General features: G+C 40.6%; 4 protein-coding genes and 1 non-coding gene across 6 annotated transcripts; 4 read left to right on the forward strand and 1 right to left on the reverse strand.

Moving 5' to 3' along the window:
- Window positions 1–6,860: 6,860 nt before the first annotated feature.
- Window positions 6,861–11,645, forward strand: RPL37 (ribosomal protein L37). Its single transcript, XM_063295715.1, has 4 exons — window positions 6,861–6,980; window positions 9,614–9,749; window positions 10,659–10,743; window positions 11,518–11,645. The coding sequence occupies exons 1-4, from the start codon at window positions 6,978–6,980 to the stop codon at window positions 11,585–11,587; spliced, it is 294 nt and encodes a 97-aa protein (XP_063151785.1). The 5' UTR covers window positions 6,861–6,977; the 3' UTR covers window positions 11,588–11,645.
- Window positions 11,354–11,433, forward strand: LOC134492615 (small nucleolar RNA SNORD72). Its single transcript, XR_010067491.1, has one exon. It is a non-coding gene; the product is annotated as a small nucleolar RNA SNORD72 (small nucleolar RNA).
- A 1,959-nt stretch (window positions 11,646–13,604) lies between the features above and the next one.
- On the forward strand, window positions 13,605–53,193 carry PRKAA1 (protein kinase AMP-activated catalytic subunit alpha 1). The gene is made up of 10 exons (XM_063293164.1): window positions 13,605–13,633; window positions 18,242–18,486; window positions 35,622–35,763; window positions 37,329–37,422; window positions 40,409–40,553; window positions 42,851–42,938; window positions 44,715–44,939; window positions 46,441–46,924; window positions 47,290–47,416; window positions 48,413–53,193. The coding sequence occupies exons 1-10, from the start codon at window positions 13,605–13,607 to the stop codon at window positions 48,655–48,657; spliced, it is 1,824 nt and encodes a 607-aa protein (XP_063149234.1). The 3' UTR covers window positions 48,658–53,193.
- Window positions 53,194–55,839: 2,646 nt separating this feature from the next.
- Window positions 55,840–119,932, forward strand: TTC33 (tetratricopeptide repeat domain 33). 2 transcript variants are annotated; one of them, XR_010067356.1, is made up of 6 exons: window positions 55,840–55,919; window positions 57,973–58,202; window positions 76,408–76,489; window positions 82,810–82,941; window positions 92,453–94,003; window positions 119,920–119,932. XR_010067356.1 is itself a non-coding variant. In XM_063295717.1 (5 exons), the coding sequence occupies exons 2-5, from the start codon at window positions 57,982–57,984 to the stop codon at window positions 92,798–92,800; spliced, it is 783 nt and encodes a 260-aa protein (XP_063151787.1). In that variant the 5' UTR covers window positions 55,840–55,919; window positions 57,973–57,981; the 3' UTR covers window positions 92,801–94,355. The 2 variants fall into 2 exon arrangements, 1 of the variants encoding a protein (XP_063151787.1); XM_063295717.1 differs by lacking the exon at window positions 119,920–119,932 and having other exon boundaries at window positions 92,453–94,355.
- Window positions 97,574–115,295, reverse strand: PTGER4 (prostaglandin E receptor 4). The gene is made up of 2 exons (XM_063295716.1): window positions 114,444–115,295; window positions 97,574–99,135 (listed from the first exon to the last, which is right to left on the reverse strand). Exons 1-2 carry the CDS (start codon window positions 115,254–115,256, stop codon window positions 98,542–98,544), a joined length of 1,407 nt encoding a protein of 468 aa, XP_063151786.1. The 5' UTR covers window positions 115,257–115,295; the 3' UTR covers window positions 97,574–98,541.
- Window positions 119,933–144,179: the final 24,247 nt, after the last annotated feature.

Raw genomic sequence — 144,179 nt, forward strand, 5'->3', positions numbered from 1 at the left:
AAGTTTTAAGGTCCCTTAGAAGAGTTGGCCACCAGAATTGACGTCTGATGAGGTGAAGGGTTTTAAGGTATCCAAAATGTCCAGCCAACTTATCGTCATGGCAGCGCTGGAGGATCGTCTTTCGTAAAGCCTCAGGGACATACAGACGATCGTTTCGCCAGGCAAAGTCCTCAGTAAAAGTTACAATGTTTAAGTTTGCTTGTAACCAAGTGTCAGATTTCAGGTGGAAAAGCAACTGTTGTTTCAAGTCTGATGGAATTGGCAGACGTGCCGGACGGGAGGGAGGCGGAGCGGTCTGACGTTGAGCCTGTTGCGCTCGCATCTGACTGCGTGTCACCGCTGCCAAACTCAATTGCTTTTCAGTCCATACAGTACCCTGTACCGTTGGCCCAGGGCCAGCATCTTGGGGTCTGCGTGATAAGGCATCTGCTAAAAAGTTTTTCCTGCCTGGTATAAACTTGAGTGTGAAATCAAAGCGAGTGAAAAATTCAGCCCATCGAAGTTGTTTGGGGCTGAGTTTTCGACTGGTGCTTAATGCTTCTAGGTTCTTATGATCAGTCCACACTTCGAACGGGTGGGAAGCCCCTTCTAATAAGTGACGCCAGGTTTCCAAGGCTGTTTTGACAGCAAACGCCTCTTTTTCCCAAACATGCCACCTCCTCTCTGTTTCTCTGAACTTGCGAGAGAGGTAAGCACAGGGTTTTAAAGTTCCAGATTGGTCTGCTTGAAGCAGAATTGCTCCGATGGAGAAGTCGGAGGCATCAACCTGCACTACGAAAGGCTTAGTTGGGTTAGGATGCTGCAAAATAGGTTCAGTGGTGAAAATCTGTTTGAGCGCATCGAACGCTTGTTGGCAGGCTGGGGTCCATTTAAGGAGCGCGCCTGGGTTCTTCGAGTACCGCGTATCCCCCTGAGCTTTAGTTTTTAGTAGTTCAGTAAGGGGAAGGGCAGTTTCAGCAAAATTTTGGGCAAATGCCCTATAGAAATTGGCGAATCCAAGGAAACTTTGTAATTGCCACCTGGTACGGGGAGGCTTCAATGCCAAAATGGCTTCAACCTTGGCAGGGTCCATCTCAATGCCCTTTGCTGAAATTCTATATCCTAGGTAATCAATTTGTGATTGATGGAAGGCACACTTGGACAGTTTCGCATACAACTCTGCTTTTCTCAGTTTAGCAAGCACTTGACGCACCAAGTGAATATGTTCTGCCATGGTTTCAGTATAAATCAATACATCATCCAAATACACCAATACCCCTTTAAATAGGTGGTCATGCAAGACCTCATTGATGAGTTGCATAAAAACCCCAGGCACCCCAGACAAACCAAAAGGCAACACGTTGTATTGGAAAGCCCCGAGAGAACAGTTAAACGCTGTTTTCCACTCATCCCCTTCCCTTATGCGAATGCGAAAATAGGCTTCCCTTAAGTCTAACTTTGAGAAGATTTTACCTTTGGCCAGATGTGATAACATATCTTTGATGAGGGGTAAAGGATATTTATTTAATATTGATACTGCATTGAGCCCGCGGAAATCGGTACATAGTCTCAAAGAACCATCCTTTTTTGGTCTAAAGAGAACAGGTGCCCCCACCGGGGAGTTTGCTGGCTCAATGAAACCCCTAGCTAAGTTTTTGTCAATGAATTCCCTCAGTGTAGTCAGCTCTTTAGGGGACATGGCATAGATTTTTGGGTGAGGTAATTTCGCATTGGGCAGAAATTCAATGGCACAGTCTGTCTTTCGGTGAGGCAGTAACCGATCTGCTTCCTTCTCTCCAAACACATCTGCAAAATCTTGGTATTGCCTGGGCAGTCCTTCTAGGGGTTCAAGGGTTTGTACAGTGGTGGTAGCCACCCGTCCACCCTCAATGTCCTCCAATAAGTCTTTTTCTGGTGCTTTATAAAATCCATCAGCAAACGTTACAGTTCTATGCAGCCAGTTGATAAAAGGGTTTTGTTGAACGAACCAAGGCATTCCCAAAATGACTAAAGGACTCCCCACTGGAGCTATGACAAAAGGTAATTTCTCCCAATGGGTACCCATTTGTAAAGCCACTAGTCCTGTGGAGTGGGTGACTGCTTTTCCCCCAGCCATAGTTCTGTCCAATTGTGTGAAGATCATTGGCCGTTGCAAAGGGAACGTGGGCAGTTCTAAGGCAGCTACAACATCGGGATGCATTAGCGAACGTGAACAACCCGAATCTAGCATAGCCCAGACTTCCACAGTTTTGGTTCTAGATCCCAATTTCAATTTGACAGTCAGTGTAGGAAAATTCCCACTCACCGAATCGTGGTCGCGCCCGGTTTCTTCCACCTGCCCAACGGCGCCCTTCAGAGCAGGTGGTAACCTTTTCCCGCCGGCTGGTCAAACTGTAATTCCTCCTCCTCTTCCCCAAATGGGAGGTCTGAAGGGTCGACTTCTGTGCAGGCAGCCCTCATCTTACGCGGTAATGATGGCGATTTTCCCGACAGTTTTCCTGGCCGCTCCTCCGGTCTGCGTCTCGGGCACGAAGTGGCACGATGCCCTTCCTTCCCGCATCTCAGGCATTGACCTTTCGCAAATCGTCGTTCTCTTTCTTCCTCCCAACTTTTCGTTTTAGGGCGGGTTGAAAATCCCATGGTGCGAGCCCCTCTACTTGCTCTGCCCTGCTTCAGTTCCTTGTTATGGGCGAACGTTTCTAGAGCGTTTTCCGCGCTGCCCGCCAACTGTATCCACCCATACGTTTTGGGATCATCCCGACACAAAGCCCACCGGAGGACTTCCGTCTCCAGTCCTTGTTTAAACATTTCCACTAAAGTTGACCGGGACCAATCCTCCACCTTCCCCACCAGGGCTTTAAATTCCAAAGCGTAGTCTGCGACGGAGAGGGTTCCCTGATAAAGTTTTTCAGTGCCCTTTTCGCTCTCTCTTGGGCCAAGGGGTCTTCAAAATGCTGTTTTAGTGCCCACAGAAACTCATCAAAGTCCTCTAACTCCGTAGCTTCTGTTTGGCATAACTGCACATACCAATCCGCTGCCCGCCCCTTTAGCTTGTTAGCAATAATATTAATTTTACCCTGTTCTGAACGAAAACTTCGCCCCCAATCGTCCATATAATGTCTAGCATTGGTAATGAAAAAGGATAGCTTGGTAGGGTCACCATCAAACTTTACCCCAAATGGTGGAAGGGTTCTTATCGGCTCCGCCGGCTGTGGTGGCTCCGCAAACGTCAACGCACGTCGAGCCCCCAGTGGTGGCCAATCCCTGGTTGCTCTCGACTCCCTTCCCCTCGATTGTCGGGAAGCTCGAGTCCTGCTTCTTCCCCTGAGTGACAGGGACCTCTCTCTCGGGTAAGCCAGTTGTGTGGGATCTTCCTCCCAATCTTCCTGCAGGGACACCGACCCTCTGGGGATATCCTTCAAGAGGGCCACTATCATGTCCATTTTATCCTCTATTGCTTTCATGCGGGCAGGGGTGACAGGCTCCTCTAAGGGTCTAGTGGTCACTACCACCCTCGGTGATAATGGGAGTTCAGGTTCCCAGGATGGCTGTGGTGAATCCCTCCCCATTCTTGCTTCCACCTCGGGCTGGAGTTCACCCCTTGTAGCACCCTGCACCGCCAACAATAGATCATCCAATTGGGCATCCCGCTTCTCTTGGCGCGCTGCCCTTTGGGCTCGCGAACTCGGAGCTACCAGGGTCTTTGTCGAGTCCGGCTCCTCTTCGCTCCCATCACTTTCGTGTAGTTGAGGTTCTATCATCGCTAGCACTCCCCTTTACCCAAACTTGGATGGGGCTAGCGGAAGATGATATAAATGATTCTCAGCTTTATGTAATGGTTGCCTAATCCCAAATACTCAGTCTCACAAGCTCGGGCTTAAAGATAACTGATTTATTAAAGGAATAGTATGCAAATACAGAGAAAGCTGAGAATGAGCAAAAGCGCGCCAAATACAAACTTAAAAGCCTTGCTCCCAACCCAGTCCCGCCCCGAGCGCTCGTTAGCAACCACCCCCACCCAGGTGCTAGCAACCGTTACATGTGCCTGGGAAAGTAACCTTGAACAGAGTTGCAAACCCAAACATACATTCCAAAGTAGCAAAATAAAGAGCACAGCAATAATGGAAAATACCAGGAAGCGTTCAAGCATGTAATACACGGATCGACGGTTTGACATGTGAAACGTTACGATGTTAACAGAACATCGAAACGGTGAACATGACATCATGCGACAAGCTGGCCTTGAGGAATCCAAGGCTGGAGTTAAAATCGCTGGAAGAAACATTAACAATCTCAGATATGCAGATGATACCACTTTGATGGCTGAAAGTGAAGAGGAACTGAGGAGCCTTATGATGAAGGTGAAAGAAAAAAGTGCAAAAGCTGGTCTGCAGCTAAACCTCAAAAAAACCAAGATTATGGCAACCAGCTTGATTGATAACTGGCAAATAGAGGGAGAAAATGTAGAAGCAGTGAAAGACTTTGTATTCCTAGGTGCAAAGATTACTGCAGATGCTGACTGCAGTCAGGAAATCAGAAGACGCTTAATCCTTGGGAGAAGAGCAATGACAAATCTCGATAAAATAGTTAAGAGCAGAGACATCACACTGACAACAAAGGTCCGCATAGTTAAAGCAATGGTGTTCCCCGTAGTAACATATGGCTGCGAGAGCTGGACCATAAGGAAGGCTGAGCGAAGGAAGATTGATGCTTTGGAACTGTGGTGTTGGAGGAAAATTCTGAGAGTGCCTTGGACTGCAAGAAGATCAAACCAGTCCATCCTCCAGGAAATAAAGCCAGACTGCTCACTTGAGGGAATGATATTAAAGGCAAAACTGAAATACTTTGGCCACATAATGAGAAGACAGGACACCCTGGAGGAGATGCTGATGCTAGGGAGAGTGGAAGGCAAAAGGAAGAGGGGCTGACCAAGGGCAAGATGGATGGATGATATTCTATAGGTGATGGACTCATCCCCGGGGGAGCTGGGGGTGTTGACGACCGACAGGAAGCTCTGGCGTGGGCTGGTCCATGAAGTCACGAAGAGTCAGAAGCGACTAAATGAATAAACAACAACAAATATATCTCCCTGCAACCTACAACTGCTAAACAAACCTGTCCCCCACCCCACCCCACCCCACCCCGTCTCATCCCAACTGGAATCCTGCGTCAGTCAAGCTACTTTGTGTGACTGATGAAGTGAGCTGCAGTTCACAAAAATGTATGCCTTTTAATACATGTATTAATTGGAAAAGGTACCAGATTCCTTCTGATTATTTGACCTCTGTGTTTGTGTTCACTGCATTAAGTAATTCATAAAGCAATAACTATATACAACTCCTCAGATGTTCCAGTCTGTTTTCATCGTCCCAAACTCACATCAGAACAGAATACCTAATGCTGTCTTAACCACGAGTAGATTGTGTTTTACTTGACAATGAACAAATCACTATGGTAAATAATTAAACCTAATGACTAAGATATGAAACACGACCAACATACCACATTGTTGAAAGTGATTACTGTACTATACTTCCTTGGGTTATTTCATTTTCCCACAGCCATTTAAAGATCTTTCAAAATTATTATTTTTATATTACTCTTGATATAACCTTTATTTGAAAATAATTAATTAAAAAAACTTTTTTCAATATCAGGGACATATAATGAGCTGGAACACAAAAGATAAAGAAGTACAGCTAAAGCACAACCTTTTCTTTTCTTAGGAGTGCTGTTGCAGTAATGATTCCAGATGTAGTTGAATTCCAGATGAAATGCAACACTAGGTCAGACCATGTACTTTCATCATGTCGTTCTGAACATTTTGTTCATTTGCACAGATGAATACCCAAGCATTGGCCTTCAAGGACACTAACATCCCTTCTCAATTATACTTTCAAGCTAGAAGTCGCTTGATGTCACTGGTAAAGTGACTTGGTTGCTCTCTAAGAAAAACTCATTCTCTTCTTTCTTTTGTTTCTATTTTGCCTGAAATAAGACCTTATTGAAGTCATGGCTATGCTTTATTCCATTAACTATTTTTTTTGTCAATTGTAGTTTCCCATTGACTTAATCGCAGTTATTTTATGGGACTGACTACAGAAACTGTGGGTCCTACTTCCCTCAGAAGAGACCTATATTGCAGTAAAAGCTTCTAAGGAAGGCACAGCCCAAAGACCCATCAGAAGGCATCTTGAATTTATCTCTTGAAAAAGAGCGTCCTGACAGCAGACCAACAGTCTCTCCATTATGGTAAAATGCACTGTTTATTTGTAAAACTAAAGCTCTTATTTTAAAATTTCCATCTACAAATGTTCAGCCCCCCTTTCTTCTTTTTCTTCCTTCCTCTCCCAGTTTATCTCCGTTGTTGTTTCTTGTTTTGTGTGGTTTTGATTCTCAAATGTTTTTAAGTTTGTAAACCACCCAGAATCAATGGGAGCCAGGTGACACATACATTTAATAAATAAATATTAAATTAAATTAAATTAAATTAAATTAAATTAAATTAAATTAAATTAAATTAAATTAAATTAAATTAAATTAAATTAAATTAGCACGTGGCTTAGGGGGAGGGCATTATCTCTGGTTACATTGGTTTCTGGAGTTTCACCTATTCGCAATAGGTTTTGTGGCTATGTTCGCACGATACTCCAAGCTACAAAGCGGTCAACTACATTTCAGCCTACCCAGCTGCATGAACCACCCCACGTTCATAATTCACTGCCCTGCACAAAACTACGTAAGTGGTTGTAACCATCCAAACTCAAACGAACCACGTGGTATTACGTCATTCCTCTAAGCCCCGCCCTGCGCAGAAGGCTCTGTGGACGTCATTTCCCAGCCGGCCAAGCCCGGACTCTTGTGTTCGCCTCTTTTCCTTCCGCCTTGGCCTCGACGGAGCTATTCGATTGTTACGCTCCCTTTACCGGAAGCGTGTGGAGGAGATTGCGGAAGCCGGGGCGGGGTTAATTCTTTCTCGTTCTGGCGGCTGAAAGAAAATGGTGAGTTGGTGGGGGCTGGTGGAAGATCGGTTTCCATCCAGCGCTTTTGGAGGCTGTTGTACCCGGGACGCGGGAGGGGAAACTTGCCTAGAGTTTATCAGACGTAGAGAACGGGGTATTTTCCCAACACGCTCCCGATTTCTTACAGTGATCGACAGCGGAAGAGTTCAGTCCCAAAGCTAGGCCGAAGTGCATTTTTCAGCCAGGAGAACGGTGCCTTTTCAGGGGCTTGTTGGGCGTCGCTGGGACGGGGTGAAGGGCCGGGCAATCCAGACCTTGAGGGGAGGGAACAATCTACGTGGTCGGTTCAAGTTCTCCCTCTCAGCTTCGATATATTGGAACCTCTTTTAGTTGCCTCAGAATGAACCTTGAAACGTGGTTCTGCGATTTACCGAACAGAGCATGGTTTAAAAGACGAGGTGCGGTGTGTGGGGCAACTGAGGCTTTAATCACGTGTCTAATTCAGAGGCGTTTGCTTGGGCTCTGGGGACTGGATAGGTTGCAGTCAGGTAATTCAGGGATCGTTTTAGTAACAAAGGAAAGGAATAATAAAGAGAGGCCGTGTAGAGACTGGGAACTTTTCCTCAGCCTATGTGTGTACCTTATTTCTACTGGTTTATCGTTCAGACGTGTGCAGCTAAACAGTTTATTCTACGGTGCATGGTTTGTGCCAGATCTGTTTGGATGCTAGTTCTCCCAATATGTGATCTGGATGTTTTGGGATACATCGTCCATCAACTCTGGTCAGCATGGGGTACTGCTAAACATTCTAAACGTGGAACAGCCTCCCATCCTATCTAATCTCTCACAATTTAGCAGGACCTATGCTGTGCGCTCAGTATTAGTTAAGTGCATAGATGTAGTGTCTTAGTGAATGTTTGAGTTTGAAAGCTTTATAGTTGATCCCGTGCTCGCTCACAATAGTTTTGATTTCAATGCCTTGCTTCACCCATGTGGTTAAGTCAAATTTAATTTGTTCTTAACTTTATATGATGGCTGAAATAATGCCTTGCAGTTAGTAAACCATGTTTTCATATGTCAGGTGGGGTTGCAATAAAGTCGTGCTGTGACTTCTAAACCAGCATGCATAGGATTATCTCTCTGCTGTTAAATTTAGTTTATTGAATTATGAGTTACCTTTATATCAACACAGCCATACTAGCTAAAAGGTGAACTAACAAAGTACAAAACCTGTTAGGGTTAGGTGAGTATCTTCATTTTACTTTCACAGTTGCTGTATTTGAGGACGATAATGGTTACCATCTTATCTTAGCCAGAGAGAGATCTTCCAAAACATTCTGCTTCTGATATAGAAGGCAATAAATAGCCATAATGGTTGGTAGCAATTGACAACTAATTTTCCATTAATTTGTTCACAGTCCCTTGAAGGCCATATATTTATTTATTTAGAAAATGTATGACTTGCCATCTTAAAATACATAGCTGTGTGGCTAACAGCCAGTTTACAAAAACAAAACAAAAAAGTGACCAAAGTTAAAAATAATCTAGTACAAAAGAAAACCAAGGTACCATATAATATACTCACAAAACAGGCACATGTATATCTCGTTAACATCCTGGCCCTAATGCCCGGGGGGGAGAAGCCAGGTCTTAACAGCTCTCTGCAAGGCCAAGAGAATCCTGCAAGATGATACTGTTTAATAAAGGGGATATATTAATCTTGGGCCAGTAAATTTCATGGGTTTCTTGTAGTCTGTTCTTTTTTTAAAATCATGTTCTGTCCTAACTCTGCCATGATTTAAGTATGTGGATGATTCTGGTTTCCAGTAGTGTGGGGTGAGAAAATTCTCTACTACCTTAAACTTCTGATTCATGTCTCTCAATATACCTTTTTTTAACTAAAAAGCCAAAGTATTTCTTCAGAGCTCTTGATAATTTTGTACCACTGTTCTTTTGTTTGGAGGATTAGATTGTTAAATTTGTATCCCACCTCTTCTCACTACCAGAAGGTAATGTATATAACACTCTTTCCAATTTTCCCACCACAACTCCATGAGGTAGATTGTGTTAAGAAAGAATGACTGACCTAAAGTTGCCCAGTGAACTTCCATGTGATCCAAGGTGAACTTGAATTTGGGTCCTGTCACAACACACCTTAACCATTACCACACTATGGGTGTGCATGTATATACACTTAACATGCAACTTAAACAGTAAGTGCCATTTTTTACAAGCAAATGATGGCACCTGAGAAGAATATATGAATAAAAAGAAAGTTCCTGCAAAGGTTAATCCATTGTGTGAAGTTGAGAGACATGAAGAATTTCTAAGCAGTTGTGTTGTACCTTTAAAATAAACATACAAAAGGTTTCTATATAGAGAGAGAACATGTCAGTAATTCTTGATATGATATTGCTTTTGTTTTGCCACCTAGGGGTTGCTTAAAGCTTCCACAGAACTTGGGAAAAGAGTGAATATTTTGCAGTCAACATTCTTTTATCTATTGAGTTGGACTAACTTGATAACATTTTCTCCTCTGTAAAACACATTAGCTACTGATGCTCCATCAAGTGTTTTAAGAATCATACAGATCTTATAATCCAACTAATCTAACAGGTATGAGTTACAGTAATGCCATAATTTGTATAAATTAATTTCCATGTCTGTTTCAGACAAAAGGAACATCATCTTTTGGCAAACGCCGCAATAAAACACACACATTGTGCCGGCGATGTGGATCCAAGGCTTACCATCTCCAGAAGTCCACCTGTGGAAAATGTGGATATCCTGCTAAACGCAAGAGAAAGTGTAAGAATGACATTTTCCAAAGTACATCCATGCATTTTTATTGGCAACAATGGGGAAGTGAGCTGCTATTGATTACTTCCAGAAAGCTAGCCTACGTTTCTGGGATTTCCTGATGCCTATCCATCACAGTACTAATCAGGTCCCATACATCTTTGTGAATCAGCCAAGGTGGGTTAGGTACTTCCCTCGTCTCTAGACCCCTTCCCCAATAAACAATATTGAAATGGCAACTAGCTTCTTAGCAAGATGTTATGTATTTATGTAGGATGTTTTCGTGTCAGGCTTTTATTTATTTAGTTTAATCCAAGTGCAGTGCGTCAACAAAATGCTTTATGTCCTATCAAGTTTCTCCTTTGTCTTCAAGTCACACTTACTAAATGGACAAGTCCATGCAATTTTCTAGCCAGCATTTTTGGAAATGGTTTGCATTTCCTTCTTTCTGGGACTGAGAGGGAATGGCTGGTCCAAGGTCACCCAGCTGGCCTGTACAACTAAGGAAGGCGTAGAACTCAGGGCTCCCTGCTCCTAGTCTAACAGTTAACCATTAGATCAAACTGGCCCTCATCATATTTTTACTGTGTTTTAATTGTTCTCTATTTTGGGATTGTTTTCAACAACAGATGCTACAGGTGTAAAATATATAAATAAGTAAAATTCAATATTTTCATTATTTTTCTCCTTAGACATCTCAAAAAGTGTTAACATGGAGGTGGAGAATAGAGTCTTGTACAGGGATGGAAACATCCAGGCTCAGATTTTTGTTCCATATCTCACTGGGTGATCTTAGGCCATTCATTGTCTTTCAGCTTCAGCATTTTTGTGGGAATAAAATGGGGCAGTGGAAGTGTGTAACTGGAACTCCATAGAGTAAAATGGAATAGTAATTGTGTATCATCACTTTTTTTCTAGATAACTGGAGTGCTAAGGCCAAAAGGCGCAATACTACTGGGACTGGCCGTATGAGGCATCTAAAAAAGGTCTACCGAAGATTCAGGTAAGACCCCTCTGGATTTATCTTGGCTGAAACCCAGAAGTATCAAGATGTTTGGCTAGAACAGTGCAGCCAAACTTCTGAATCACAATCTATATTTTTCATGCATATCCCTACAAATGATACTGAAGCTCCTGTAATAACAAATGTAATTACCACAAGTAATGGGCAAACTTCTGCATATTTGCCCCAGAAACCATCTGGGTTTTGTCGTCATTCCTTGCAAAGGCTTAGTTGAATAAATAAAATCAAGTCTCTGTTGAGCTTGATTCCTGATGACTTCACAGACACATCTGCTTAATTTTCAGAAGTAGTTTTCTGTACAGAAGTAGTTTTCTGTTGCCTTCTGTTAGGCTGCTGTGGTGTCTTTCTTGATGGTCTTCCATCCAAATACTAATAAGGCTCCACTTCGATTGGCTTGCCAGTCCATATAAGGTTAAGGCAGGTACCTTTGGAGTAAATTTGAATTGCTCGCCCAAGTCAGTTACCCACGCATACCTTTAAAAGACACTAACCTTGTACTTCAATATGATTGGAATAATTCATCCAAATGATTTGGGAGTCACAACTTCAGCTTACTTTGATATGTGGATGAGGTTATATGGATTTTAGCAGCTTATCTGTGATGTTCCTATAAAAAAAAGTCTGAACATCTGATTTCTTAAGTGATTAACTTTGTAACTGAGATAAGCTGATTTTAAAAAAAAGAAAATATCAAATCAAATAAATGGAAATGCTTAAACACAAAAAGTCCTGTTTCTTCTTTGCTTTATACAGGAATGGATTCCGTGAAGGAACAGCGCCAAAACCCAAGAGAGCTGCTGTTGTGGCTTCTAGCTCATCTTAAGGACTCAAGTGTTGATTTAAAATAAATGGCTAATCTACAAAGACAAGTTGTCATCTTTCTGCAGTGTTCAGTTTGTCCAAATTTGTTGATTCATCTTGTTCCTTATTAATCTGAAATCTGCGTGTAAAATACAGTGTTTTTTTTTTTCAAATATACAAAGCACATTTCTTAAATCTAACAGAAAATACAGATTTCTTTTAATGTTTCAATGAAGTGTTCATAACTAGGTCTGTATATCCATATACATAATACGGCCATTTGAGCTATAATCAGAATCTTGAACTGGTCAAACCTGCTCCCATAGCAATGACAGTGGGAGACTCATGTCTGTTGGCCATGATTTCTATTTTTCAGTATCTGCAAGCAGACTACAATTTCCATAGTACAATTTTAAGATAGAGCAGTGTTTCTCAATCTTGGCAACTTAAGATGTGTAGACTTCAACTCCCAGCGTTCCACAGCCAGCATGTCCACACACCTTCAAGTTGCCAAGGTTGAGAAACACTGAGCTAGAGTATTCCTCAATCCCTGTTCCGGTGTGGTGGTGCGCAAAGTGGAAAGCTGGCCTACTGAAATGCAAAGCACAAATTTCCAGCTTGCTTCTATATGTGGGACTAAAGGGCAATAACAGCCTGAGAGAGGAAGGGGAGATGGATAGGAGGTAGCCTTCTTGTAAATCCCTGCTTTTTAGCCAGTTACATTGTCTACAACAACCTTTCTGTGAGTTGGGAAGGTCTCCCCAGCTAATATTTCAAGAGGGCACCTGCACCATGTTCTCAAAATTGTTCAACAGCCCCAAAAGTTGAGATAGTTGATATAGTGGCCTGGTTTAAGGATTGGAAAAGTTGTTTTAGAGACCTGCCCAAAGGATTCTAATGAGCTGATATCTGATGCATTGACCTATGGTTGGATCCAGGCTTTGTCATGGTTACAATAGAGTGATCAGAAGCAATTGCACTTTAAATCTTTAAGCATAACTAATAGTCACTTTTATTTAGGGTGTGCTTATAGCTAACCACAGTACTCGTAAAACAATAAAATACAATACAATGTAATATAATGTAATGTAGAATCCTATCAGCTATAAAACAGTACAGTATAATAATATAGATAGTCTTAATTCCAGCCCAAGCATAATAGAAATTTATAAAGAATATCGGCTAAATTCTTCCAGCTTTTTAAGGTCTTGTGAAAGGAAATGTTTTAAAGCCCTTTCTAGACTTCAAGAGATCGGTCTCCAGACTTAATTTAAGAGCAAGTTGATTCTGGGGGCTAGCAGCTAGATGGGGGAAAATGGCAAACTTAAAAAGGTTACTTTGCAGGTCCCCTGCTGTAAATTGATAGCAATTGGGAAGGTCAATTCATACTATGCGTCAATAATACTGGAGTAGAAAATAACAATTGAATCGCGTGTCAGAAATCTGAAGAGATTTTTTTCTTTATGGCAAAATTAATCTGTAGGATAAACAAAATAATTAGTCGTGCCTACTCCTTTTCTCAGTTGTGCTCATGGTAATCATGCAATGCAGATTAGAATCCTAGGCAGAAAGGGAGGGGCCAGATGTTCAAACTTGCTACAGAAAAGGCTGAGGAACAAGGTACATTATTGCTGATGCATGCTGGATGACTGACAAAGCCAAAGAATACCAAGAAGAAGTCAGTAGGTGCTTCATTGATTATAGAAAGGCTTTTGATTTTGTTGATCATGTCAAGCTGTGGAATATACCTAGAAAAATCTCATTGTCCTCATGCAAAACCTGTAGACACATCAGGAAGCCACAATCCAGATGAAACATTGGGAAAGAGGCTGGCTCCAGGTTGGCAAAGGAGTAAGACAAGGCTGTATACTTGATGGTACGTCAACAATCAATGGCAATTAAAACGTCCTTTTGACTTCGGGTAATTACAGTGAAAAACAAGGAAAGAAAAATCCGGGTCTATTAAAATCACAAATAGTATCTTATAAAAACTTCCCCAGAGAAATTCAGTAAAAGATACAAAATGTTGGGTGCACAAGATGGATCTGTATAAAGGCTGCCAGGAGCTGTGAGTCCAGGAGGATCCCCAGATTGTTCACCAACTCTGCCTGAGGGATTGCTAACCCATCCAGAGTTATGGTGGAACAGCTCCAAAACCATATATTACAGAACCTCTGTAGAATCCACTTTTATCTGAGTAATGTTCAGTGAAAGTAACTTCCTTCTAGATAAAACTGCATTTTGGATGCTATGAGGATGTTCACAGAGATGTGATCTTAATCAGTGGGATGGCAGAGAATATATATGATCTGCTCCTATGGTTTAATAGTTTTGTGCAGTGCACGGTCCGCTCTGCTTTTGCCAGCCAAGTGTACAATAATGTTCCACTTTGCAGTAAAGCAGAAAAGTCCCAGACTGAATTCCTGTCAATACTATTAAAATGGCAATTGGGTGACAGGAAAGATTTTGCCACCTTGTTGGAGAGCTTCAAGAAATAGGGTGGAAAATAGGTCTGTGCAAATTAGCTCTGATTCAGTTCATATTGGAGGTTTGAGATTTAAAGCGGGCTTGATTTGATATATGATATACGAAAAAAGATTTGCCAACAGGCTATAATTGGGAAACTTCCAGACACCAGAAGCTGCTTTATTTTTTGGAGAATAGGATGAAAAGAGCAGACATGATATTACAGATCTTTTAGAGGACGTTAACCCCACTAAGGTTCAACTAGATGGACTCAAGGGTTTTATTGCAATATAAAAATGTATTTCCTCATAATACCTTTTTTAGGACAGACAGCAGGACTGAAAAAGTCCAGCTTGGCTTCTAATATGTAGTATGTTCTATAAATACTCAGAACTGTTTTAATAATAAGCCCCTACCTCTTCTCTTGCTTTTCTAGAGTGCTGTGAGCTAGTGTGTTCCCATCTCTGATCTTCAGGGTTTTGGGAGGAGCCAGGAAGCCTAGCACAGGTGCTTGGCAAGCTCAGCCCTTCCCAGGAAGGACCTCTTCAACAATGCCAAGATTTGATTGTACCAGAGCTGCAGTCTGCAGCAATAAATGCAGAGACAGTGGAAGCAGGCTGGCGGAGTGAGATACAGTGCCACAGAGATAGGCTGGCACAGAATAAATGAATTCATTGCCTTGCTTTCACCCTGTTCTTAAAAGCCATAAATGTTCACAGCAGCACCTGCACAAAGGAACTCATTGTAATATGGAGAGACTCAAACTAGCCCTAATCATGCTGTATCTAAAAATAATAATGTTGGACCCAAGAGCGCGTATGGTCAGCCCTGAGTCCGTATTCAGAGCTCTGAGAGATGAACTGAACTCCCACTTATGCTGGCAAGACCATCAGAAAAGAAGTGCGATGTTCTATTAGCATGAGCAACTTTTAAAATGGCTGGCTGGCTGGTCAGCCACAGTAAAGTTGAGAGCTGAGAAAGTTGAATGATGGCCAAAACAACATTAGCCTTACTAGCCGCAATACATGTTTGGAAAGACAACAAAAACCCTGGGCACTTAAATGGTCAATTAGCAAACAAAGCATTATCAGCAATCAAGCAATTATCCGTCCCTTCACTGTGAGATCCCAGCCTACCCACTCACATCTTTAACCCCAATATATTTTCCAGAAAAGCCATCTTGTTAGGTTTGTATGCCTTTTCGTCTGGCTTGAGATTTCAAACTTCCCCAGACCAGTTCTGGGTGGACTGGGCCCTCTAAAGTCAGTGGTATTTGGGTGTTTTGGCCATAATAAACATTACAGTGAGTAAGATTAGTGAACTGTGTAGATGCACAAACATTCAGGCAGCTTTTGCATAGCTCCTTAGGAAGATACAACTTCTAGAATGTCTAACCTTTTTCTCTCTCTCCCCCATCCCTATCTTTCTTTTCTTTTTTCTGTCTCTGCTATCTGCCTGTCTCTCTCATACACACAAAAACATTTGTGCACACATCCTACTCACATGACACTAGGTTGCTTACAATGTATAAAGCTCAAACACGTCTATACAATAAAACAATTCACAAGCCCACTCTTCTACCTCCTGACCAATTACTTTCTTGCCTGCTACACTAGCCACACTTTCTTTCAGCTTGGCGAATATGGCTTCTTATCAGAAGGACTCTGAAGAATGTCCTAATTACAAATCTTAGTGTAATGTAAACTCCAAGGTGATGATATTCTATATTCTTAATATTCTTAATCATTTCAAGGATTGCCCTTCTGGAAGGATTTATAGTAAATCCTTAGTAATAGCATTGCAGAAATAGTCCCACTAATTCTTTGGAGGAGTAGATCAAACCTTAGTTCATCCTATTCTCTCATTACAGGGCAGTAGCTTTACACTTTTTGAAAGCATAACTCACTTGCCCTGACATTAGCAGATCTGGAGACAAGAGCCAGCATGCTCTGCCACTGCTTAAAAGGAAGCAAGCCATTTGGGGGTCAATTCGCAGCAGGCATTTCAGTGTTGAAAACGCTCTACTTAGCCCAGACAAGCCAAAGAAGGATCTTTCTTTTCTTATTTTTAACTTTTAAAAAGCCTACGGAGGCTCTGTTCGCAAATCTCCACCAAAGAAAATGTTAATCGGCTAGGTTCTCAGTTAATCTCCTAGTGGTTCCATTCCCAGAATACATCAATTACTTTTCCCAAATAATATAATTAAGTTGCGAGATTGTCTGATGAAGATAAAGTTAAATCATGTCGCCTAGAATTAATAATGGTGATCATATTTTATTTGTTAGAATCTCAAAGCAGTGAAAAAGCCATAGAATCTCTCTGGAATCTTAGAAATATAAAGCTAGATTCAGCCCTCTGATTTGCTCTGTTGATTCAGTTCAGGTCCTCTTTTTCATTTGAGGATCAGTGATTCGAACAAATCTTAATTTAATCTTTGCACAACCCTAGATGGGCAAGTTGCCTACCCATGTACAAAATAGCATACAGAATGCTCCAAATCCCATCCCTGGCATATCCTGGGAGAAAATGTCTGCTCAAGGTAGGACCTAACTTCTTTTTGGAGACAGTGGATGCATTTGCAAAGAATCAACAGCCAAGGAAGGCAGTGGACAGGGTCAGGATTTTTGTGCAGATTTGTGCATTTGAGAGTTTAAGCCAGCCTTTCTCAACCTTTTGACCCTGGAGGAACCCTTGAAATATTTTTCAGGCCTGGGGGAACCCCTGCACATTCAGGCTAAAATATAGGCCACAAGTTACAAAATTATTATATTTGTTGCATGTGTAGCCTGTACATATGCATGAACAGTGTTCTTAAACTAAAAATAAAGAATGAAACTTACCTCTTGAATGTGCAGTTGCACAAATTTGAAATAATTTTTTAAAGAAATTGTGATCTCCCATGGAACCCCTAGTGACCTCTCGTGGAACCTTAGGGTTCCAAGGAACCCTGGTTGAGAAACCCTGGTTTAAGCCTTCCCACTTACATCTTTTACATCTTCTCAATTTTCTTTGCATTACCTTACAAAAATGGCAGGAAATTGTGCCCCTGCAGTTTGACGTTTACTTCTGAACTCCAACAGAACAATTTTCAGGGCTTCTGAAAGCTGAAACATGGGTTTGGGGCTGCATAGGGTCCACAGATAGGCCATCCCGGGCCTTTGAGAGTTGATTGCTAGGTTGAGAAATTGCACTTAGCTATATAAGGCAATGGTTTGATGTGAGATCTAGCAGCTTCCTGTTTCGGCATTCTTACACTTTCCAGTCTGATACTTTTTCAGCTTCCCACTTTAATAAGGAAGAATGCTATTGAAGCAAATATTTCAGTTATGATGGAAATATAAAACATACAGGGATCATGGACATCTCAACTCCCTGGCATGGCTGGAACCAAACGGCTGTTTTGCGATTAAGCCAGACATAACTGCATTTATCCAGTGTTATTTAACCCTTCTTTCCAGGGAAGTGTTTCTATTACATTCTGAACTGTATTTTGGTGCTGGCCTAACAATATTTGGCTGAAGGATGCATTTTGTTTTTTTGCCAAGACCTACTCCTGAATGACATGCACAGGGAACAGGCATGGTCTGAAATAACGGATGAGGGTTTGGTTTGGTTTTTAAATGGAAGAACGGTAAGAAAGCCTTTTATTTGCCTCCTAACCTGTTGCACTTTTTCCCCTGGGTCTTTGGCCACAAGTCAATTTTTGAGTTGTGAGCAATGGGGTTATTAACATCCTATTATTCTGGAAGAAATTTATTATTTTTAACATGCCTGTTCTTGTGTTTTTCAGTATGTCTGTCCTACAAAAGTACAGTATGAAGTTTTTCTCACCACTTTCGATGCCAGGAAAAACCTACTTGCTAATAAAGGGTCAGATATTAGATTGTTAAAACAATAGCATGTGTGTTTATCCGTTCAATCGTGTCATAAGTATATGTATATGTAATTTGTCAATGCCTTCTTCTGGAACATTTTTTGTATTTTCCTATAGTCTTGGGATTTCCTGATAGTCTCCCCCCTAAGAGTTAACCAAATACAACCCTGCTTTAGCTTCTGAACCTAGGCAACGCCAGCCAAATGGGGCTGCCACCGCAATCACGCCCTGTAGCACAACCCTTTGAAGGACAAAAAAAAAAATCGCGCAGTTGTGTTACAAACCAGAACACCCCGCAGCCTAGCAAGACTAGGCGTGGGCTTTCGCGATTCCGAGTCGGGCGGGCGCTTACGGGATCGCGTCTCGTCTCGCCTCGCCGGGCTATCCCGTCCGCCTCCCACTTCGCGTTACACGAGCGGGAGCGGGGACCGTCCAGCCCTTCCTCCTGGTGCGCAGGCTCGGCTTTCGGCGCAAGATGGCGGCGGCGGCGGATAAACAGAAACATGAGCACGGGCGGGTGAAGATCGGGCACTACATCCTGGGGGACACGCTGGGCGTGGGCACCTTCGGCAAAGTCAAGGGTGAGCGCTGGGAAGGGAGGGCCGATGAGCGGGAGGGCGGCGGCGGGGGGGGGCGCGGCGACCAGGCTGCCGGCCGGCTCTCCCCCCCCCCCCCCGGTTCAAGGGGCGACGGTGGGAAGGCGAAGAACAGGGCTGCGTCCTTCTCGCCTCGCGGGGGCCCTGAATAGCGAAGCGGCGCCTTTTTTCCTCCCAGAGGGGGGCAAGAAGGGGGAAGGGTCGTTTAGCGCCTTGAGGAAGGGTATCCTTGGGATTGCCCCCCCCCCAAGTTTGCAAAAAGCCCTTCCCCCTTCTTCGGGGCGGAAAGGAAGGGGCTGACCCTGTGGCTCCAGCGCGCCGGAGCATCCTTCAATCCGGAGCGTTTCTTTCTTTATCTTTGGGGGGGGGGCTTAACATACACCAGCGCACCCCACCCCCTTTGATAGGGATGCTTTTAAATCTGCTCCGAAAGAAGCTCCCCAGGACTGCCGAGGAAGCGGCCCTGGGCTGCTCCCGAGGCGCCTCACCGGCTTTATCCCCCCCCCTTTTCTTTTCCTTTTTTTTTTTTTTTGTTGCTTTCCCCCAGCCCCGAGTCCGGCTCGGGCTCTTGCAGTCTGGCCCGAAGCCGCGACCGTCCAAAGGGCTTCGCTGCCTGGGACTGCAAGCGTGTTTCCGGGCGGCCCCTTTGCGCGGTGACCCCGTGCGTGTTTTTCTTGCAAGGGAGCCTCACAGAGTGGGGCTCTCTTTAAGCGACGGGTCGTTACGCATGCAGTTGCAGCCCCGGGGACAGCCCGCTTGGTCTCCTGGGACTGATCCAAGTCCACTTTCAGACTCTTCCTGTGCTGCTATACCTCCCCCCTCCCAATTTTGTGCTTCCTGCTGGGCTAAGTTCCGTGTTATTGCCCCATCTAGTTTCAGCCAGTTCAGTGCTGCATCCTCTTGCTGTTCTCTCTTCTACCCCAAGGATGGCTTTGCTGAGATCTCTGTTGTAAGCAGGGAGTTAAAATGGGGAGATAGAAACAACAGTAAAGGTATTTTAGGTAGAAATCAGAGTTGTGTTCTCTTTGGAACACTTTCAATCAACAGTTCAAATTCTCTTTAAAAAAATAATGAATGGCTTGGCTGGAAATGTTGCATCAAGATGATTGGTGTGTGTGTGTGTGTGTGTTTGCTTGCATGTATGGCATTTCTAATTCATTCTGTTCTTCAAAGCTTTTAATTTCAAATGGGGTTAAAAGCTGAAGGAGGAGACTGTGTTTCTTCCAAAAACAAAATAAATCTGAAATCACTGTTGAAAGCATGCTAAAACAGCAGACTGCTTGATCCAGAACCTTAAGGCTGTTTGCTTAAGTGTTAGTCCTAGGTCTTCATGGAAAGAAGCAAAGATTTTGAATCGTGTAACAAAATCCAAAGGCATTTCTGTGGATCAGCAAGGAATGTTGGCTTTGTATGCTTGTTGAGGCATGTTTTACTTACAAAAATGTCTTGCCTTTCTACAGAGAATGATAATACAATAAATAATCCAACTTCACAATATAGTTAGGACTCATTGAAAGAATGGCAAGGTGTTTAATTTTATACTTAAAATGTGATGAACTGAATAAAAATTTGCTTGTCTTCTAAATTCTGAAATTTGTAGTCATATCTTCTTTGGGAACATATTCTTCACTTGTTGCACCGAGACAGAGTGAGCCCAAGAACTCACCAATCTGACCTCAATCTGACTGAGTTAGATTCTTTGTGTATGCTAACATATGTGGGCTTGCAGTGTCTCCTGTGAATCAAGGACAGAGGCTGCGATTAGGAACATTTTGAAGGAGTATACTGTAATAATGTCATTCCCTTTTTGTTCCATAAGGATTTATGCCATTCATCTTACTTTCATCGTTCGGTAACTTTTGACTTACGATTTTCAGGATGGCTTTATTCTTCTTTGGGTTGAATTAGTCCACTATGTCTTGTAAGTGTGATATATAGAATAGTGCTTCTGGAGTTCATATGGAGAAAAGGGTTCCCTCAGATAAGCCAATTCTGACCATTTGTTGCTTTAAAAGTAATAGCTATATCTGGAATTGCTCAGCTGCAATATAGGTGAACCATAACAAAAACAATGCATGCTTTGTGCCTGACCCCAGGGAGTCAGGTTATAAAGCTGTGTACCATTTGGAGCCTCAATACTGTTTTCATTATATGGAGCAATCTTGGGGATTACTGGAGCATCCGTAATTCTGGTAAGTCCCTGTCCTCTGGGATGGTATGAGAAATCTTCGTTAGATGCAACTGGTTAAATTACGTACTCCCCAATAGAAGAGAATATCTGTAGCTCAGGGTTGAACTGTGGAGTCCTTGATGCTCTCTGAGCTTGGTTGTCTGCTTGCAGATGTTTCATTACCTGACTAGGTAACATCATCAGTGCAAGTGAGTGTGGGGTTTGCTCCCGGTTTATATACAGTAGCTTGCCCTGCCATGTTGGTTGGGGTGTGGTTTTCTCCTTGGTAGTTCCTTGATTAGGGTATTGTTTTCTGTTTGATTGTTTGTCTGGTGTTAATATTGGCAATAATATAGGGTAGCTGACAGAACAAGCTACTGTATATAAACCAGGAGCAAACTCCACACTCACTAGCACTGATGATGTTATCTAGTTGGGTAATAAAATATCTGCAAGCAAACAACCCAGCTCAGAGAGCACCAAAGACTCTGCATTGTGTACTTGTTAAGGCTTTGTCTGTATTAGTAAATTGCCATAATTATTTGGCAGCTAATATTTAACAATATTTGCTCTTTCACAGCAGATTATCGTAGGCACTATCAGAGGCTAGACTAGTGGGGAAAAGTCCTTTTGAAAAGAGTCTGATTTTGCAGGAACAATGTAACAGCCTTTCCTGCTATTGAAATGTTGCCTTTCTTTCACAAAAAAAAAAAGATAAAGTAAGTGATAGGTAGATATCAATACCTTTTGAAATGCCTCTCGGCATTATAATTCAATATTAATTTTCATGCTGAGACAAAGGACTGCTGCAGTAACTCCCTGCTACTGCTAAATTGCATGGAAATACTCAACAAGTAATTATGTATTTACTCTTTAATTAGCTCAATTTATGCATATGGCCATATTCTTCAGTTGGTTTTTGGCCGAGGATTGGCTAGTTTTCCATCTGTCAGACTCACCTGCTCTTTAGAACACGCCGACCAAAAGAATTGGCCAGCTCCTGCCTTTGCCTGAATTGGGCCCCAATGCTGGGTTCTCTGATCAACTGCAATGCTGATAGACTAGTGCATGAATGGCAGCCAATAGTAAACAGTAAGGAATGTATTCTGGAGTACCTTCTAAAGCAATTTTTAAACTTACTGAAGATGATCAGACCAAAGATGGGTACAGCATCTGAGTTCACCCCCATTTTCTCCTTTTCTTTCTTATTCACCGTTTGAAAGCGATTTGTATGCATGTCAGGTTGCTAGTTGCTTAGTGTGCTTTAGGTAGCTTAGCCAACAAGGTCAAGCCGTACAGCTTGATTCTTCTGTGCTCCTTTATTAGAAAGTCTCTGAGAGCTAAACAGAGGTATCCATTTGTGTTCCTGATATGTGCACATGAGATTTTCTTGATGGGATTGCTTTGTGGTACTATTAATAAGGCAGTTAATTGGCAGACCTGCTTAAAAACAATATAAGAACGGCATCTGCAACACAACTGTCTAGTTTTTGTTTGTTTGTTTCTTTAAGTAGAATACACTACAAAGTATCCAAAATCTCAGTTAAGAAATTGACTCTGTTCCAGCAGTTGCTGTCTGGGCAGTGCTCAGAAATATTGTGGGCATATGTTGTTCTTCTTACTGCTGTTGTAGACAGGGTTTTGAATTGGATGAATCATTAGATGTAAGATCAAAGTGCCAGTTTCTAATGCTTTTCCAGTATCTCTGACTAATGCAGCTGAATTGGCATAAAGGGGAAAACGATAACTAAGTCTGGACAAGTTCTTAGTAGCTTCGTATGTTGGAGATACTGTGTGTAATGTCTGTAATATATCTGTATAAAACAAACCTTGCCTCTAACAGAACATTGAAACACTTTGATTTTTGGATTCAGCAGCTGTGAAGTTGGAATTACAGTATAGGGTTTTGAACAAAATGCATTAGATGATCCCCACTTTTTAAAAAAATATATATCATTTTCAGGGAATTGCAACTGAATTGCCACTGAGTGAAGCACGTCTTGAGATATGAGCTTCTTCCCCCAGTGCGTGTCATGAAAATAGTTTTCTTCTACATGGTAGAAACCTGTCAGTTTGAGTTACTTTTGAATTTCATTTTGAGCCCTGATTTTGTTAAAGATAGCTCTGTAAATACTTAAATGCTTTGGGAATGGCCCTAGATCTTGAGAAAAAGGGCAAGCATGTACCTGACAGATTTCCACTATAAAGGCCATGCCTGACAATTGTGTTGTACTGTCTTTATTTAATTTCTGTTTATAAGCAAGTGGAATCTTGCTCTAATCACAGCTTGTGGTTCAGCATCTCTGAAAACAGAAATGTGGTCTTTGTGCTTCAAAATGAAAATAAGCTTTCCTTATTTCCAGGTGAACTATCTCAATCAGAGATGGTTAACTTGAAGCTTCTGGACAGTCCAGTACCTGAAGGGAATTCACTTGCCCCATCTTAATCCTAATTTAACTCTTTCAAGTATAATCCAGGTATGAATTCCATCTCTCCCTCCCACCCCCCGGTTTCACTTCTAAGAAAAAGAATCAATATATAATCAAGTGGATCCACAGCTAGTCTGCCTATTGAAATAGATAACTTTTCTTCCATTGACAAGTTTGTATCAGAGTCCATGTGCTATGTACTTGTAAAATTATTATTCAAGATTCTTCATACCTGTGAGTTTGATTGCTTGACTCCTAGATGGAAGGCCAACTACTTCTGCCTTATATATGGTGTGGCAGTAATTTGCTGAGGAGTGGATGATGTGACTGATGTATTCTGAGATGTTTACATGTAGCATGATTTAGTGCAGTGTTTTTTAAACTTGGCAACTTTAAGATGTGTGGACTTCACTTCCCAGGATTCCCCAGCCATTCTGGGAAATTTGAAGTCCACACATCTTAGAAGTTGAAGTCTACACATCTTAAAGTTGCCAAGTTTGAAAAACACTGATTTAGTGCATATTTCCACGCGAGTAAGTCCCACTGTAGGTGTGCTTAGAAACACGAGCATACAGTCCTTTGTGGGGGGGTTTTGTTTTGTTTTGTTTTTTCTGTCACCAAATATTTCAAGTTATTAAATAAGCTTAGAAATCACTGGAGTAGAAAATTTATCTAATTATTTTTATTGCCTTCCTTTACTTGTGGCTAGAAGTTTTATTGTGGCTAATAATTTTATTAATTATTAAATAAGCTTAGAAATCACTGGAGTGGAAAATTTAATTATTTTTATTGCCTCCCTTTTCTTGTGGCTAAAAGTTTTATTTTATTTTATACCTGGCCAAAAAAATTGGCAAGGAAATTTATATAAGGAGAATGAAAGGCAATGCATCTTTGTTGTCATGCGGTTGATTCTGAAAATGATGTGTTGCACTGTCCATACTAAGATTGAGAGAAATGATAGCAACTTTGTGTACTGTCCAGTCTGGAGCAATGGTGCTATGTTTTTGCTGCTGCTAGTTTTACAGGGAGCTTTTATACGTAAATATGGTAGTATTCCATGGATATCTGCTTGAGGAATTGTATTAAATGGATTAAACATCTTTAGAATGACAATAGTAATTAATCTTAATTGAAGAGCTTAGTGCTCTCTAAATTTTGCTGGACTGCAGCTTCCTGGAACTCTAACCAACATGGCCAGAGATGAAGGATGTGGAAAGTTCAGCAACATCTGAAAGGTCACAGGTTCTTCATAACAAATCTAGTTAGCTAATCTGATTGATTGATTGAGCTCTTTTGGTATAATTCTTTATAGCATGCTGGGATGTATGTTTTCTGTTTCAGAAGAGTGCAAGATCTAGTCTTAGCAAGACCCTTGAGTGGAGCTGATTTTGTGTATCTTAACTTGGATTCCACCTGGGCTTTGTTGTGAACAACAATATTTGTACTCTAACATTGCTTTTTACTCTTTGGGCTCTTCTGAAAAGCTTTTAAACTTTTGTTGAAACAGTGCTTTGTAATGTAGGACTTGTGCCAGGCTAAGCATATTTTCAGCTTTGTTGTTGTGCTTTATGGGGCATGACAAGTTGAGGGTAATGGGAATCCAGTGCAATAATATAACATTCCTTCCCTGTTTAAAATTAATTACTCTGTGCTGAGGACTGGCAGTGGTAATTCTGTCTGTAAAATCTCAAATCTGTCTGGGCTCAGCACATCTTAATTGAGATTTAGCTTGTTCAGAACCACTTAATCTGTGCTTGCAATGTTTGCCTGTTTGTAAACATGGGGCTAATTCATGCTTATAAATAGATGGTCAGCTGTGATAAGAAATATACCCTGCAGACAGGAAACTTTTTGTGAATGGAAAGATAGTTCCTTTTTCAAATTTATCAGTGTGTTCCAAGTGGTCATTGGAGGAACTTGAGATCAGGCAAGCTACCTAAGCTAAAAATGTCTCTGGATTATTTACTGTGTAAAGTGTTTGTATGCTACTTTTCAGGTGGATCTAGAGAGAGAATTATTAATACAGTAAATACTGATGAACATTATTCAGTGAAATAGAATGACATATTAACTATGGAGAAATAGCATTTTCTAATCTCATTCTTGAGCACCTCAATGATGCCATGAGCTAAACTGTGAAGGGCCACCCAAGAAGGGAAGGTCATGACAGAGAGGTCAGACTAAACGCGATCCCTGGGGAAGGTAATGGCAACCCACCCCAGTATTCTTGCCATGAAAACTAAATGGATCAGTACAACCAGAGATATGTCGGTATACCATCGGAAGATGAGACCCCCAGGTCGGAAGATGGTCAAAATGCTACCGGGGAGGAACAGAGGATGAGTTCAACTAGCCCCAGACGTGATGACGCAGCTAGCTCAAAACCGAAAGGACGGCTAGCGGCCGACGGTGCTGGTGGTGAACGGCGAATCCGATGTTCTAAGGATCAACACACCATTGGAACCTGGAATGTAAGATCTATGGGCCAGGGCAAATTGGATGTGGTTATTGGTGAGATGTCAAGATTAAAGATAGACATTTTGGACGTCAGTGAACTGAAATGGACTGGAATGGGCCACTTCACATCAAATGACCACCAGATCTACTACTGTGGACAAGAGGACCACAGAAGAAATGGAGTAGCCTTCATAATTAATAGTCAAGTGGCTAAAGCAGTGCTTGGATACAATCCAAAAAATGATAGAATGATCTCAATTCGAATTCAGGGCAAGCCATCTAACATCACAGTGATCCAAATATATGCCCCAACCACAGATGCTGAAGAAGCTGAAGTAGAGCAGTTCTATGAGGATCTGCAGCACCTATTGGACAGCACGCCTAAAAGAGATGTTATTTTCATCGCAGGAGACTGGAATGCTAAGGTGGGCAGTCAAATGACACCTGGAATTACAGGTAAGCATGGCCTGGGAGAACAAAACGAAGCAGGACATAAGTTGATAGAATTTTGCCAAGACAACTCACTCTGCATAACAAACACTCTCTTCCAGCAACCTAAGAGACGGCTTTATACATGGACTTCACCAGATGGACAACACCGAAATCAGATTGACTACGTCCTTTGCAGCCAAAGGTGGCGGACATCTATACAGTCGGTAAAAACAAGACCTGGAGCTGGCTGTAGTTCGGATCATGAACTTCTTATTGCACAATTTAGGATCAGACTAAAGAGATTAGGGAAGACCCACAGATCAGCTAGATATGAGCTCACTAATATTCCTAAGGAATATGCAGTGGAGGTGAAGAATAGATTTAAGGGACTGGACTTAGTAGATAGGGTCCCAGAAGAACTCTGGACAGAAGTTTGCGACATTGTTCAGGAGGCGGCAACAAAATACATCCCAAAGAAAGAGAAAACCAAGAAGGCAAAATGGCTGTCTGCTGAGACACTAGAAGTAGCCCAAGAAAGAAGGAAAGCAAAAGGCAACAGTGATAGGGGGAGATATGCCCAATTAAATGCAAAATTCCAGAGGTTAGCCAGAAGAGATAAGGAATTATTTTTAAACAAGCAATGCGTGGAAGTGGAAGAAGACAATAGAATAGGAAGGGCAAGAGACTTCTTCCAGAAAATTAGAAACATATAGGAAGGATAACAATATCGGGGATAGCTTTGATGGTGCGGTCAGTGAGCTAGAGCCAGACATCCTGAAGAGTGAGGTTGAATGGGCCTTAAGAAGCATTGCTAATAACAAGGCAGCAGGAGACCACAGCATCCCAGCTGAACTGTTCAAAGTCTTGCAAGATGATGCTGTCAAGGTAATGCATGCTATATGCCAGCAAATTTGGAAAACACAAGAATGGCCATCAGACTGGAAACAGTCAACTTATATCCCCATACCAAAAAGGGGAAACACTAAAGAATGTTCAAACTATCGAACAGTGGCACTCATTTCACATGCCAGTAAGGTAATGCTCAAGATCCTGCAAGGTAGACTTCAGCAATTCATGGAGCGAGAATTGCCAGATGCACAAGCTGGGTTTAGAAAAGGCAGAGGAACTAGGGACCAAATTGCCAATATCCGATGGATCATGGAAAAAGCCAGGGAGTTTCAGAAAAACATTTATTTCTGTTTTATTGACTATTCTAAAGCCTTTGACTGTGTGGACCATAACAAATTGTGGCAAGTTCTTAGTGGTATGGGGATACCAAGTCATCTTGTCTGCCTCCTGAAGAATCTGTATAACAACCAAGTAGCAACAGTAAGAACAGACCACGGAACAACGGACTGGTTTAAGATTGGGAAAGGAGTACGGCAGGGCTATATACTCTCACCCTACGTATTCAACTTGTACGCAGAACAGATCATGGGACATGCTGGGCTTGAGGAATCCAAGGCTGGAGTTAAAATCGCTGGAAGAAACATTAACAATCTCAGATATGCAGATGATACCACTTTGATGGCTGAAAGCGAAGAGGAACTGAGGAGCCTTATGATGAAGGTGAAAGAAGAAAGTGCAAAAGCTGGCTTGCAACTAAACCTCAAAAAAACCAAGATTATGGCAACCAGCTTGATGGATAACTGGCACATTATAGAGAAAACATAGAGGCAGTGAAAGGCTTTGTATTTCTAGGTGCGAAGATTACTGCAGATGCTGACTGCAGTCAGGAAATCAGAAGACGCTTAATCCTTGGGAGAAGACCAATGACCAATCTCAATAAAATAGTTAAGAGCAGAGACATCACACTGACAACAAAGGTCCGCATAGTTAAAGCAATGGTGTTCCCCGTAGTAACGTATGGCTGAGAGAGCTGGACCATAAGGAAGGCTGAGAGAAGGAAGATAGATGCTTTTGAACTGTGGTGTTGGAGGAAAATTCTGAGAGTGCCTTGGACTGCAAGAAGATCAAACCAGTCCATCCTCCAGGAAATAAAGCCAGACTGCTCACTTGAGGGAATGATATTAAAGGCAAAACTGAAATACTTTGGCCACATAATGAGAAGACAGGACAGCCTGGAGAAGATGCTGATGCTTGGGAGAGTGGAAGGCAAAAGGAAGAGGGGCCGACCAAGGGCAAGGTGGATGGATGACATTCTAGAGGTGACGGACTCATCCCTGGGGGAGCTGGGGGTTTTGACGACCAACAGGAAGCTCTGGCATGGGCTGGTCCGTGAAGTCACGAAGAGTCAGAAGCGACTAAACGAATAAACAACAAATCTCATTCTTTGGGGCAGGGTGATTCTTCAGAAGCTGCTGATTAAGTAGGAGTGGTACAGGCAACCTTTATGCTGATCCTGGAAGTCCCTCTTGCAGCTGCTGGAAAGATCTCAGAATTTTGTGACATAGTGGCTGAAAACCAAGGACATGGTTTTCCACCATTTTGAGGCAGGTAACGCCTGGTTACTATAACAGTAAGTGCTAAAGAGCTTTTAAAAATGCAAAGGCCTTTTCTCCCCCAAACTGGCAAAGATAGACAGTTCAGGCTGTACCTACATCCATGGCATTGCCACACACACTTTCTATCATCACGTTGCCCACTGTGGGCTTGCACTTTCCAAAACATTAAGTGTGCAAAGATTAGCGTGAATAAGAGTTTGTTTCTTGCCTTGCATTGTGCCGAAAGTCTTGATGAGAGAAGGAAGGGCTTTTCCCCTTTTCCAACTTTACCACACAACTGTTGTAGCTTTGGACTTCCTGATTCAGTTGCTGAGATGAAGGAAATGTCACTGCATTTTGAGTCACCCCTTTTAGAGGTGCCTGATTACCAGCCAAAGTTCTTTTTTATTATTATGGTTATTAAAGTCTGCAGATGGGCTTGGTTGGTCTCTTGCAATCTTTTTGAAATGGAGCAATAAAACTTAATGACTTTGTCTTTGAAAAACTGTGAGGCAAATGCCTGTGGCAAAAATAGAGGAGGATTTCGTTGCAAATGACCAAAAGCAACCTAAGTATATAGGGGTAGTTTTGTTTTTTCTTTTATTTATTAGGAAATAAAAATACTTACTTGAAATTCATTACAATACACCCTCTGTGAAGTTCCTTGTATTTAAGTTACAGCTTTAATCACTAATAGCACCAAGACCTATCTATTCATAATTGGTATGTATTGTGTCCCATTGTGTTACTTGCTGTATAGAGTCCTTTGATATTTTTGGAGGCCCTAGAATCCTACTGAAATTTTGGTAGGAAAATATGGAAATTGGGCAATCTCGGTTTTTTTCTCAAAACAAAAAGCATACAACTCCCACAAGGGAAATAGGTGTATTAAGCTTGATGTACCTGTTGCTCTAAAAGGGGAAGAAAAACATGGAAATTTCAGCCCTATCTCCTCTGGTGATATGACCGTGTCCTGACTGTATGCCCTACAGGCTTCAGAGGCTGAAAATAGTACTATATTGACTGTACTGCCTTTAGTATGGAATTTTCTGGAACTATAGGGTGACTCTTTCCTTTTAACGGGGAAAACAAGCATTTTGCTCATATGACCTGGTCTGGTCAATAATAGTAAGACTGGAAAAATTAAGTGTTTGGGGTTTTTTGCAGAAATGTAGCAAGGCGGCTTCATTTCATTTTGTGATAATCCTTGTTTTAACAGGTATATCTGTCTTCAAATTGAAATACATAGTCTTAGACTAAACTTCCAGGCATTTATGCTGTTTGCAATTTTCTTTGTTTTGGCAAGTCTTTCATTGTTTTGGCAGAGCTCCAATTTTCATAGAAAACCCCTTTTTACTCTTTATGAGGGATATGCTGTTTAAGGGCACCAACATTGTGCATTATTCATAGGAGACTGGATTCTTTTTTGTTTTTAAAAGTCAATGAGCTGCAGTTCAGAGTTCTGGACTACTGAGTAACTCAAGGGCTTAGATGTATCCAATGGAGTTTTGATTCCTCTTTCCGTGTCATATCACACCTGCTTATAGAAATTCTAATTCCAAATATCAGTGTGCAATCTGAGGATATTGTAAGCCATTTGGGCATGTGAGATTGCTAACTCCTATATTGTGGGGTTTACCTTCCCATGTAAAGATGGTTTCATTGATAGTAAGTTATTAACAGTGTACGTGAATCAGATATGCAGTATTTTATTCCATACATAGATAAACATACATAAACATAGTAAAACCATTTTGTGGATGCAGACGTAATTTTAAAAAAATCCCAGTAAAACGCACGTATTGATTTCAGAAGATATATAGGCTCAGCTTTTGCAGAGCTCCAAAAAAAGAGACTTTAAATCTACCTACTGCACTGATCTAGTTTTATTATATTTGCACAATTTTATTTGCCTGGTCCTTTTGAAATTGAAGCTGTTACTTACCACTTTTTTTTCATGTGTTTGAATGTGACTCTGAATCCATGAATCCATAATCCTAATGATGATGATGATGATGATGATGTATGTACAATACAATATTTACAGCATTTTTCTCTTTTGTTTTCCATGGCAGTTTCTGTTTCATATCTTTCTTATAAGACAGACATTTTCTGTTGGAACCTAAACTTCAGTGCACTTGATTGCTTGGTGACTAAACGGAATGCTGGAAGATTTTTGAGTAGAAGTTTTCATTGTGTTACATAAACAAATAGTGAGAAGCACCAATTTATAATTTATGCAGCTCTACATTTTTCTGTTCCAGAAGACACTCAAGCAAAACAAAGCTTGAGAATGAGGTTTTCTTAATAGGAATGCAAAATAAAGAACAAGGAAACAACTTGTGAGGCTTATAGGAAATTATGGGAGGCAAGATTTGTGTATTGTAGTATGACTGCAGGTAATTTACATGTTCCAAACTGTAAAACAGGTAAGATTCAAGCTACAAACAATATGGGTGCTTATTGTCTGGCTTTTAATAATTAGAAGTTCACTGCAGCTGTTTTTAAAATCAGAAAAACTCCATAGGACAGTGTTTTGTCATATTTTGTAGAATTTGGTATAGTATCATATGAGCTACTAGTGCTCTTTACTGGTATGGAATAAAATTCACAGAATAGCTAGATTGCTACTTAGAGGTAAATCTTGTCAAACTCAATAGAAATTGGTGTGGGGCTTTTCAGTTTATGCTCCTTACATTCTAATTTTTATAAGTACATATTTTTAATTTGTTTTATTTTTGTAATGACATTTGCAGCAAAGTTCATCTTATAATGATAAATATTTATGACAAATTACAGAGAGATGGGGGGGTTGCACAAAAAGAAAGGGTATGAGAAAGAATAATGATGCCCTTTCATGATTTGATTGGAGCAAATCAAGAGTGGAGGGAGGGAGAAATAGAAAAAATTAACTAATCTTTTCCACAAAAGAAAATACAGTCCTTAAGCTAGTCAGATAGATGAGATACTCCCTGCCCAAACATCTTAGAACTTCTAAGGTGATTGGTTGGAAACAATGAGGTAAGCAGGTGATTAAAGCAGGGTTTCTCAGCCAGGGTTCCGTGGCACCCTAGGGTTCCGTGGGAGGTCACTAGGGGTTCTTTGGGAGATCACTATTTAAAAAATTATTTCAGATTCAGGCAACTTCACATTAAAGAGGTAAGTTTCATTCTTTAGTTTAAGAATACTGTTAGTGCATATATACAGGCCTACACATGAAACAAATATAATAATTGTGTAACTTCTGGGCTATCTTTGAGCCTGAATGTGCAGGGTTTCCCTGAGGCCTGAAAAATATTTCAAGGGATCCTCCAGGATCAAGAGGTTGAGAAAGCCTGGATTAAAGGAAAGTTTATCTTTTAAGTTTTTTCTATCCTGCCTCCTAACACAATTGATGGAGCAAGTTATGATAATCTGATTACATCTGATTTTGAGGGCCAGATTGTCAATTAATGAATCCAATGCTTCTCTTCTCTCCCTCTCCATTCCTATTAAAGCATTTCAGTAGTTTAACATTGCCAGAAGGTACTATTTCTTAAAATAATTTTGTTCCTTGGAAAAAAGTCTCAAAACACAAAACAGGCCAACAGGGTTGGAATCATCTGAATCTCAGAGGGGAAGCTGTTCCATGGGTAGGTGCAGCAACAGAGAAGGTAATTTCCTGGCTCCCAGTAGATGATATTGTTTCAGTGAAGGAAGTTGGAGCATGCCCACCCTGCCAAATCTGGTGGCATGGGCAGAAACTATTGGACACACGTAATCCCACAAGGTTTTGCGCCATGGAGGGCTTTAAAGGTAACAAACAGCATTTTGAATTAAACCTTGAAACCCACTGGGAGCCAGTGAAGCTCACATAGCAGTGGTGTTACATGGATGTACCAAGGTGTACATTTCACTGCATTCTGGAGCAGCTGCAGCTTCCAGTGCTTTTCAAGGGCTGTCCCATGTAGAGCACATTGCAGGAATCTAATGGAGAAGTGACTAAGGCATGACTGACCATGAGCAGAGCCTGCCAGTCCATGACCAGGCACAACTAGCACACAAGATGGATTTGTGCAAAGTCCTCCTTGGCTGTGGCTGCCATCTACTCCTCAAGCAGGAGCTATGAGACCAGAAAGATCTCCAATTTATGCACCAACTCTGTCTGAATGTTCAATGAAAGATTTCTAGATCTGGGGGACCCTAAACCAACAGCCACTCAGTCTTACTAGGGTTGAGTCAAAGCCTGTTATTCCAATCCAGACACTCACAACCTCAGTACACTGGGAAAGAATCTTGATACCATCACTTGGATGGTTTGAGGCAAAGATGCAGAATTGAGTGCCATCAGCATACTGATGGTACTTAACCCCGTGCCAACAAATGATCTTAACCAGCAGCTTCATATAGATGTTAAATAGCTGTGTGGAGACTTGTGGGAGCCCTGAGGCTCCTGCAAAACAAAGGCCTAGGGCAAGACCCCCACCACCACCAACTGGAACCAGCCTTATAGAGGAAGGAGGAGAACCACTGTAAAAAATGTGCCCCTTACTCCCAACCCTCCAGATGGATACCATGATCCATGAAAATGTACCTTTCACTCCAGTCCAGATGGATACCATGATCAAGGAGGGCTAGTACAACAACCCCATCCCAAATCTGCCACAGATCATCTACAGGCTGTCTCACTGCTATTACCCAGCCTGAAGCCTGAAAAGCTTCTAGATAATCTATTTCCCCCAAGAGCTGCAAACCTCCCATCTTCTCAACAACCTTCCCTAAAGAGAGAGGGCAAACTGTTGGTGTGGGTTTTGTTGCATGTGCAGAGTATCCGAAAATATATTGGCATTAGAGCACTAACAATGCCAGGTATTGCAGCAAATCAGTTGTAGTTGTATTAGTTTGATACATATAATACTTACAGTTCTCTTCCAGATCCCTGAAAGAGCTATAAAAAAAAATAGGTACAAGCAAATAGTTTCTTACAGTTCCAAAAAAATCTCAGGTCCTTTATGGTCTATCTTAAAGAACCCCACACAGACCTTTTTTTCTTAGTCAGCATGTACAGGAACTTGAACCACTTCAAAAACATCTTCCACCACACATCAGCATAGACAGCTTCTTTTATGTATATTTTTTAAACCGGGATCACTGTGACTCAGCTTTCTGTAAGTGAGAGCACCTGATACCTGACCTTAGAGCATGCAGGTGCTTAATTAACAAGGCTTACTGCTTTGTGACTTACCCTTTTCAGAATAATACGCCAACACAAACCACCACAGGTGAACTATCCTCTTCCACAAAGAAACATTCCCCAACTACTGCTGCTTGGATCCAACTAAATGCTGTTTCCTGGGAGATCTTAATCAACCAGAAGGGATATGTGTCTAATACATAGATAACAGCACTCAAAACCCCAAGGACCTGTCTACTTCCTCAGGACTACATTGGCTCAAACTTGTCCAGATAACTGAGCAAGACTGTGCTTCAGTCAGTTGCATAAATCTGACAACCATAATCCAATTCTGAGCAAATCTGGATGCCTGAAATAGGCCTCACGCAATCCTGCAGAGATCCCCCTGGCCATTTTTGTCTAGGAAGGATCAAGTCACTAACTGGCTATCTGCAGATATGAAAAGCACGTTTCCCTTCTCAATCTAATAAAGATTTTATCTCTGGTTGGTTGGATTCACTCTTTATCTCCGCCAGTGATGCTCTCGGCATCTCTTGTGCCATTTCACCTTCTGGATTTCCTCTGAAACCCAAGGGCCTTTACATGTACAGAGAATCTATGCAGTTTTGATATGATCCAAAACTGTTGTTGCCCACTCTTTCCAAGCAGTAGCTAAGTCCTTGGTTAAGCTGTGCAGCGGAGTTTCAGGGATTACTCCAGGTTGCCCCTGGAATCCCACCAGGTCCAGCAGACACCTATGGAGGTGGCCACAGAGAACTCTAAGGCTAGCAGGAGTGATCTGTTCATGACAAGAGACAGATGACAAATCCCCTAACTCATCAGTGTCCTGAGACAAAAAAACAAATGGGGGGCAAGGAGTAAAGCACAGTCGATGTCATGAGCATTGATGGTGAGCAGGAGAGGGCCCCTATCCAGGGGGGAAAATGCATGCGTAGTAGAGACAATTTGAGCAGTCATTCAAAGAGACACAGAACAGACCCGCCTTGACTATGGGGGTTTATCTGTATGGGTTTTCTCACATGTCTTCAGTTTGGTAGGATTTTCTGTCTACTGTAGCAGTAATAAAACACTAGAGACTTATTCCTCATCTTGGCTTGGTTCCTGCTTGTCAGGACAGTCGGACTTGCAAGCTTCTGTTACTATAGTCAATAAAAGTAGTTTGAGCTTTTTTGTGGGATTGATTTCTTGGTTTGGTCTGTGTAGTGGGGCTGGTGGGGCTTGCAAGTCTGACTGTGCTTTACTCTTTTCCCTGCCATCCCCTCCCATAGCACGTGAATTAGGGGGGTGTCTACCTGAGTTGCACGTACTTTCTTCCTGTTTTGGACTTAAGCCATATTTATCCCCTTGTCGCTTTGGTAACAGATACAGAATGTCTCTATCAAGGTCATGTTTTTTATTCTCTGTACATTCAGCCTAGCAGAAACTACTGTCTCCCTCCTAGCAGCCATTTTTAAAGGCCACTCACAAGAAGAGATGAGCAAAATACACAGTTTCAGGGACAAAACTTTTCATTTTTTCCCCCCCAGGCTGTGTGGATCTGGTCACTATAGGAATAGGCCCGCAGATTTCCAGAACAGGGTATGGTTTGTGGATGTGAAATGTTCTACCCATATATGTTGCACACCCCTACACACAACATTCTCTCAGAATCCTACATCTGTTCACTTACTCCCCCAAATGGCGTACCCTGGATAAAGCTGAATTCTTTCTTGATTTCTGGTGACTATATGAGTGTGTCTGTTTTATTTTCTTGACAAAATAGTATCAGTGAGAGGCTTTGAGCTCTGAGGATATTGAGTGCTTTATAAAACATTGTTACAAAACCATAATGTAGGTTCTTTGACCATATTGTCCCAATCCAACCACAGAGATCTATAAATTATGGTTTCTGCCTTTGTGCGTTGTATGAATTCAGCCAATTCTTTCTTATTCACTGACCCCTGGCTCAGCAGATGATGGCTTTATGCAGTGTGCATGTGTTAATTTTTGTTTACCTTGATTAAACCTTCTTGTAGTTGGCAAACATGAACTGACGGGGCACAAAGTTGCGGTGAAGATCTTGAACAGACAGAAAATTCGCAGTCTTGATGTTGTGGGGAAAATCCGCAGAGAGATTCAGAATCTGAAACTTTTTCGGCATCCACACATAATTAAACTGTAAGTTTCTTTCAGAATAAGCTCTCTTATTTGGGGTGTTTCTTGAGAAACTGAGAATTCTTGTTCAGTGGATAAAACAAATGTAGCTTGTTTTGCAGGTACAGTCCTGTTTCTTTGTTGTGCTATAAACCACTAATGGCAGGCCACCGTTTATTAATTGGATGGAGTTGGGAAGCTGATGACTTGAATGTCAAATAAAGTATTATTGGTACCCAGCTCAGTAATAAAAATGTACAGTGACTCCTCAGTGGCCTAAGAAAGGGGCATTGTTGATGGTGGTAAAGCAACAAGGAAGTCATGAAATATTTTTACCTAATGGGACATAGGTTGCCCTTTGCTAAAACATGGAATGGTAAATTGCCCCTGCTCTCAGTAAAACCTTAATGCTGTGTAATAATTGCTCCAGGGCTCTCAAGCCAGGTCGCTCTGTGTTTTGCCTGATGAGAAAATGCAGTGACTGTTGTCTGAGTAAAGAAAAGGTAATCCTTTATGGTCAGAGAACAAAGGTCTTCAGCAGTGCAGCACTTGAGTTATTGCACTAACTTCTCCTGGTCATTCTGTTTTTCTCACCCATTATGGCTTAAGCTGGTGATAGTATATTAGGAAGGTCCATTTCCTAAGTGCTGGGATTTGGCCCTTAGAATAGCATTCGAACAATAGAATGGTGGCTAGTAGTGTGCAGCGGGCAGCAGAAGCACCTGTCTAGTAGCAGTGGAGGACGTAAGGAAGAAGAGAATCAGTTTGTTTGAGATGAGTCACCTAATGCCTGTATGCATGTACATACGTTACAGTTTGCTGATTACCCTAGTAAATACAGTTAAGCCTTGTAAAGATTTTCCCTTTCTTGTGAAATTGGGTTTTGAAATACAGTCAACTGATCAAATTCCATGTCAAGCAGCATAAATTAGTCTTCTTGCTATCAGCTTATTGTTAAAAATTAATAATAGGGAAAGGAATGTTTGGTTGAGTCTCACTGGAATCCTTTTCTAGGGTGTCCATTTGGAGCAAAAGTAGCAATAGATCTAGGCTTTGATTAAGGAGCCAAGTTTTATTTACTGAATTGCTTTAAATCCTGGGAATAGTTTACCACTTATTTTGAGCTAAAAAATAGGAACTGTATGACTACATTACCAATTTGTAGATAGCCACCTGGGTAGAAATCTTTTTTTTTTTTGGTTTGTTTCATGTGTATTCATTTAGTATATTCAGAATTGCATGTTCAGCATCGCATGCTGAAATGGATGTTCTAGGCACAGTAACAGGCAGATGGTCTTTATCCGAATCTCCTTCTAGGTTGCTATTGTAATTCCTATAAAAATGTCACCATATGTGACATCATGATCAATAATTGATTGGAGCCATGAAGGAATTAATTTTTTTTTTCTGTGCTGTACTTTTGTTAAAGCTGATACAAAAGGGAATAAACCTTTTTTTAACTCAAGTCTTGCTTCCATCTGAGCATGCATATGATTGGGCTACTCATCTATGTGCAGCTTTTATTTAAAAACCTACTTAATTTCATACACTGAATATATATGAGCAAATTAATTAAATGTTTCTCTCAGATACCAGGTTATCAGCACACCATCTGACATTTTCATGGTGATGGAATATGTTTCAGGAGGTGAACTGTTCGATTATATCTGTAAAAATGGAAAGGTAAGAAAGTCCAGTTTCTTCAAAGTGTCGACTTTTCATTTTGAAGCCTTGAGTGTTCTCTTACACATAACTTTGAGTTGGTTCAGTTAGGCCATCAGAGGTTTTGTGAAAAATTGTGCTCATGCTACATCATCTGTTCATGAGAGCCTTGGTCTTTTCTTTCCATGATATTAAATAAGTCCCAGTTTTACAGTTCATAGGATAGAACAAGTGAACCCCTCCTTGCTTGCAGAAGATGTAACACAGATGTGGGCAATAAGCTGCCAATTCCTCAGTTTGCATTCTCTCTGCAGAACTTGTCATAAATCAGTGATACTGTTTTCTATTATTTTGAAACTAGACATACACAAAAATTGAACTGAAACCGTAACATATTCAAAGATAGTGTCGTGAGTGAGGATGGCGAGCAGGGGGTTCCCATCCAGGCTGTAAAGCGCATGCGTAGTACTGAGGAGTTAAGCAGCCATTCAAAGAGACACAGATCAGGCCTGCCTTAGCCTTTGGGGTTTATATGTCTGGGTTTTCCCCACGCTTATTCAGTTTGTTAGGATTCTGTTTATGTAGCAGTAATAAACATTAGAGAACTACTCTTGTCTCAGCGTGGTTCCTGGCTGTTAGGACAGATAGGGAGAGATAGAGATAGTCATTTCTTAAAATTGTCCCTCCAAAACCAGCTCCTACTCACATGCATGGCACAGCCCCATCAGCTTGGTGTAATTGCTCTTGCTCTCTCCCCAAAATTTGTATCAAAAGTTGCCACTGCTAATTTAAAGGAAAACACACACGCATACATACATACATATGGGTAGTCCTCAGGGTATGACCACTCGTTCAGTGACCATTCAAAGTTAGGACGGCACTGAACAAGGGGGACTTACGACCGGTCCTCGAAGTTGCAGCCATCGTAGCATTCCCACAGTCGCTTGCTTGCGAGTTGGGCGCTTGGCAGCTGGCTCGCAATTACAAGGGTTGCGGCATCCCACAGTCACGTGCTTGCCATTTGCGACCTTCCCTGCCAGCTTCCCACAAGCAAAGTCAGTGGGGAATCTGGCAGGAGGTTACAAATTGCTCCCGCTCCCGCTGCTTTTTCTCCTGAGGAGCCCCTGGGTGGCATGGGGATGTTGTACTCCATAGTGCCTGACTGTGGCAACCACCTGTGCTCCACAGCGCCCATCCACATTCCATAGCACCTGCCCACCCACACTCCATAGTGCCTGCCTGCACTTCATAGTGCCCGCCCATGGCATCTGCCTGCCCACCTGTACCCATCCGTAGCTCTCACCCACCAGCCTGCTTGCCTGGGATGTGGTTTCAGCGCCTCTTCTCATGTCACTGTCACGTGAGATTCTCACTTAACTATCTGTGTGGTCCTCACTTAACAACGGCAATGGGGACTTTTGGCATTGCTGTCGCTAAGCAATGTGTTCACGCTTTATGGCTGCATTGCTTAGCAGCAGAAATTCCAGTCCCAATTGCTGTTGTGACCCGAGAACTACGTACACACACACACACACACACACACACTAGTGGAACTTACAGGTCTTTCATGTCCCTGGAAAAGTGTCCTAATCAGTAGTTCTCATTACCAATTGCATCTCACCAATAATCCATGTAATAGATTTCTTGGCATTTGTTGTTCAACGAATTCTCTTAGAAGTGAGCATAAAATCAGCAATGTCACAGAAATGAGGATGGTGGATGTTTTATTCCTAGTGCTGATCAGCCACGTAGCTGGGCTGCAGCTTTTTGCTTTTCTTCAAACTGAGAATAATGTATGATGTGTGGATAATTATACCCTAGTAAGAAACTGAGCTGTGAAGCATTTGTTTAGATTGCAGTCCAGCTTGTACTCTCAGGGTTTCAGAAAGATCTTCAGTCTCCTAGCTTTCCAGCAAAATATGTTTTTCAGTTAATCCCAAGGAATCCGAGCTAGCAAGTGACACCCAGATGGCCTTTGTTAGTCAGACTACAGTCTGGACAGTAGCCTAATGGAAGACAGCTTCCTGTGAACTCAAGTGGGCTTCTTTGAGCTCTGCTTCATCACCAGGGGAGCTCTCAATACCTGCCTCCATTGCTGATGTAAAGCTACATTTGATATGGGGGTTGAGGCATGCAGGACCAACTTGCTTTATGAGTTGATGAAGCTCTGCTAGAGAACCAGTAGTTAGTGATGAGAAGCTTAAATATTTTAATTTAACTTGCATTGAAAAGGTTGGAAAACAAAACTTTGGGATTTTGGGCAGTGGGGTGAGTTGGCATATGCTGAAATTCCAGAATGAAAGAGAACTGCTGGATTTCTTCAGTGTTATTAACTGAATGATTAATATTTCTATGAATGTAACATTGCATTAATTTTTAATAGGGAAATAATATGTTCCCAGATTACCATAACATTATGGTTTCCATAGAATCTTACTCAGTCGGGTTTTTAATGTTGATTTTTAAACCAGTTTACATACTCTTTTTCAACGAAGTGAGTGTCACACGTTTTCTTGATGGCGATTTAGTAATCCCCTCCAACCCCCGCCCCAATCCTGCATACTTTATTGATGGAGTCTCAGCTATTAACTCAGATGAGCATCCACAGAGTGGTAGTCAAAAAAGTCAAGATTGCGGTCACAACTATGTGGTGGAAGCCCTGCCTGCTTTTTACATGTGTTATATGAGCAGTGCTTATAAAAAGGGGGTGGTGCTGCAATCACTGCTGTGGCCATCATCTTGACTTTTTTTTTAACTCCCCTTGTGAATGCTGCTGAACTCAGAAGCCCTTTTTCCTTTCCCTGCTCTTGCCTAATTTTACTTACTCTTTCTCTTACTCCTTTCTTCCACACACACTTTCTTCAAAAGGGTCCTGTTGGACATTCCTGTTATGCTGCAAAACACTCTCCTTTGCCACTAAAATACTGGAAATGCTGAAATGGTTTGTGGTGTGTATGTGTTTTAAAAAATGTACTTTTTTTTGTCCCACCTCCACCCCAATAATCAGCTTGATGAAAAGGAGAGTAGACGCCTGTTCCAGCAAATTCTTTCTGGAGTGGATTATTGTCATAGGCACATGGTGGTCCATAGAGATTTGAAGCCTGAAAATGTACTGCTTGATGCACACATGAATGCCAAGATTGCTGATTTTGGTAGGTTCTGCTTAAACTGTGTATCTTTATAATTTGCTTGTCTGATGAGTGTTAAGATTCAAAGACCTGTGTTGAATTCCATAACTGCACAGAGAGATCTTTTATTTCTGGTATTGAATATTTCTGTGCCTATTTAGGAATTCTGTGGTTCAATGTGGCTGCTATTCTTGGTTTTAAGTTCAGTTTTTTAACCTGTATATATGCTCACTTTATTTCTACTACTGTGACAAATTGTTCCTGTATCTAGATCAGCCTTTCTCAACCTCTTTATCCTGGAGGAACCCTTGAAATATTTTTTCAGGCCTCGGGGAACCCCTGCACATTCAGGCTCAAGTATAGGCCAGAAGTTACACAATTATTATATTTGTTTCATGGGTAGGCCTGTATATATGCGTTAACAGTGTTCTTAAACTAAAAATAAAGAATAAAACTTACCTCTTTAATGTGAAGTTGCCCGAATTTGAAATAATTTTTTAAATAAAGCGTGATCTCCTAGGAAACCCTGGTTGAGGAACCCTGACCTAGATAATACTTACCTATTGCATTTAAAGAAAAAAATGCAACCTATTCTAGCAAATGTCATCAAACACTGCAGCGTCTTCCATTTATTTGTGTACATTCGGTGGTCGTCAGTGCCCATTGGATTGGTAAGGCAACGGAGGATCAGTGGTAGCAAAGGCAACTGATATTGATTTTGTTCTTATCTTATTTGCTGGCAGTAGCACTAAGGACACATCAGCATTGCACTATTCTTCTGTAAATTAGGCTATTATATCTAGCCTGCAGATAGATGGATGACCATTAGATAGGACCAGAGAGTTAGACTTGTCTATTTCTATTTGCTGCCATCTAATGGATATCTGGATTTTGTAACTCAGGTAAGGTGGCTCTACTTAACTCTCTTAGTTGGTTTTAAGAATAATATTTTACTTTGGTTTGGTAGAGTTACATGCTACCACATTTGATTTTTTTGATGGGGGAAAATGTGGCACTATTTCCTGTCCCTATTGTCTAACTAAGCTATTTATTCAGGGGGTCAAAAACAGGCTTAGAGACTGAGTAGCACCTGGGGCATGTGCTTGAATCAGAAAGGGGCATGCACATCCCCATCCCATCAATTATTGCAGGGAATAGTGCTCAAATACAGTTGAGATTGTGTATTTATTAAATTATTGCTGCTCAGTTGATTGCTGAAATAAACTCTTCTGCCATGGCCATATTTTGCTACACTTCTGTTAGTCCTCAGAGCATTTTTTATCCACATTTGATCTCACTAAATTCTTCTACAATATGAAGCATTTGGATGAGGCTGTGACTCTGCCATTATATTCATGCCTGGCCAAATTACTTTAATTCTCACTAGAAAATATCCACCATTCTATGAAAGCCTCACTATTCCCATTCTTCTCCTTGTTTTCAGAAATGGCCATAAGTTACAAATATCAAATGCATCTGGTGCCCTGCAGATAAATTGGACTTCAAATTCTATGGTCCTTTTTTGCATTGAGATTATAAGATTTGAAGCTCAACATATTTGAGAAGCATCAGGTTGAGCGAGGATCTTCTCCCTCTCCCTCTCTCTGCCAACCATCTCAACTGCATGATTCTGTGTGGCTATACGTAACTTTTGCATTATGAAAGCTCCACTAAGCACAATTTCCTGCTTGTAAGATTTAAAGTCTACTGTTAGCTTACCTTATTTTAGGTGCTGTTAGATAGCAGCACCTAGCAAACCTTGATTGTTCTTGAGAATTTAAGCAGAGTTTGGCCTGGTTTGTACTTGGATGACAGACCTCCAGGAAATTACAGGTCTGTAAGCTGAACAAACATTCTAGAATGACATAGTGAATCATTTCCTTATTGTTGCCAAGAAAATTACATGAGTGTAATCACAAATTCACCAGGAGTCAGACCTGGTTTGAAGGAAACTTTTTAGTTGTCGCTAAAGTTGTCAATATGATGTGTATGATTTGTTTTTTTTTTAAAGCAGTAATGAAATATTCTCTTTGCATCTTTTCTCACCAGGCCTTTGCATATTAGTTGCTTAGAATAAACTTGATATTCGGGGGCATTTTGTCTCTTTCAAAACTCATTTTCTTGTCGCATTTTATAGTGGTCTTGAAGTATTCATTTCTACTTAGAGAACCATTTTTAAAAACATTACATGTGTGTTTCTGATTTTGTTCCTGCCAGTGCAGCTCTCATTGAATCAGATATGATCTGTTCTCACTGGGAGAAGGTTAAATATCTGTTGGCCTTTTGTGTGGATCTTCATTTGAACTCTTGTGCATTTTCAGGCCTCTCAAATATGATGTCAGATGGAGAATTTTTAAGAACGAGCTGTGGTTCTCCTAACTATGCTGCTCCAGAAGTAATTTCAGGAAGGTAGTTTCTCTTCTTGGATAAATGTATATATGTATTCTCAAAATCAAAGCCCTGCTCTTCAATGTTAAAGCTGCAAGGTAGATTGAGAAACTTCCAGGTTTGGAAATTTGAAATTCCTGGCTTTGATGGCTTCTTTTGATTTTATCTTAATGTTGTTGTGCACAAGACAATGATTGTGATCCCATGTCATATCAAACCATGGCTTCACATAACATGCAACAAATTCACATATATCTCCTTTTTATTCTCCTCCTCCTGCGTGCCAGAAGGACTTCCAGAATTTTAGGATTTGTTTTTAGCTTGATGTTTGTTTCAAACAAGCCAAATTATAGTATTTGAATTTGGGTTGTTCAAACATTTATTAACTATAATTCTTAACTATGATTCTGACTCAGGACAATGTGGCAAGCTGTGGTTCAATAAAAATACAAATTTAAAGCTTCTAAACTCATCTGGTGAGGAGGAGGAGAGGGGAAGGGTCCTAGAAGCCAAGGGTTGCTGTGATATGTGCACATTATGCTAAACCACCAATGCCCAGGATTTTATGGGCTGAGGGCAACTTTTGAATGGAGGGCCAGTCTGTTTTGGACTCTCTTCATTTAATTAAACTTCCATTTTAATAATAATTTAATACAGTTAATATGATTGTTCTCTGTATATTTAACAGTTTCTCTGTCATGGAAAATCACAATGTGCCAGTAGCTTTTGAAAGGGTCTAGGAGGCAGAAGAGGGCATGATGTGCAAAAGAATTTCTGACTTGTCTAAGTTCAAAGATATGTTTTTGCCAGTATTAATTTTAAATGTTTTTAGATACAAGTTTCTGGCCTTAGAAGAAGCCAGAAAACATTCTTTTGTTTGAAGTTGGAAAAGAGAATACATGCCCTTTGACCAGGCCCCAAGACTGGTTTTCCCCTTCTGGCTTAAAATAGTTATAGCAGGATATATCTTTGTCAGAAACACATTTTCTAGATTGGAAGGGCTTGTTTGTGGCATCTTAATTTTTAAGTGCTATTTGATAAAAGACCGTAGATGCTTAGTGTTCGACTAAAACATGCTTTAAGCGCTTTCAGGTTATTCTATACCCAATGCAATTCTGTTATTGTATATTGCTGAATATATAATTTGACAGATTGCATTTGAACTATACTCTTCTTTCAAGGAGTCATGGGCATATTTTGTTTTTATCCTCACAACAGTTCTATGATGTAATATGACCTATGCTCTAACTGCAGCTAAGAAAGTCAGGAGTCGGCATGAAATTTTGCATGGCATCATGTCCATGTGAGGGAGATGATTCCATCTTATCCTTATCTTAAATTTCCTTTTATTCTTACCATAAGTTAGTCATTATATAATGCTGATGAGGGCTAGAGTAATCATGCTTGTATTTAACTATTTTGTTGAAACTTAAGGACTTGGTCCTCTTGCTTTGGACACACTGACTAACCATAGATTAACCATAATTAGTTAGGAAGGAGGCTGCTCAGAGAAGGGGAGGTGCTGTGTCATGCTGCTGATTGTGGACAGTGTTGGATTGCAAAAGAGTCCATAGATATTTGCCCAAACCAAATCAGGACCCTGGTCTTTCTGGCTATAGAACTCAGCTCATTTCACCAGTTTTGTTCCATTTTATGTTAAACATCAGGGGTTAACTATATGAATACTAGTGCTTGTGCAGTCCTTCACAAACATTGCTAAAAGGTTGATAATCTAGTGTAACAATAGCTTATATTGTATTTTTTACTTGGAAAAAAATTATTACCTCCATTTTACAGGTTATACGCAGGACCAGAAGTAGATATCTGGAGCAGTGGTGTTATTCTCTATGCTTTGTTATGTGGAACCCTTCCCTTTGATGATGATCATGTGCCAACACTTTTTAAGAAGATATGCGATGGTATCTTTTATACACCTCAGTACTTAAATTCAGCAGTAATTAGTCTTCTGAAACACATGCTACAGGTGGATCCTATGAAGAGAGCGACAGTGAAAGATATAAGGTATCTCACAGCTTCTGGTTCAGTCATGGATACAATTATAGTTCTAAAACTATATACCTATTTTACTCAATCACTGGCTTGATGTTGACTTGGTTGTGGTATCATGCCAAGCCATTTTGTGATTAGGCTGAGTTGGATCAAAACTGAGCCCAACTATACTCTGAAGCCATGTTCGTTTTAGGTTGCATAAAGATTAGCATTGCTTATGAAAGTGTTTGCTGTCTTTCCAAAATATCTGTTTCTTTATTTGAATTAAGTGCAAAATGTCTTTGCATATGAATTGAACCACATTGGTCTTAGTTTAAATTATGATACGTGAAATTAAGTCAAGATCTGAACTGGGAAATTTTGTATTATGGAATTCACCAAACCCAGTGTGTTTGGTCAATGCTCAAACCATGTGGCATCTCACTTGTAGCCCCTAGAGAAGATCACAGAATCACATGGTCAAACTTTGGTGGTAAAAATGTTTGAAAATTTGACAACCTAATTTTCACTCAGTTTTGAAGTTTCTGGAGGAGCAGTTTAGGTGGGGATTGGCACTTGAGGTTTCTGTGAGACAAAGTACTCCTATTCCAAATTTCAATTGCCCCTTCCATTTCAAAAATTGAGTGAAGGTTTTTTAGCCCTGCTTCTTACAGGGATGTCACCACATTACTAGAAGGTCTTTTGCAGCTGACTAGCAAGTCAGGAAACTGAGTTCCAGGCCGCAACCCAGAAGAATTTTCTTCCCCCTGCACAAACTGGTTATCTCTCCCCTGATGCAGTCAGCCTACAATTCTCATTATTCCTACTCAGTATGCGTGTCTTTTGGGCTTATAACCACTCTGTTTTGGGGTCAGCCCAAATCAACTTATATTGTAAACAAGCACATTCCAAATGTATGGATCTTTTTAAAAAGGCACTTAATATACCAATATAAAAAGTATATTGTTATTTTATATTGCATTTCCAATTTCATTTTATTTTTTTGACATCTTTGTGAAATCATACTTTAAAAGTAGTACTTGCAGGAAATCTCTTTGGCTTTTAAAAGACATTAATATTTTAAACTCTTGTTGATTTTTAAACTAATTTTACATTGTGTTTAATTATGATTTGAATATTTTTGCAAATAACGTTCATATGGAATGTTCACACTGTAGAAATTAAAGAAAAGTCTAAAATCTCATTGTAAGTGTAGTACTGTGACTTTTTCCAACTGCCTGTTTAATTATTACGAAGATTTATTTCGTATCAGTGAGAAATCTGAAGCTAAGATCTTCAGGTTTGCAAAAGACAACAGAAAAAAAAATAGCTTAAAATAGGATGTCTGAGTCTGGTGTATTATTACTACAGCACCTGGCCTGACTTTATTTTCAAGTCCAATGAAATCCATCTGTGGGTTGGCAGGGGAAACATTTTTAGCATACTTTCTGTGTATTTTGCCATACTTTGTTAGTAAAATATGGCAAAATGGTTGAATAGCTAGCTTTTAAAATGGTTCTTGCTTTGCATCTAGGGAACACGAATGGTTTAAACAAGACCTCCCCAAGTACCTCTTTCCTGAAGATCCTTCTTACAGTTCAACTATGATTGATGATGAAGCCTTAAAAGAAGTCTGTGATAAGTTTGAATGCACAGAGGAGGAAGTGCTAAGCTGCTTGTATAATCGCAATCATCAGGATCCTTTAGCGGTCGCCTATCACCTCATTATAGATAACAGAAGAATAATGAATGAAGCAAAGGACTTCTACTTAGCTACAAGCCCACCAGATTCCTTCCTTGATGACCATTTTTCCCGACCTCACCCTGAAAGAGTGCCATTTTTAGTCGCCGAAGTACCCCGGTCACGCCATACACTTGATGAGCTAAATCCACAAAAGTCCAAACATCAGGGGGTCAGAAGAGCTAAATGGCATTTGGGGATTCGGAGTCAGAGTCGGCCAAATGACATAATGGCTGAAGTTTGTCGAGCAATCAGGCAGTTGGATTATGAGTGGAAGGTGAGATTGCTTAAGTTGTCTCCCTGCCATACAAATGGTGATTTCAAATAGGGATAATGAAAATAAATTGTCATGAGTACTGATGGTGAGCAGGAGGGGGCCCCTATCCAGGGGGGGAAATGCATGCGTAGTACTGAGGAGTTAAGCAGCCATTCAAAGAAACAGATCAGATCCGTCTTGACTTTTGGGGTTTATAGGTCTGGGTTTTTCCCACGCTTCTTCAGTTTGTTAGGATTTTCTGTCTAATGTAGCAGTAATGAAACACTAGAGACTTATTCGTTGTCTCAGCGTGGTTCCTGACTGTTAGGACATAAATGTAGTAATTGTTCTGATGTTCCTTGTGAACTTTCTACTTTGTTTCCTAGGTTGTAAATCCATATTACTTGCGTGTTCGGAGAAAGAATCCAGTAACAGGCACGTATTCCAAAATGAGCCTGCAATTATACCAGGTGGATAGTAGGACTTATCTACTGGACTTCCGTAGCATTGATGGTATGTGAAGTTGGTTTTTTGCAGGCAGCCTCTTATGTTGAATATATCAGCATTTATAATGGAGGAGGAAGGATTAACTGTCTCCTTTCTGTGGTGCTTATGGTGGTGCTGGTCTGGATCATGCCACTGTGGACTTAAAATTAATCGCAGAAGTTAAAATCTATAAAAAATAGAAAGTAGTTGGGATCCCATGTTACTTCATCCATCCACCCATCCAATATCTGCAAAACCAGCAGCAATATTTGCCTTAGTGGTCAGCAAAGATAGGATTGTCAGAAACTGCTGCAAGGCATCCCATGGGAAAATCTTTCATCCATCCTTAATGTCAAGTTAAGATCAGGGTGAACTGTGAACACATCCAGTGAAAGTTATTGCAGGCAAAAGTCAAAAAGAAAAACTCCAAATGAGTTTTCTCCAGTTTGATCATCTTGAGATGTATGAAGTCTACATCCCCAGAATTCCTGAAGCCAAACCAATAGGGATTCTGAGAACTATAATCCAAATGCATCTAGAAGCCATCAAGTTCAGAAATGCTACCTTAAGGCAAATCTAAACAGGATTCACTATCCGCATATATGGTGATATATATAATAGCTTTTTTGTGGAGAATAAGTCTCAAAGGCTTTTAGTCATAGCTCAACAAAGATTTGGTTTTAGTTACCATATATACTTCTTGATTCAGAATGAATGGAATATTCATGGAATGGATATTCAGAATAAATGGAATACTAGATACTCAGAATCAGTGGAATGGCAAACATAAGTGCAACCTGGTTCCTAATTGATTGGCTTTGAAATAGATTAGTTTTTATTGAACTTAGCAAAGCTTTTCTAGTAAATTTTAATGATAATAATAATAATGGTAGAATGTTCATTCTGGATACATAGAACCTGGTAACCATAATATGATAATCCACATCATTTTGGCTTGCTTACCTAATTCTCAAATTGTCCTATTCTTGTATGCCTTTCAATTCTTCTCTTTCCTTGCCTTAGATGAAATTATTGAAGGAAAATCGGGGACTACCACTCCCCAGAGGTCAGGCTCTGTGACTAATTATAGATCTGGTCAGAAGGATTCGGACACTGATGTTCAAGGAAAACCATCTGACGCGTCTCTTACCTCTTCAGTGACCTCTTCACTTGACTCTTCTACAACTGAAGTGACCCCAAGATCAGGGAGCCACACAATAGAATTTTTTGAGATGTGTGCAAATCTTATTAAAATACTTGCACAATGATTTATAAGATTGGCTTTTTTTTTACAGCAATAAGCATGCCGAAAAAGAAAAAAAATCATAGTGAAATGCTTCCAATTATAATCAAGTTACAGTTAACTTTGGCACTGAGAAGACTAGCCACATTGCAATTTGCACAGGAATTGAACTTGCATTTAGAAGCAGTCTACACCTCATACTGCATCCTTCCCAAACTAGACGTCCTCCAGATGTGTTGGCCATTCTGTCTGAAGATTAGGGAGGGCACATCTGGAGGCTTCCAGGTCAGGGAAGGCTATCTTTAATGAAGCAAATTATGATTAGATAGTCCACTGGTATGATGTGCAGGTACAAGAACAATATGTTTTTCATTGTGTACCATTAGGGCTTCATGGAATTTGACCTTTATATGCTGATTATTTATTCCTTTTACAGTACAAGTGCTCACAAGATCAAAAGGTGACTTTTGGAAACTGTCTTTGTATTCTGTTCTGTCAACAGAAGTGTTTCCCCTGTCAAACAGCACTTCAAGCACCTGGCACTTACCCCAAGTTTTCAATAGCCAGTGGTGCACTTGAGTGGAAAAGACAAAAAATGGTACCCTCCTTTTACCAATTCAGGCTTAGTCCTGAAAATGATAATGCCAAATATAATAATGTTCAGTTTAATTCAGTGAAGAAAAAGGCAGGGTCTAAAAATATGTAGCGTTGGTTTTCTCCAACCTCTGCTGCATGTCACAAATTTCAGAAGCACTTTGTAAATGGCGAGGGGAGTGGTGTTTTATTGTTCCAGCCTTGGAAGGCAATCAGAATTTATAATGCATGTGCACAACCTCCTTCCATGAATCTAAGCAGATGGACCTTAAAAGGATTCATGAGAGATGAGGCTTTTTCCCCCACTACAGCACAACTGATCTGTGAGAATGTTAAATGCTTGTCCAGACTGCAACTGTGCAGGTTTCCTGACCCATGTTGGGAGCCAGGAAACAGTTTTTTGCAGCTATGACAGGATATGGATTCTGTGCCTGAAGCTAAACCCAGTGGTTCCGTGGCTGATAGGATAGCCCAGACTGGTGTACCCAGTTCTTGGAATCATGCCCTGCCCTGAGATTTCAGTGGCTCCTGTTTTCATACAGATCTCTGGCAGATAACTCTTCTAGTAAGAGTGATTTGGATTTTGCCTGTGTTGCATAATCACGTTTTTTACACTGCTTTTATATACTGAATTAAGATTTCTAAAAGTATTGGAAGATGAAGTAGCTTTGGTTTTGCTTTGATATGTATAAAACGTAACTGGTTAGGTCAGAAATGAGTCAGCTGCCACAAATGCAGTTTGATTCTGGTAGCTTATTGAAAGTCTGCTGGAGAGAATCTCCCCCTCTCCACCCCAGAAATATTGGGTTTTTTATTAGATAAACTTAAGCTACAGAAGGCATCAGCTGAACTAAATTAAAATTAGAGAATGATGTTTAAATGGAAATACTGTATCATATTTCAGGAATTCTTTTTCAGTGCAGACATAACCATAATTAGCACTGATTTTTTTTGGCATTCCAGTTAATATTCCAAATGTATAAGCCCTTGTTCAAATGAGATGATAAACCAGATTCTTGGATAATTGTGTTTCCTTTATGAGTTGTACTTTGCTGTCCTGTCTGTTCCTCTTTGCTCCCACAACTGCTATAACAAACCAAGATGTTCTTTTTTTCCCCGTAATTTTATTGTCAGAACTAGGAATTTTATTTATTTGCCCAAATTAAAGGAGGGTTTATCTTTCAGTTATAAGTCGAGACCCTCAGTTCATGTGACTTACTGGCTAAATGGCTCCTAGTTTCTTTATCAGTTGTGCTAATGAGGTGGAAAAAAGAGGAATTCTGGCATATCATTTCTTGCCAACAAGCCCACAGTGAGGACAATAAGGCAGCAGTCAGTTTTCATCTTAAAAACTGAAATTGCCCTAGCCGCGGATTTTCTTGGTACAGATGCAGCACTTTAGTCATGGGCAATGCAAATGCACTGAGTGAAAATTTCAAAATCCAGGCAAATCCTTAATTTGGTATGCATATGGTTAACAAAAACAAAGCCATTAATACGTGATTATGTATTAATGGGACATATGGTTAGGTTCATATAGCATGCTATGGCATAATATCTTCTATTTGGCTTAGCATGTTGTGCAAACCCAGCTGTTACAGCATAAAACTATGCTAGTTGTAGCTTATTTAACAGACCATGATTCAGCAGACATGGCTTATGATATGTATACCCAGCCAACTGTGGCTTAGTCAACAAACCATGGTTAAGCAAACAATGATAAAGCAGTGTGTGAGCCTTCTTATAAGATGTGCAGATGCCAGAAAACAGATCTTTTAATCTCTCTTGCTTAATGTGGTGCCTTTGGAATGTTTTGCAGTATGATATCAATTATCATCAGCCTCTAACCTCAGTCCTAAGTAGGGATAATGAAAACTAGACCAGCCATTATCAGGGAGATGCCACCATCTTTTATTTAGGGAGAATGGCTTCACCTTCATCAGCCATTATCAGGGAGATGCCATCATCTTTTATTTAGTGAGAATGGCTTCATCTTTTATTTAGTGAGAATCTGCAGCTGAGGTTCCCAACTGGATTGTGCCAGCAAAGAATTAAGAACCGCTGAGAAAGTGATGCTGGGGTTTGAATATAACCATGTGTATCTAGTGAGGAAGTACCAGCAACTCAAGATGCACCGAAGAAGACTGGTTCCGTCTGTATATGTGTGAATTCAGGAGTGGCACTGTTCTGGTGTGTTAATTAGATAGAAGTTGGACTTCAACATTTTGTGCTATGGTCAGGGGACCTGTAAATCTATAGCCATGGACTTTTGCCACACGCTGGCCTTTTAGAGGTGAACGCTTAAAGTGGTCTTATGTTGCAGTTTCATATCTTATTACTTCCCAGAACGTAAGCAGTGGTTTTATAACTGAACTTGACTTGCAGTCATGAACATGTACTCCACAAGAGAGTTGTGTGTGGGAAGGAAAGGGGCGGGAGGTTAAAAGGAGCTATTGCTGTGATTCAGTAAGAGAAAAGGTTGTCTTGCGGACCAGGTAGCAGTCCTACTCTTAATTTACTTGTTGTTTTATTTACGACAAGTAAATAGAAGTACTTGTTACATCTTGCTCTGCTGCATTTATACAATTACTGTGATTTATTTTTTACTTACGGTGTCTTAATTTGGAATTGTTAATGCTGGACTTGGCAAATGGCATAAATGCACATTTTTTTTCTTCATAGCTCAAAATGTTTTTGGTAAGCCACAATCTTAAATTTGAACAAACACCCAACAATAAGTGGCTGTAAGTGATGTGTTTCTCTGTTTCAACAGATTGTACAGCCTTACTCTGCCCTGCTTATTTATCTAAACGTAAGTCCCACCTGAAGTAAAATTGCATTGACTTCAGGGGTCCTTGTTTTTAAATATGTCTGCACAAGGACTGTAGCTGTGGTGTGTTTCCTGCTCAGATCCAACTGAAATGAACAGAAGATATCTGCTAGTCTCATCGGCTTGATTTTATATCCAGTGTCTGCATCAAAAAATGTCATGTATAAAACTTTTAATTCTTAAAAATTTTAATGTATATAAGTTTTGTTGAGTTTTTGGGGGTGGGGTGTCAAGCTATCAGGCCTTAACTTCATCTTTGGAATATAAGGGCCAAAGTGCATAGCAGAAAGATACAGCTGCCTATTCTTAAATACACAACACTGTAATTTTCTTTAAAAGCCATTTAAATGTCCCCTTTTTACTTTTTTTTGTTAACTTGGGCAGAAGGGTATCTTGCGTGTATTCAGGCAGAAAAAATGAATCAATAAATAAATGTTTTGTAATAATTTTTAGACTTAGAGTAAAATATTGATATTGAAATTACTTTTTTTCCCCCTTTTACTCAGGCCTTGTGTGGTTCTGTAGTGGAGGCTTATTGCTGGCCCTTCTTAGTGATACAGGAGGTCAGGGCACTTGACCACAAAATAAGAGCTGCTTTGCAGAACTGACTGTGATGGGAACTGTGAAGAAAAGGAATTTGTTTTAAAAATGAAAAATAACAGAAGTGTACAGCTTAGCCAAGTAGCATATTCAAATATTATTTCTTTGGGCTCCTTCCAGTGGAAAAGCCCTTCAGATTATCTGTTTTTATTCCAAACACTTCATAATTGATTGTCTGGGTGGGGAGGAAGTGGAAAACTTGTGCAATGTAACTTAACACGGTAAAAAGTAAAAATCCCATCTTCGTAGTGCAATCTTTCCAAAGGCTGACTTTTACATGTTATTTTTAAGTTTTCAATCAGTAGAAGGTTTGAGATAATTTTGCCAATTGATTTTTACCATTGTATTGCTTAAGAAATGGAAGATCACCATCTCTCAAAAACAGTATGTGCCTACTTTTATTGCATTCTCTCTCTCTCTCTCTCTGTTTTGTTGGGGGGGGGCAATATTGAATGAAATTGCTTGTGATAGCTGTATATGACCTGTTACTTTTAACAAACATTAAACTGTATGCAAGTAAATCTACTTAAAATTTCATGGTACAGTTTCTCAGCTTCCTTAATTCCTCTGTCAATTCTTATTAATTGTTGGGGACTTTCTCAACATTGATAGAGGTTTAGAATAGTGGGAGAAATATATGCAGCCCTAGGTTAGTTGGGCTAACCTAGGGCTGCATATAACTATCACTCCCAACAACACTCCAGATGTTGTTGGAAGTGATAGTTCAGCAGCAACTGAAGAGCCATAGATCTCGGGCCCAGGACAGCAAAGGATAACAGTGCTTTCAAGATACCTTCATGTCAGTCCTCCTAGTCCAAGGCTAGGGAGCCTGGTATTCTGCTGTTACTCCCATCAGCCCCAGTAGTTTATGGGTATTGTAGCATGAGATATCTGGAAGGGAACAGACTAGGTGGCCTATTCCTGACCAAGCCCAATATAATTTTCTCTGATTGGCAGCTGTTCTCTGCTGTGGACAGAGCACCTGAAGTCTCCTCTTTGGTGTAAAATTCTCTGAAGAGGATTGCAATTGTCACTTTATGCAGGCAAAGGCGGTGATTGATTGGCCACGGACATTGCTATGAAGGACTTAGTAGTACATCAAGTCTTTGGAAATGGAAGACTTCTAAATCATCCCTTATACTTGCTGCCAACCACAAAGTAGTATAATCTATAGGTGGAAGCCAGTTTATGCTATACATTTAAATGCCTGAATTTTCCTCACAAACCATTGGCTGATCAAAATGTGGTTTTTTTTATGGCGTTGCATGATGTATGAATCCGGCCTATTGCGGTTAAGTCAGCAAAATTGTTAAACCATGACTTAACAAGTGTGAACCCAGCTCCTTTGTATGTGGGGCATGTGATCTGCAATATCCTCCCCCAAAGTGGTGTCTTCTAGATGTCTAGGACTACTACTCCTTTGTCTGTAGCCAACTCGATCCTGACATGGTGGGAAATGATTGGAGGGAAACAAACTAGCTTCATTACTGATTTTTTTGTGGGGTGGGGGGGAGATTCCTAAATGTCCCCCAAAGATGGCACCACCTAGCTGGTGGTGGCTGATCCAGGTTAGGATTCAATTAGTACCTGCATGGGAGATCACCCCCAAATCCTACAGCTATGGTTTTGACTGGAGGTCAGAAATGCATAGGAGAGGAAAGCAATGACAAACCATCTCATTATTGCTGTGGGGAAAATTACCCAAATCTGTCCAAGAAATCACCAGGAACCAAGCTTGCTTTAAGGAGACTTTATTTTTGCTATTAAGTGAGTAGTGCAGGGGTTTATAGCTCACCTGAGTCTGAACTTCAGGGTTCATTTTTGAGGAATGGCAAAGCATCAAAAACTTCTTTACATGACTGTATACTGAAGTTAAAGTAGCTTCACACACACATTTAAGCTGGCGGTATTCAAGAACCTCAAGCTGCGTAAAAGATAACCTTGGCTGTCCCTTATGTTGGAAGCGAAGTCAAGTGACTGGTAGTGGGTGGGATCAGAGGAGCACTTGGCAATTTCAAGCTGATGCAGGCACATCCACTCCCCTCTGGTTCCTGGTCAGCCTTGGCTGTGATCTAAGCTCTGCTGGTGGTCTATCAGAATTGCAACATCAGCACAAAAAAAGTTTTGTAAATGCTTTGTGGCCTTTACCAGTTCATTGCAAGCTGAAGTAGCACAATGGTGAAATGATGAATGGGACCAAACACACAGACGGCATCTGGAAGTTGTGTAAATAAAGATGGGTTTGGGGAGGTGAAATAAACCTTCCAGTGCTGCTTGTGACTCATTTCCCTTCATGATTCCAAGTTTTTTAAACTGAGTTGTTATAGGAAGGGTGGGGAAGGAGGGGCAGGGAACAGTGTTTAGGGCAGTGTTTCTCAATCTTGGCAACAGTAAGATGTGTGGACTTCAACTCCCAGAATTCCCCAGCCAGCCATGCTAGCTAGGGAATTCTGGCAGTTGAAGTCCACAGGTCTTACAGTGGCCAAGGTTGAGAAACACAAGTCTAGGGATTCCTGTCCTCAGACTTGTCCCATTTCTTGCCACAACCCTTTGATAGATATCCCCCACCTCCCCGCTAGTTACTTGAAGAAGAGAGGGGGCAGCAAAACCGGAGGAATTGACCATTTGCTTTGCTTGCACATAATCACTGTTGGAGACACGAAATATGGACAACAGAGGAAGGATGTGGATTGGCAAAGGGGGTTGCAAATTTCATATCGTTTCCTTCCAATCTGAGGATTGGGCGAACACCATCTTAACTCAGCATGGGAATTAAAGTCAGAGCACGTGCTGCGCAGCAAGTGGGAAGGTCGAAGTTCTGACGCTAGCCAATAGTAGCGGTCCGAGCGGGTCACGTGATCACATATCACACAACACCCAGTATGCCCTGGGGCCCAATCGCAGGACCCGGCTTGCTTAGGAATGGCCTTTTTTTTTTGCCTGGGGCTCCTCAACGCTCCTCCGCTGTCAATTTTGTAAGGATAACGAGATGTTAGAAAAACACGAGATTTCCCTATCCGGTGACAATTAAAAGTCTCATGGTCGGTACACAGAACAGTATCTTTCCTTTAAAGGCGCCCCCACCTTCCGCTACGTTTCACCCTGGAGGCTAGAGCGGACCTTCAATTGCAGCGGAAGCTGAGCATAGAGTTTATGGCATTGCTCAGAGCGTCGCCATTTCAGGGATTGTCGCTTCCGGTTGGTAGTGGTTAGCTTACAAGCGACGGCGCTGGGGAGACGCCGCTGGAGAGGGGGGCTTTCAGGTAATCATGTCACCTTTCCTTCCACTGGACTCTCCCCCTTCTAGCATCTCTCCCAAATTTTTCACAGAAAACAAATTCATTTCCTCCTTTTATATCTTCATTATATAAGGGGTGGATTGGGACAACCTGGAAAACAGCCCTAGCCCGTTGATGGCTGCCTTGTATTCCCAAGACCTTAGGAACTACAACTCCCATAAGCCCCACCGGGCGGCTTTCTGGGAGTTGTAGATCAAGGGTGACAAAATACTTATCGTTGTTGCAGCTATGTCAAAGCTCCTGCCTGATGTTAATCCTGTAGGGGAAGATGTTATTTCAGATTAATAGCTCTTCAGGTGCTTGGAAATTTAGGGAACTGAAGGGTGGGAATGCTGGAATTGGCCCTTGGATCTTGATTGTCTGAATAAGGAGCTGACACATCCTTAAGCTTAGCCTTTGTCTGAAAGGTATTCTGAAAATAATAGTATTGTAAACGTCTGTGAACTTAAAGGCTAAGCATTAGTCACGATTTAAGCCAGTGTTTCTCAACCTTTGCAACTTTAAGATGTGTGGACTTCAACTCCCAGGATTCCTGAACCAGCATTCTGCATGCTGGCTGGGGAATTCTGGGAGTTGAAGTCCACACATATTGAAGTTACCAAGGTTGAGAAACACTGATTTAAGCCTTTTGCAGACAGCAGTCTATTTTTTTAGACGCAGTGTGTGTGAGAGGAATGTTTGTCCACCCACGCAGGAGTGTAATAGTAAGCAGTAAGATCAGAAGGAGATTGTAAGCAGAGGGATTGGACAATAATACTAATTTTATTAGAAGTAGTTATTTATAAAATAGTTTCCAGATTATAATGCAGACTTTCTGTTTTGCACTGCAATCTGCCTCTCCTGTTTTTTTTTTGTAATTCCACCCAAGAAAAAGATAAGGGAGCTGGTATGGTTTGAAGTCTTTTTACCCAGTTGTTTTTGAATATTGCCACTTCTAATTATGATGGATTTCTGATTTAATTTTTCTTCTGTAAACTCTTTCATCAGTGTAGAATGTAGTGGGATGTTACTGATAAATGACAAAACATTTGGTGGACAAGCCAACAGAAGTTGGGAATGACAATTCTGATGTGTGGACACAGTTGGCATCCAAGTAAAAATCTAGTTTGTGTGTCTGTTATATAGTTTATTATGTATGTTTACTACATGCAGCTGTTTATCTGCAACAATATACTATGCAGTAGGGCTGTGCAGAACTTGAAATTTGATTCCTGAAAGATGCTTTGGAACACACAGGGGCATGACTGTAACATTTGTATAGAATGCCTTAAAGCAAAAAGATTTTTTGGTGGGGGGGGTCACCTTCCAGGAGCTAAGTGCAGCCGTGTGATCCTGGGAAAAGACATGCTTGCTTTAAAGAGTTTCAGACAAGTGCTATATTTATGCTCCTGTATCCAATACCATTTCTGAATTATCTCCAAAGGTTATTATAGCTTTTACTTTACTATTCCAAACTCTCTGTTATTGAACAGAAAAACAATCTCTCATGTGTTTACAGTCCTTGCCCTTCAACTGTATGTGTGTCTGTAGCTAGATAGATAGTGCATTTTCATGCATCTGATGGTCCACAGAAATAGAACACGTTATTCCAAAAGATGTTACAACAATCCTTGTTTTTGTTAACAAATTAATATGGCTGCCTCATTGAAAATGTGATAAAGTGCCTCACTCTGTGAAGAAGGCTTGGTTCATATATCATACTAAGCCTTAAAACAAGATTTATAAATCAGAATAGCTGCATTCACCATCACACTAAAGTGCAAACTAAAGTTACTACATTATGGTTTAGTGTGATACATAAACTAAGCTTGTGATTTTGCCTTCATTTCATTTGAACACCTGTAGATACCAAATTCATAAATTTTAAGCAGAATTTGTTAGCAGAAATTAGACTTTTTGAGCAGATGGAATTGTTATCTGGGTTAGAATTACTTATATAATATAGATTACTTATGTAAATTGATACGTTACATATAGATCAAAATTATGCAAATAGTTGAATGTGCATTCTTTTCAGTTTTCTGGAATGGCTTCCTTTGGATGGAAGAGGAAGATTGGTGAGAAGGTATCTAAGGTAACATCTCAGCAATTTGAAGCTCAAGCTGCTGATGAGCAGGGTCTGGTTGATAATACTGAAGCTGATGGGCTTCATGAAGCCAAAAGGAAGAAGGGGCTTCTCCTGGAAGACTGCGTAGCCCAGAGTAAACGTCTGAAGGATGAAGGTGCCATTTTAGCTGAAAATGGAAGGTATGGATTTTTTTTCTCTCTAGATGTGTATGTCCTGTTCCATATTAGATAGTTGCTTATGTTACCCCTTGTTATATTTAAAGCACTGTTGATATTAATGTGTGCAAATGTATTGATGTTGTAAATTAATTAAGTAATCCACAATGGGTGGATTCACACATAACAGTTTCATCATAAAACATGGTTTACATATCACAGTAATAGGGTTCATACAACTCACTAACCCAAAACCAGAGAAATCCTGTTATGACTTAGTGTGAGTGTGAAGTTAGCCAATGTCTTCTATAGAGTATCGAATTTGCATGGGCTTAAAAATGTCAGCTTGCTAAGACTGAGTGAAGTTTTAGCTATTCTAATCATTTAATTGTAATTAGGAAACAATCACTTTTCTCCTTTCTCTGTTAACTACCCATATGCAGTTTCAGTAGTAACTTTGGTGAGTATTATGTCTTCACCAATCTGAATGTTAACCATATTTTGTACCAGATTATGCTACTAACTGTAACTGATCAGGTCAGAGTAAAAGTAGCTTGATTCATGGTTGGTTCTGAAAGTAAAAGGGAAATAGGTTGACTACTGGCCTTTCCAGTCCTGGATTGTCAACAGTAATCGGCTGCAGCAATAGTTTGTCAAGATTTGGGGGCAGGTTTATATCCTTTCAATGAGATTCCAGATAGTGAATCACCTGTGACACGTATCTATTCTGGTGGCCATTTGGTTTCAGCAGTTCTATCATTTAACTAGGCTTTGTGGGAAGAAATGCTTCCTTTTGTCTGTTCTAACCTTTGCACCATTCAGGGTCTTTGGATGATGCCTAGTATTCTAGAATAGAAAGAAAATTTCCATATCCACCTTCCTTGCATTGTACATAATTTTATAAACCCCTATTTTGTCCCTCCCCCTATCTTTGCTCCTTTACAAAATAGCAGCATAGAAATTTAATCAATCAATCAATCACCCATTGTAACTGTGCCACAAAGGGAAATGTTCTGGACCCCAATAATTTCAGCACCTTTCCAAGGGTACATTTTCCTTTTTGAGATGTGGTGATCAGAGCTTTCCTTGTACAGTAAAACAAAATTATGGTATTGGTAGATTTAGATGAAATAGTTCTGAGAACATTTGGAAGTTATGCACAACTTCCTAATAGGTTCTTGATTACCAATCAATCAATAGCAACTGCTATTAAGCTAAACCCCCCTCCCATTTTTCTGCCACTGAATAAACAAATAGTGGTACATTCTTGGGTCATATTACATAGTCTCATGTAGCTTGCAAAAGGTTTTGGTGTTTACATGGTGTGCATAAAGTTAGAAATTAATATTGCCTAAATTGATGTACCTGTTTAATGATGTCCTTCTGTTATAGAAATGGAAAACCTCAGATGATCAAGATACTGCTTTTTTACTACTCCTAGCTTACTGTACCACTGGCCTTGTTCCAGTGGTGGGACTTGTTTCACTACATGTTGAGAACTATAGATGTTCCTTTCTTTTGTTACCATAATCAGAGGCTTTGCAGACTCTTACGTTCTGATTTGCTTTTGCCAATTACTTTTAAATAAATGAAAATATAATTAACTGACTTGTTTCATTACCATGTGAGGTACAAAAGTCAGCACTATGTCAGATATTACATGAGACAAATCTGACTTTCCTTCTACCTGAAGGGAGCCACGGTGAGTCACAACTCTCTAATAATTGGCACTCCATGATCCACTTAATACGTCATACTTAAATATTGTATATATACATTGGAAACATCTCATAGGATTTAAAATATGTGAATTAAGTGGACTTCTATCAAAAATGGACTGTCCACATTTGATCTCTGTGTATGTGTATTTATTTGGTAGGCTTGATACAAAATAAAAAGGTAAATATTCCCTTAAGTAAAGTTTGACTTGATATGATAACCGTATAGGTCCATGTAATTTCTTTGCCAACAATATAGAAGTGGTTTGCCATTGGCTTTTTCTGGGATTTTTTTTTTCTTCCCAATCTATCCTTCAGTCCTTGGTTGTCCTGGTGTTCTCCTATCCAAGGATGAATCATTAATATCCAAGATACAGAATAGTATCCCTGAATTTGGAGCCCTCCAAATGTTGTAATATAATTAGCCACCAGATGGCGGTAGCATCAACTTCCATGCAGCATTTTTGAGAAATAGGTTCTTTTTATTTTGTGCCTTTTCAAACTATTGAATAAAGAAACCTGAAGACAGATATTTACCTAAATAATGAGGAATGAAATCAGTGTAATTATTTTTAGTCATTATGCATAGATTGGTGGCCTGAAATTTGTGCTTATATCTATTGTGCCTAGAATATCCTTTTTTTAAAAAAAAAAAATTGGAGCAAGCATCCTAAGTGTGAAACGTTTTGAACTCATCACATTACTCCTGCATTTAGAAGATTGATAGAAAGGCTTTTGTACATTTTCAGTTTATTCTGTGCTTTGTGACCAAGCAGCTCTTGACTCAGGCATCATATAAGAGTCTTGCTTCATTCCTTAGCCAAAAAAAAAAGTAAATCTCTATGCTGTCTCAAGAGTGATTGGCTTCTCCCCAGGTCTTAAGAGCTGAATTAACCACTCTAATTGCTGGCTTTAGAAAGAATGTTTTGGAAAGCCAATTGGAGGCAGCTTCCTAAAAAAGCATCCCCTAATTAAGAGGAGGGGCAGTCTAGTGGGCTCTAGATGTATCAGCAACAACTCTCATTATCCTCAGCATCATGTCCAAGGGCACGGATTCTGGGAGGTGTCATTCGAACCAGCTAGATGGCACCATGTTTTCTTCTTCCCATTCTAAAATGTGCTGCATCCACGATTCTGTGGTATCCTTGGCTGTCCCTTTTGAGATGATGAATGCTTTGGTGTTTCTGTTTTACAGGCAGTGATTAACCATTCTATGTAGAACAGCTGGCCTGCCATATTTCAAAAGAGCTGTCCCAATATTTAGATCAGTCTTGGCTGGTTGTTGTGCTGTGAAATGCTAAAAAAAATAGTTCTTTGAGTGGTCTGTGAAGCTCATTTCAGATGCATGCTTGCCACATGAAATGACTTCATTGCTACCTGTATATCTCTGAAAGCATAATTTTCTGATGACACAACCCTCATTTAGAAAAAGGCATCTAAGCCTAGCTTTGAGATTCTTTTTTTGTAGGTTTTTTGTAGCTTTCTATTTGGTTAAACACTTTTCATATCAGAACAGTATATAAATATGTTAGAATTCTTAAAAGCCCCATCTTATCAAACTTTGGAAATGTTTCCTGCAGGAGTTTGATATGCAGTCTCTGTCAGATAGAGCAACTTCCATTTCAGTTTTGTGGTGTTATGGATGAAAGCTGGAAATTCAAGAATAAGACTGTCTTCACATGTAGCAAAATGAGGTGAGAATTACGGGATAGAATTTGAAGGGGCTGAGTATATTGCATCACCTAACATTAAAGATGGAAGAATATCATTTTTGAAAGCTCCTCCATATTTAGTAGAAAAAAGTTCTTCTTTGCATATAAAAAAATCAGCAACTGGTAAAATAGGTCCTAGATGAACACACTGCTTTTTGTGTTAGTTCTCTATCTGCAGGGAGTTCGTCAGCATGGGGGAATATTTAGAAATGGTGTCATCTATTCTATCAGCTCATTGCTTTAGTTGTTCGTATAAACCAGGCCTTGACCAGTATCTCACTGAAAGATCGATTATAGCTATGTTTCAAAAAAACAATAACAACTCACATTGTACAGCTTCTGGCTTATGGATGAGACACGTACTTATGAAATGTACTGTTATGCCTGAATTTGAGTTTGAAGCTGGATTTCTCTTCCCTGGTTTGTTAGGAGAGCAGTAAGCCAGGATCTGGATTCAGACATAACAGGAGCTTTTTTCATCCATTAGTTTTCCAGCTAGTTACTTTTACTGGAAGGAAGAGATGGATGGGAATCTTAGCTTAGCAAGTGCAGGTCCACTGTTGTCCAACATTCTCAAAATCTGACTTGTTATGGTTGAATGAAGTGTTTGAATTCTGTTTAGACAGAGCAGTGAAACTGAACTTACGAATTGCCTGCTAATGTTGAGGTGGGAGTGGAACAGCTGAAGTTCACATTCACATTCAGCCATGAAACCCAATAGGTGAGCTTGCTCAGTCATCATCTTTCAGTCGGTCGTACAGTATTAGGGTGAAAACGAAGTGATCTTACATACTGCTCTGAGTTCCTGGAGGAAACTTGGAATATACATACAGTAAAGCAAATATGAATAATGTATGAATGTATTAGTGAAAGTAGATTCTGCAAGGTTTCTTGTTAATATATGCTTTACGTAAATAACTTTATAAGCACACGGCAGCATTTTTCTCTTGCAATAAAAGAGGAAAACTTACAAGCTTACTGACTATTTTTCTTCCTCTTATACTTTTAAAAATAATCTCCGCCTTCCCTCATTCTTGTCACTTGTTGGCACTTAAGCAGAGTTTGAGTTCTAAAATATTGATAGCTTTAGAAGTCATTAATTACTTTGCTTCCGACTTATTTATTGCTTTTCAGGTTTAAGAGGAAGTTATGATGACGGAGAAAGCTCCTAGATTGCTTAAATCAGCTGATGTCTGGCCCAGTGGCAATATAAAATAATAATAATCATGCTTCTTGCTATTAGAGCCATAAAATTATGCCAGTTCTGAACTATACTTTCTTCTCTAAAGCTTTATATCACTAACAAAATACAATGCATTCTTAATCTCTGTGTGAACCAGACATAATTGAACAATGTTATTTCCAGGATCCTTCACTTTGAAATGCGGTAAATGTTGACAGAGGAGAAAGTTGGTAAGATTGCTTAATCAGTCAAGGAAGTTGGCACTTGTTGCAATGTGGAGAAGTGATATTTTTAATGAGCCTAATCTCAGGGAACGTAAAATAGTGTTTTATAGTACGTAATATTGCTGTGCAACATCAGAAATGAAGGCTACGATACACATCCTTAAGAATTAATGTTTGCTCGTGGTGATATTGCAGAGACTGAGTTTTCTCCAGGGCAAACAAAACTCGGATCAGCTTCTTCATATGGTTAGGCGAATTTTACATTGCAAGAAACATGGACCTGCTATTAAAAAAAAGTTCTTCTTGGGAGTACTCTGCAATATCTAACAACATTTTCTCCTGGTTAATTGTCTCCTTGCTCTTTTGGAATGACGGAAGACACCGCGGAACGTCGCTATCCATTTCAGAAGGCGAGAGCAATATCTACACCAGTGTTCCTCAACCTTGGCAACTTTCAGATGTGTGGACAGCCAGCCCTTCTGGGAGTTGAAGTCCACACATCTGAAAGTTGCCAAGGTTGAGGAACACTGATCTACCCTGTTCCTGAATCTTGTGCTTCAGGCAGTGAGCGAGGCAGTGTGGTTTGCAGAAGCAGGAAACTTTGTATAAAATCTGTTAGATTGAGGTATCCACATGATGCAGTAGTTGGTAGGAAGTCTCCAGAGAACTGGGAAGGAAGAAATGGGTGGTCTTTCGAGCTATGCCTGCTTGTAACTGTGAGTTCTTACTTCTAAATAGGGTTGCATAGCAGTGTGTTAAAACATTGGAGGCTGTGCAATGTATTAAAGAGAGCTTGGATGGCATTAGATTGGCAGAAGCTGCAGTATACTATTTCTTGGGAAAATCAGGAGTTTGGTTTTATTTTAAGTCATTATTATTATTATTATTATTATTAGAGTTATATCCTGCCTTTATTTTGTACAACTTAAGGTGAAGTATATAATGCTCTTGCCTCCTATTTTCGCCACCACAACAATCCTGTGAGGTGGGTTAGGCTGAGTGACTGGCCCAAAGTCACCCAGCCAGCTTTCATGCCTAAGGGAGCACTAGAACTCATGGTCTCCAGGTTTCTACTCCAGGACCTTAACCACTACACCAAACTGTCTCTCAGTTATATGTCTGTTGGATACCAGTAGGTCTGTAGAATAATCTCTCAAAAACTCACCTAAGACTTTCAAAATTAAGAACGTTTATCTTTTGGAAAACTTGATTGTTTAGTAAATCAGCCACAAGTGAACAGGTCTTGGCTGATTCAATTCTAGTTGTTCCAAGCTGAAATTATAATCAACTCATGTGGAAGACCCCCAAACTACTTCCTCCAGCCACAGAATAATTAAAAAGTACAAAGAGGCAAAGGAATTCATTTGCAGTGTTACTGGCTACCACAGTAGGTATAATGAAGGGAGAGACAAAGAAATCTTTTCAGGAACTAAGGATGAAATACATATAAAGGACATAGCAGGATATGAGAGTTTCGTATTACTAATTTCTGAAAAGCAGCCCCCTTCCTCCAACACACTTTTTAAAGCTCTTGAAAACTGGACTGAGCTGTCTCTTTTCAGAGAAAATTGAATGAGCACATCTTATTACATAGTAGTGGTCATAAAGCTGCACATAGCCCTGATTGGCAGAATGGGATCCCAAAGATCCAGATTGCAGGAAATTAGGTATGTGGGAACTTGTTCATGGCTGGGGTAAAACTGAAAGAAATTGGTGTTGATGCTGGCGGCAACAGGAGGATTTGCCTTGCTGCAGACAAACTCAGAGTAATTATCAGTGTATCTGCCAATTTTTCTGGTGGGACTGAGAAAAAGGGCCTTCTCTGTGGCAGCTCCCTGCCTATGGAACATCATTCCCCCAGGGATAAGATTGGCCCCCACCTTGATACTTTTTCAGAAGGCCCTGAAGACATGATTCTCTCAGCAGGCCTAGGAGCCCCAGGCCGATAAAGAGCAACTAAATGGTTAATGTAGAGTGTGTCTCTTGCCACTGGGAGGGGTAGGGAGGTTTGTTGGTTTTTTCTTGTTTTACTTAATTCTGTAAGCTGCCCAGACTCACCGTGTGTGAGTTGGGCAGCCATATAAATGTGTTTAATAAATAAATAACTATTGTAAATAAAAGTGTTCAGCCTTCTGTAGGTTTCCACTGTTCTGTTTAAATTTGTTGCAGCCACCCATTCTGGTAGGTTACTTTGTGTGCTCAGGCTATATTCCACCTTCCCCAGTCAGTTCCCTCCAGAGAAGCTAAATGCACCTTCTGTCATTCCTACCAAGCATCTTTACCTATTGCCCTGCAGGCTGGGGATGATGGGAGTTATGGTGCAGTCAAGTTTGAGAAGGTGCCTTTCTGGAGGGAAGACCGGTTAGGGCTCCCCAAAACCTTGCTTCATTCTTCCATTATTGGGAGGGAGGAGCTGGGGCCAAGGAAAGACTTTGACCGAGAGTCCAGATGGGTTTCAAACTCTAAATCAGTGTTTTTCAAATTTGGCAAGATTAAGATGTGTGGACTCCCAACTCCCAGAATTCCCCAGGCAGCATGCTGGCTTTGGAATTCTGGGAGTTGAAGTCCACACATCTTAAAAGTTGCCAAGTTTGAAAAACACTGCTCTACATTATACCAGGGCAAAGGAAGAGCCATAACAGGGAAAACACACTAATAATTTTCTGAAGTGGTTTTCTGAAATCCTGAGTCCCCCAGTATGTTAGACTGCTAATCCCATCATTCACACCAGCATCACTATGCCATTTGGAGTATTGGGTGTTGTATTCTTAACAGGCTTAGATGCACTGTGAGATTTCATGAGTGGCTTATTTATTTTTAGTTTCCACTGAGATGACTTTAATGAAAAGCCCTTTTCCTGAAAGGAAACAATTTTTTTTTTTTTCCAGAAATGAAAATGGAGAAAGGAAGCAGCCTGTTGTTTCTCAAATATCCAATCTAGCTTTTTTCTTTCCTTTTTCTTTACCATATTGTCACTTACCAATAGTTTCAAGGAGAGAATCTCAGCACTCAGGTTTGGTCTCCCAGTTAGAAGGCTACTGATGCTCTGATGGTTCAACAAGTGGTAAACAGGAATACAAGTTATAAGAGGAAAGTGTTTTGCTCCCCAGAGTTGTTGTTGTGGGGAGAAATTGAAGGGGGAGTATTGTTTATACCTCCTTGAACTCCTGAAGAAAAGGTGGGGCATGTAGCTTCCTTGAGAAATTATTCTTCTCTTAGTAGAGCTTAATTTCTTTCAACATCAGGACATACCTGTCAATTCTTTGGATCTATATTTTGGAACTGCTGCAGTATCTCTTACAACTCATTTCCATTTTTAATTACTGCTTCCTCTGGTATATTTTCTGCACAGAGGGCATTTCTGGACTGCCACCCCTTCTTCTAATACAGATAGTCCTCTCTTACCGACTGCCTTGTGCTGCAGCTGTTCGAAGTTACGACAGTGCTAAAAAAAAATAACTTCGCAACCAATCCTTGTATTTATGGCCGTCTCAGTGTTCTGCAGTCACATGATTGCTATTTGTGCACATCATAACTGGCTTGTGACAAGCAGAGTTAATGGAGAAGGTGGAAGTCAAATTGTAAGTTGCAGTCACGTGATTTTTCACTTAGCGACTGTGGCACCTCGCTTAAGAAACGAAGGGGAAGTGAGCCCATCACAATCACATGACTTCCCTCTTAGCAACTGAGTTGCCAGTCCCAATTGTGGTCACTAACAAGGACTACCTATAGATGGATGTTCTGGCTTTTTAATTTTATATTTGGCAAGTAGAAAGGGGAAGCCTGAACTGAACTTGCTTCCTGGTGACTTCATCCATGTAGTAGCAGTATAAAAGTGGTTTGCCATTCCCTTCTTCCAGAATGTTTTTGGACTTTCCATCTAGCCTCCATATCTCGTAGGCTCACATCCAAATACTAACCAGGCCTGCCTGCAACCAATAGCCTTTTTCTTTTTCTTTTTTGATGGTCTTAAAGTGCCAGTGCCATGAAAATAGCAACTCCCAGGCAGGGAGGCAAGAGTGTTACAGAGCCTGTGATGTAGTTGTTATTTGTATTGATTGGTTTGGCTCCTTGGATGTTGTTTATGTTTTATATTATATTGTTGTAAGCCATCCAGAGTTGCCGTTGTGTGATGGATGGTATCTAAATTGACAAAATAAATAAAAATAATAAATACTGTTTTCCCTCACCCCTCTAATATATTGGGTACACTTTTAGTTGTTCCCAAGCATCATGGAATTACCTCTGCAGGTTGAGGACGAAAGGACTTGGGATCCAGCCCATATAGAGGGCGTGGGTTGGGAGAAGTGACAGTACTTGGTTCAAGAAAGCAGATCGTCACTCAACGGAAACAATTGCTAATTCAATTAGACAGCCTTAGCCAAGAAGACTCAATGGCATTCTGCATCATAAGTTCACATCTCATCAGTTTCCAAAGAGCTTTTGAAATGAACATGTTTAGGTTTTTGTGTGCTCTATTGTACTGTTTGGTTCCTATATTGTTCTTTATGCTTTATATACTTATAAGAAACCTATACCAATCATGACATTCGATCAAAGGACTGGGCAGCTATTTACAGTAGCTTCTTTACGGTGGTAGGATTCTGTAGGTCTCCATGCCTTCTTTTTGAAGGCAACTTTCTGCTACGTTTCTACTTTTTACACCACTGCTGCCTGTGCTTTATGTTTCCACTTCTTTAAAAACACTTCACAAAAACCTGAATGTAACAAACCACATTGTGGCTTACTGCAGTGTGTGAACTACTTCAATAATAATGATAGGAAATAGTTCCACAAATAAAGACTTTTAAAGAAAAATGATTTTATTAAAACAATAAAAGGTTTCTTCCTCCTATACAACGTAGGTTTTAGAATCTTCTTTTCCACTAATAAAAATGCACTGACAAGTTGATTCCCTGCTTTGTCACTGTTCTGGTTGTGGGGTCAAAAAGTATCCTCGAAATGTTAAGTGATCTTGCACGCACCTCTTTTGAGAATTACCATTAACTGCTAGCAGTGGAATGTAACCTAAGTACCAAGTTAGCTTTGCATTATTTTAACCAAGAGATGGGGTTTCTTAGAGAGTATGATTGTATAATAAAGTATCAGCTATAATAAATCATTGTGATTTATGTGGAAGGGCTCAACCAGCTCTCTTAGCTGTGCTGTTTCCTGCTGCGTTCTTGGCTGTTTCTAATGATGCTGGGTCTTGCTTGAAGGGGACCGAGACATTTAGTCTTCTGACCAATTCAAGAGACTGTTTTAACAAAATCTCAAGTCCAGCTCCTCCACTGTAATTAAGAAGGAAATCTGTCTTGGTAACTCTTGTGATCCTTTAAAAAAAATACTTAACGTTTCTATTTGTTTTCCCTCCATTAGTTTTAAAGGAAATGAGATTTGAAACTAAATCTATATGTTGGCTGCTAATAAATCAGATAGTAAAAGGTAATGATATCCTTGGCTGTGCTGGATATAGATAGGAAACTGAAACATACCTACAAACCTTGGTAGGCACCTGCATTTTGATTTCTTTTCAGGGAAATCTGTTGGTTTGGCCAAATATGACTTTATTAATTAAACTAAAAGTTGTCCTTATCAAATGAACAATGCCATATGGATTGCAAAAAACAATCCCTAGGTGGTGATTTAAAAAAATGTTTTTTCCCCCCTACCACGTAATGGCTGTTTGGGTTTTTGCAGCCCAGATATGATAGCACTCCTAAACTTGCCTTTTGCAATGGCTTTCTTCCTATTTATTTTTGTGAGCTTTTTTTTTTTTTTTGGTGCCCTCAAGTCAGTTTTTGACTCCTGTCAACTGCCTGGACTAGTCCCTGCAGTTTTCTTGGCAAGGATTTTCAGAAGTGAGAGAGAGTGACTGGCCCAAGGTCACCCAGCTGGCTTCGTGCCTAAGGTGGGACAAGAACTCACGGACTCCCGGTTTCTAGCCTGGCGCCTTCACCACGACCCCAAACCGGCTCTCAGCATTACATGAGGTAATTTTACTGTATCTACTTTGCCTGATGAAACTAGTTGTACGAGTTGCAAATATGGCAAGAGTATATAGTTCAGCAAAGCCAAGCAAAGTGTGAGAAAGCTCCAGCTGCTGGTTCATACTATAAAGATACGTGTTTGAAACGTTAAGTCATGGAGACTTATAGGTACAATGCCTGAGGTATCTCATTACACAGAGATTTAGTGTTGCGTAGTAGATGACATGTAGAATATGGAGATGAGTCAGAACAGCAACTTTAAATCCTTGCTTAATGGGCAACTTTCCCTGCTGAAATTTCCTTGTAGGGTTCTTGCTGAACATGCTTTGTTTTTCTTGGAAGAATAGGATACAAATGGTGGTAAATTAAAAACTGAGCGTTAAAAAACAGTAAAACAAGTAGGTAGACTTTTAAAAGGTCATGAGAAATCCACAGGCCTGATTGCTTCAAGAAATTCTCCAGTAGATTGGCTTAGGGTTCTTCCAGCTCAGTACTCTGGTCAGCCATGCTGCCCTCCAGAATATAATACATGCAATCTAAAGGATATTTAAGACCATCTGAGATGAAATTGTTAATGTTTCTTAGGGGATTCTGAATCAATGAATGTCAGAATTGATGGGGGAACACGATTATGGAATCATAGAATGAGAAGAGACATTTGGACCATTGATGCTGACCTCCTACTCAATGCAGGAATCAACATGAAAGCATCCAGATTTCATTCTAGAGTTGCTGTCCTTATTTGGTCAAAAAACAGATCTTTACATATCATTAAGCCTTTGAAAGCGCATTCTCATATTCTACATGGTTGTCCACTTTCCTTGGAAGCAGTTAGCTTTTGCACTAAAGACCCTGTGTTGGGGGGGGGGGCGGATTAAACTTCCTAAAGGAATAATAGGATCCTTTGTTCTGGAATACCCCACTGCTGAGTATCAGAACAATATGAAATATTAGCCCTGATGTTGATGATATTGCAATATTTATTCAATAATGGCTATCAGAGATACTCATATTAGTATAGTGGTTCTGGTCCTTCTGGAGGAATGGTCTCAGAAGATAATGCTTCAGGATTTTTGTTCCATCTGTTAAAAGCTAAGCATGGTCTGATCCCATTGTGTACTTGGATGTGAGACCACATCAAAATTCCCAGGCAATAGACTAGATTGGGAAGTAGAAAAAAAAAATTCGAGAAGAAAGCAGTGCAAGCCACTTCTGTATTGTTTCCATGAGAACTACATAGACATATCCATGAAGTTCCCAGGAGTTGAGCTTAGCTCAATGGAGACTTTAATTTTCTGTATCTGAAAGAGCAGATGCAGGGTTGAGGTTTCCGGACATTACTTTGACTGGGTTTAAGCTCTAGTGGCTGTATTGACCATTATAACAGCTTAGGCTGGTGTACTAGGTGTGGCCTTTCCTCCAGAGGATGAACCTGTCTATGTTTGAATGAAGTCCAGACTGAACTACTATAATACGCTAACTGTGAGGCAGTATGCAGCTGCCTGAATATTCACAGAAGTATGGCGGTCCAAAAATGTAGCTTCTGTGTTGCTCCATTCGTTTGGGTTACCCATTTCCTGACCCAACTCAAAATGCTCATTTTGACTTTTAAAGCCTTAGAGCTTTGGGATCTAATTACTTAAAGAACTGCGCTCAGTTATTTCAACCATCCCATATTTTAAGGTCTGGTGTCTTCTTACTTTCTGCCCTTTGAGAGTTATTGATTGTATTAACTGTTGGTTTATTAATATTCTTACTCATTGCAAAGCCAGGCAGCCTTTCTTAGAGGTGGGAGCTATGCTTTTGCCCCGGTTCTCAGAAAGCTACATGTCTTCTCTGTGGGCACCACCAAAAGCAGTCTGAACTGAATTTTTTATTCCTCTCTGTTAGGGGGTAGGGAGAGTTTGTGGAGAATAAAATACTATTATTATTATTATTATTATTATTATTATTATTATTATTATTTTAGCTCTTCTAAAAAACAAATCTGAAATTGTCTGATTTTCCAAATGATAACTGTTGTCCTTTGTCTCCAAATATTACTGGTGCAATATTGAGGGATGGACATTTTAGGAGCCTCCAAATAGGAGGTTGGGGGTGGTCTGCGTGCCGGCTGCATGTTGTCCCTCTGATTTTATTTTTATAAGTACCTTGGAAGAGTTTTTCTTAGAAGACTCGTAAAAATATTTACAAATAAAAAAAAAACACTGGGATTTTTTTGTTTGTTTTAATGTGTTCATGGCATTTTTACTGCACTGCTTTGTTGGTGAAATAGTGTGTGTGGGGCCTCATCTTCTAAAGTGTTTGAAATGCTTGATTCTTTAAATGTGGGCTAAATAGATCACTCATATATTTATAGTCTGATAAAATTCAGAGATCCTAATCTCCAAAGATACCTTTTTTCTTAATCTTACACATGGATGTAAAAACAAAAGATTAAGAATGTAAAAACAAAAGATTAAGAATGTAAAAAAAAAAGATTAAGAATGTAAAAAAAAAAGATTAAGAATATTTTAACTTAAGGAAAAATGTTGCCTCTGTGTTCTTTGCGCTTGTTATCTCTTGGCAGTATGGGTTTTTAAGTCAGATGGGCATGAAGCTGTCTGCAAGGAAGAAAGAACCATATGAAATATTTGTGATAGGTTTTCTCTGTTTTACAAACTGTTTATCTGGGGAAAAAAATCGGTTGCCTTGGAGTTATAAGGAGGCATCCAAACATATACATTTTCTTGGAAGTTTCTGCTTTTATAATATAGGAAGATAATTTATGGGAGCTGGGAGACTGCTTGAAGATTTATTATGGAAAGCATTTCACTTTTTAGAAGTTTAAATATCAGTAATAATGTAGTTTGTGATCTCAGTTTTAGAGTTTTATTTAAATTTATTTATTTATTCATTCAATTTGTATGGCTGCCCATCCAAACAAGTGACTGTGGGCGGTGAACAATCTTAAAATAAATTAAAAATGATTCCCACCATAAATATAAAAATTAAAATACACAGCAGCTCAGGAAGATACCACAATCGACAGCCAGGCCCAGGGACAGAACCAGGTCTTTAGAGCCTTACAAAAGGCCAACAGGGTCAGGGCCATCCTAATCTTTGGAGGGAGAACGTTTCATAGGGTGGGTGCTACAGCAGAAAAGTCCCACCTCCTGGGCCCCGGTTGATGGGACCTGGAGCATGTCCTTCCTGCCAGACCAGATCGGATGGGTAGAAACAACTGGGGAAAGACAGTTCCTCAGGTAACAGGTCCCAAGCCATGAAGGGCTTCAAAGGTGACAACCAGCACCTTGATTGCACCTGGAAGCACACTGGCAACCAATGCAGCTCACGGAGTAGTGGTGCTTTCCCCTTCTGGGCGTCAGGACAAAACAAAGGCAAGATGGCCACTGTCCTCTAGGCATCTTGTTTAGGCTGCAGGATGCTGGTTGGTTCTCCTGTAGGACCACCAGCCAGCTCACACTCTTGCTGGGTCTTGGTGGCCAAACTCCAACACATCAGCCCTTCAAACACTGAGGACTGGCGAGAGAAGACCAATTAAGTCACACCCCCTAAGATGCTGAAGGAGGAGCTTGCAAAAAGCTATTTGCCACTGTCACAGCCAGAAGGGAGACCTTCTGTGGCTCTGCCATAAGTAACAGGCCACCTAACAGAAGAGTGGTGGCACTGCAAACAGCTAATCAGCTCTTCTGGAATGCCCAGCTCAACTAGATTTTCTCGTAATTTTAAGTAGGCTTAGAAAATGATCGTTTGCAGTGTTTTAAATGGTGAGGACAACTAGAGTTTTTATATGGGTGTGGGTGCGTGTATGGAAAGACTCAAGTCAAGAACAAAGCACAGGATACATATCCGGTATGAATCTTACCGAATAGTTGATACAGGTTGCAAGCAGAAGGCAGACAGATACATTAACATGAAAGACAACCAGACCAGAACAGTAAGAACAAATTAAACCATTACTCTAATTGGTAAATAGCAGCTAAGATGGAAACAGCAGTTCATATCTCTTCTGTGGAAGTAGCGTAACTCTCTTTCCTAGCAATTTTGACCTTTGTTCACACACACTATTGCTGTATCGATCCACAGATTTTTAATGAACAAGTTGTTCACACTTAAAATTTAAAAATTAAACTGGCTATTCCAATCTTCTTAGACATCTAATTTCCTAGGCCAGTTTGCTGGTAAAGGTGGTAATTACGTCTTCTTCACAAGGAAATGTTATTTTCATGTTCCTTTTTATGTAAGGAAAAAAACAATTCATGTCCTTTCTGTACCACAGTCATGCTGCTTTCTTACAAATTGGGTTCAGAGTTTTAAGCCCCCCTTCCTTGATATCACCATAATCACAAGGGAGCTCTTCTTAGTGACTTCTTTCCACGCTGAGCCAGAGGAGATTCTGTACTATGAGAGGGCTCTGCCCAAATGCCTACCCACTTTTAGGATAAGAGGATACTGTTCCTGAGCAGAACTTTGCAAAGTTACCATTGTGGCAGGGAAAAGTGGAATACTGCTGTCCCAGGCTCACAGGACAACATTGTGAACAGTTCAGGGTGATAACCTTGATAGAGGCGCTCACAGATGAAGTCAAAAAGCAAAGCAGCAGTCTCATTCCAGATTCAAGATAAGCAGTGTATTTCCATAAAAGGTGGTGATTACATATCTTCAAGTGAGTGTCAATTCCTAACAACCACATAGATAGACTTTCTGTACGAAGATTTGTCCCAACCTGGTCCTTCAGGTTCCATAAATGGTAACTTTTGATTTAAAGGACCTGCTATTCAACTTGATGAGTAATAGAGAAGAGTAATTGTGACTAACACTTGCCTCAGATGATGTAAGAGATCACAAAAGAAGTTATAGAAATGGCAATGCAAGTGCCTAGCATTTGTTTTAAATAAGTGCCCTACCTTAATGTGCATCAGGGATCCAGCACCCAGATGGGTGCTTTGCTGGAGTGCATACATAATGGCAAAATACCCAGCTGAAAAATGTACAGAAGGATTGAGAACAAACCATGGTTTGCCAGGCATTGCATGTAGCAACACAGTGTCAACCAGAACTCCTTCTGCATGTTCTAGCAGCCTGTAGACCATGTCCATTATGTCCACAGCTTAGGGTGGCCTGGCCCAGTAAGGATTATGTGAGCCATGTAAGGTCTGAAAGGAAGTTGAAGAGGGTGCAAAAGGTGGGAAGTATTCTGTGCTTTCTCTTTGTGCTGATTGAGGTCTTTGTCTCTGGATTTTAAGGATCTAGATCAGTTTTCCTCAGTTTGGCACCTTCCTTATTTATGGGAGAGCAGCACCCATGCTGGATAGGAATTCTGGGAGTTTTCAGTTCCAACACATCTGAGGATGACAACTGGGGAAGGCTGGCCTATCTTCTAGTCTAAAGTTGCAGCCCTGGGGTCAACATGCAAAGATGTTCTTGCTTGAATGTGCATGTAGATGTATTTTCCACATTTGGCCCATTGAGCAGTCCATATTTTGCATATGGAGAAATATGTTCTGTTTCTTCTCTCCAGGGAAGATGGTCCTTGTTTCTTTGTTTTGCTGACAGTATAAACTCCAGAAGGCTTAACTGTTACTTTAACTCCAGAGTAATGGTTTTATCAGCCATTGAGCTTAATACTTTTATTACTTCTTTTTTGTCCCTCAGATATTTTGAATGAAACAAAACATTCACCATACTGAATAGTTTATCTTTTAAAAAAAGTTAATGACTGTCCAGTATTTCCTGTGGGTACTATGGGTTTGTATTTTTTAAAAAATTACTAAGGTCACATTTAGACATTTAACATGGCTCATGTGAGATAAGCTGATAGTTAAAACTGTAGAAGTTATACTGCTTATTAAAAATAAACTTTAAAAAAAATAGGAAACCCATTTCAAAAGGCACTGCTTATTATTATTATTGAAGTATGTTATTATCCATGTTGGAGGTTTCTTTTAAAATAAATGATGTTTGCAAAATGTTAAGATGGTGCTATAAATTAATTTGATTTACACAATAGCTACAGCAGAAAGTTGTGTGGAATGCTTTCAAAATTTAAAGATACTGCAGTATTACAGAAGCATACATTTGTTGCCAAGTTTTGAAGAATGCTAAGTCATCAAAGTCTTCTGTTTAATGTTACGGCTTGAAGTTAGAGAATTTAGTTGAATTATTATTTTCTCATAAAACATATTTTCCCACGTGCAGGACCTACCAGATCTTGTACCTTTTGGGTAGAGAATCCAGAGTCTATAATAAAGCTATTAATCTCTCAGGGCTCTTCCATTCTGTTTATGATGGATATCATACAGATGCGCACATGCAGTTCTGAACATTTGATGCTGTAGCTTCACATTAAAGGCATTTTAAATGTGTATTTCTTTATTATTTTTTTTGCAAGTTAGGAAAAACTAAACCTTAGGGATAAGCAAAAGTACAGCTCATGGAACAGCTGAATATATACATGATATATATACATATAATATGCATCTAAGGCTTTCCATTCATTTTGGCTAGGATATCATGGATGGAGGCCTGTCATATTTGTTGGTTATGTAATTTCCAGCTAATATAGCCATTCAGTGTAAACTAAACTATGTTTAGTATTAATATGCCAAGGCTTGGAGTTTTAGAGTCCAGCTATCCTTCCTTCAAATGCACTGAATGAACTATTTGGTAATCTTCTTCATATATTAGCCCTGTTAAATAGAAGCTATAAAATAATTGCGGAGTGTAAAGGTGCCACATGTTCTGACACCATTTCTAGGCATAACCTCCGGATACTAACTCATTGATATGAACAAGTGACAGAGAGGCAGTGTATGTGAGCCAATGCTTCCACAAGAAATCTTATAACCTGGTCTGCAAATTGCTCATGAGCGGGTTCTCTCTGCAGGTGTGTTTACCAACTTGTGGATGTATGGTGAACAGGGTCAGTGATACTGTATGTCTGGATGTGGACCAGCAGTGTTGCTATGCTCCCATATGGAGGTCACTTCATGCAAGTAACATGTGAAGATACCTCTGGCTGACAAGTAGACCATAGGTTGTTGCTGTGTGCAAAGTTGGCAAACCACAGTTTAATCTTCGTGCATACTAGCATAGTTGTGATCAACAAAATACCTCTTTATTTGTTTGGTTTTCTGAGGCTCAATGCACAGGATCATCAGGGCATGCTGTAAAAATATCTGATTATGATTTCAGCTCCAGAGTAAGCACTAGCTTAGATTTCTGTGATAAGTATGGGGGGACCTACTAATGAATTTATGTAGCAAGCCATGTATTCTTTACGAGATATTTGCACAAATATATAACAGTTAAAAACACATTTGGCAAAATGATCAAACTACCAACCCTTAAAATACTCATAAATTTATTAAGAATAAATTACTTCTTTAACAACTTGCAGGTACCAGGAAGCTGTTCACAAATGGGATGAAGCACTTCAGTTAACCCCTGAAGATGCCACTCTGTATGAGATGAAATCACAGGTAACAGTTGACCATTTCTCTGCAGCAGAAGCAGTGTGACTTTTTTTAGTTGTTCTGGCAGTAGACTGTAGCACAAACAAAATATAGTACAGCTAGTTTCAAAAGAGCTAAAATGGTGCTTATAAACAAGGATTACGTAGTATAATTTTAATATAACATAGCTGGTAAAAATAGAAGAACAAGAACATTTATAGAATTATGTATGATTCCTTAGAATTTAGTTTTGGCAGCAACTTTCACAGAATTAACGTTCTTTTTCTTGTGTGGTTTCTTGAGTTCTGAAAAGCATCTTTTGAAATGGATTGGTTATATTCACTGCATTAAGCTACCGAAAACCACATGATGGTGTAGTGTGACATGCAAACTCAGTCTTTGCAGTTTATAAACAATGATTTATGGTTTAAAGCAGTGTGTAAAAATAAGTTGTGGGGAGTAACTTGAGAGTGCCAAACAATGGCTCAGAGTTTGACTACTGCAAGAAAATATTTGGCAATCCCCTATCCCCATTTTGTGCAGAAAAAGAGCAGTATGGCCCCCATTAAATACTGGTAATGGAGCTGTCACAAGCAATTAGAAACAACACAACAGGGCTCTGTTGAATAGCATTAGAAGGAGCATGTGTTCCTAAGATATGTGCATCATTTGTTCTGTTGATTAAACCACACTGCCTATGCCAACATCTTCACATTATTCTTTTAGTTATTTCTCCAGTAATTGGCCTCTTTCTTAACTTTTCCCCTAAAATTGGTAATAATTCCAATTTGAATCAAAAATATATCCCTACTGCTAGTCAGTGTTTTAACTCCTGATCTTACCTACACGACATATATAAATATGGTTTCTATGTCCCAAGGTAAAACCTGTATAGAAAGCAAATCATTGCAATATAGGTAGTCCTTGACTTACGACCATTCATTTAGCAACCATCCAAAGTTACAATGGTCCTGAAAAAAGTGACTTGTGACCAGTCCTCACACTTACGTCCTCACACGATCACAGCGTCTCTGCAGTCATGTGATCATAATTCGGGCACTTGGCAGCCGACATGTATTTGTAACAGTTGCAGCATCCCAGGGTCACTTGATCACCATTTGTGACCTTCCCAGCTGGCTTCTGACAAGCAAAATCAATGGGGGAGCTGGATTTGCTTAATGACCACATGATTCACGTAATGACTGTGATGATTCACTTAACAACTGCAACAAAAAGTGGTAAAATCAGGTGCAGTTGCGTGATGCCTAACTTAACAACCACCTCACTTAGCGACCAACGTTCTGGTCCCAATTGTGGTCGTAAGTTGAGGACTATCTGTAGTTTAAATAGATTGTTGTGTTAAAGGTATGCAGCTTGATATTGTTCTAAAGCTTTCCACTCACCTCTTTCTTCCCTCCCACTCTCCATAATGAAGGTCCTAAACATATTTAGTGGAGGTAAATTTAGAATTTCTGCTAACAGTATGCTTAAATGGCAAACTGAAGCCATTTACAACTTTGGATAGTTCACTTAAAACATATTAGATACAGACTTAAAAAGTACTATCTTAAAGCTTTGTAAGGAATAGCCTAGTTGTTGTATCATTAAATCTCAACCTGGTGCCTTTTAGATGCATTGGACTTCAACTTAATGTAAGTGCCCACAGTGAATGGGAAGTACAACTATTGTTGCTGTATGAGTGGAAAACTCATTCAGAAAGCATCAACAACTGGAGAAGGTCCAAACAATCATTTATTAGTTCCAAAGCCAGCAGGTTACAAGTCACTGTTCTCTTGCATCCAGATGAGCCAGGAGCAAGAGCCACAAGGTTAAATTGATTTTATTTAGAATATTGATCAAAAACAATACAGGCATGTATATATACTAGCAGAAGACCCCAAGTATAGGAAGAATTGCTTCACAACTGATAAAGAAACAAGATAACAAAGGGGAAGGTGGGTCCCCTTCATGGTATGAAATCAGTAAAGGCATAGTCCTAGAAAAGAAACATAGTATTTTTGCTATTCTGAGAGGCTGATCCAGCATTTAGAGCTGGAGGAAATAAGGAGGCACAGCAGGATATATCCTTGAGTTCTGCCTCCTCTCAAGGTGTGAACCTTGTAATCAGTCACCAGATTGGCACAATAATAAAAGTGTCATTCTTAAGGAAGTTACATGAGGCATCCTCATCTAAACGACATCTGTGAACCTAAAGAAACATACAGAAACACTATACTTGCACAAATAAGCATAAACGTAGTTGCAAAATGAATCCAACCAGAGTTCTTATTCCAACTCACCACAGTCACCCAACACCTGTAGAAAGCACTAAGCTGGGAAAAACTACTGAAAAGACATCTGGTCTTAGCTCAGTTCAGCTTTTTCTCCCTGTCCATAGTGTTGAATCCTGGTGTTAATGAGCTATGTGCTGCTCCTAAAGGAAATCAGCAGGGAGGTGATTTGCTTTGATGCTTCTGTTCTCCTGTGCCTTGTGAAAAGGTTCTTGAGGGAACCCTTCAGAAGAACATGAGAAGTTGGAAGGGAAAACCAGCACCAGACTAAATCACTAAATCACAGATTGGAACCCAATCTCTTGCAAATGGAAAATACTCTCTTTCTGGAATAAGGGGCATCCAACCCATAAAATTTGGAAAGGAGCTTTTGAGAATGAAGAGGATACACAGCTATTTATCTATCACTCTCTTCTCCATTAATATCCTTCTGAATGCTATATCAGAAGGAAGGGGATTTGTGTTTTCTTCCATGCTGTTACTTTGGAACATCTAGTCTGAGTTTAAATTACGATGATATGGCTCCAGTCCAGAGAGGCATGCCATGAGTTCTACGTGACTGTTCTTTCCAACATCACCATGCCCGATTCTTATGTTAATATTTTTATAAAAATTAAAACGACTCTTGGGTTCTACGTGCCTTGATAAGTGCTCTATAAATGACTCATAGAAACTTTATGTTGGCCATTATGTCGGGCGTTATTAATAATGCATGCATACATTTTGTTATATGACTGCATATCCCTGAGATGGAGTTGTGTGATGACTCTTTTCTTCATGCTGGGCTCTAATGTTAGTACTGTAGTACTTTAAAGTCAAATAATGAACTAAGTGGATTGTTTGTCATTAGTGGGCAACTTTAAATCCACCACCTGTTGTATGAAAGATTAAATAAAACACTCTGTGTCAACAGCAGCATCTGTGTCATGGGGCAAGCAGCCTGCTTCAAAAGGTGAAGGACCAGAAGAGGATTTATTATTACAGATGCTGCTGATAATTTCCATCTTGGGCGTAATGCATAGGAGGGTACTTTTGAATTCATTGTTCTGATCCAGATGATGTACAAACAAGGCTTGGAAGGAGCTTCCCACATTACGTTTTTACAACCAGCAATATCCTGTAATTGTTCCCATTTGTTCCCATTTCCCAGTGTCACGTGGGAAGAATTAATACACATTGATGACTCAGGAGAGATTAGATCTGCCAAGCCACATGCTCTGCAAGCATCCAACATTCCAAGCATAAGTCCAGTCTTTACTTGATCTTTAGATGAGATGAGAACAAACAGAATGAAGTTTGTGTGTCAGAGGCTATGCTTCTGACGCTTCTTTTGTCCTTTTTTAAGATAGAAATAAGACGTGCCGATTGCTGATAGATCAGTGTATTTTTGCATAAGGTGGAAATGGATCCAGCCAGGTGCTAACAGTCATAATTTGAAAGCTGAGCACATTATACAATTGAACAACTGATACACATCTGGAGTATGAAGTCACTTAGCAGCGCTTTATTGACTATTTTCATGAAGCTAAAAAAAGGTGTTTCTAGAGCCAGGTACGAAATGCCTGGATTAACTTGCTGGTACTTGAATTGTTGTACTATCTGTATTACTATTACAGATGACTGCACAATACTGATACATTTCTTGACCACAAAATATGCAAATTCAGTTTTTAGACAGAAGGTGGTTAGTTTAGTTTTTCTTCATAAATTTTACAATAGGGTTAAGTAGGATAGCACTCTCCAATCAAGGCACCTTCTAGCTGCATGGGCTTCACTTCTTCAATGACACTACCGGTAGTCCTCAGGTTATGACAGCAATTGGGACTGGAATTTCCATCGCTAAGCAAAGCAGTTGTAAAGTGCAACATCACATGACCGCATCACTTAGCAATGGTACTCCTGGCAGTCCCCATTGCCATCATTAAGTGAGGATCACAGGCCATTAAGCAAGGACTTCCTTGCAACTTCCTGCCAGCTTCCCATAAGCAAAGTCAACGAGGAAGCCGGCAGGAAATCGCAAGTCCCAGGGGCTTGCAAGCAGTTTGGCAGGCAGGTAAGTGACTGCTGCTGGGTGTGCGAAGATGTGCCGGCAGCCACTGCAAGCTGGGGTGGAGGTGTTGTGGGAACCGTAGCCAGGCTTCTCAGCGGAAAGAGCCATGGGAGTGGAAGCAACTTACCAGAGCAACTTGCAACCTTCCCTGCCAGCTTCCCCATTGACTTTGCTTGTGGAAAGCCAGCAGGGAAGGTCGCAAATGGTGATCATGTGGCCACGGGATGCTGCAGCTATTGTAAGTGTGAGCCAGTTGCCAAGCGTCCGAATCTCAATCACATGACCACAGGGATACTGGGACGGCTGGAACTTTGAGGACCAGTTGTAATTACCACTCACTCAGTGCCATCGTATCTTCAAATGGCTGCTGAACAAATGGTTTTTAACCGAGGACTACCTGTACTAACTGAGGAATCCTAGAAGTTTAAATCTACACATGTGGAGGATGGAGAAAGGCTGCCCAAGGCATCGATCCGTCCATTGTGGGGTTTGTCTTGGCTTGTCACTTACTGACTCAAAAAGGTGAGATACGTATGGAGAAAGTGATGCCAGTGGGAAAGGAAAACGATAAAGACACCTCAAAGGTGTAGTCAATTTTAGGAACAGGAAGGTGGGGCTCCTGTTACCTTAGGGGTTAGTGAATGAAATACAGAATTTAATATAGTTCTTTTTTTTCGTACTCTGTTAATTGAGCTCACTTTTAAAAAGGGGAAGCATTACATATATTTTAAAATCAGATTTAAATTGACAATCACTTTTCAATTTAAACAAATTCTAAAATCTAAAATATACTCGGGGTCTCCTGTAAATTTTCTCTCTCTCTTCTCATCTAGAATTTTCTATCGTTCTGTTACTAATCTCTCCAGTGCTATATGGAGCTGTATTATCTTTTCGTACATTGGTAACTTCTGAGCCTCATTCTATAGTTTCTTCTTCTTCTTCCTGAGTGGGCATTTTACACAGATAAGTAGCAGTCATTGGATTCTCACGTGATACTGGTTTGGGAAGGAGTGTGAATGTAGTTAATTTAGAAAAGCATTAGAACAAAAGCAAATATAATTCATTTGATAGATGTCCTTTTTAAAATCAGTTCAAATTCAGTGATGCATTTTCTCAGAGATCACTGCCTAATTTAGCATTCCCCAAGGTGCTTTGTAGATATGTTGGGATCATAACTACTAAAATCCCCATGGTGAATGAGAATTTTGGGAGTAGTAATTTCAAGATATTTAGAGGTTACTAGGTTGTAGACAGCTGGGGATAAAATCATCTACCTACCTTATAAAGGGCAGTCCCCTATCTGATCTCCACTACCATATTTTGTTTTTGCTTTTGAAGACTGAATTTCTCAAAACCATAGCTCAGATGAAGGCAGGGGCAGATAGTCTGGAGTGCAGAACTACAAACATGTCCTGAGTCTGTCTGTTGCGGCTCCTATAGCCTCCTTACAGAGTCAGCTGTATCACTGAATTTGGATAGCAAAATTGGCAAAGAGATAGTCCACTGTTCTGTCTTTTTGAGCCATTGTTAATCAAAAATGTGATCTAAGCCTTAAAATAAGCTTAGCTCTGTATTTAAAAACAAAACAAACCTCCTACCAAAAAAGCAAAAAGAAAAAAATACAATTCTCTCCACATGCATGAATGCTGCTGTCTACTTGGCATCATTGGACCCTAACCTACCTTTCAGAAATAGTAAGGGCAGTTCCTGTCATCAAAACCCTTATGAAGTTCTATAAGTTATTCAAAACCTGGTTTTTCTCCCAGGCCTTGGGTCAAGCATAGCCCTTTCTGGTTAATTTAGTTTTGTTAAATTTAAGATTGGGTGCTTGTTCTTCTGGTCGGCCATTTTCTTCTTCCTATGTCCCCCCTCCCCCTTTCTTTTTTATTTGTAAGCCATCCAAAATTGTCAAGGAGTAGAGCAGCTTTGAAATTTGAATAAATATATAAGTAAAATCATGTCTGACCCTGGTTTAAGTCTTGCTCTTTGTCCCTCTTTCCACTTAGGTTTTGATGTCTCTGCATGAAATGTTCCCTGCAGTGCAGGCAGCAGAAATGGCTGTCCAGAGAGATCCTCATTCTTGGGAAGCATGGCAAACATTGGGGCGGGCCCAGCTTGGATTAGGAGAAATCACACTGGTAAGAATGAACAGAGAATTCAGTACTTCTTACAGCCACGTAGGCAAAAACCATTGCTTCAACCAATTAAACAAATTGCTGTAAAGAGGAGAGAGTCAGAGGTAATTCATGATGTCACAGACACAATGACAATCATGAGCTTGTTCCAGGTCACTGTGGACCTGACTTACACAGGATACAGTAGATCTGGTTTTTATCTTGAAGCAGGTGAGATGTGATCTGGAAGTGGGGGATATTGCCAGCAGTCTTTGTTGAGTATCTGTGGAGCTTTCTTCGCCACTGTTTTCTACAGAGAGGAAAGACTCATGGTTGGTTCTCCCCAGGTACCTGATGTATCCAGCTAGTTTTCATGAGGCATTTATGATTTTCCCAGTGGTCTAGCAAGTAATTTGGTTGAGTACCTGGTCAAATTTTGGAATGCAGGGCCTACCAGGGCACATGACAGTACTGCTTCTGAATAGCCTCTTGCTCCAGTGTTCTAGAGTTCCCCAATCCTGGTAAGGGAATGACAGGCTGGAAGAGTGTTCATTGGCCACTGGGATAAATTTGCAAATTTTATTTGTAGAATAAAAGTACATTCACTCAGAGCTGGAAGCTAGTTGGACAGAGTTGGTAGAGGTGATGGGGTGACATCTTGCAATGTTATTTGGGATTTGAGTCTGTTGATCTTGAGGTGGACAGGGCTCAATACTCAATTCTAGCTCTGCCGTCTGTGGATTGGATCCTTTTCCCACCTTGCTTGTGAAAGCTCCCAGGAGGTGTCAGAAGCTGGATTCAGGCCATGGTGAATGCTTCTTTGATTCCACGTGCCTTGAAACAGGCTGAGGTATGTCCTGTCCCGAAGAAGCCATCCCACAACCCAGCTTTCCTGGATAACTGTTAGTCTACCATCTGCAGATTAATATTAAGACAGTTCTGGAGCAGCTAAATCAACATCATTCCTAGACAGAGTGATCTTATCATGAACCATTCACTGTTTTACATATCTAAATTGATAATTCAGATTACTGCAGTTCTCATACCATAGCTGTCACACCAGCCACCTTCATCTTCTATTTTAAAAAAAAACATGCAGTAAAAAAAAATTGAATTATCCAGCTAATCGAAATGAGATTTATCAGCTTGTTAATGATACCAAGTAGTGGGAAGGAGGTAGCCACAGTGGGAAGGAGGCTGTTGACTTAAGGTTTTCCTTGTGGGCCTCTCTTAAGCATCTGGTTGACTATAATATACTCTTATAATAATAGTGCATGCATATTGAGGTGCTTGCTTGATTTTTATGGTGTTTTTAATTACTTTTTGTAAACTCCTGGAGTTATTGCTTTTGCAACAGAAGCGGTACAGTTTGCGGTACAGATTATTTTAAATGAATGAAGTGCTGGCCTTTGCTCAACCTCCCATTCTTGATCTGTATTTTGCAAAGGCAGTGTCTTATCAAAAGCAGACATAGTGTCATACCAAAGAGAACATCCAGAAAACACAGACTCTTTCTGAAAAAGAGGGGACGTGGGAGCATATAATTTCTTTGTCTAGCCAAAAAGGTTTTATTGTTTTAGGTTAGAATTATTGAATAAAATGGAGAGGTCCAGAGCTTCTTGAGAACTGATACAAAAGCACCAATGCCTGATGTAGTTTCCATAATGCTACAGGTTTTTGATATCACAGGGACAAATGGATGCTGTATATTTATCACCATTAGTTTATATTGTGAATCTGTGCTAACTTTGATAAAGCAAGAAGAGTAACTGGAAAAATATACTTGGAATTGACTTGGTTGCCTTACATTTTGCACTGTGAAAAGTCATTTAGCTATACCAGTTTTTGCCAAGCTGCAAATGCGTGGGTTGCAATTCTAGCCATCCACAACTGACTCAATTAGATGGTTTTGTTCTTTTGTGAAAGACTGGAAGACGTATATAGACTTTTTGCTGAAAGAAGAAAAAAATGAATGGATGATTTATGGATTTGAAGACTAAGAAAGATGAGCACTAAATGAAGGGGTGAAGGGACTTGTGAAATACTCAAGAGGGAGGAGGGAAATAAGAGTGTAATTATCTGTTGAAAAGAAGGTTGAAAGTATCTATACTGTATGCTTTTTAACTTTAGTTTTCTTTTTCTTTTTTTCCTTTGGTTTGTTGTTATTGTATGAAAATTTTCAATAAATATAATTAAAAATTCAATTAGATGGCTTTGTTGATTGGGGTTGATGGGGGTTTTACATGTAGTCCTCACTTAGTGACCACAATTGGGACCGGCAACTCCATCACTGAGAGATGCAGTTGCTAAGTGAAACATCACATGACTGCAATGGACTTAAAACATTACTTCCCATTTGGTTGTTAAGTGAGTCACCACAGGTTGTTAAGCAAGACATCACATGACCACGACTTGCAATTTTACTGCCAAGTTCTCCATTGACTCTTCTTGTTGGAAGCCGGCTGTGAAGCATGCAAATGGTGATCTCGTGACTGGGATGCTGCAACAGTTGTAAATGCACGCCAGTTGCAAAGTGACTGTTGATCATGTGACCGCAGGGATGCTGTGACAGTCGTAAATGGGAGGACTGGTGGTAAAGTTACTTTTTCAGTGCTGTTGTAACTTCGAACAGTTGCTAAACAGAGCATTTGTTAAGCAAGGTCTACCTGTAGTTCCAAACTTCTGGACGGCTGTTGTTTATATATATTTTCATCAAATATAAAGACCTATGGAAACTACAGTTAGCTGTTCCTTCCTGTGTCTGTAATGCATACACAAGGGACTAGATGAAAGCTTTTGATAGTTAAAACACCCTGCTAGTTAGTCTGAGCTATCTCGGTCTAGTTTTCTTGCCTTGTAGGATTTCCTAGAACTTTTTTTTTAGTTTAGGTTGATTGTGAAAGAGACTGCGCAAGCTGGTTCCAGCTGGACTGTGACCCAATTATATTAGGAATTTGGTTGTAATCCTAGTATTTATTAACTTTTATCCATCCCAAATGTTTGCTAATTTTCTCTTAATTTAACTTTATGATTTTCAAACTTCCTGCCTTCCAGAAATTCCTTCTCCATCAAGTTTCTTTCTGGGCCACCCAGAGCATCCACTCTGGAAGACCTGAGTTCCATTATACAAGGAAACACATCATACATGACTTTTCACTGACAATAAAAGCATTCACACACTCTCCCGTGGTTAGCCTGGCAGACATCATGTGAGAAAATGCAAAGCCAGGTTTCTCAAGGATGCTCGCGTTCATCTTTCTTACATTTTCTTTTCATTTTTTTCTTGAAAGGTTTTCTATTTGACTAGTACATTATGTGGAGAAGTGATCAGGTCTTCCACAAATGTATCATCAAGTTACCCATGCTTTCTGCTCTGTGCATTTGTGCATTTTAAATGTTACTTTTGACCAGAACAGGGAGGAGGCTGTAAACAAACAAGTGTTAAGCTTTTTTCAGTACAAACATTGAACACCATATTTCATCGAATCGAAAATTGAATTCATTGTAAAAAGAGCTGCCTTACATCTATTCCTAATTATTTACGCCCTAAGTCACCCTGGCAGTTTAACAACTGTATATTGAATTAACTTTGGCAGTGTCCTTCATGTGGCATCTCTTATTTTTTGTAACTTCTCTACACTATTTTCCTCTCTCTATTTTCTCCTGTTATTTGCTCTAGAAAAGTGTCCTAACAGTGAGGAAACCACGCTGAGACCAGGAATAGATCTCTAGTGTTTTATTACTGCTACATTAGATAGAAAATCCTAACAAACTGAAGAAGCGTGGGAAAACCCAGACAGATAAACCCCAAAAGTCAAGGTGGGTCTGTTCTGTGTCTCTTTGAATGGCTGCTCAATTTCTCTACTACTACGCATGCGTTTTCCCCCCTGGATGGGGGCCCCCTCCTGCTCGCCATCAGTGCTCATGACAAAAAATTTCCATTGCACCTTTTATAAAAGTTCCCTTGTGACTTTGCTTGGAAAGCACTTTGCCTTTTTCTGCTGCATCCTTAAAATATGGAATTTTCTCCATATAAAATGAACCAATGGAGTATTTCACCTACTCCCATGCTTTCAAATAGTAAAACTGGGATCTTTGTATATAGTCAGACATGCAGTCTCTGGATATGGTGACCAGCATTGTGTGAGTTCAGAACCCTTTGAATCTGTTAGTGTGCTGATTTGAAGTTATTTGAATTTTTGGTAACATCAATAGTGTATTCTCATTCCAAGATGAAGGGCTAGACCGAAAGTTTCTTCATTTGTAAAAGTTGCTGCCGTATTGCCTCTAAGAAGAGTTGCTGCATTAATAAATCTTAATAAATCTACATTGTATTTATATTTGGCAAGTAACTTTAGGAACGATGTGACCTTTGAAGACAGGATTTTTTATGATGGTGGTGAATTAAGGATCTGCATTTAACAACTATTGTAGTTGTTGCATTCTAGAATTGAAAAGCTACACCTGGGTTAGAGGTTTCACAGTCTACTCAGCCAGGCACCTTTGGCACAAGAGAACTGGGTGTAAAGTACCACAGCCTAGGCTGACTTTATGATCCCTTCAGTGGGAGGCTTACAAGAGCCCGAACCATGTTAGGCTCTTTCTTCTACCCAAGGCATTTTTCATAGAGTCTGCTTGTCTAGGAGCAATCCGAAGGCTCAGCTGCTATTTCCTGAGTCCTCCATCTCTGAGCCTCTACCAGGGCTTCACCAGCCCACATAGATCTACTTCCAGTCTAGAATCTCCTTTTTTTTCTCTCAGCTATCACTCTAGGTCACAACAAGGATTCCAAAGTTCTAGTAATATTTGAAGAACTTGCCTGCTACCCTGTGCTGTGCTATCATTATACAATAATGAAGAAATATAGAGTCAGCAAAATCAACATTATAGTTAGCAGTGAGTTCACAAAAGTTCAGCGACATGTCCTGAAACCCGAGTTACACAGTATTAAGTTCTTAAGCAGCTAGTTAAGCCATTTTTGTTATGAATTCTAATGGAATATGTTGTTTAGACTATCTCTTCATGTTCATGGGTCCATTGCTAATATCAGCATCAGCTAAGTCACATTTATTGCATCATATTAGGCAGATGATAATTCCTATGCAAAATTTGATCTGTTAAGGAAGAGTGGGGGATTTTGTTGGTCAGGAAGATTTTGGTAAACTACTTATCCCATGCAGTCATCCTGTGTTAGCCAGACTTTCTTTTGCAAGCTACTAAACAAGCTTTAATAACTGATGGCATCTGAGCAGTGGGGATCTGGTGGTCAGATACCCCTGAAGTTTGGGAATTATGAAAATTGCCAGATTACTGAAGGAAAAAAAAATAAGTGAAAACATAATGATGAAAATGCAAGCTGGCAGGAATAGGCAAAATACAACTGTATCTTCCAGGGCCTGGGTTAAAAGCTATCTTGTCATCGCTGGCCCATTTTCCAACTAAACGGTTGAAGAAGTATCTGTTGAAAATTTTCAGTCACTGTGTAGCCAAAAAATGTGTTCTGCAGTTTTCTGTTTCTTATGATACTGAACAAGAAGCTCTTGCTGGTATTAATGTTTTCTCTGTTCCATCAGGTTGTGAAAGGCTTAAAGATTTCTCAAACATTTTGATGAATAACGTGAAGTCAAACATACTTAAAATTCCAAAAATGAATAATGAGTGAAACTAAGATAATGATTTTTCATAAACACACTAGTTTCAGCAAACAGCTGAGGGGTTAGTATTTGATAACAGGCTAGATGGTAAAGAGGACAGAATGTTATACATCTGAAAATATTTGTTGCATTTCCTTCAGGAAGGAGAAACATTCAGAATTCTTCCTTTCCACATGTAGAGAAAATCTCAGTAAGAATGATAGTTACCAGATAAAAAAAGTATTGTGCCCAAGTTCTTACAGCACAGTAAACTAGGAAAAATGGGCTTGAGTAATTCATGATTCAATACATGAACCAAGCTGGGTACATGAAAAGCATCTTTCCTATTGCGCTATGGGATATCCTCAGTACATGGATTCTCATTAGCCACAGTTTTGCTCATGGAACCCCATCAGAAACATGGAGACAAAGCTGGTAGCATTTTGAGCTGCCATTGATAGAGAGTGTATATGAGAGAGAGAGGGAGGCCGTGTATAGGCTATATTCAGATTTGACTGCCAGTTTATGGAAACCTATTTTCTGATAATGATGATTCCTGAAACTGAAAATAAAACCATCTAACTATTTATAGAGATCCATAGTTCTATTAAATCATTTCTAGAAAGGATAACAATAGTTTTCTGCAGCTACTAATAATTCAGCAATCCTTTAGAATGGCCTTCTCTAATCTGGTTAATTGAACTCCCACAATTTTGACCATGGTCAAAATGAAGTGTATCAGATTGGAGAAAGTCATCTTATAGACTAGCATGGGGTTTCTCAACCAGGGTTCCATGGAATCCTAGGATTTTGCAAGAGGTCACTAAGGGTTCCCTGGGAGGTCACGATTTATTTAAAAATTATTTCAAATTTGGGCAACTTCACATTAAATAAGTAAGTTTCATTCTTTATTTTTAGTTTAAGAACACTGTTAATGTATATATACAGGCCTACCCATGAAACTCCTGCCAACCTAGCAGTTCGAAAACATGCAAATGTGAATAGATTAATAGGTACCGCTTCGGCGGGCAGGTAACGGCATTCCGTGTAGTCATGCTGGCCACATGACCACGGAACTGTCTACGGACAAACGCTGGCCCTTCGGCTTTGAAACGGAGATGAGCACCGCCCCCTAGAGTCGGACACGACTGGACTTACTGTCAAGGGAAACCTTTACCTTTACTACCCATGAAACAAATATAATAATTTTGTAACCTCTGGCCTATATTTGAGCTTGAATGTGCGGGGGTTCCCCAAGGCCTGAAAAATATTTCAAGGGTTCCTCCAGGGTCAAAAGGTTGAGAAAGGCTGGACTAGCACCTCACTTCATTTCTAGTATTTGCCAAATATTTCCTTTTCACTGCTGATAATTCTTGTGGCTCTTTTTCTCATCTGTTGTTGCCTATATTGTAGCAACATGCATTGTGAAATTCTAGCTGAAGTATACCATCTTCTTCTGGTTATGACAGAGGTAGACAACATGCAGCTCCATAGCTGCATGGAATCCCCCAAACCATTTTTGTGCTCTTGGGAGCTCTTTCTGACTCTAGTTGTCAAAAACAAATGGCAGAGTTTCCTGCCATTGTGAAACAGGAAATATATAGAAACTAATACAAGCCTTAAAATAGTTGCACATATTTTTTTTCCAAAATAACCACAAGCTCTTCTCCGAAAGATTAAAAGGAAAATCTTGTCCCTGCCCACATGTATCAGATGGCCCTACACGCTTTATCTTCTACCTCCTCATATATATTGTCAAGTGTAGTGATGTGCATCTTTTTCCAGCTCAGTGGGGATGTCCTCCAAAAAGTATTGGTCGAGGCAAAACTGTTCCTTTCTGTTTGCATTTAAATTTAGTATAGTTAATGCATTTGTTTGACCAGTCATATGTATGTAATATTTTTAATGTGACTGTAGCAAAAAAATTGACAATTTGGTAACAACTTTCAAAAATCTTTGGGGACTGGACTTTTGGTGACAATTGTAGTCCTGGAGCTTTGGGCTGTGTGTTTGTGCCACAGTATATGAAAATCCGAATTTCCCTTCAGTGCTGCTTAATGTTCAGCATTCTCTGGAAAACATGAAACAAGTAGGGTTCTTCCTTCTGAGATACGAATTCTGGAGGGTGTCTTAGCTCTTGTAGGATTTAGAATTAAGTGACTTAAATTACTGTGGTTTAATTATATGCTATTATCCTTAAATTTCAAGATTCCTGGAAGACTGTGTTTGACTATGGAATTATCTTTTTATCCAAAGGCAATCAATAATCCAGATATACTATTAGAACAAAGGTGCTTAGTAATTCAGATTTACAACCTCATAAAAGCAACTAGTATTCAAATGACAGAATTATACAGTGATAAATCTATGCCTTGGGGACCTCTTTAAAAAATAAAGGAAATCAAAATAGTCCTCTGCATTTTGTAACACTGGATTATTTTCATATTTATTCACAATCTAAGCAGTCCATTGATGCTAACAGCTGTTGATGGGTGCTGTGCTGCAAAGAATTAAACTGAATTGTTTCAAATGGTTGCTAAGGTCTGCTTGTACATTGATCCAGGCAACAAACAAGATAATCAGCATAATCTATAATTCAACATTTTGGGGAAAAGGTTGCAGTAAAGGTTCTGTTGAGACGTCCTTGAATGAAATGAATATGTTTTCACGATAATGAGACTGGAAATGTCTTAGCTCATTTTTTCCTCTGGATCAGCAGGAGCAGAATCTTTTTATAAGTATTTCTGATATTTTGCAAGAACTCTATAAAATAAAATGACTCTCATGGTAGACATTTGTCATTTATTCTATCAGAATGTTTCCAGGTTGCATAAAACTCTTAAAGAAATATTAAAGGTTGACATAAATCCAAGGCTGAATATTTATACACTGTATTAGAAATAAATAAATAGTCCTGGAAACAAGATAGTACATTTTACATTGTAAGAACACTTTTTAAACTAGTAATTACCCTCTGAAACTGAAAAGAACGGATATGTGTCTGGTTGGGTTCACATGTTGCTGTAAGCCATATTAGTAAATTGTGTGAATTCAGGGACTGAAGTTTGTATCTCATTGCTTATGTCTAAGTATGTTCTGTCAATACAGCAAATTTGGTGTGTAAACCATGGTTAAACAAGGCACGGATTAGTGTGATATGTATGTGGGTATGAGAGAACTTATTTTGTAAAGAAAAGATTTACAATTAAACATAATGATTACTTCTTCGCTCAGTTTTTACTGAATTCAGATGAGCATTAGTTCTGATACTCAGTCATACCAGTAATTTGCTCACAGAAGTAGTGTGACATTAGCACCTCAAACTCACACAATTTTTTAGGTTTGTTTTTTTTAAAAGGAGAAAATAATAGATTTCAGAATTGCTGCACATATGGGCATTTGTTTATAGAGAGGACTTGTTAGTCAACCTTGAGTACCATCTTCAGCACATCATCACTTTTGTAGGAAGTCATTCAAACAACAAAATGAATAAATGTAAAGTAAAAAATATTTTTATTTCTTTGTATATTAGATTTGTTTCCAACCTTTCCTCCAGGAGCTGAAGGCAGCATAGAGAGAACTCCCTCCATCATATCTACTGAACAACCACAACTCCTTGAGATAGTTAGGGCTTAAAATAGTGCAACATGGTGAATTGAATGTGAATATGCCCAGTTCCATTCCAATGCGTGAACCACCAGTGAATGTGTTGCATGTGTTTGAAACCAGATCAAACTAGACCTCACATTTGAAAAGATCGGGTTCTGTATTATAAATAGAATTTATATAATCTCAGTAGTTCTTAACACGGTTCCATAATATGTCTCTTACTCTCTCAAGGCATGAAAGTATTTATGGGTTGGCAGATGCTAACGGCTGTGTTTTCATGCTTGCTTTTACAGGCTATTCGAAGTTTCCAGATTGCCTTGCATATCTATCCACTTAGCCCTGAACTGTGGAATGAAGACCTTTCCTGGGCAAAAAAATTACAACAACAGAAGAAAGCAACCAAAACTGAGACAGGAACGCAGAGGGCTGAGGAAAAAACTTTGGATGAGCCAATCCCAGATTATGATTTTGAAAGTGATGAGATCTTGGCCGTGTGTGCTGCCATTGCCGAAAAAGAAAAAAGCACTTCGGCCTCTAAAACTGTAGTGATTGTATCAGCTTCAGGGGCCGTTGAGACCGTAACCGAACAAGAGGAGTCTGCAACGGTCCCCGATGGTGCTGTGTTTATCAAAGCACGATAATCCACACAGACTCTTCCTGTAACAGCCATAAATTGGAGGAGGAGGAGTTGTTGTTTTACTTGCTTTTCCCTCTGTTGGAGCCCCATCTTGGGTCACTGAGCACTGGAGATCCCTGTCCCATCAAATTAAACTTCAGGAGGCACAGTGGCAATGTTTTTAGTAGGGCCAAAGGAGGAGGAGGAGGCAGTATCTGGAAAACCGAACATCGATAGCTTCATCCCAGACTGAATGCTCCTTTATACAACACCCTTGCAAATTTGGTGTAACAGCCTACAAGTCCCACAGTCTCCAGATACTGCGGTCCATGGTGATGGTAGCTGAAGTTCATGGAAGGTGAAGTACAGTCCCCCCAAAAGGCATCTCCATTGTGGAAACCTAGTGTTCAATTTAAGACGACGAAAACGGAGCAGAGTGTGTCTGGAAATGATGGCTTTGAGATAGGAACTGGAAGTTTTGGGTCTGTATATATTTATACTGCCAAAAGTTACAGTCCTATTTAGGTTTTCCTAATCTGCCTTAATTTGCTCATAGCCTTGCATGTGTGTGTGTGTGTGTAAAAATCATACACAAACCGGAATGGCTTTGTAGCTTGCTGTCAATCTACTAACGTCTGTTCTGACTGTGATAAAGCAGGGGATGAGGCAAAATCTTCACATACAATTGTGGTACGGAATGTGCTGAATATGTTTCAGTCTATAGTCTTTTTTGTCAAGGTCCTGCATGATCTCATTCTGTTGTCTTAATGCAGCAGTTCTCAGATGCTGCTTCTGACACAAGATTCTTTGTTTTTCCAAATCCAGTTATAAAATATATTCTTGCACTCGAACAAAATACATCAGGTGGCCTTTATGCTTCCCACTTCACGCTATCTCAGAACTTTAAAAAAGGGATTATTTTAACAAAGTTTGAGGTACAGGTAGTCCTCGCTTACTGGCAGTAATTGGGACCAGGAACTCAGTCACTGAGTGATACAGTTATAAGGTGCGACATAATGTGACCACACCAACTTAAGATGGCAGTTCCAGCTATCTCAGTTGCTATCATTAGGCGAATGCCATGCAGTCACAGGGTCCTGTGGTCACATGATTGCCATTTGCGACTTCCTGCTCGCTTCTCTGTTGACTTTGCTCGTCAGAAGCCAGCAGTGAAGGTCACAAATGGTGATCATGTGACCACCAGATGCTGTGACAATGTAATTACAAAGTGCCTGATCACATGACTGTGGAGATGCTGCAACAGCCACAACTATGAAGACCCGTTGTAAGTACCCCTTGTGCAGTGCCATCATAACTTCAAACGGTCACTGAATGAGTGAATGTTAAATGAGGACTACCTGTATATTGTTGAGAAAATCTGTGAACAATCAGGTTTCCAGGGCATAATCCCGCTGCTTTGAAACAAAATAAACCCAGGCTGATTTTTTTTTTTAATCAAAGGAAAATGCGCTGCAGAGAAAGCAATTACCTACAGCAGTTTGGGGCATAATATTATTCAAAGTGTTTACATTTAAACATGTATATTGCAGGATAATGTTGCAATCAGGCTTTAGAAACTCCTTTTAAATGATTATTTCTGCACTAAAATAAAACAGCATATAGTAGCTGTAAAGAAACAATCACAGAGCTTTCACTTTTTTGCCCTTATGATGGTTATTCTACCTAAAATCTTGTGGATGGCTAGTATGAAAATGCTGTAAATAAATGAATACCATATGTCTAAGCCATCATTCAAGATGAGACATGCAAGGCAAGGGAGAAAAAGCCACAAAAAACATTCTTTTCAGGGACAGTTTGTTCTGCTTCTTCAGGGTCTTGTTTAATCCACGTTTGATGGCTTTCTGGAATATTCAGTGTGGAGAAAAGTTACGTGTGTAAGTATGTTTCTTTGGGCAAATCTGGCAATTCCTCTCTAGTTCCTACAGATAAGTTCCATGCATAGCATTTCCTCATTCAAGCTTTAATCCAGAAGCTTTGTTGGTGGCCACAATAAATTTCTTAAACCAGAGGAATTTATTAGTCCAGCAGGAACAATTGGTACATTATACAGAATTGGTTATAATAATTTGAAGTAATGTTTGAAGATCTTAAGTGAGTTTTTCTATCATCATCATCATCATCATCATCCTAGTTCATATGAAATACTTTTCATAAACTTCCACAAAGATCAAACCTTGGACTTAGTTCATTAACTCTTTTTGGCAGAAGAAATTTGTCTCCCATTTATTCAAGACTGTTTAAGCCAGATACATACATAATTTCAAAATTTCCACTGACTTTGAACACCTTGTCTATATACAGTACTGCATCCTACAAAAAACTAGAAAATGAAATCAATGTCACAGCATTCATAGAAGACAGCAGTAGCTCAGACTTGATCCAAGAAAGGCATTTTTGGAGCAGGTGGGTGCGCAGTCCTAGAATGTCTCTATAACTCTAAAGGGGCTGTAGCTTCCTCCAGGATTGTGTGGCTGCCCTTGGCGGCTGCCCCATGTTCTTAGGAAAAGATGCTTCTGCTTTAAATAGCAGGCGGGGGCCACCTTTGCACACTGGCATGGTCCAAATCACGTTTTTGGAATTGGATCCAAGTGAATGTATATAGTATGGAGCAAACTCCTCCAAGCATACGAGGGCTTTTTCTGTCTATGAGTCTTGAATGCTGCATTGTCCAGTAATAAAATTTTTAGCAGGATGAAACACCATGTCAAGGCTTTCCTTCTCAATATGTAGTTTTACTCAATAATTTCATTGGAAACAGAACCTAAGCATACTGTTCTTTGGGTATTCCTATTCTACTGAAATAAGTATATCAATCTTATTCTAATGTCCAATCCCGGGTTATGTTCCGCATGCCTAGACTGTCACTGACGATTCCTGTGTTGTAATCAAAGTTTGTTTCCTGTGTGAACAAAATCTGTGTAAAATATATGAAATCTGGAATGGCTGTATTCAATCAGCTTGAGTAATATAACTCAGGTCAAGAATCCCAGTCCCGTTGGGTCATCAGCTATGTATTCTGGACATGAGGATTTATAGGATGAAACATACAAGTCCATAAGTAATTGCCTGAATGTTCCCTTATCTTTAGGGCTAGGCATTTTGTATTCTTTACTACCTCTTCTGGAAAATTACTGCTTAGCAGTGGTTTGTGTTGGGTTTATGAATATGTGAAGGCCTTCCCATGAAGTTACATTAAGAAGGAGTAAGCGGACACAGATTCACACTGACTTCTTTACCCAGTGGGTATGTCTGCATTTAACTCTGATTTCCAAAAGAGGTTTGTGCCAGGACGGCCAGTTTCATAAGCCATCTCTAAAATTCAGGCTCAGAATTCTAAGTCCAGTGGAAAGCAATTCACATAAAAACCACATTAAGCAACACAACGTGCTTAATATTTTTCCTTGACAAAAACCAGGCCTTGAATATCCATACAGGATAATACTGGAGCACAAAAATCTAACCCTTTGAACATTGCATACAAAAACACAATTTCCTGTGGCCTTAGAGTTGTTTTGTTGTTACTGGTGAGAAACTTGAAGGCTAATGTATTTCTCATCTGTCACTGCTTTTAATGAACAGACCACACCACAGTGGTTGCTTTTTCTTTCAGTTGTAGTCCCCAAATCAAATTGGTTTTTCAAGTATAGTGGACTTTTTATTCCAAAAGCATTAGCGCAAACTACAAAATTTGCTGTAACAAGTGGGCAGTGTAAGAAATAACTGAAAGGTCACAAAAGCTGTGGTGATGGTAGCTTCTCGTGCTCCGAAATCATTGCAACTGCAAATGGACAATTGCAACACACCCACATTCCAAAACCCAAAAGACCATTGCACAGTAAACACGTTCAGGGTTTCCTGTGCTTCTCAATTTCTTCTCCAGTGTTCCCACCCTCCAGATATCTTGGATGTACGACCCCGAGTTCTTAGCCAACAAGGCTAGATGTTTGCCAATTCTAGGATTTATCATTCCAATACAGGCTGGGGAAGGCTGATGCAAATTGTAACCTGAACAAGGAAGAATGGAAAAATACTGCTCATGTAAGTTTTTGGCAACAGTATCTCCATATAAGTAAAGTGGACTGTATAGAAGATAAGCACCTCCGAAGTCAAAACCTTTCAACAGGATGTTTTCAAGAGTGGTAGTGCCACGTACTGTACGGCTGCCACTGATAACTCAAGAGATTGATGTGCTGCTCAGTTGTGTGTGTGTAATGTTTGTAGTGGACCTTTTAAGGGTTGCCATAAGTATACAAACAGCAGTGACTGGATGGAAACGCCTTCTGTAAAGGCACTGGTGCCTTTCCTCAATCCTGGTTGGGCATAAACACTATGGGGGGAACTTTGGCTACATACGGTGGCCCTAAGATGATTATTTTAAGATGCTTTCTTGCACTAAATTCTGAAATACTTCTGAGCAAACACATTTAGGATAAGGCAAAGAGGACGTTGGCTAGGGATGTATGTTTCGGACCTTAATCTTGCACACACGTGACAAAGTGCTTGAATGACCAAGAATTGATACTGTGGGATATACTAGATACATCCCACTGATATTGTGGAATGTACTTCTGAGTAAAGCCTCAGTGGGCCATCCATCCATACCAGATGTTAACGGAATTGCATTATTAGCTTAGCTAGGAACCACTGCATTTCGAAGAGAAATTCACAGCACATTTTTTTTTTTATTTCTTTTTAAGGATGTGCAATTCCATAGCTGTGTCCATGAAGTCACAAAGAGTCAAGCTCAACTCAAAAGAGACTTTAGACAATATGAGAAACATTTTAAAAACATAAAGCTTTTATTATTCCCTTAGTGGTATCAAAACACATTCCCTTGTAATTCCAGATTCCTCAACGCTTGTCTCGTGAATCAGCTCTATTTTGGCCTGTTCAGTCTGCAAATCTGAAAAATGAATCTAATGCAAAATTATCCAACAGCAGACATTAAGAAGAAAGGAGGGCTGACCATATTACTTTTCTCTATACTTTGTATTAATAATTAACCTTCTCACAGAGAAGAACATGGAATCCTTAAATACAGTCACAATATTTCAGCCAGAAAAATTCACATTTTTTTTTCACACCATGAGAGATTTTCAGTTCTGCATCAACTGGATCAGTTTGTTCCTCCGTTAGCAACTAGCAATTAATTCTCTCTAAACGATGTAGTCATGAGGGTGGGTCGGAGTGGAATAAGTAAGCTTCAATCATGTACAGATGGAGAAGATTGGTGACTTTTTCCAACACAGGCTTTGTGAAAGCAGTCCTATCTCCTAGGGCGAGGTAAGGCAACAAGCAGCAGCCTGTGCTTCAGACATCCTTACATTCCTTTGTTATTTTGGCGGGGTCTGATGGCAGAAGATGAGTCTCTAGGGTAATAATTCCCTGCAAAAACCCGGGCTTATCACATAACAAGGAAGTTCCAGCAGCTGCCTCTTTCCTTCTTACCACCGATGTGGAGAGAGATGTAACCACCGCAAGCCAAGATGCTTAACTCTGATGGCGGCTAGTTCAACATCCCACCTGGGCTCCCACCTGATGCACATTTCCAGTCCATCTTGCCCTGAATGGCTATTTGATCCCCAAGCTTGGGGTAGGGAAAGCCAAACAAGCTTCAGGTATGTGCCTTAGCTAGAATAGGTCAACAGAACAGATGGCAAAGATGGGCATTAGGTATGTCCATTGTATCAGTTCCTCCCCATTTGACTTCTTAAGGACCAACTGTGTCTTAATTCTTTCTACTGCTTATATACACTTCTCTGACAAGTCCAGAGTTTCACTAGGAAAAGTGACTTGAAGGGAGCTGCCCTTTGGAGTGCTACTAACTATACCATTAGGCTTTAGTTCATTCACCAAAAAAGTATTCTCACAGTCCTGCCCCTGAGAGGACGCTGAGGTGTTTGAACTCCTTAAGGTCCTTATAGATGTAGTATCTGACTGGGCAAGGCAGCTGCTGGTTCCTGGTAACAGCATACGGTCGCCAACTGTCCCTTCGCTCAGCTCCAGGGGGTATAGCAGCGTCTGTGAAGTGCTACTGATCTCCTTCAACTCACGAGAGATGAAGGAGGGTGAATGGCTGGCTATGACAGAGGAGGTCCTGCGACCATCTGCCCAGTTGCAGTTGTTTCCTGAGTGCTGCCGGTGGGCCCCTCCAATGCGACAGAAAAGACACTTGACCTTCTCAATGGCTTTGCTCAACACTGTCTTGCGCAGCAGAATGTACACCCACGGATCAAGGATGGGGTTCACCGAAGCTATACGGATAGCTTGCAAGTCTGGGTTCTGCTGGATGTCTTTTACTACATCCGGACGGTACAGCTGGTTCACAAAGAAACGCACCTGGAGAAGAAATGAATATATATATATAAATACATTCCATACATAATTTGATGACAGAAGTCCAGGCTGACTGTTCACAGCCAAGAGCTGGCTTAGCATCTGACTGCTAACAGGAAGGGAGATGGGAGAATGGGTAGAGTGCATGGCATTCTGTAATGTCAGATGGGAACTATTTTCAGAATGGGAAAAAATTTCCAGCCACTTGATTTCATACAGAGATAAAAGACCTTTCCCCTTTTCTAGTTTATCTAAGTCACCAGAATATCCAAGGGTCAATTAACCTTTTGTGAATTATTTTCTGAAAAACTTGCTGTCCCTACCGTATGCTTCTGAATCCTGAATTTGGAGCTCTGAAGTTTTTCTGAGTTTTCACAAACTCTTTTGTTCCTTGTATAACCAAATTTGCTATTAAGTGTGTTGGGTGTGTAAGCAACTACAGAATATGCCTGTCAGCCATTCTGGGAGATCCAGCCAATCGTTACAAGCTCTAATCCTGCCACCCCTCACCACCCCCACCCCTTAAATACATGTTTGGAAACAAAGTTAAAGCCACTTTTCCACCTCACAGGCAAATTCTCCTTAAAACAGGCCTAGAACTATGGACTCTTTGAGGTTAGAACACAGCTTTTGCTGGAATCCTCCAAGACTTGAACATTCAAGAAAAAGTTGTTGCTTTTTTTAATACCAAATTCTGCCTGTAGTAGCTTGTTAAAAGTTATTTTCTTGAAATACAGCTTCCCTGGAATGAACTTTTTTTTTCCAAATAAAGAAAGAACATGATGATGCACAGTACTCAATTATGCTCTTGACAGTGTTTTGTGCCAATTTGGCAAGTCCTGTTAAAATACATTACAAAAATTCTGGCTGTAGTCCCATGAACAGTTTAAAGGGATACAACAAATGCACAGGAAGGCAGTCAGAAAATGAAAGGTGTCCACAGGAGTTGAAGCCCTCATAACCGATCCATAGGTGGCTTGCTGCAGCAAAAACTTCTAAATCTGAGAGGCTTTTACATAGAGGAGGTCAACCTGGAGGCTGTTGCCCCAAACTCTTTCTTGAGGTCCCCAATGCTGTGCACCATTGTCCCTCCCAAATTCAACAGCGATTTGCCAAATACCAGCAACACTATTTCCTGCTGAATGTAGTCGCGAGAACAAAGAAATAAGATACTAACCACATCTTAAATTAAATTAAATTGAATTCAAAATAACAAAACTCCCTAAAAATATCAGTGCCCATTGTGTGGCGTTGATATAATATCTCACATTTCTCCTACATGCTTTGGCACGCAGCCATGTGGAGTCAGCTAGGAGCAGATTTAGAAGCAGCTACATGAGACACAGTTGCTTTAATAATCCGAAGAAACGTGATTGGTATGCGTGCCTCTTTCAGAGTGTTTGCCCAGCTCTAATTTGTGAGCCTGCAGACTGAAACAAGTTTCCAGTCTCTGCTACAATTTTTTTTTAAATTAGCATGTGCTTGTTAACTCGACAGAACTTATACGTACTGATTACTGTATGAAGTGGGGTCTGCACACTTTGAAAACTGTTGAGAGAATTGCTTTGGATTTTGGGTTTTGCACAAGCACAGCTGGAGCAGCGGCTTCTTTTTTCAGACTCCACAGAAGTCCTTAAAAAGTCAGATGACTTTAATGAATGGCAGAGAGGTCCTGTGCACAAGGTTCAAAGGACTTCTGAATCATGTCCAAGTGGGAAATGAGCAGTTGGACTTTAGCAACTAAGTTTGGGTTGCAGTCGTGAAGGGTGCAAAAGGACTGTAGGACATGCCATTTCCATCTCCCAGGCTGGAGGAAAATTGCTGACTGCAAGGGAGAGGATCTGGAAGGGGATTTTCCCATTTCTTTCCTACCCATCTCAAAGATTGGCTTCTTCTGGGATGGGAAATCCCAAGATCAAAAGACCCAGAAGTGGGAGAGCCTGCCTAAATGTCCTTCCTTTCATTTAATTTTTCAAGACAAGAAAGCTTTTAGTTTGTAATACATAAAAAAGGGCAATGACAGAGTTCTCAAGTTTGTCCAGTTCTCTGCAGCTGGTGAAGAAAACTAGCACTTGAGTGCTCTAAAACTGCAGCTTTGACCCAAAATGGCTGCTGTGTAAACTGCAGATTAAGCGCTGTTTCAAATCTAAACTCTTGCTAGATGAACTCGGGCAAACAGCAGTATCAATCACAGCTGCCTATGTGTACAATATGTAAAAAATGGTACTGATCTTTCGGCTCTCATTCTCAGCCTTTTGCATTTCACCATGCTGGAGATAAAAGACTTTTTTCCAAAGACATTTTATTTAAAATATTAGTGGATGTGCTGCATGTAGGCTAGCATGCAAAAAGTTACTTATATTCCTCTCTTTGCCACCTTACATTCTGCCTCTCAAGCCCTAGAGGACTTAAAAACTTGATTCCCACTCTGCCAACATGGGAGGAGAGCTAGACTAGTAGTCCTGCACAGAAAAGGCTTCTAAGCTTTCCTCCCACTCATTGTACAGATAGTCTTCACTTAACAACCATCCGTTTAGTGACAGTTCAGACTTACAACAGTGCTGAAAAAATGACTTGTGATCAGTCCTCACACTTACGACTATCGCAGCGTCCCTGCGATCCCATCATCATGATTTGAGTGCTTGGCAACTGGTTTGCATTTATGACCATCACTCCATCCCGTGGTCACGTGATCACCATTTTTGACCTTCCTGGTGGCTTCTGGCAAGCAAAATCAGTGGGGGACCGTGTGCTTCGCTTAACAATCATGTGGCTCGCTTAATGCCCACAGTGATTCACTTAACAACTGCCACAAAAAAGGTCATAAAATTGGGTCAGATTTGCTTAATGACCACTTTGCTTAGCAACTGAAATTCTGGTCTCAATTGTGGTCATTAAGCGAGGACTACCTGTACAGGTTACAATAATCCATACGCATCCTCCTTACAGGACAACAGCAATAATATTTGTGAACCTTTTAAGTATTAGAAAATACGATGTACGCTCTATTTAAGGCTGCAAGTTTTCATACAAAATCATGAGTGCCTATACTAATCAAGAGAACTGGAAGTTATAGTCAAATATACATATATTTGTGGGGATATGTGAATACTGGTATCTGACTATATCTTTCTCAAGGAATGAAAAAGAAAAATTCTTCTAATAATCAGTGGGTTTTGTTGTTTATTAAAGTGGAAATCATCATACTTGCAATTCATATTATGAAAATATATACCCAAGCACAACTTTGAAAGAACAGTGCTTCCCTGCATTCTTCTCTCATTCATTTTCAAGTTTGCATCTGTCACATTAGGCAAAAATTACATAGTGCTATCTCAGCACTTTGAATGTCAATAGATGAGTCATGCCACTGGTTGATACCACCTAAAGTGTACATTGGTTAATCTTTGTGGTGCTGCAAGATTTCTTGTTCTTTAAATATGACTCTTAAATTTTGTGTATTAGTTGATTGTCTCCAATTATATTTTTGCTAATTGGCTGACCAGAAATTTTACTGGCTGAATATAAATGTTCAGATTTATAACCACTAGATGGCACAGTAACTACACTTCTAGCAGTTTCTTCCCTTTCCTGCTATCTAATTTGAAAACGCAGGGAAGAGAAAGAAGATGAGGTTTTGTTCTGAATGGCTAGATCAAACCCAACATTTGGTTTTATATAGGATAAAAGTGGCGACAAAAATAAACAAAAACAATTAAGTTGAACCGCCAACAGGGTTAAAATATACAAATTGAATGTACAGGCCTTTTACCTAATTCAGACTACCAACAGGATTTAACAGAGTTAGTAGTTGACCATTATTAATTTATCTATACATTAGTCCAAAATTATGTTCTGGGAATCTCTAGGTTCTTTGCAACCTTACCAGAAACTCCTCAGTGAGATCAGTAATGGTGATACTATCAGTAATATACAGATTTTAAAAAGGAGGGAGGATACATATGATTTTATACATGCAATTCCACATCAAGGTTTTTTTTTCTTTTTCTTTTCATGAACAGCAAATCCCTAACTGGAATTTGGATAACTGAATAGAAAAAGAAGACCTGTAAAACTTAGCCTCTGATGTAGGACCAAATGGAATTTGACGTTCCTTGCTTGCAGTTCAAAAAGGTTTCATTAAAACAAATGGAACCTTCTTTTTGCAATGAGGTTGGTAAGGATCTAGATTTCTAAGCCAAGTCAGGCTCACTGAAGGGGAATCTCTAACCTCTGCATTACAACGCTAATGTAGATCGGAGCTCTTACTGTGGCTATTTGTCAAATAGATTAGATATAGATATAGATATATAGATATACTGTGTGTATGTGTGTGTGTATGTTCAGTCGTGTCCCATTCTTGGAGACTGCCTGGACAAGTCCCTGCAGTTTTCTTGGCAAAGTTTTTCAGAAGTGGTTTACCATTGCTTGCTTCCTAGGGCTGAGATAGACTGACTGGCCCAAGGTCACCCAGCTGGCTTTGTGCCTAAGGCAGGACTAGAACCCCCAGTCTCCCAGTTTCTAGCCTGATGCCTTAACCACTACACCAAACTCACTTATTTGTCAAATATATTTAAAACCTTAAAAAAAAAAACACCATGCTGCATGAATGTGTGCTCTAAAACCCCTCCCTGTACCTTTTTAGAATATGGCCCTTCAACCCCTCACAGAAATTTTAGAGCAAAAGCTCAATTCTTCTTTAGTAGACCAGTTGCTACATGAAGTGTTCCAGAGAGACAGATGTCTGAAAAACAATGACCTGGGGAAGTAATATTTCCTCGCCTATGCTTATTTGCAATTAACATTTTCAGTGGGAAAAATGGAGGAAATATTAAGAGGCTTGCCAAAAGCTACCTGTAATTCCTAACAAACAGGAATTGAAGATAGACCCAATTCTGAAACATCAATCCAATCCAATGGTGTATTTGAACTGCCTAGTTGCATACTGATAAAAAAAAGAAATTAAAATGATGATTAGTCAAATTCCTCTCCCCCGCCCAGAAATACTTACATTTCATTTTAGTGTTATATGGTTCCTGGGCTATTCTTTCTTTGGTGTTCATCAAAGATGGAGCTTCAATGTCTTGGAGAAACCTAACATTACTATATCGAAGGCTAATTTGATCAAGGCTGAAGGTAGTATGAGAAATCCCCCCTTTTTACATATGGCAGATTCCCCCCATCTTTAGGGATGTGTGGGACTTCCATGGTTCAAAGACCAAGCTGGCTGAAAATTATGGCTATACTGGCTAGGAATCATGGAAGATGAAACTAAACTCACCTGGATAGAAATTGGGAAGTATTGAATGTTCTGCAGTTGTCCTATGTAAGTGTACAAACTGTATTCTTCAGAGGTGATTATCAACCTGCCTGACCTTTACATAGATATGTTAACAATTTATAATTAACAGGGGAGGTGTAAAAGTCAAGTGAAAATGTCAGTTCCTTGAGTTAAGTGGACCACTAATAATCTCTTGACACATAGTGGTTCTCCATAATCATACATAAACGAATTATAAATAATGTTTAACAAATAAATGACAAAATCTCAAGATAAAAAAAATATGGGGAAAGCAGTTGAATAAGGCTGCCAGCACAAAAGACCCCAAGCAAAGGATTCTGGAGTTTTCTTCACATTTATACAGGGCCGAATGTAAGAGGGAATTGGTTTCTTTCAGATCCATGCTGAAGCAACTGCCACTATTCCTGAAGACCATATTGTGGCCAGAAGCGCTGATCTGAATTCCTTATGTTATGGATAGCTTCCTCTTCTCCCTTCTGCACTAATGAAATTGTCCTTTAATCTCTTCTTCATTTCATAGAACCACTCCAGGGAAATTGAGTCATTGTTTAAATCCCATTTGTACACAAACAATGAGTACATTGCATTTAAAAGCCTTCTGGTGTACAGGTCTTCTGGGAAAGTATCAATGTGTACCCAGCTGTTGCTGGAATTCCTATGGAGTTGTAATGGTTTATCTCAGGATTCCTCAACCTTGGCAACTTTAAGATGTGTGGACTTCAACTCCCAAAATTCTCCACAATGCATGGCTGGCTGGCTAGGGAATTCTGGGAGTTGAAGTCCATACATCTTAAAGTTGTCAAGGCTAAGAAACACTGGTTTACCAGATCACAACAGAATCCAGCAAGAGAGAAATTCCAGCCATTAGGATGCCTAACTCAACAGTTTCTCTTTTTATCAGAAAGCTGAGCCAGTATCAAGCAAGAACATCCCTCCCAACAGGATAAGGCACTCCAGTTTAGGAGGTGGTTCAGGGAAGCAAATTGCCATATCAGAAAGCAAAGCTCCACCCAATCCCTTTCTTTACTATCAAATTTGGTTGGTCTAATGCAACCTGATCAGTACAATTGGTCAAGCTGAGGTCAACAGGATTCCCCCCCCCCCCGAGAACTGTATAAATGGCAACCTAAAGCAAGAAAATGAAATCTACAGCAGGGGCAGCATCTAACCGACACTGAAAGATAGCCTCCTTCAAACCAAGCTTAATTCTTGGTGACTTCATGGATGCCTCCATGTATTTTTCTTGGCAATAATACTGGAACAAATCATCACAGACATCTTCCAGAAAGTTCCCAAAAAAGCTAAGTAGGATCAGATCTGGTTAGTATTTTAATTGGGAGAGACCCAGGACAAGACTAAGAAGTCAAACAAACAAAGCAAGAGAAAGACAACTATTTTTCCACTACTGCCTGACAACATGATCACTAGAAGTCAAACTCGATTTGAAGCAGTCTTTACTTTAACCAGGTATAAGACTAGTTGCAGAGCTGGAGATGGGAAGGGAGATGAATATATACCTCCTATGATTGATTTTTTAAAAGGGCAGCATTTTTCAAACAATTCAACAGTCCAGAAGTATGTAGTAGAATACTAGATTCTTGAAACACGTTTCTGGGCTTCACCCATGTTGAAATTACCACACTTTTACAGCTTAGTTCCTAATCACCACCATTTATTCTTCCAAAATTCAAAGAAAAGTGTCACCAAAGAAAGAACGTGTTACTTAGCCTTCTCACTTTGATATTTGGATCTTACACTTCATGGAAACATATATTAATACATATACTTCATGCTGAACTTTTTTTTTTTAATAAATCCTTTATGTCTCCCTCAGTCAGGCTTCTCTTCTCTGCCTTTCACCATCCTTCACATTTGATGGAATCATAAACTGAAATAATAATAATAATAATAATAATAATAATAATAATAATAATTGTAGTAGTAGTTCCAAATTTAAAAACATCTTACTCCTTCAGTTATTCTAGTGGGCCCATTTATCTTAGGAGATTTTGCTTTTGCCTAAGGGGGCCCGAAAAGAAGCCTTACACAAAAGTGTACTAAATTAAAGTACAATTCATATGATCTGCCACATATTTAATACTTTTCCTCTTACATCTCATCCAACCTTACAATGTAGTGGCAACTCCAAGAGGGAACTTGAACGCCGCCATAAAGACTTGCAGGCCAAATATGGCATTAAGACCTCAGCTTGCCCACCTATGCTTCAGCAGATCAGCTTGGCCAAGTTAATGTTCTTGGATGATTTCAGTGGCTCTATTCTTTTGATCTATTCCAAAGAACTATCCTCTATTATAACTTTACCTGGTGCCCACTTTCAACAATCAGATCTAATCTAAAACATGACAGTTTAACCACATGCTTCTGAATACACGCAAAATCAATGTCTCTCAGTTTCAGGAAAGAAGAATGTCGATGCTGGATAAACTTGATTCCTGGGTGTGTTTGTATTCAGGAATCAATTACTGATTACTCAGTAGATACGGCAGCAGCTGGGGGGGGGTGTATTTTGTTATTGAAATGCAGCCTGTTGGGGAGCCTGAGTCTTTTCTACATATATCGTTTTTCCGCATCAGAATTGCCCAAGCCCCCAAACTGGGCCTGAAAGAGGCCCCAAGGTTCCTCCCAAATATGAAGGCACCGTCTTCCATATGTCCACATCAACCCAGAGTGCACTGAGAGCAAACTTTGTCCTGACTACAAGCCCACATGTCAAACTCTCCCATTTCTAAGTCCCAATACATATTTTGAAGTCTTACTAGTACTATGAAACAGGCGGTATCATGAGTCAACCTCCAACCTCAAATGAGCTGATATCCAGGAAAAAGTATTTTTTCCTAAGTGTACGCCGAAAGTATGTCTTACCATAAACTGCCTTTTTAAAGCAGTTGCCTTCTAAAACAAACAAAGGAGGAGCTTTCCACAAAATCTTTACCTGCCCTCATAAAATTCCCTCTATCACATTCTGATACATGGCTTTATATAGGCAGCTAGTTAATGTTAAGCAGGAAGCCAATTTACGAAGTAACCTTTGCGCAGAAGATCTTGGTGCTTGTTTAGCAAACCTGTCACCAACCTGGCTTCCTTCAGATGCGTTGCGGCTCAGGTGGCGGCTCTTTTGAGGTAACCATGACTCCTGCTGACCACGTAAATATCTCCATACAGATTTCTGGGCAACCATAATAAAAGCAGTTTCTTCCAGCATTTTTTTAAACTTTCTAACTTTTTTCTAAATCCATCATGGTTGGCTAAATGCTACAACACTTCCCTGTGGTGGAACAACAACTTCCAAATTTCCCAGCCAAGCTCCACATGCAGCCAAAACATGCACTGGTATTGCATATGAACCAGCTAAAATGGGTACCCCTTGTGGATGATCCATGTCCTGAAAGGTCAACTAAAAACTATTTCATTTCACTTCCTTTACCACATTTCCTGTCTTCATGCATGCTGGATACAACAGGCTTTTCCAACACACTTTTTCCATCACATCTTTGTCCCCGATCCACTCCAATCTGCCCAACATTAAGAGATCTTATCCTGTCACAGCTTTGCCATCTGTAAGCTAAGATTCATACACTGGGTTTTCTTAAGTAAAGGTAAAGGTTTCCCTTGACATTAAGTCCAGTCGTGTCCAACTCTAGGGGACGGTGCTCATCTCCGTTTCAAAGCCGAAGAGCCGGCGTTTGTCCGTAGACACTTCCGTGGTCATGTAGCCAGCATGACTACACGGAACGCCGTTACCTGCTCGCCGAAGCGGAACCTATTAATCTACTCACATTTACATGTTTTCGAACTGCTAGGTTGGCAGGAGCTGGGACTAGCAACGGGAGCTCACCCCTTCACGCGGATTCGAACTGCCGACCTTCCGACCGGCAAGCTCAGCAGCTCAGCGGTTTAACCTGCAGCGCCACCGCGTCTTTTCTTACAGGAAGACAAATTTCTGGATATTTAAAAACGTATCTTGGGAAGGATAAAATAGTCCTATACTCTATGATAACAGAGCAATACACACACACACACACACACACATTAGCTATTAGCAGGGGTGTCTGTTATGGGGGTGATCAAAAAAGTCAAGAAGGCACCTACAAAATCCCACGTCTTTTTATGTGCATGAAACATAAAAGGAGCTGAGCTTCAATAATGTCTGCAGTCTTGACTTTTTGGACACACACACATACCTTGTGGATGGCCTGGCTGTTAGGAATTTTGAAGTTGCCTCAAATAATAATAATAATAATAATAATATTCTCCAGGTTAAGGTACTCCATCCCAGTCATTTCAATATGGCAGTACCCATTGGAGGTAGTTTACAGCATGGTCATCAACTGCAAAGGGTTGGGAGCAGGGACAACCTGTATGGTGCTCTTGAAGCCTCCTCTGACCTGATTTCTGAAAATTGACTGCAGTTTCTTGCCATTTTGGGTTAGAAAATATATGAAAATGAAGCTAAGAACCAAACTAGGCACATCAACTGTTCAAAAAGGAAGGGTCTCCACTCAAAGCCCAGCTTCACTTAGGTGTGAGGTAAACCCACTTAGCAGTTCTCAACCCTTTTCTCCCAAATATTTTATCCAAACTTTTGCTACAAAATCCTGCACATCCTAAACTAGCAGCACTATTATAACTCTATCAAACAAGGGTCGCACAAGCCTTTATTTTTGCTACAGTGTAATCTGTAGGTAGGGTTTTTCTGTGTGAGCTAAAGTTTGGTATGATTAGAGAAAAAGATAATAACACCATTCAGCAAAATATTAAAAGTTGCCCCCATATGCAAATTATGAACAGGGGGAAGATTTATAAAGCTTAATTAAGATAGCACTGAATAAACATTTTGTATACTGAAATAACTATATGACAAACAGAGGCTCAAGACTGTATCTCCATATTGGGAGAAGGGGCACCCATCCAATTTCTCTGGGCAACTAAAAAAAATACACAAATTAAGCCTGTTAAAATATGAGTATAGTAATGCTCAACATTTCTTAGAAATTGGGAGGTAATAACCCAACTTTAGTTTTTTTATTTTTGTTTTTTCTTTGGTTGAATTTGTAAAAGAAATTCAAGAAAATAAAAAATAAAAAATTGAAATGTGGTGGTATAAAAGTGTTTTTAAGTAAGTATGTATAAAAAGCTTCCCCATTTAAAATGAAGAAATTAGGGATGAAGACCCTGTCCAATGCTTGTAATCTTTTCTAGTATAATGCAATATCAGGTCTTTCCACAACTACAGCCAACAATGAATTTTATTTGAAAATAAGGGTAAAATATCTTTCAGACTGAAGTTCATATTTTCTGACAGGTATATTTCCCAGGATGTCTCATTATAGAAATTAAGCATCTGTATTTGGGAAACTTCACTGGAATTTCAAAGGCCCCTATGCAGTGTGAGCCAATAAGCTAAACTCTAAATGCTAACAATAAACCAAACACTAAACTCAGATTAACAAAACACCCTGTCTAAATAAATAAGCCATAATATTTCTTAACAGGATGGCCTGGTTCACACAACATTCTAAGACATTGGCTGAGTCCATACAGAACCTGTTGAATCACAAACTTCCCAATTTATTTTAGTCTAACCTAGTTTATTGGGTGACCCCAGACTATGAGTAGTTGGTAGATGGTTAAGTCTAATATGAGGTTCTGCTGTACTTAAAATTCTATAGACCACCACTGCGGTTATCCAGTGTGTTACACCAAAATAAAATCTGTGTACTGATAAGATCTGTATTCAAATTACTGTTTGAATTCAAGGTTGAAATAATAACCTTGAAAGTTATTGTGAGTATAGAGCAAGGGGAAATCAAGTATATAGCTCTGAAATCTATCTGTTGGATTCATACAAGGAGCCTGATAATGAATCTATGAGAGTTTTCAATTCATAAGTAAAAATAACACATTTCATTTTTCCATGCGCTTTCTCCTCCTCTTTTCTTCACATTTTCCAACAGTTTGTTTTTACTTGATTCTTTCATTGCTGAGATTATTATGAAATGAAAGGATACCAATTTCCAAAATGAGCTCCAAAGAGTTTTACAAATTAAATTTACTTACCATTTTACTGTTTTCATAGTCAATTAACTAGCTTTAATAGCAAGACACTGAGCATGATAACATTCATCATTTTCTATTCTTCCTGCACCTTTAATTTTTTTTCAAAAAACTGTTCACTGAAACTTTTTTGCCAGCTGTTGGAAGGCAATGCTTTTCTCTTAATACAAAATTCTGCAAAATTTCACAGCTACACCAGAGTACTGCTCTATAATAGCAGAACCAGCCTAGATACATCTTCATATTAAAAAAAAAAGACATCTACCAACAGACAGTACTGAATTTGGACTAGTCAGACTTGCATTAAGATACCCATTTGTTCATGGAACAACCAGGGTGGGCTCAAATAAATAATACTCTTCTAGTCCAAGCTTATTCACAGGGTCATTGCAAAGATAACAGGATGTAGACCCATATACATGCTTCCCATGTTATCAAGTAAGCACATCTAAGCATATTTACTGAAAAATAAACTTAACTGTACTCAGTGGGATGCAAGAATGTACGTAAAGAACTGGGCTATTAGTCCCACCTTGGCATCCAACTGCTGTTTCCAATTAACAAGTTGGACAATCATTTATGTACTATTTCAGTATGAATCTCAGATGGGTTTAATAAGATCCCTACTAGAACAAATAAAAAGTCCATCCAGTCCAGCACTCTTCCCACCGCAGTTACTGTATTTAATTTAATGTTTTGTGAAATCTTTTTTTAATCTCCTGCATTATGAAACACCATTAAGTTACAAGTGTTTTCTTATCCATTCACTTCTTCTTTAGGCACATTCTTCTACTGTATTTTACCTCTATCTGTGAAAAGAGTTGTCAGATACTTGGCCACCAATTACTGCCCTTAGGTGTCCTAATTACAACATTTTTGAAAGCTAGAAGATTCACAAATGTTGGTTTGGCTTACATGTTTGTGGTCATCTCAGAAGCTTCTCTCCAGCATTCTATGAAATGCTGAGGACGTTTTGAGAAAAGATGAGCCTCCTCCTACTAATGTGGAAAAGGCATGAAACAGAGACCTCTCAGAGACCAGTATCTCCTCTTTCTCAGAAAGAGATACTGGTGTTTTCTACCTGGTTGAAATACCCAGAGGATTGAGTCCAGTCTTGTAGAGATCTCTATTATGCAAAGCGTTGTGTTTGGCAGAAGCCAGAGGCACTTGCCCCAAGCAAACTGGCAACGGGTTTGTGATGACACTTCAAGGGCTGCCCATCTAAAATCTGGAAAGACCCCATGGCATGGGTCACAGCAGGTGGCAGCAGCGCCTTCACTGAACTTGTAAAAGCTAAGCAGGGATGGACCTGATCAGTAGTTTGATGAGAGACCACCAGGGATGTAGGCTAGATTAGAAAGTAAAACGAAACAAAAGTCTCAGAAGGAAGGAATCACAAGCCAGAGTTGCAAGGGTGAGTTGGGCAGCCATATAAGTTGATGAAAGGAAAAAAAGAAAGAACGAAAGCTGCATAAAGGCATCCGTATAGTCACCAAAAGTTGAACACAACTCAAGGGAGACCTTATTTTTACTCCTTGTGAGGAATAAGTGGATTGGACCACTTTGCACTGCAAATGGAGGTGATAATATAACCATTTCCCCATTTTTTTTTAAGGCACTGAAAATATAAGTCCCTCCATAAAGTAAACCAACAGTTGAAACAGATAGTGTAGCTCAGTCCTAATTTTACTATGTTGAGGAAGTGTTTATAAGCAGTTTGTCCAAAAATAGCTGTTATGTCAAAGTGTGGGGGAGGTTCTACCATTGCCCATTCAGAATCATTTAGCTTTTAGAAGCAGGAACTGATATTTAGAATATACAGATGGAAGAAACAGGTATTTCAATTAATATTTATACATATTACAACAATATCAGAATGATTGGGTCATTATTACATTACTGGAACAAAGAAAAACTTGTGTGAAAGAAGGAAGTGAGTTCAATTTTAGCTCTTTCCCCCAGAAGCACAAGATTCATTAAGCACAATTTCCTCTCTTTTTTTTATCAGGCTGCACATGAACTCTCCTTACACAAGATGCAATGCAGGATCCTACTGGATTCTGCATCGCAGGCGACTGCTTTTCATATTCTATTCCCCTCTCTTGGTCATTTCCATGTGAGAAGATAACAAGCACTGCAAGAAAAGAACTATCCTTAATTTGCTACCAGACCTTTTGTAAGGAAATTTCCTGACAACCCTGCATGTTTACTTTTAAGACTTAAAACAGGAAGAATTGTGCTGTTAAGTCAAAGATCATGGAGCAAAATGTGGTCTCAGTAAGAAACACCGGTGGAAAAGTGTACAGTTACACACCGAAGAACACGAGCTGGACTACTTTTAAGATGCACTGGTATCACAGACCAGGTATGCATAGCTGGATTATTTTAGTTATGTAGCCAAACTGGCCTAACTAGTAAAATTATAGCATTTACCTGAATAACTCAAGCTTGTGGTTTGCCCAGTCCCTCTTGACCAAGAGCTTCTCTGCTTTTACTACACTATAGGGAGCAACTTTAGGTTGTCTCTTGCCTACAGAAAGGCCCCTCTACCATGCCCAACCATGTCCTCCACAGTCATGTCCAAAGGACCACTTAGCTTACAGCAGTGTTTCTCAATCTTGGCAGCATTAAGCTGTGTGGACTTCAACTTCCAGAATTCCCCAGCCAGAATCCTGGGAGGAATTCTGGGAGTTGAAGTCCATACAGCTTAAAGTTGCCAAAGCTGAGAAACACTGCCTTACAGGATGAAGGAGAGGGATAATAGCAAGCATGCCCTGCCAGTTGTTTGTTTAATATATCCCTGCCAAGAAAAAGGAGTTTGCTGCATTTTATTGGAAAGTTTACAACAAGGGGCAAGTCTCAGCTAAGCCCACAACTGTTGTTACCCCTTCTCCCTTCCTTAGAGTCAAGTGGGAAGGAGAGAACACCTACAACCAGGCACAAAACAGTTATCAAAGTGATCCATGCAACAATAAATACATGCATGCAACTGTCATACCCCCACCATTCTCACAGGAAAAATCTTGCTTTCCTTGAGTCCAGAACACTACTAATTTTAATTTTAAAATTCCTGAAAAAAGCAACTGGGGAAGCAGTCTCTGTATCAGCCTGTAAAGCTTTTAGCCTGATCAAGTATCTTACATTATTACAGGTTTGTCTAACATTTTTTTGCTTGAGTGTATCTGCAGACTTCATGCTAACGTTATAAGCACTGAACTGCAAGCAACTGCATGACATTTGGCTGCCCAAAGTGTCAAGCAATTCCAGTACATTTTATGTTAGGCCACACCTTAATCTATATTTCTGCAACATCCCATGGAAGCAACTTGTTTTTTTTTAATTGTTTGATCTATCCAACCATCCAATGAAGTGGAAATATTTGAATTTAAAGCTGCAAGCTTATGCTTCCAAAAAATAACCCCCTGAAAACATCATGATACTTACTTCTGAGTAAAAGCCTTTTACTCCTCCTTTTGCAGAAAGCAAAGGCATGCCATTTTAACTTCAAATAGTATGCCTCAACTATTCTGTGGGTGAGTTGCTGGTGTACTGCAAGAGCTCCTGACATTTTAGGAAACCTAAAATGTTTTCCTGCATGAGGCTAAAATCTATTTTGCCTTCACTTTGACCGTAATGGATTTCTTTAAAAGACTGGCAAGAACGAAGGTTTTTGAATCCTCTTCTCAGCTCTATGAGTAGGTCAACAGCTAAAGAGCAGTTCAAAAGTGCTTCTTAGCACTTGTGTTAAGCATTACCATCAAGTCAAGATGAAGAACTGAAACAGATTCGACACCTTGCTTTTTCTGGGTAAAATTTTTTTTAGATCACATATATGACAACTACAAAGGCAGAAACTTCATGTTGCAGCCACAACGTCCCCCTCAAGGAGAATCAATGATGATATTGGAAAGAAAAGGATGACCAGATTACTCACCACTAGAGGAATGGAGCAAGTCACAACCACCAAGGAAGTGGCAATGAGCAAGATGACCATTTGGATCTCTGCTCCAGCCATGCGCCGGAAGCTTCTGCGCCGGCGAAAGTCTGACAAGCGGCTAGTGGTGTTGTCTGTCCCCAGGGAGGTGCGCCGCATGAACTGCCGGTGCATGCGGATCAGGGCCATGCACACCAAGATGTTGGAAACCACGGTGACCATAATGAGGAAGGAGCTGAAGCCAGCATACATGTACGAGAAAGCGGCATGGGTGGACGTATTAGTTTGCCAGTCTACGAAGCACCACGTGCAGGGGTACTGGAGCTTTGTCTTCCCCAAACCCATGCTTGGCATGGCACAGAAGAGGACATTAGAAATGTAGATGGCAAAAAGAGTGAGTGCCGCCAGTTTCTTATCCACATAATGGTTGTAGAAGTAGGCATGGTTGATAGCCAGGTACCTCTCTATGGACATGGCACAGATGATGCTGAGTCCAGACAGGCCAAAGAAGAGGAGGATGAAGCTGCTGTACTCACACAGAGGTTGGCCACCGGGCCATTCGTTTCTCAGATACGTAGCAATAGTCACTGGGCTGACCAGGCAAGTCCCCAAGAGGTCGGTGACAGCCAATCCACAGACCAGTGTGTAGAAGGTGGTCTCCTTCTGCTCCTTCCTGGACTTGCAAAGAACCACGATGGCCGTGAGGTTCCCCACCACTCCAAAGATGAACATGACCATGGGGATGGTCAGGGGCTTGCTGTTCTCCGCCAGCCCGCCCATCCCGTTACGGGAGCTGTTGGTGAGGGTGAGCATGGTGTGGGTGAATGCCAGGGCAACCCCAGAGAAAGCCAAGCAGAAGAATGTGGAAGAGAGGAGGATAAACTACTGCAGTCAAGGGGGCTGAAGTTCAGTTTAAATTTGAAGGGAGACAAGGAGGAGACAACAAACATAAGGGAAAGGAAAAAAACTGCATTTCAGAGGGAGAGGAGAAATGGGAGTGGAAGCCAGGTGAGCTGGGAGATTATTCTTATTTCAGAAAAGTGGGGAGGCCCCCCAACTCCCAAATATAATTCTGCAAATCAGGGAGATAGAGACTTGCGCGGGGATTTCTTGCCCGATTCTTGGGGGTTTTTTTTGTTTTTTGCCCTTCTAGTCTTGAGTTTTCACTTTAAAAATCGATCCCGTTTTGTCGCGGTAGGGCTTCCCACTCCTCTTCTAGAAAAACCAGCTGTCTTTCCGATTCCAGGGCGAAAACGTCTATCGACGTGCGGACAAACGTCGAATATATTTCTTCCGCGGGCTTCGCGAAGAGACCCCGATTCGAAAGGTTCGTGGACCCGATCGCCCGCGGGTTTCGACAGGCGTTTCAAGCCGCCGATCCCCGTTCCTCTGCTTTGCTGGAGGGAGCGGCGGAGACTCCGCGGCAATCTTTTCAGCCCTCCCCGGCGGTCCGATCACAGCGTGGTGGCGTTGGCAGCAGAAGCCAGAGCGATGCATCTCATTCCAGACTCCCCATCGGAGAGGAGCTGGGAAATCGGGGTACGCAGCGATCGCCCGGGGATGCGGAGGGTGCCCCCACTCAGCAACTCTCCCCGCTCTAACCATGTGCTTCTCCCAGCGCAGCGCTTACTCACTATTTAGAGCGTTTGCAACTTCGCTCCTTCAAGTTTCTCGGGCACTGAGCCCGGCTGGGCTCCGCCCACCCCGTCCCCTCATTGGTCCAGCGGCTGGAGAACGGGAGAGGCGCTGCTGGGCGGGAGCCGCTTTGCGCGGAAAGGGGCTTCCAGCGAGCGGGTCGGGGGTGGCGCGTGTCTGCTGCTCCGGGGAAGGGGCGTGGCTGGGGGGCTTGGCTGCGCGTGATGTTTCGCCCAGCCATCTCCAACCGGGCACTCTCGCAAGCCCTTCCGATCATAACTGCCCCAGTCCCCAGTCGTAGGCTGGTGTTTAACCCAGCGCCTCTGGAGGGCGCGTATGGGGAAAAGCTGCGCTGAACTTTTGGGGCAAAGGGGTTCTTTCCCTGCTTCGCAGCTGTGGCTGGGATAGACCTGAGTGACGGGACCCTGGAAGTCCCCCAGTTTTCCGGGAGGAGGGCTTCGAGCAGGGGAGCGCGCAGGTAGAGAAGAGATCGCTTCGTTCTTTGCTGGGTTTAGTTATATTCCTCGTTCCTGCGTCAAAATGCCTGGCAGCGGTATGCATTAAAGAGCATGTGATTGATTGATTACGTGCCATCAAGTCGGTGTCGACTCTCAGCAGCTACATTTTCTCCTGTGACGATCTGTCCTTAACCTGTTATTTCAAGTCTCCCGGTGGTGCACCCATAGCCACTGCAACTGAGTCCATTTCCCTTGGTGCTGGTCGTCCTCTTCCACCTTTCCCGGCATTAAAGCCTTCTCCAGAGAGCTGGGTCTTTGCATAATGTGTCTAAAATAGAATAATTTGAGCCTGATCATTTGTGCCTCAAGTGAAAACTCTGCGCTGACTTGTTCCATGATCTATTTATTTGTTTTCTTGGCTGTCCACAGTATTCTCAGGAGTCTTCTCCAACACCAACATTCAAAAATATAAATATTCTTCTTATCCTGCTTCTTCAAAGTCCAATTTTTGCCTCCATAGAGTGTCACAGGGAATATCATGGCCTGTATGATTCTGATCTTTCTAGGTATAGAGATATAACCTGGCATTTGACTACTTTTCCCAAGGCCCTCATGGCTGCTCTACCAAGTGCTAGTCTGTGGCATTTTTTCTTGACTGCTTGTTCCCCTACTGTTGATGGTTGATCCTAAAGGTGGAAGCTATCCTCCACTTAAGTAACTTCATTGTCAGTTCTAAAGCTGATTGTTAAACCTATTGTCATTAGTTAGGTGTTCTTTAATCTTAGTCCCATTTTAAACTCCTTGACTTTTATTACTGAATTTTGCAGAATCTTCGCATTTTCAGATTCAAAAATTGGGCAGTTGATGGTTCCACAGGAGGTGAGCACCATTGTCTTAATATGTTCTGTGAACCAGGCCATCAGCTTAAGCTACAATATGGTTTCTTAGCATCTTATGGGAAGGTAGCAGTGATGCCTTGTTAAATCTAAATTTAAGATTTACCATGTTGGGTGAACTCAGGCAAACTGTGGGTGAAGAAAGAGCCATTTCTGTTGGCAGATTGCTAGGAAAGCCTTTGGCCCAGGAGAGATCAGAAAAGTCACACACCAGGCATTTCTATAAAAATAATTTTATTTACAGAAAGCAAACATATTTACAGGCTGCTTAACTCTCTACATGCCTACACAGAAGGGAAACTGAAACTAAAACAAGTCCAGGCAAGTTCCTCCCCCCAGGTGCAAAAATTAACATCTGAAAAGAGGACAGTTAAATTCAACCTCTTCACCCGGCCAAAATAATTAGTTACCATAGTAACCTTAATCTGTAGTAGAAAACATATTAACAATTTCATCCACTTGTTCAGCTGTACTGTCTTGCTGAGTAGCATGGGGTGGGGATTTGGTCCAAGACCAGTAGTACCAATAGAGAATTTTAGACCCTCAACTCAAAGGAGTGATTACATTTGGACAGCCATGTGCATTATTTGGGAATAAATCCCATTATTGCAGGATATGCAGAAACAAGCCAACAAATAAAATGAGCATCCATTCCTAAGAACATTTTTAGATAATAGGAAAGAAAAAATACTGCATTTAGAAAGGTAGCACATCAAAAAAAATGTCTTTTTGGAAATAGCCTTCTCCATCATTTATAACATGGTGGTCAACTGAAGATACTGACCAAACCTCTCCTAGAGGCAAACTTATACATGAGACAAAGACAAAGGAGGGGAGGCCAGCATGGAAGTGCAGGAGATGATGGGTTAAGGAAGGTGACTTCTGAGTAAGAGCTTTTATATCTAGAGAATAGATCTAGAGTGGTTTCAGACTGAGAGTTCCCATCCCTGTCAGTCAAAGGACATAGTGCAGCTCTGCTGTCTTTCCATCCTTATTTTGGTAAGAAGACAAAAAAGCAGATGGAGTGATGCAAAAGCACAGGAGGATTATGGGTGGAAGACTACAACATCTTGACCTTCCCATAAAATTATTTGAGTGAGACTGGGCAATTGCACAGTAAAAACCTTGTTAGGATGTACCCTAAACTGTTCCAAGAACATAGGCCAAATACCTACAGATACTTCTCCCTTGTTACTCATTAATTAAAGGTCCTGCTTTCTTTTATGGCCAAATAGGAAAGATTGTCTGTCCATCATCCTAGGTCTGCTGTTTCAGTTGAACCTGCATGCTATTTTCCTGTGCACCAAAGTTTTTTCTGGGAGCAACTTTAAAATATAGGCACTCTCACCTGAGCTTGAAACAGTTCAGGGCAACAAATGCATTGAATACAGAGAGCAGTGGGAATGCAGCCAGCTTTATCCTGTCTGTGTTTACATGAAAGCAACACCCAGTTTATTCAGGAGATGCAAGAGGATAAAGTGATAATACTAAAATCTGGCTGTTCTGCTTTAGGCTACAGGTAAGAGTATTTATTTTAGTGCTGCTTAATGAAGAAATTTCAAATTTAAGCACCACACTGGATTTTTTTTCTTGACATGCTAGTTTTCTATATACATGGACATTTATTTTTTTATTAGATTTATATCCCACCTTTATTTTGTGCAAAATAAAGTATTATATATAATGCTCCTGCCTCCTATTTTCTCTACATCAACAACCCTGTGGGTTGGGCCAAGAGATAATGACTGGCCCAAAATCACCCTTCCTGGCTGAGGGAGGGCTAGAACTTATGGTCTCCCAGTTTCTAATCCAGCACCTTAACACCTACAACAAACTGGTTCCACCTTGGGAATTATTACTGTAGCTGCCCCTCATCTTATGGAATTGGGCAACCATTAATTAAGTGTCATTACCTCTCCAGAGAAGCATTCAAACCTCCCATACATTACAGGTAGTCCTTGCTTAATGACAGTAATTGGGACTGGAATTTCTGTCACTAAGTGATGTGGTCGTAAAGCACGACATCACATGGCCGCATCGCTTAGCAATGGTAAACCTATCAGTCCTCATTGCTGTCATTAAGCAAGGATTGCGGGTCATTAAGCAAGGACCTCACGTGACTGTGACTTGTGACTTAAAGCAGGCTTCCCACAAACAAAGTCAATGGGGAAGCCAGAAGGAAGTCCCCAGCAGTTTGCAAGGAGGCAGGCAGGTGGGTGAATACTATGGAGTGAGGCAGAGCGGGGGTGGGAGGTGCTGTGTTGGATGCATGCAGGCTGGGCCGGGGATGGGGTGCTGCCTGAGCATGCACAGTGGAGTACGAGATCCCTGGGATCTCATACTCCATAGCAGAGCTCCTTGGGAGAAAAAATGGCACAAACAACTTGCAACCTTCCCTGCCGGCTTCCCCACTGATTTTGCTGGTGGGAAGCCGGCAGGGAAGGTCACAAATGGCGATCATGTGACTGCAACCATCCTAAGTGTGAGCTGGTCGCCAAGCACCCGAATTTTGATCACGTGACTGTGGGGGTGCTGGGATGGCTAGAACTTCTAGGACCAGTCATAAGTACCACTTGTTCAGTGCTGTCATAACTTTGAATGGTTGCTGAATGAGTGGTTGTTAACTGAGGACTACCTGTATCTGAAATGTCATAGCCAAAGAAAAGTTGCATCTGCCATATGTATAACCTTGTCTAAGGTTTTTCTTGATAGACCTTACTTTGAAGGCAGTATAGATCTTACTTTATTGTAGCCAAACATAATTATAGGCACCTAGTAACTGTTGGATACATTATCTCCATCCACCAAATTGTTTCTTTAATGGTGCAGAATGGAGGAGGGATCACCTGGTGTCCTACTTTCCATCTCTGTTCTGCTGCCAGGGTTAAAGCTGGAATAACCAAAAGCCCCTCCCTTCGGGACTGTCTAGGCTAATTGCCCACAGAATTATTTCCAGTAGCTCTGGAAAGTTCCTTTTGATATAGATATATACATAACACAGATCAGGAGTTGAAAACTTTTTCAGATCATGGAACCTATTTAAAGAAAAAAAGAAATTCCCGGAACTCCTGATCAAGAGGGGCAAAGCAGTAATGCTGGAAATTTAGTAATAAAACAAAAAGTAAACTGTTTTTTGGCCACATGAAAATTAACATTTCCAATGTACAAAAATAAGACTTAAATTTCACAATTATTTGGGAAGTTAATGCTTTAGCCAAACAAACCAATGTTCAATTACTAGGGTGTGATTGCTTTTCCTTATATCATTGTTCAATATTTGGAACAATTGAAGCTACTTGTAAGCAGAGATCATCTTTTGTATTTAGCCTATTTCTATACTTTTTTTTAAATTGCTGTGAGTTTCTCTCACAAAGGTAGGTTGTTGCAAACAGCATAAAAGTCTCACACTTGGCTGTCAATTTCAGGATATTCTTTTAAAAGCTCTATCCAGAAATTCATAGGAGGAAACGTTGCTTGCAATGTGAAATCAATCGAAAAGTCTCAGTTGTTCCTTCTCCTTCAGAGGCAATTCAGGTGCAGCTCAATGGGATTTACCCCTAAGTAGGTGTGCATCGGAGGCCACCTAATGATTAAGCAAACCTCGTGGAGACACACAGACGCATGTACACAAATCCAGGCTGCAACTTGGAATGTGAAGAGGGAGGGAGGGACTTCCTGGAATCGCTCTTGGGCCACTAAGCAAGTGAGAAACTCCCGCCAGATTTCTAGCCATCCCTGCTTTTAGCTCTCTCAGCTGCCAAGGGCTGCTTAATGCCTGGAGAAACATTTGTCAGAGTTGGGGGGCAGGCAGAAAGTTGGCTCATGTGCTTGTTCCTGGGGGAAGACTCGAGGGGTGGCCAGGGACAGGTAGCTTGCAAACACTGGTGATGACAAAGGCTGGAGACATCCTACCAGGGAGAGAGGGAGACAGCATCAGACTAAGGTTTTTTTCACCCCCTTAGTGCCTTGTGGAATCCAGTGATGTTCTCCTCAGGCCTCCATAGAATCCACTTTGAAAAATCCCAGTATAGATTGTTGTTATTAAGTCCTTTGCCCGTTTTACCTCTTGCATCTCTTTCGCTCCCTGTTTTTGCCTGCCTCTTTGCCAGTTAACTGTTCTTGATGCTTGCTGATGTTTATGAAATAAACATCAAGCTATATTTTGCTAGCCGAACTGAACAGCATGCATGCTTGCTCTGATCTCGATATAAAGACTCAGTAGGAGAATGCTGGGTGCAAACTACACTGGAAATCACCCACAGTCATTTTCCAACAGGGACCTGCCTGCCTGCCTGCCTGCCTGCCTGCCTGCCTGCCTGCCTGCCTGCCTGCCTTCCTTCCTTCCTTCCTTCCTTCCTTCCTTCCTTCCTTCCTTCCTTCCTTCCTTCCTTCCAATATTAAATATAATGTTAACCCTGGCTGATCTTGGCATAGGTAACTTGAGGGACCACCTGTTTCCCATAGTATCTTCCTGGCCAGTTTAATCCTGCAGGGTTCCTTCAATTAAACAATGTCATCTCTCAGGACCCCAGAAGTGCACCTTCTTTGTAGCAGAGCCTGGAACAAGGTTCCTCCCAAGATCCAGATGGCCCCACTCTGCTGTTGTTCAGAAAAGCCATGAAGACCTGGATCTTCACCCAGGCCTTTGGTGAGGGAGTGGGAAACCCCTCGCTTCATTGCTCTGCCATCTTTATTTTTTAGACTGTATTGATTTTATGGTAATTTGTTTGTTTGTTTTGTGAGCCGCCCAGAGTCCTTGAGATCATCATCATCATCATCATGAAAAACCTGAGGGTCAGACCAAGTTAGGATTTCAGTTGGCTGTAGATTAAACTGGGAAGTCAAAAATATCTCGGAAGAAGGCAGGGCAAACCACTTCCATGTGGTTGACAAGAAAATGATATGGATGGGTAGTCACCAGAGGTCTAGCTGGATTTGGGGGAATCCTTAGTTCCCAAACCTCTGAAGGGTGTATTAAAATATTATCTTCCAGGCAAAGGGCCAAGAAAACTATACTGATGTGTTCCTGTTAAGCTCAATTGGAGGGAGCCTTTACTGTACCTCTTACCAATTGATTATTCTGGATGTCACTGCCCCAAATGACAATGCATCTCTTCAGTGTGTGAAGCACTTGAAATGACTGGCACAACAGAAGTCTTTTTTTTTCCAAACAGAAAAGTGTTTAATAATCCATTTGCCATAAAACTCCATATGGAGTTTTTTTTTTTCCTGAGCATGATTTGAGCAGCTTGATTCCATGGTAAGGTATGGGAGGTTTTATGGAGTCTGATTTGCATAAAAATTGTCTGTATGTGGTGCTCCAGCTATTGAAGACATCACACATCCCCTCTTTGGCTTCCAACTATAATCTGTAGCAAGGGCCAGCTGCTGAGGTCCTTTTGTAAAATCTAAGAAATATTGGGGCAATGAGAACAAACTGTCATATTTTTTGTAGGGAACAAACCCACTTATTACCAGGAAGACTGCCTCTTTCATAACAAAGACTATCCAGAAGAGGATAAAACATTTAGAACAGATTGGGGTTGACTGAAAGAGAGATGTAATTGTATGAATCATCATGAATGATATAGACCAGCCTTTCTCAACCTTTTGACCCTGGAGGAATCCTTGAAATATTTTTCAGGCCTCAGGGAACCCCTGCACATTCAGGCTCAAATATAGGCCAGAAGTTACAAAATTATTATATTTATTTCATGTGTAGGCTTGTATGTATGCACTAGCAGTGTTCTTAAACTAAAAATAAAGAATAATGTGAACTTTACCTCTTTAATGTGAAGTTGCCCAAAATTGAAATAATTTTTTAGATAAATCGTGATCTCCCAGGGAACCCCTAGTGACCGCTTGTGGAACCCTAGGTTTCCACAGAACCCTGGTTGAGAAACCCTGATATAGACTTTTGTTTTCCTCCCTCCCCTCCTCCCTCCTCCCTCCTCCCTCCCTCCTCCCTCCCCCCTCCTCCCCCCTCCCTTCCTTCCTTCCTTCCTTCCTTCCTTCCTTCCTTCCTTCTGATTTTATATTTTCTATTCCTTAGTGTGTATTGTTTTATTGTTTGTTGATATGGTCAAATGATTGATCAAAAATATAATAATAATAATTTATTATTATTACTACGATTATAGTGTGCCTGAGGAAAATCCAAAGTTTATACTTTGGCATCATCCATTAAAAGAATCAAGAAGCAGGTGATATGTAAGCCTGAGGACTAGAATAGATTTGATATTAAAGCAATTAGGAACCAAATAAGATTTATTCCTAATTTGTTTAATATAGGCCCCAGTGATCATCCTCCCCCACCAGTATTTATAGCAAGGGTAGGGGAAGGAAGTCTTCATCCGGAAAATGAGAGAGGAAGGAAAGGTGAAACCTGCCCTTACAAAGAGTACCCCTGATGAAAATTGCCACTGCACATGATGTTAACTGAAAAAAGCTCTACAGTATCAAGAGTTCCCAATGTCAAATTTACCATCACATCGCTGTAGACCAGCATTTCTCAACCTTGGCAGCTTGAAGATGTGTGGACTTCAACTCCCAGAATTCCCCAGCCAGCCATGTTGGCTGGGAAATTCTGGGAGATGAAGTCCACACAACTTCAAGCTGCCAAGGTTGAGAAACTCTGCTGTAGATTGTTACTAAAAAAGTAGAGTATTAGGGTAGGTGAAGGTCTGACCTTTGTACATGAGTCTGACCTCCTGACCTCCTTACAGTGCTTTCTAGAGTGCTAGATTGAAAGCACAGGACCATTGCCAGAAAAAAACCCCACAACAATTTAGCAGTAATTATAGATTACTGTACCTATATAGTAACTATAATTTTCATATTTAATGAAGGGAGGATCTCTCTCTGCTGATACTAAGGAATACTGCTCTTGATTATTATTTATTTCAGATGTTCCACCACAGTCAAAGCAAGCTAAATTAAGCCTAATCAATGTTGGAGGTTGTGGCAAATCCAGCATGCCTCATGTAAATTAAGTTGTCCCACAAGGCAATTCTGAGGAAGCTGTTTGCTTGTCACTCCCACTTCCTCTCTCTCTTCCTGTTGTCCACCCAGCGGGAGGCGGCATGGATGCTGCTCTCTTCATCAGGGCCATGTGCTCGGGCCTTGATGTGGGATTCTGCCCTTTTCTTTCACACACCTCTTGGCAGCTGTAGGGCTGAGAGTTTAGGGCAAACTGTGAAATTAGTAAGAAAAGAAGAACAAAGGAACTTCATCTTTTCCCACCAAGATGGATGTAGCAGAAGCAACAACAAATAAAGTCAGTAAGCGTCTTTTTACTTCTTAACCCAATGTGTCTAAGCGTGTGATTCTTTATCCTTGGGAGGGCTGGATGTGTAAGAGCAATAACCTGTTTCTCTGGCATGCTCATTGAAGCTATCTAAGACAATTTTCTTTTTCTTGTTGGCAGATTGCTAGGAAAGCCTTCGGCCCAGGAGAGATCAGAAAAGTCACACACCAGGCATTTCTATAAAAATAATTTATTTACAGAAAGCAAAACATATTTAAAAGGCTTCTGCTGCATTCTTGCAGGCTCTCAGAGCAGCTACATGCTTACACAGAAAGGAAACAGAAACTAAAACTAAAACTAAGTCCAGGCAAGTTCCTCCCCCCAGGTGCAAAAATCAACATCTGAAAAGGGGACAGTTGAATTCAACCTTTTCACCCAGCCAAAATGATTAGTTAGCATAGTAACCTTAATCTGTAGTAGAAAACATTAACATTTCTGTCCCAGTTTCTAAGCTGTGTTAAGCTCTGCTCCATTTTCAGTGGTTCTAGCAGGCCGCTGAATTGGCTTCAGTCAATAGGCTCATCCTCGTTTCCTTCTAACCACAGGGCAAAAATGCCCCACTAAGTATTTTCAAGAACATGATTCATGACATTGCCTTTATCTCATCCCCAGCCCTCATTGGAGGCAGCTTAAATACTGTAAATATTAAGCTCTTCTAGTTTTCAAGTAGCGTTTTCCCTGTTTTCCCAACAAATAGAGTTTCAGCTTGGACATGGTCTATAATGTTTCCTTAAAAGGTTAAAAGCTATCTGCCACTTCAGTAGTTTGATTGTCAGTTCTAAGGCTGGTTGTTGTACCTGTTGCCATTAGTTCCATCTTCTTTATATGTAATTTTAATCCTGTTTTCTCCCTGTGCTCCTTGTTTTCTATTACTAAAGATTGCAGATCCTTTCCATTTTTGGTTATCAGAGTGGTGTCATCTGTGAGAGAGTAGCTTGCTTAATATCATACAGTATTGCAAGTTTGCAAAATTCATACTCTTTGCTGAGGCAATCTTCTGTACGCTATTTAGTCATGCCATGTTGAATTCAGTAGGTTAGTATTTCCTCCCACTTTGTGGCAGGGTGCCTGGGAAACAGCCCTACCTCTGTTTGCGGGCACCATGTGCTGTTGAAGGGTATCCATATAGGAGTGCCATTCCTTGCAATTACTGAAGGAGGGGATGGAAAATATCCACATACCTTTAAAGGAAAAGATGGGCATGTGAAAACCATGGTTGTTAATTGTTCCCTGAGCCAAAAAAGTGATCTCAGTGTTCTAAAAATTGAGAAGATCTTCTGCATCCAAGAAATCACTGCCTATGGGCAAAAATAACACAAAGCCCTGAGCAATCGACTTTGGTGGTTTCTGCTGCTCAGGAGAGATTAATTTCCCATCATCTGATGAGCTGGCAGAAGTCCAGGAATATTGCATATCAAAATGAAGGCTGTGCTTCCAAAATTGAGAAATGTCTCTGAATGAAGAACAGCACCAATGACAGTCAGGAAAACCAATGCCACGCCCTCGTGATGGGAAAAATAGTCACTGTCGATCTGTGGATGGAATATTGGTGGTTGCAATGGGTTTTGTTGAGAACCCGGCCCATTGCAGCTTATTCCATCACCATGTTTAGGCAAATAACAGTGTAGAGTGATATGTGAACCAACACATAGGTTGGCATAATTAAATAGGAAGAATGCAGACCAACTGAACAGTAATGCACCATTATTCTAACATAATGATACAGTTGTAATTCATTAGCAGTCATTCGGCATTACCTCACTGTAATGATGAAGCTACGTCCTTGCCTATTGTGGAGCAGGTCCTCTGCAAAGACAACAGAATGAATGGAGTTTCCAGTGGGGTGCCTGGTTAATGTGCCCATACATTATTGTCTTGGCACCTATCAGGCTTCCTGTCTCACCTGATCTTTTTGTATTAAAAGTACACATTTTAATTTAAAAAATGGGAACCTGCCATGCTGCAAAGCCCAGTACTAGCCTGTAGTATCTTATTTGATTCCAAGAACATCCAAGGGATCCAATGGGAAACTTAATCTTTCTTAAAATATGGCAATAATGAGGGTACTGTCCACAGCTTAGTTTGGAAAACTGTCCAGCTGCCCAGAGAAAGAACAAAGCTAAGTAGGAGTAGAAGGGAGCACCCTGCAGGAAAGGGGCAAGTAGCATTCAAGCTTATGATTAGCTTTTCCCATGGCAGCTCTTTTTTGAATAAGCAGGTTCCCCCCTTTCATCAGCAGCCGTTTTGCAGAAATGCCTAAGCATGTTCTCCTTTCCAAGAGCCAAAAATGTTTCAATGGGGTAGCATACAATGGCTGAACTTAAAGAACATGCTATATCCATGCTAAAACTGAGCACAGTTGTAGTGTTCAAATAACATACTATGCTGAAATAAACCATATTATGTCTTCACATGATGGCCTGAATCCTACAGCGTGATCTGTCAGATAGTACGAACTTCAGGTGTTCCACAAAGAAAGCTGTCATTGTTGACACAGGGTTTAAAGAAGAAGACATACCCTGCAAATAATCTACTGAAGCCCCAGGAAGTAGCCCAGATGGCAACTACTTGAAAGAGCCTATGTAGACATCAGGTACCTCTCATTAAGAGAAGCCTAATAGGAATGGCTATGTTGCAGATGGGAAGCCTGTGCCCAAGCATCCTTTACCTAATGTCACATGGCTCAAAGCCCACTTTTCTGAAAGATAAGCCCTCATTCTTTCTAGGGGAATTCTGGGGGTTCTTCTGCACTGAATGACTCCTGCTCAAAGAGCAGGTGGCAGCCGTGGCCAGGGGGCCTTTGCGCAGCTTCGTGTTGTGCACCACCTCCGCCCCTTCCTGGATTGGGAGTCCCTCCAGTCAGTCACTCATGCCCTAGTCATCTCCTGTATAGACTACTAATGAGCTCTACATGAGGCTACCCTTGAACAGTATCCGGAAGCTACAGCTGGTCCAGAATGTGACCACGTGAGTAGTCTTGGGAGCCCCAAAGAGAGCACATATTACCCCTTTGCTGCACGAGCTGCATTGGGTGCCAGTCTGCTTCCGGGTCCAGTTCAAGGTGTTGGTTATCACCTTTAAAACCTTACATGGCATGAGTCCAGGTTACCTGAGGGACTGCCTCACCCCCTTGACATCGACCTGTCCCATCCGGTCAGGCAGAGGGGGCAAGCTACGGACCCTGTCCATGAGGGATTGCTGATGGCAGGGTCCAGGAGGAGGGCCTTCTCTGCCATTGTGCCTGCCCTTTGGAATAAGCTACCCCTGGAGGTAAGACAGCCCCCCACTCTCCTGGCCTTCAGGAACCAGGTTAAAACCTGGTTATGCCACCTGGCTTGGGGTGGGAGGGGGGATAGTTATACATGGAGGTGGCTGGTGCCATGATAGTGCCAACAGTTAGATATTGATTTGCCATCTTGTATTTATATTTTATATTTGTATTTTTATATGTATATGTATATGTATATTTATTTATATTTATATTTATTACATTGTATTTTTAGCGATACGTTATTTTTATTGTTGTAAGCCACCCTGAGTCATTGTGTATGGGTTGGACGGTCGAGAAGTTCAATTAATTAATTAATTAATTCTGGATTTTAAGGAAGATGGCTGCCCAGCCCCTAGTCAGTAGTCATCTCCATTGCCCCCTCTGCCCATCAAAATCTTTGAAAGAAAGTCAGCTGAGCACTAATGTGAATAACAAAGAGCTTTACTGTGTTTTTACAGCAGCCTGGTGTCTTCCAGATTTTTCAAACTACAGTCCCCATCAACCCAACCCTTATGGTGAAGAGCAACAGCTTCTGGAAGTTGTAATTCAGAAAATCTGGAGAACACCAGGTTGCTTTTCCCTGTATATCTTGGAGACTGACTTTCTATAAAAGCAGAAGATAGACAAAATAGAAGCGAGGCATTATAACTTCAATGAGAATTCTGGCCAAGTAAGATATGGTATTAGTGGCCAGATAAAATACCAGAAAATTACTTTGGTCTCACCTACAGTTGGGCTAAAGTGCATGCTTGTAATTCTTCACCAAATTTGTGGGCTGAGAATTTGGATGGATGATTTCTCTGAATTTCTCTAGCACAAGAAATTCTCCAACCATTTCTCAAGGGAAAGATTCTCTTATAATAGTAATAACTGGGTCACTACAGAGAAAGCCCAACAGAAGGAGTTATCTCATTATGTCTTTCCCAGGGATTTAGTAGTATGGGAAGCCATGGAGGTTGTAGACCAATGTTTCTCAACCTTGGCAAGTTTAAGAGTGGACTTCAACTCCCAGAATTCTCCAGCAAGCATATTCTAGGAGTTGAAGTCCACCCCTCTTAAACTTGCCAAGGTTGAGAATCCCTGCTGTAGATCAATGAAGGTGTGATTGTACAATCAGAGGCAGAGGATTTACACATATCCTTTGGCTAACTCATTGAAAATTAGTGCAAAGGTGTGCATTAGTGCACAATCCAATTTAAGAATTCTCTGAAATCTCTACTCCTTTGAAATAAAATTTGAAATCTCGTTCATCAGATTGAATCAGAATTGGTAGGAGAAAGAGGAGGTTTTCTGAAAGACACTAGTCTTATACTCTTAGTTTTAATTTTTACCCAACATTGCATACTTCTAGATGTAGGCAAAATGCTTCCTGTTCTAAAAATACTTTGTGAGTGTTAGGCTTCTGAAGAAAAGTAGAAATCTAATGAGATTAGTTCATTCACGGATGAACCGTGTCACCCTTTATGGATCTCAGAACTATTGTGGTTTCCCAGTGAATGATTCATACAGAAGTTGGAGAATTCTTACCATGGTGCAGTCTATAGAATTTCATAATTTACTTCCTGTGCTCTCTGTAGTGCAAGTTTCCAGTTCAGCTTGGAGGAACAGAAGGACAGCCTCACTGGATCTGACTGAAGCATCCTAGCTAGCTAGTATGTCATCTTGTATTTAGCATTATCTGGCCAGATGCCTCCTGGGAATATTTCAGTCATGGATGAAGTCAACAGCCTTTCATTGCTTTGCTTCCAACATCAGAATTTTACTGCTTTGGAAAGTGTATTTTTCATTATGCTAGCATAGCAAACCATCATTCATGGATATATTTTCTGTGGGTTTGCCAAATCTTTAGAATACTTATCTAAGATGGTGGACATCATGCTCATCCTGCAGTAGTGCATTCTAAAAACTGACTGTCACACCCATCATTCTTGAATGCATTAAAGAAGTTTACTCTGCTCCAGATACCTTGGGAATTGGCAGGGAAGGGGTGGATGAGAAAACAGAAGCCACTGATAGAAGGAGGAGGGAAGAAATCTAAAACCATTACATTCCTTTCATGTTTTGATTTGCCAATTATACACTTTTTAAATGTTCTTTTTTTTAAAAAAAACAGAAATTACATCATTTTAATATTTGCCAGCTGGGTTCACCTTCAGCAAAGGTTCGTTACCTTGTTGTGGTGCTGGAGCTTGAGCACCTCAATGATGCCATGAGCTAAACCGTGAAGGGCCAACCAAGACGGGAAGGTCATGACAGAGAGGTCAGAGCAAATGCGATCCCTGGGGAAGGTAATGGCAACCCACCCCAGTATTCTTGCCGTGAAAACTAAATGGATCAGTACAACCAGAGATATGTCAGTATACCATCAGAAGATGAGAGCCCCAGGTCAGAAGATGGTCAAAATGCTACTGGGGAGGAACAGAGGATAAGTTCAACTAGCCCCAGACATGATGACGCAGCTAGCTCAAAGCCGAAAGGACAGCTAGCGGCTGACGGTGCTGGTGGTGAATGGCGAATCCGATGTTCTAAGGATCAACACGCCATTGGAACCTGGAATGTAAGATCTATGAGCCAGGGCAAATTGGATGTGGTTATTGGTGAGATGTCAAGATTAAAGATAGACATTTTGGGCGTCAGTGAACTGAAATGGACTGGAATGGGCCACTTCACATCAAATGACCACCAGATCTACTACTGTGGACAAGAGGACCACAGAATAAATGGAGTAGCCTTCATAATTAATAGTAAAGTGGCTAAAGCAGTGCTTGGATACAATCCAAAAAACGATAGAATGATCTCAATTCGAATTCAGGGCAAGCCATCTAACATCACAGTGATCCAAATATACGCCCCAACCACAGATGCTGAAGAAGCTGAAGTAGAGCAGTTCTATGAGGATCTGCAGCACCTACTGGACAGCACGTCTAAAAGAGATGTTATTTTCATCACAGGAGACTGGAACGCTAAGGTGGGCAGTCAAGTGACACCTGGAATTACAGGTAAGCATGGTCTGGGAGAACAAAATGAAGCAGGACATAGGCTGATAGAATTTTGCCAAGACAACTCACTCTGCATAACAAACACTCTCTTCCAGCAACCTAAGAGATGGCTTTATGCATGGACTTCACCAGATGGACAACACCGAAATCAGATTGACTACATCCTTTGCAGCCAAAGGTGGCGGACATCTATATAGTCGGTAAAAACAAAACCTGGAGCTGACTGTAATTCCGATCACAAACTTCTTCTTGCACAATTTAGGTTCAGACTAAAGAGATTAGGGAAGACCCACAGATCAGCTAGATATGACCTCACTAATATTCCTAAGGAATATGCAGTGGAGGTGAAGAATAGATTTAAGGGACTGGACTTAGTAGATAGGGTCCCAGAAGAACTCTGGACAGAAGTTTGCAACATTGTTCAGGAGGCAGCAACAAAATACATCCCAAAGAAAGAGAAAACCAAGAAGGCAAAGTGGCTGTCTGCTGAGACACTAGAAGTAGCCCAAGAAAGAAGGAAAGCAAAAGGCAACAGTGATAGGGGGAGATATGCCCAATTAAATGCAAAATTCCAGTGGTTAGCCAGAAGAGATAAGGAATTATTTTTAAACAAGCAATGTGCGGAAGTGGAAGAAGACAATAGAATAGGAAGGACAAGAGAACTCTTCCAGAAAATTAGAAACATTGGAGGTAAATTCCAGGCAAAAATGGGTATGATCAAAAACAAAGATGGCAAGGACCTAACAGAAGAAGAAGAGATCAAGAAAAGGTGGCAAGAATATACGGAAGACCTGTATAGGAAGGATAACAATATCGGGGATAGCTTTGACGGTGTGGTCAGTGAGCTAGAGCCAGATATCCTGAAGAGTGAGGTTGAATGGGCCTTAAGAAGCATTGCTAATAACAAGGCAGCAGGAGATTGCAGCATCCCAGCTGAGCTGTTCAAAATCTTGCAAGATGATGCTGTCAAGGTACTGCATGCTATATGCCAGCAAATTAGGAAAACACAAGAATGGCCATCAGATTGGAAAAAATCAACTTATATCCCCATACCAAAAAAGGGAAACACTAAAGAATGTTCAAACTATCAAACAGTGGCACTCATTTCACATGCCAGTAAGGCAATGCTCAAGATCCTGCAAGGTAGACTTCAGCAATTCATGGAGCGAGAATTGCCAGATGTACAAGCTGGGTTTAGAAAAGGCAGAGGAACTAGGGACCAAATTGTCAATATCCGCTGGATAATGGAAAAAGCCAGGGAGTTTCAGAAAAACATTTATTTCTGTTTTATTGACTATTCTAAAGCCTTTGACTGTGTGGACCATAACAAATTGTGGCAAGTTCTTAGCGGTATGGGGATACCAAGTCATCTTGTCTGCCTCCTGAAGAATCTGTATAACGACCAAGTAGCAACAGTAAGAACAGACCACAGAACAACAGACTAGTTTAAGATTGGGTAAGGAGTACGGCAGGGCTGTATACTCTCACCCTACCTATTCAACTTGTATGCAGAACACATCATGCGACATGCTGGGCTTGAGGAATCAGAGGCTGGAGTTAAAATCGCTGGAAGAAACATTAACTATCTCAGATATGCAGATGATACCACTTTGATGGCTGAAAGCGAAGAGGAACTGAGGAGCCTTATGATGAAAGTGAAAGAAGAAAGTGCAAAAGCTGGCTTGCAGCTAAACCTCAAAAAAAACAAGATTATGGCAACCAGCTTGATTGATAACTGGCAAATAGAGGGAGAAAATGTAGAAACAGTGAAAGACTTTGTATTTCTAGGTGCGAAGATTACTGCAGATGCTGACTGCAGTCAGGAAATCAGAAGACGCTTAACCCTTGGGAGAAGACCAATGACAAATCTCGATAAAATAGTTAACAGCAGAGACATCACACTGACAACAAAGGTCCGCATAGTTAAAGCAATGGTATTCCCAGTAGTAACATATGGCTGCAAGAGCTGGACCATAAGGAAGGCTGAGAGAAGGAAGACAGATGCTTTAGAACTGTGGTGTTGAAGGAAAATTCTGAGAGTGCCTTGGACTGCAAGAAGATCCAACCAGTCCATCCTCCAGGAAATAAAGCCAGATTGCTCACTTGAGGGCATGATATTAAAGGCAAAACTGAAATACTTTGGCCACATAATGAGAAGACAGGACACCCTGGAGAAGATGCTGATGCTAGGGAGAGTGGAAGGCAAAAGGAAGAGGGGCCAACCAAGGGCAAGGTGGATGGATGATATTCTAGAGGTGACGGACTCGTCCCTGGGGGAGCTGGGGGTGTTGACGACCGACAGGAAGCTCTGGCATGGGCTGGTCCATGAAGTCACGAAGAGTCGGAAGCGACTGAACAAATAAACAACAACAGCTGGGTTCACACTATACCTTTAACCATGTCAGTTAAAGATGTAGCAACTGCATTTGCACAACATGGTACACCTCATTGATTTTTAACTGTGGTTAGATTTTTAAAAATACTTATTTTATAGCTTAGCATGTTGCATCAATCTCCATGTTTGGTTAGTTTATGCTTCATTATATTGCACAGACGCAGAACATACTTAATTCAGTAATCAAATTAAGTACATTGTGTAAATCCAGCCATACCGTAATTTTAAAAAAAAGCTTTTCAGTTTTTGCATCCCTTCTCATTCCTTTTCAATTATGATCCCAACAATTTTATAACAGGAGAACAGCTGGTCCTTTAAAATATCATTAGTATCTAACAATGTTGTCTTAAGTTCTTTGGTGTTGTGCCTCTGCAGCCTGGTGAGTCACCCACCTTTCACCAAGTAGATGGAAGTAGTTATAACTTTATTTACCCAAGGGAGAAGCCGGGAGGGGAGAATAAACAAACAGATCCAAAGAGGAGTGTTTTTGTAATTAAAGCAAGCAAGTTAGAAGGAATGTTCATTTTATCAGTGGAGATATGAATCTGGCTCACATACTAAACCAGATAGAGATAAGAGATATGCATATGCATATACATTCCCTTCTCACCCCTATGGGTGGTATGTGTCTCCCTCAACCTCAGGTCCTCTACCAGAGGCCTGGGAGTTTGAGGGTTCTGCACAGTAACTTAACTGTTCCTAGCACAGCACTCTTCTGGACAGAGAGCTCTGATGTTGCTCCTGGGATCTGTTGGAGCCCCTCTCCCAGCTTAGGAGTCACAGCCCCGAGTGCTCCCACCACCACTGGGACTCCTTTGGCCTTCACTTTCCACATCCTCTCTAGTTCTTCCATCAGACCCTGGTACTTCTCCAGCTTTTCATACTCTTTCTTCCTGATGTTGCTGTCACATTGCACTGCTACATCTATCACCACCGCTGTCTTCTGGTCCTTTTCTATTACGATGATCTCCGGTTGATTGGCCAGTACCTGCCTGTCTGTCTGGATCTGGAAGTCCCACAGGATCTTAGCTCTGTCATTCTCCACAACCTTCTGTGGAATCTCCTATCTGGACCTGGGAAGGTCTAGCCCATACACTGTGCAGATGTTCTTGTACACGGTGCCAGCTACTTGGTTGTGCCGTTCAGTGTACGCTGTTCCTGCCTGCATCTTACACTCTGCCACTATGTTTTGGACTCTCTCTGAAGGCTCTCTGCACAGTCTGTACTTGTATGCATGGATGACACTAGATGGATGGATGGATGGATGATAGATTAATCTGTTCAATCGGGTCTGATTCTCGGTGACTGCCTGGACAAGTCCCTGCAGTTTTCTTGGCAAGATTTTGCAGAAGTGGTTTGCCATGGCCTCCTTCCTAGGGCTGAGAGAAAGTGACTGGCCCAAGGTCATGCAGCTGGTTTTGTGCCTAAGGCGGGACTAGAACTCACAGTTTCCCAGTTTCTAGGCTGGTGCTGGCTGGGGAATTCTGGGAGTTGAAGTCCACACATCTTAAAGCTGCCAATGTTGAGAAATACTGGGTTAACCACTATACCAAACTGGCTCTCGAAAACCATATTTAATAAGGTTTATTTTACTTTAGCATGGCAGAAAATATATCCAAAGAAATAGTTATCTATTGTTAGCAACAAAACACTGTTTGAAAGCATAGTTTGTCTTTGCTTTATGAATACTAACTTATTTAACTATAATATGGGTTATTGTAATTCAAGCCCTAGGAATTGCCAAACAAATCATTATTATTTAATAACCTATAAAATAAACTCTGGATTGTTCCTTGTTTGTTCAATAAACCACACTGAAAACAGTTCATAGCTTTGTGTTATATGCAAGCAAAGCTATAGTATTAAAACCAAATGAACAAACAGAAACTTCATTTGGCTAAAACTAGCCTATCTTTGTTGCTTTGTTGCTTCAATTACACAAAGAACTAAATGTCTCTGATTTAGCAATGATACTAGGAAACTTCAGCATTTTCATTAGCAAATTTTAGCAAATATACGATGAAACATTTTTATTTATACTTGGAAGAGCCACAAGAAAGCATTTCTGTGGTTATAATGTGCATAGGTTACTTTGTGCAAGTCATTTTGTTTTCCATAAAAGGTTGTTCTTATATAAAAAGGGACTACAGGGAAAAAGATAAGATATACAGTGCATATAAAAAGACCCAAAACCCAGATAGATATATTTATGTACTAGACCTGTATTTCAAGCTACAGTTCTTGATGTTCAAAAATACCTTCTTGAAATTGTTTTACTGTATATGCTAACAATTTCCTGCTATGACTTAAGGTAACTATTTTGTACTGGCTGTATTACATTTTAAAATATCAATTTTGATTCTTTGGCTATGTCTCCAGCTCCATCTACCCCCAGCACAGATTTGCCCTGAGAATATCTTTTTTTTTCTGCTGGGTCTTCATGGTGTTGCCTTCACCCAACCCTTGAGTGAAAGAGGCTTAAATCATCCTTAGCTGTACCATTGTTGAAGTAGCAGTTCCATTTTCCCTGATTTCAACACAGACCAAGGACAGGCTCAAGCCGTGTAAAATCTTTTAGGCTTTGTCACGTATTTACCTTGGAGGGAAATCAGGTGACTGGCAGGGACTGGAAACAGAAAAAACTGAGGCAGGATAGCGATCAGCATAGGAATAGCAAATTTAATGTTGGTATAGTTTTCTACTGAACCCCAGGAAGGATGGATAGCACTATAACTCAATAGAGGGGGAAAGTCATTTGTGATATTAGAAGCTTCCATAATACTATCTATCTATCTATCTATCTATCTATCTATCTATCTATCTATCTATCTATCTATCTATCTATCTATTTATTTGTCTGTCATATTTCATTACCACCCATCTTGTATTACAACAACTCTTACTACCTTGTTTTAAATTTTTTGAGGACTATATTACTGACAACAAGAACTAGAAACACTTTGTTGGGAAAGATAGCTTAAAACTATCTTGTTAAAAATTCATATGACAGTAACAAGATGGCAAATCCGGTCAGTAATGCAAACATGGCAATGACCCACAAGGATCTCCAGTCACCCTACCCTAACACGTGGGAGAAGGACAAGGTCTTTGTGATCTTCTGGAATGTTATGAAGGTGGAAGCCAGCTGGGTCTCAGGGGAAGCTTCATTCCAGAGGTAGGTGCCATGACAGAGAAGGTACCTTCCTGGGTTCCGATACATGGCACTGTTTAATTGAAGGACCCGGAGTGTGCCTACCATGTTGTCTCATATTGGCCAGGCAGATACCATGGGAGATAGGCAGAACCCTCAAATAACCAAGGTCTATGCCACATAGAGCTTTATAGATAGTAACCAGGATCTCAAATCACAGCCAGAAGCGAACTGGCAACCAGTGTGGCTTAAAAACAGGGGTGTCACATGGGTATGCCCATTACTTCCCACAGTACTGCATTCTGGACGTTGAAGCTTCTGGGTGGTCTTCAAGGGCATCCTTAGAGTACATTTTAGTAATTGAACAGTGAGGTGACTAGGACCTGAGAGGCTGTCTGAAGACTCCTGATCTAGCAAATGATGCAACTGGCACACCAGGTGAAGCTGTGCAAAGGCTTTTCTTTCTCGATAAGCTATTGAGCATGAGCTGTGTGTTCAGGAAGATCCCCAGTTTGTACACCACTCTTGAATGAGGAAGTACAACTCCATCCAAGGTCAAAGATGGTATATCCCCAGATGCAGGTGGCCCTAACATCCACAGTCACTTGGTCTTGATAGGATTGAGTTGAAGATAGTTTTTCCCTATCCAGTCTCCAAGCACCAGAACAGAACCTTGACAGCCCTACTTGGTTGGCTTGGGGTCAACAGATATGATCAGGTATCATTAGAATACTGATGATACTGAACCTCAAACTGCGAATGACCTCACCCACTGGTTTCATGTAGCTGTAGAACAAGAGGGGAGAGAGAGTCAAACCTTGTGGCACCCCAGAAAGGAGAAGGCCTAGGGAGGGACCTCTCCTCCAAAATCAGCACCAACTGAAACTGTCCCCAAAGGAAGAAGGAGAATCACTATAAAATGTTGCCCCTTATCCCCAACCCCCAAAGGCAGCCCCGAAGGATATTGTGGTCAATAGTAATGAAAGCTGCTGAAAGACTGAGGAGCACAAGGATAGATGCATCACATCTAGCCTGGCTCCATACCAGGTCATCTATACATGCGACCAAAGCTGTCTTCATACTCAATCCTCACCTGAAACCCAACTGAAACAGGTCTAAATAGTCTGCTTCCTCCAGGATTTTCATTAACTGCAGACCAACCATCTTCTCAACAACCTACCCTAAAAAGGTGGGAAAACGGAGAAGATTCGATCTTTTCTCCTGAATACTTTGAGCAGGATGGTGAAGTGTTTTCTTCCCCACCTTCTTTCTTTTCAACAACAACAGCCTCTTTTGTTGAAAAGAAGGTCTGGGTTGATATCTGTGAAATTACAATCAGGAAGGCAGAATTAATTTGCAAAACCAGAAACCTCTGCAACTTGAAAATGATACCGTTTTTTCCCCTGAACACCAGCTGTGTGCTTTGGCAGTCTCCCTTTTTTATTTACTTTCAGTAGTTATATATAATTTTAAGTCATGCCATGAGTTTTAGAGGTTTGTCACTTCTTATCTGTCTTTTTCTGGCACAACACTTAAAAGGACAGAACTGCTATGACATGGTGGTTCATAGGATGGAAGAGTGCTGAAGGCTTGAATTACTTTCAGGAGAAATGAGGTGTTATGTTAGAATTTCACAATAACTTCAACAGAACAAACAATCAGACCCATGATGTCATGCCTCCATTCAAAAGCTTGAAGGTGTCTTAAATACACCACATTTCAGTTTAACCAGTTTGTGAGTCAAGCTGTGAACAACTTCCCTGGAGACCTCTGACTTTAAATCCCTAATAATGTTCTTTTTAGGGTCTAGTTAAGCATCCCAACAGTTTTAGAAATGTGGTTTCTGTGTGCCAATGTCGGAGCATTGTAGGAAGACAAAAGCTGGATTTGGTATAGATTCTACTCAAGTGACTGAGTTGCCTGCTTAATCTGCTTCTTGGATGACGTTGGGAGAATCTTTTGTTGTCCCTCTAATAACTGATTCACTCATGAGGATACAATACACTTCCCAGCCTTGTTCTCCTGATGCCCCATTCCCTCAATATTCCATTTTCCCCCCCAAATGTGGCTTCTACAATAGTCTGCTGTATATTTTCCCAGGAAGAACAGATTTGTTGACAAGAAATTGAAATCTTAGACATCACATTTGTGCATACAGAGATCTGAAACTGTGAACAGTCATACAGTTTGCATAGTTTCTATGCAACTGGACATCCACAATCCTCAATGAAAACATTGCCACTCACACAAAAGAGACTCTGGTATAAGTCCTACCCAGGGCTTAACCCCTGATTGCCAACTGCTTGTTTTCTACTTTCCCTTCTTCTCAGCATCTCTAAAAGAGACTTGGATGGAAAAGTCCTTTATTAGAGGACTTTTTAGAGAAATATCCTCTGTGAAACAGGACATACAGCGGTTGCTAGATTTAACTTGGTTCCCTATTTGGTCTGTTTCTAAATACTGATCATTTCACAATTATAGTCTGTTTCAAAGTCTTATCTGTTATATCTGCCATCAGTAGTAGCTGTGGTGAGGAATTCATTATTAATTTCTCTTCCTGAAAAATCGAAATATCTTCTGCAGCTATTTGTACTTTCAGACTTCAGACCCTGTTTTCCTGTTGAGCAATAATTGGGCTCCCACCCAAAACTGTCAACTTCTAGTAACTTTTTTCATGGTACTGAAAGTAGGCTTTGAGCTCCTGTTTCAAAGGAAACTTCAACATACAGTTTTGGAACATTGGACAGACCCATATTTAAGCATATTTATCTGGGATTGGAAGGAAGGGAGGAACTTGGTTTTTACTACTCTCTGTCTCCTTTTGTAAGTGCTTTCTTGGTATCCCAGATAAATACATTAAGAACCACAGTATCCCAAGAACAACTTTCTCTTCGGATGACCCTCCCTAGATGAAGCCATCATGTGTCAAGGCCCTTCTTTGGTTCCCACCGTATTCAGAGGTAAGGAGTATAGAATCTCTAATCTCTATCACTGTACATTTTGGCAGGTTGCTACCCATATTAACCATCAGTAGCATTTCTATGTCTAGTTACGGTGACCATATTTTCTTGGAAAAAGTAAAGGATTAATCTGAAAAAGGGACAAATCTGAAAGAGGTTCATAAGGATTTTTTAAAAATTGTTTATAACTGCTTTACAAAGGACAATTCAAGAGCAAAACCAAGAAAAACTTGACAAAACCACATATTCTAATAAAAATATCTAAAATCGAACAGTATATGTAAATTTAATTTAAAAAAGACAATTCAACTTCCCTTTTTTCCCACATGAATGTGAAAGACTGTGCATTAAATGCTACCATTTGTATGGTAAAAGTTAAATGATCAAATAAAGGACAAAAGTGAGTTTTTGAAAAATAAATAAACCTAAAGGACAGCTTTCTGAAATAAAGGACTGTCCTTTATAATAAAGGAAGTATAGACACTGTATCTACCTTTACAAACTTTATAGGCCTATGTTAGGTGACTGTCGTGGACTTTGATAGGGTGCTTCACACCATGGAGGCAACAGTGTTTGCCTGATTGAGGCACAGACACAGTGCTATTCATCTCATCAAGGCAATTTCTGTGGCTATGAGGCCTCCCCTAATAACTCCAGTAGCTGGAAGAAGGTTTTGTTCACAGGCAAAAGCCCCTTCCTACACAGCCATGCACAGAAAGATTGTGGCGCCACATGGTCATGTGATCACCATTTGCGACCTCCTGCTGTCTTCCTCATTAACTTTGCTTGTTGGAAGCCGGCAGTGAAGGTCGCAAATGGCAACATGTAAGCATGGGATGCTGCAACGTCATAATTGAAAGCTGGTTGCCAAGCACCCAAATTGTGATCATGTGACTGTGGGGGTGCTGTGATGGCTGGAACTTCGAGGACTGGTCATAAGTACCACTTGTTCAGCATTGTTGTAAGTTTGAATGGTCGCTGAACAAGTGGTCATTAAGTAAGGACCACCCTCAATTAAATTTAAGGCACACAAATTAAAGTTCACAGAATACATAAATCCTAAAATTGAATTACCAAAACACAGTTGCTATGTTCATGTTGTTGTTGTTAGTTGCCATCAAGTCATTTACAACTCATGGCGACCCTTTGTATAACAGAACGATATGCTGTTTGGTCTTGCGCCATACACCTGACTGTTCCAATATTTGCATCCATTGTTGTGGTAACTGTATCAATCCATTGCACTGAAGGTCTTCCTCTTTTCTGCTGGCCCTCGACTTTACCAAACATGATGTCCTTTTCAAAAGATCGGTCTTTCCTGAGGATGTGCCCTTATCGTCAGGAAATACTGTATGTGCTGTGTTCATATAGTATGCTGTATCAGAAACACATGCCTCGTTATGGCTTAATGGGATGGCCTGGTTCACACAGCAGACCGGCTTTCCTGACATGGACTCTCTTTGTTCAGATCTTTGGACTGAAGCAAATTTGAAATTTTGAGAGCATGTGATGGGTGCACCCACAAAATGGCTGCTACTAAAGATCTGCCTGTTTCAAAAAAAAAAAAAAAGCTGCCTTGGTAGGCACAGCCAGTCATTAAACTATATTTTAATTATTTACCGGAAGGAGAACTAGATGCTCTCTACGTCTCTGCTGAATCATTGTGAGGCCAAAAGGTTTTGCTGCAAGTAAATATGATGCTAAAGGCTGTTCTTTTGCAGCATTCCAGCTTCCTTTTAATTTTTGTTTAATTAAAAGAAGAGATAGATAGCGATAGCGATGGCACAGGAATCCTGGTTGGCCCCTGGTTATGAGGTACCTTGCGGTGAAGGGATCACTTTGCTGATTGCTCCTATTATAAAAGTTCTGATATAGTTTTAGGATAGCGGGGCAAGGTTTTAAAGCAGTATCCTATTTTGTAACCATTATAATATGGGGATTGTTAATGATTTAAATGAATGGTTTTAATTATTAGGTTTTTCATAACTGAAAAGTGGACTATCAGTTTCATAGGAAAATATATTTTCAGGTCGATGAAAGCAAGGCACTACTGAAGCTGAAGTGAGTAAGTCAGCAGTGACCCAGCTGAATGCAACTTAGCTTTCCTAAAAAACCTGCTGCCCCTGTTGAAGCTTAATAGTTTAAGAAGCTGCATGTTTATGGCTTATGCAATTGTACTGTGGCCTCCAAAGCTGCTCCTAAAGCTCAGGAACTCTGTAGTTAGCGCTGAGGTAATTGTAGTCACTGACCTGTTATCGTTTCATAAATATTACTTGGAACAGCAACAAGGAGGCCCCACCAACAAGCCATTTGATCAGTGTGAAAAAATAATAATAACCACCTTTCAGAATATATTGTGATGACAAATTGCCAGCCAGCCTAAACCAGATCTTTTCATTAATCCATAACATCTTGTACTTACTGAGATTATCTTCATTTTAAAAGATGGGTGTTAAAAGGTAGGTGTTAATGTTATCATCTGTTTGCAAAGGCATTTCCCTGTAACTATGTTTTCTAGAACATTTGGGGAAAAATGAGTAATGAAAAATAGGCTTGTTTAGATGCTTCTTTCCATCATTTCATTGCTTACATTTCATATTGCTCTCTTTTAGGACACTATGTTCCCTTTGTGACTTCCCCCACCCCCGGCTTTTCTCTTCCAACTGTTAAGGGAGATTCTGTGGTCACCAAGTACAGTATATTGAGTGGAGACTGCACTTTATGTAGGCATGATTGCATAGATTTAGTTTTAATTGGGCTTCCTGTATATGTGGGTGTGCTCTCTTCTTAATGCCTACCCCTGGCAAATAAGGAACCCCTCTTTCTTTATGCACAGGTAATGTCCTTTTGGTTACCCAGAGGTCCATGTTTGGAAAATAATTTTGTTATTAGTGTATGGAACAGAGTAGTATTTCTCAACTGCAGCAACTTGAAGAGGTGAACTTCAACTTCCAGAATATGCTGGCTGGGGAATTCTGGGAGTTGAAGTTCACACTTCTTCAAGTTGCTGAGGTTGAGGAACATTGGTATAGAGCAAGGGCAGGCAGTATGACACTCTGGATATGTCATGGACTGGGTTTCCCACAATGTCCTGATACTGGTGACACTGACTAGGGAGTGATGTGGAAATGGAAAGAAGTACAAACAGCTTGCTGAGCTGCTACCATCTAACCCCTCAGCTATCAGAGCTGCTTCCATCTAATGGTTCCTTCATCCTACCTTCCTACAACCAGAGAGGTTCCCATGAAGAGAAAAGGTGGGGGGAGGGAAAGCAGATTAAATTTGGAGTCCTTCTACTTGTGGAAGCTGTGCAAATCTGAGTTTGATCCCTTCGGTGTTCCCAAATTTCAAGGGGTTTATAAAGTTGACCAATTGGTCAGCTCTTGTGCCAGAGAAAATCCGAGAAGACAATTTTGTACTATGTTCTCTGGAACTTCAGGGCAGATGGTGTATTGGTGAGAACTCCTGATTTATTTTTTACTGTATTTTACTCTTTGTATGGTTTGTATGATGATGGTTTTAATCGATTGTTGTAAACCGCCCAGAGTCCTCCGACGGGAGGAGATGGGCGGGGATAAATTAGATAAATAAATAAATAAAATAAATTTGTCCCATCTCCTGCTATGTGACAAGATGCCTCTTGCTACCACCATCCTCCATCTACCTCCATAGTCACACAAGGGATAGCTTTGCTGCTTCTCCAGACTAGTAATATTGCGGATTTGTACATATTTTTCCCTTCCACAGAACGGAAGTTTAGCAAGGAGAGAATAAATATTGGGAGCAGGGGGTGCACTGGCTGCTATTTTTTGCACCCTTTCATTGGCTAACTAGAGCCTGGGAATGCAGTATGAGGAGCTCAGCATTGGGACACCCCCTAACACCACAAAGCTTCTGCAGATAGTAAATGGGGAAAGGCCAGTGGCTGGATGGAAGTGCTTTTGATTTCAAGAACATGGAGCAACAGGAGGAGAGAAGCATCAGAGGGAGAGTCTATCCAAGACAGGGAATTGATGCAGTGCAAGCCTGAATATAGGGAATACATATATTCTAGATTCCATTGCTCTGGGCCACTGATCATATCATGATTATTTCTTCTTCCCTGATCTCTTGTCTTATTGTAATGGTTGCCTATCCTAAAGTATTCTCAGACTCACAAGCAAGAGCTTGAATAAAATCTGGTTTATTTAAGAATAGTAAGCAATCACAAAGAAAGCTGAGAATGAGCAAAAGCGTGCCAAATACAAACTAAAAACCCTCGGTGCGAATGTAATCCCTCCCCCCTCGTTCAGCTGTTTCAAATTCCCCATCCCAGGTGCTCCTGACGAGTTCTGCTAATCAACGGGTAAAAAGGACCTTGAACACAAATGATAACCCAAACACATTCCATCCCAATGAAGAGAGATAGAAAGCCTAGTACAAGGTCTCCCAGCAGCTCCCTCCCAGCCAGAATGGCATGGGAGCACCATGGCATGCGAAATGTTACGATGTACAGTGAACATTGCAATGACGAACATGACATACCGCCCCCCCAAAAAATTACAGAGCAAAATCCAGTAAATCATTACACAAAAAGAACAGTTAAGCAGCAGGCTTCAAAGGGTATACTAAGTGGAAGCGCCGAACTAAATCAGGAGCATTGACGTGGCAAGCAGGCACTCACTC

This window comes from Candoia aspera, chromosome 2 (assembly GCF_035149785.1).
Source record: "Candoia aspera isolate rCanAsp1 chromosome 2, rCanAsp1.hap2, whole genome shotgun sequence".
Classification (NCBI taxonomy): Eukaryota; Metazoa; Chordata; class Lepidosauria; order Squamata; family Boidae; genus Candoia; species Candoia aspera.

Excerpts from the sequence above, each read along its gene's own strand:
- RPL37 (XM_063295715.1), top strand. Across the intron at positions 9,750-10,658 it reads TGCTAAACGCAAGAGAAAGT|ATAACTGGAGTGCTAAGGCC; the intron begins GTAAGAATGACA and ends CTTTTTTTCTAG. Across the intron at positions 10,744-11,517 it reads AAGGTCTACCGAAGATTCAG|GAATGGATTCCGTGAAGGAA; the intron begins GTAAGACCCCTC and ends TGCTTTATACAG.
- PRKAA1 (XM_063293164.1), top strand. The coding sequence starts at position 13,605 with ATGGATCTGTATAAAGGCTGCCAGGAGCT. Across the intron at positions 40,554-42,850 it reads TGCCAAGATTGCTGATTTTG|GCCTCTCAAATATGATGTCA; the intron begins GTAGGTTCTGCT and ends GTGCATTTTCAG. Across the intron at positions 46,925-47,289 it reads AGTTGGATTATGAGTGGAAG|GTTGTAAATCCATATTACTT; the intron begins GTGAGATTGCTT and ends TTTGTTTCCTAG.
- TTC33 (XM_063295717.1), top strand. The coding sequence starts at position 57,982 with ATGGCTTCCTTTGGATGGAAGAGGAAGATTGGTGAGAAGGTATCTAAG. Across the intron at positions 76,490-82,809 it reads TGTATGAGATGAAATCACAG|GTTTTGATGTCTCTGCATGA; the intron begins GTAACAGTTGAC and ends CTTTCCACTTAG. Across the intron at positions 82,942-92,452 it reads GATTAGGAGAAATCACACTG|GCTATTCGAAGTTTCCAGAT; the intron begins GTAAGAATGAAC and ends TTGCTTTTACAG.
- PTGER4 (XM_063295716.1), bottom strand. The coding sequence starts at position 115,256 with ATGCTCACCCTCACCAACAGCTCCCGTAACGGGATGGGCGGGCTGGCG. Across the intron at positions 99,136-114,443 it reads CTTGCTCCATTCCTCTAGTG|GTGCGTTTCTTTGTGAACCA; the intron begins GTGAGTAATCTG and ends TTTCTTCTCCAG.